This window comes from Lycorma delicatula, chromosome 5 (assembly GCF_047948215.1).
Source record: "Lycorma delicatula isolate Av1 chromosome 5, ASM4794821v1, whole genome shotgun sequence".
In the NCBI taxonomy this organism is placed as follows: Eukaryota; Metazoa; Arthropoda; class Insecta; order Hemiptera; family Fulgoridae; genus Lycorma; species Lycorma delicatula.
The window spans coordinates 50632998-50737731 of NC_134459.1; the positions used below are offsets into that span (position 1 = coordinate 50632998).

The 104734-nt window shown below is 30.9% G+C and overlaps 1 protein-coding gene and 1 pseudogene across 1 annotated transcript; both read left to right on the forward strand.

Annotated features, from left to right (window-relative positions):
* The first annotated feature begins 1731 nt into the window (after positions 1–1731).
* Positions 1732–75452, forward strand: LOC142324941 (uncharacterized). The gene is made up of 14 exons (XM_075366102.1): positions 1732–2117; positions 3966–4181; positions 10333–10548; positions 13989–14204; positions 17609–17677; positions 29559–29688; positions 31442–31549; positions 33686–33894; positions 40876–40944; positions 52836–52965; positions 54717–54824; positions 56961–57169; positions 68755–69022; positions 74319–75452. Exons 1-14 carry the CDS (start codon positions 1956–1958, stop codon positions 74345–74347), a joined length of 2139 nt encoding a protein of 712 aa, XP_075222217.1. The 5' UTR covers positions 1732–1955; the 3' UTR covers positions 74348–75452.
* Positions 75453–93102: 17650 nt separating this feature from the next.
* LOC142325675 (serine/threonine-protein kinase PLK1 pseudogene) lies at positions 93103–94152 on the forward strand (annotated as a pseudogene).
* Positions 94153–104734: the final 10582 nt, after the last annotated feature.

Below are 104734 nucleotides of genomic sequence, written 5' to 3' on the forward strand. Positions count from 1 at the left end.
GCATAGCGAGCAACTATTGCGGTGATAGTTTCCACTATTATGTGGAGTATCTCTCGTATACCGCTCGCCTGCATCAGCCTGGGAACGGCAGCCAGGATGTCTGGCACTATCCCCGCGAAGGAGAACCGCGAGCTGTCGCTGCCCCCCGCCCGGGGGTTTTCTCCCGCGACCCGGGCAGCCGTCCCCTGTGCCTTAGCAGGCCCAGAGGGTGGTCCCCGCTTCACGCTTCTCGGCCCCTTTGGTTTCTGCCTCTCGGCGCTCTGTTTCGGCTCGGAAGGGCGGGGGACCGGCGCAGGTGTAGTCTTCTGCTCCACTCCCCCCCTCTTCTTCATAGCCTTTTTGGGCTGTTGGCCCCCGCCAGCGGCGACGGTTATCGTTTTTGAAGGAGCCGCCTGCTAGGGCGGTTTCCCTTTTGGAGCGGTCACCTTTGGTGGGCGCTCTGCAGCCTCCTCAGCGGGGGGCCCTGCCCCCGGGGCAGCTTGTTCGGATTTCCCCGCATCGGGAGTCCGGGGGGCGGTCGGTTTCCCTGTCGCACCGGACGCCACACTGGCCCACGATCTTCCGGAGGCGGGAGTCGTGGCAGCGCCAATATTTTGTCTGGCTATCATCTTCTTGTAGTAGCCGCACCCGCGATAATTAGCGGGGTAGTCTCCCTTGTAGTTGATGCAAACTGCAGGGGATTCCCTGGTCTTTGTGCAGGTGGCAGTTTCGTGCTGCCCTGCACATTTCAGGCAGTTGAAGGCCCTCAAGCAGTAATTGCTCGAGTGCCCAAACCGCTGACAACGATGGCTTTGGGGGAGGGCCGCCTCTCGCCACGTAGGCCGACATCTTCACCCTGCAACAGAACAGGCTGTCGATGTCGTAAACCTTACGGACATCAGGGGTCCTCCTCAGAGCGATCAGACAGGTGGCAGTTTCCTTGCCATCCCTTGTTGTTAATTTTCTCACCGATGAGACGTCCAGTCCCATCTCGGTGAGTTCAGCGTAGATGTCCCCGACATCCACGCTAAACGGGAGCCCCCGGCACACCACCTTAAGCTCCCTGTGTCTTGACAGCTGATAGGTGTGGTAAGCCACATCTTTGGACTGTAGGTGGGACTGCACCACCCGGAAATCCTCCTCGCTTGTTAGCTGGAGGCGCATTGACAGACCCGTGCATTTGGCAACGAGTCTGCCACGGACTAGGCCGGACAAGGTCCGACATAGTCCCGTTTAGTTGTCTGGACAATCCAGCATTATAGGCGGGATCTTGCTCTTCCGTTGAGGAGCAGGATCAGCCGCCGGGCAGGGAGCCCCAGTATCCATTGCCACTCTGGCGGCACCAGAGTGCCCGGATGATGGCGTGGGCGGCCTTGAGGTATTCGGGGCGTTTACTCCCGCTGACGCAGTCGGTCTGGGGAGCTTAGAGCCCCTCAAACCCTTCTTGGTTCGCTTGGCCAGTCTTATTGATGCCCCCTCATCGCTGCGTTCCGAGTCGCTGGACACGCATCCACAGGACGGGGCAGGCCGCGTCTTTGCGCGTGGCGCAACTACGCTGTCCATTTTAGAAAAGTTAAATTAAATTAAAAATAAAATTTAACTAATATAGCTTATAAATTACACTTCCTGTAAGAAAAACACAACACAATACAATATGCTAATCACACAATAGTCCTACACAATTTGTATAGGCTATACAATTTATGTACTATAAAAGTTCACTATACAATAGCTGAAAATAAAATAAAATAAAAGTGAAGAAGTTATAAATAACTAATTCTAGTCTTAGCTGTAGTTGTAACAATAGCTTGGAATTCAGGTAGCTGGCCGCCCGGCTGGTGTCCTAGCGGTACCCCTTCACATTGTCGGCGACGCAGGTGTAAGCAGTAGACCCTCTGGGTTTAACACCGACCACCCCTCCTAGACCGACCCATTCACAGAAAAAAGTGTGTACGTGCTTATATACGAACAGTCGTATGGCGGAGGAAGCCAGACTGGCATTCTTTGTTTTCGGGGCTAGTGTGAATTTAGCAGTCATGAATGATTCTGATTTTTCTTCCAGTACTTTAGCCTTTGATAAGAAAAAAAAACAGTTAATGGAGGAAAGGAAAAAGGATTATTTTGATTATATGCATAAGGTATGTTTAATTTATTATTTTTTTGTATTATCATAGAAAAAACAAAGATTGGAAATCAAAGTTTGATGTTAAAGTAGAAATAAATGAAATAACCCAAGCAGCAGCTATAAGTAATTTTAATTTAATGTGTATATTGTAATATTATTCAGCCAGTCTCCTTGGTACATTGTTAGTATTTTAGCCTTTCATCTAGAGATCTTGGGTTTAATATCAGTCAGGCATGGTATTTTTTATATATTTACTTTGTAAATTTGATCTCCTGTTTCAGTTTTTTATCTCCTATTAGAATTTTTCCAAATATAGAGAAAAGGGTTTTGTTAATTTTCCAGAACCTGAATTAAATTCATTATTAGGCATTATTTTAAATTAAAATATTATCTGACATAGAAGTAATATGTTTTTATTTCAAAATATTCTTAAAATTAAGGGAATGTACTGCTGAATAGATATTATACCATAAAATGTATGCACAATTTTGTTTATATTAAAATATAAATTTATTAATTATATCGTAAATTAAAAAATTAACAGAAAAAAGTAATTTTGTTAATTACATTATTTGTATTGTTGGACAATAAAAGCCTGATTATTTGTTGTTATGAGCTAAAAGATACTACACAGAACTTTAAGTAATATTTGTTTAAAGATGATGTTTTAAAAAAGACTATTATTTGTTTTGTGTTACAATCCTCAGTTTTCATGCTCCGTCCTATACTTAATGTACATACTTTCAAAATTTATTTTACTTTCCTCACTCACTGAGCATAAGTGACGTATAATGGGTATTTATCATTTTCTATTTATTGTTTTTGTCAGGGGCAATCTGATCAGCAGCAGCAGCACTTTATTAATCAAAAGGTACTCTTGATTCAAAATTTTCACTGCAAGCTTGCTGCTACAGTGTTCAGTATTCATGGTTTGTGGTCATTGTTTTGCTAATAAATTTGAAAGTTTTTTGTTATTTCCAACTTATTTTATGCAAGTATTTTTGTGTGTAACATGTTTGAGTTATAAGTTAGTGAATGTTTTTAATTTATTTATGATTCAGCGTCCTTTAATAATTATTAACAACCAACTGTAGGTATCATGTAGTCATCAGGTACAGTGAATATTATGTTCAAGCCGTTCCTCCTAGTAGATTTAAAAAAAAATGGATATGTATATGTCAGTATAACTATCACAATACAAAACTCAGAATTAATAAAAGTTTACCGTTTCATTAAAGAATCTACATTTTATATAAATTGTTAATTTAAATAATTTATATTAATGATTACAATCGTTAAGCAATTAATACAAATTTTTAAAAATAAAAAATAAAACTGTTGGTTCTGTAACATTTAGAAAATGTTAGAAATTAGTATCCTGGAAACTGATTGTATAAAGTAAGATAAACTGCCAATGGACTTAATCATGATAATATAGATCATTGAAGTTACTAATACTAATAGATCAGTGAAGTTAAATTGTAAAATTATGATGAGTGTAAATTTACTCATGCTGCTGGCCTTTATTAGTAGCTAATGTCCATAGCAGTTAATGCCATTTAAATTGTAACACTAAATTAGAAAATTACTGGAAATAATAGTTTTAATTAAAATAGAATGACAAACTATTAATACTTTATTACTTTATTAACAGTAAATTTGTTTAAAATGATGGAATTTTAAAAGAAAATTTAAATTATTGAACATCAGTCCTATCTTAGTAAAAACAAACTTTTTTTTATTTTCACTTTGTAAGTTCTATTCCGCTGAAATTGTGAATTCAAATTGAAATTTATATTTGGTGATGCAGTTATTAATGTTGATATTATAGTTGACACTATGTTAATTTGTTTTTAATTAGGATGAGGAACAGCATAGGCCAGATTATTCTCATGCTTCTGTCACAAATAATAGGATGACAACTGAACAGGTACATCCACCTCAAAGTACAATGACAACAGTTTCTTCTGGCATGAATTATTATCCTGTTTTGTCTTCCAGTGGTTTAGCCGATGATGAGAAAAGAAAGGAGTTAGGGGGGGAAAGGAAACAGGATTATTTTGATTATATGCATAAGGTATGTTTAATTCATATTTTTTTGTATTATCATAGAAAAACAAAGATTGGAAATCAAAATTTGATGTTAAAGTAGAAATTAATGAAATAACCCAAGCAGCAGCTATAAGTAATTTTAATTTAATGTGTATATTGTAATATTATTCAGCCAGTCTCCTTGGTACATTGTTAGTATTTTAGCCTTTCATCTAGAGAACTTGGATTTGAATATCAGTCAGGCATGGTATTTTTATATCTTTACTTTGTAAATTTGATCTGCTGTTTCAGTTTTTAATCTCCAATTAGAATTTTTCCAAATATAAAGAAAAAGGTTTTGTTAATTTAGCAGAACCTGAATTAGATTCATTGTTAGGCATTATTTTGAATTAAAATATTAACTGACATAGAAGTAATATGTTTTTATGTAAAATATTCATAAAATTAAGGGATAGTACTGCTGAATAGATATTATACCATAAAATGTATGCACAATTTTATTTATATTAAAATATAAATTTATTAATTATATTGTAAATTAAAAAATTAACAAAAAAAATAATTTTGTTAATTACATTATTTGTATTGTAGGACAATAAAAGCCTGATTATTTGTTGTTATGAGCTAAAAGATAGTACATAGAACTTTAAGTAATATTTGTTTAAAATGATGTTTTAAAAAAAGACTTATTTGTTCTGTGTTTGCTTCTTTTTTTTTTTGTCTTCAGTCATTTGACTGGTTTGATACAGCTCTCCAAGATTCCCTATCTAGTGCTAGTCGTTTCATTTCAGTATACCCTCTACATCCTAGATCCTTAACAATTTGTTTTACATATTCCAAGTGTGGCCTGCCTACACAATTTTTTCCTTCTACCTGTCCTTCCAGTATTAAAGCGACTATTTTCAGGATGCCTTAGTATGTGGCCTATAAGTCTGTCTGTCCTTTTAACTATATTTTTGCAAATGCTTCTTTCTTCATCTATTTGCCACAATACCTCTTCATTTGTCACTTTATCCACCCATCTGATTTTTAACATTCTCATATAGCACCTGATTTCAAAAGCTTCTAATCTTTTCTTCTCAGATACTCCGATTGTCCAAGTTTCACTTCCATATAAAGCGACACTCCTAACATACACTTTCCAAAATCTTTTCCTGACATTTAAATTAATTTTTTATGTAAACAAATTATATTTCTTACTGAAGGGTTTAGCTTGTGCTATTCGGCATTTTATATCGCTCCTGCTTCGTCCATCTTTAGTAATTCTACTTCCCAAATAACAAAATTCTTCTACCTCCATAGTCTTTTCTTCTCCTATTTTCACATTCAGTGGTCCTCCATCTTTGTTATTTCTACTACATTTCATTACTTTTTTTTGTTCTTGTTTATTTTCATGCGATAGTTCTTGCGTAGGACTTCATCTATGCCGTTCATTGTTTCTTCTAAATCCTTTTTACTCTCGGCTAGAATTACTATATCATCAGCAAATCGTAGCATCTTTATCTTTTCACCTCGTACTGTTACTCCGAATCTAAATTGTTCTTTAACATCATTAACTGCTAGTTCCATGTAAAGATTAAAAAGTAATGGAGATAGGGAACATCCTTGTCAGACTCCCTTTCTTATTACGGCTTCTTTCTTATGTTCTTCAATTGTTACTGTTGCTGTTTGGTTCCTGTACATGTTAGCAATTGTTCTTCTATCTCTGTATTTGAAACCTAATTTTTTTAAAATGCTGAACATTTTATTCCAGTCTACATTATCGAATGCCTTTTTCTAGGTCTATAAACGCCAAGTATGTTGGTTTGTTTTTCTTTATTCATCCTTCTGCTATTAATCTGAGGCCAAAAATTGCTTCCCTTGTGCCTGTACTTTTCCTGAAACCAAATTGGTATTCTCCTAACACTTCTTCCACTCTCCTCTCAATTCTTCTGTATAGAATTCTAGTTAAGATTTTTGATGCGTGACTAGTTAAACTAATTGTTCTGTATTCTTCACATTTATCTGCCCCGGCTTTCTTTGGTATCATGACTATAACACTTTTTTTGAAGTCTAACGGAAATTCCCCTTTTTCATAAATATTACACACCAGTTTGTATAATCTATCAATCGCTTCCTCACCTGCACTGCGCAGTAATTCTACAGGTATTCCATCTATTCCAGGAGCCTTTCTGCCATTTAAATCTTTTAATGCTCTCTTAAATTCAGATCTCAGTATGGTTTCTCCCATTTCATCCTCCTCAACTTCCTCTTCTTCCTCTATAACACCATTTTCTAATTCATCACCTCCGTATAACTCTTCAATATATTCCACCCATCTATTGACTTTACCTTTCGTATTATATATTGGTGTACCATCTTTGATTAACACATTATTAGATTTTAATTTATGTACCCCAAAATTTTCCTTAACTTTCCTGTTTGCTCCGTCTATTTTACCAATGTTCATTTCTCTTTCCACTTCTGAACACTTTTCTTTAATCCACTCTTCTTTCACCAGTTTGCACTTCCTGTTTATAGCATTTCTTAATTGCCGATAGTTCCTTTTACTTTCTTCATCACTAGCATTCTTATATTTTCTACGTTCATCCATCAGCTGCAATATATCGTCTGAAACCCAAGGTTTTCTACCAGTTCTCTTTATTTCGCCTAAGTTTGCTTCTGCTGATTTTTGAATTTCCTTTTTAACATTCTACCATTCTTCTTCTTCTACATTTTCTACCTTACCTTTTTTACTCAGACCTCTTGCGATGTCCTCCTCAAAAATCTTCTTTACCTCCTCTTCCTCAAGCTTCTCTAAATTCCACCGATTCTTCTGACACCTTTTCTTCAGGTTATTAAACCCCAATCTACATTTCATTATCACCAAATTATGGTCGCTATCAATGTCTGCTTCAGGGAAAGTTTTGCGGTCAACGAGTTGATTTCTAAATCTTTGCTTAACCATGATATAATCTATCTGATACCTTGCAGTATCGCCTGGCTTTTTCCAAGTGTATATTATTCTATTATGATTTTTAAATTGGTTGTTGGCAATTACTAAATTTTACTTTGTGCAAAACTCTATAAGTCGGTCCCCTCTTTCATTCCTTTTGCCCAGCTCGTATTCACCCACTATATTTCCTTCCTTGCATTTTCCAATGCTTGCATTCCAATCTCCAACTATTATTAAATTTTCATCTCCTTTTACGTGTTTAAGTGCTTCATCAATCTCTTCGTATACACACTCTACCTCAATATCATCATAGGCGCTTGTAGGCATATAGACGTTAACAATCGTTGTTGGTGTAGGTTTTGATTTTATCCTTATTCAAACGATTCTATCGCTATGCGTTTTGAAATACTCTACTCTCTTCCCTATCTTCTTGTTCATAATGAAACCTACTCCTGCCTGCCCATTATTTGAAGCTGCTGTGTTTGCTAAAGATAAGTAATTTTAATTTAATGTACAATGTATTGTAATATCATATGAGGGTTATTGTTTTTTCAAGTTCTGATCGGTCACAAAATTAAAACCACACTGAAAATAAAAAAACTTTTATTTGTAACGAGTACTTACATAGTTACGCTATTTCTCTACATAGTCGCCACTCCGATTTAGACATTTGTCATAGCTTGGTACCATCTTTTCAATACCCTCGTCACAGAACAAAGCCGCCTGTGTTTTCAGCCATGTTTCTACGCTGGTCTGCAGCTCAATGTCTGTGCCAAAATGTTGTCCTCCTAGCCAGTGTTTCATCTGAGCAACGAGGTGAAAATCAGATGGAGCCAAGTCTGGGCTGCATGGTGGGCGATAAAACACTTCCCAACGAAAACACTGCAGGATATTCTTTGTTACAGCTGCAGTGTGCGGCCGAGCATTTTCATGGAGAAACACAATGCCTGATGACAACATTCCTCTTCGCTTATTCAGAATTGCCCTTCGTAGATGTCGAAGAGTCACGCAGTATGAGGCTGCAGTGATGGTTTTGCTACATTCCATGAATTCCACCAAGAGAACTCTATTCTGGTCCCAGAACACAGTAACCATACACTTTCTGTTGGCGAAGGTTTGCTTGAACTTCTTTGGTTTACTGGGAGAATGAGAATGCATCCACTGTTTGGATTGTTCTTTTGTTTCTTCAGTTTTGAAAAGGACCCATGTTTCGTTCCCTGTGACAATTTTGTTCAAAAATCTTCTCCTTTATTGGGGTAGCTCTGGAGAAACGTTAAGGAGACGTCCATTCTCATTGTTTTGTGATGGTCGGACAGCATCTTGGGAACCCATCTCGCACACAGTTTGCAGTACTGAAGTCCCTCACTAATAATGGTATAGAGAGCTGACATTTAAATTTCAGGAATCTAATCACTCAGTACAGAAATTGTGAACCGACGATTTTCTCGAATTGCCTCATTCATTCGTTCAACGAGATCATCGGTTGACACTCGGTTCCTTCCCAGACCGCCTGTATCATGAATATCTGTACATCCTGCTTAAAAGTTCCTGCACCATTGTCGCACTTTGTTGTCGCTCATTTAAGTTTCACCGTACACATTACTTATTCGTCTATGAATTTCAGCTGCATTACACCCTTCAGCCTGAAGAAATCGAATTACCGTATGCACTTCACTCTTGATGAGAGATGGTATTGTTGTAGATATGTTTACGTGCTAGCTGCGTGTTCAGAATTAAATGAAGTGACGCGGCGTGATTGAAGGTCATACTAGAGATGCTGTCCAACTGATATGTGCAAAGGTTCATCCGATTTTTGCGCAAGTTTTTATTTTGCGACCAGTCGGACCTTGAAAAAAGAATAACCCTTATACTTAATATTATTTTGTCGATCTCCATGGTAGTTTGGTAGTGTGTCAGCCTTTCATCTGGAATAATAATTTCCTTGTTAAATATGATTTACTTTTAATGTAAATTGTAAAATGATGGAGATTGGTTATTAACAGATTAGTTTTCTGTTTTGTAAATACAGATACCAGAAAAGTTTGTAGAATTATTAATATACAACATATTAGCTGCTTGAATACAATCTTCAGTTTTCATACTCCCTCCGATACTTCATGTACATACTTTCAAAATTTATTTTACTTTCCTCACTCACTGAGCATAAGTGACGTATAATGGGTATTTATCATTTTCTATTTATTGTTTTTGTCAGGGGCAATCTGATCAGCAGCAGCAGCACTTTATTAATCAAAAGGTACTCTTGATTCAAAATTTTCACTGCAAGCTTGCTGCTACAGTGTTCAGTATTCATGGTTTGTGGTCATTGTTTTGCTAATAAATTTGAAAGTTTTTTGTTATTTCCAACTTATTGAATGCAAATATTTTTGTGTGAAACATGTTTGAGTCATAAGTTAGTGAATGTTTTTAATTTAATTATGATTTCTTTACTAATTATTAACAACCAACAGTAGGTATCGTGTAGTCATCAGGTACAGTGAATATGATAATCAAGCCGTTCCTCCTAGTAGATTTAAAAAAAATTCTGTATATGTATATGTCAGTATAACTATCACAATACAAAACACAGAATTAATAATAGTTTACCGTTTCATTAAAGAATCTACATTTTATATAAATTGTTAATTTAAATAATTTATATTAATGATTACAATCGTTAAGCAATTAATACAAATTTTTAAAAATAAAAAATAAAACTGTTGGTTCTGTAACATTTGGAACAAGTTAGAAATTAGTATCCTGGAAACTGATTGTATGAAGTAAGATAAACTGCCAATGGACTTAATCATGATAATATAGATCATTGAAGTTACTAATTCTAATAGATCAGTGAAGTTAAATTGTAAAATTATGATGAGTGTAAATTTACTCATGCTGCTGGCCTTTATAAGTAGCTAATGTCCATAGCAGTTAATGCCATTTAAATTGTAACACTAAATTAGAAAATTACTGGAAATAAAAGTTTTAATTAAAATAGAATGACAAACTATTAACACTTTATTACTTTATTAACAGTAAATTTGTTTAAAATGATGGAATTTTAAAAGAAAATTTAAATTATTGAACATCAGTCCTATTTAGTAAAAACAAACTTTTTTTATTTTCACTTGGTAAGTTGTATTCAGTTGAAATTGTGAATTCAAATTGAAATTTATATTTGGTGATGCAGTTATTAATATTGATATTATAGTTGACACTATGTTAATTTGTTTTTAATTAGGATGAAGAACAGCATATGCCAGATTATTCTCATGCTTCTGTCACAAATAATAGTATGAGAACTGAACAGGTACAACCACCACAAAGAACAATGACAACAGTTTCTTCTGGCAAGAATTATTGTACTGTTTTGTCTTCCAGTGGTTTAGCCTATGATGAGAAAAAAAAAGAGTTAGGGAGGGAAAGGAAACAGGATTATTTTGATTATATGCATAAGGTATGTTTAATTTATTATGTTTTTTGTATTATCATAGAAAAACAAAGATTGGAAATCAAAATTTGATGTTAAAGTAGAAATTAATGAAATATCCCAAGCAGCAGCTATAAGTAATTTTAATTTAATGTATATATTGTAATATTATTCAGCCAGTTTCCTTGGTACATTGGTAGTATTTTAGCCTTTCATCAGAGATCTTGGGTTTGAATATCAGTCAGGCATGGTATTTTTATATATTTACTTTGTAAATTTGATCTGCTGTTTTAGTTTTTTATCTCCTATTAGAATTTTTCCAAATATAGAGAAAAAGGTTTTGTTAATTTAGCAGAACCTGAATTAGATTCATTGTTAGGCATTATTTTGAATTAAAATATTAACTGACATAGAAGTAATATGTTTTTATGTAAAATATTCATAAAATTAAGGGATAGTACTGCTGAATAGATATTATACTATAAAATGTATGCACAATTTTATTTATATTAAAATATAAATGTATTGATTATATCGTAATTTAAAAAATTAACAGAAAAAAAGTAATTTTGTTAATTACATTATTTGTATTGTAGGACAATAAATGCCTGATTATTTGTTGTTATGATGTAAAAGATACTACACAGAACTTTAAGTAATATTTGTTTAAAAATAATGTTTTAAAAAGACTATTATTTGTTTTGTGTTTGCTAAAGATATGTAATTTTAATTTAATGTACAATATATTGTAATATCATACGAGGGTTATTGTTTTTCCAAATTCCGATCGGTCACAAACTAAAAACCACGGTGTAAATAAAAAATCTTTTATTTGTAACGAGTACTTACATAGTTACGCTATTTCTCTACATAGTCGCCACTCCGATTTAGACATTTGTCACAGCTTGGTACTAACTTTCCAATACCCTCGTTACAGAACAGAGCCGCCTGTGTTTTCAGCCATGTTTCTACGCTGGTCTGCAGCTCAATGTCTATGCCAAAATGTTGTCCTCCTAGCCAGTGTTTCATCTGAGCAACGAGGTGAAAATCTGATGGAGCCAAGTCTGGGCTGCATGGTGGGTGATAAAACACTTCCCAACGAAAACACTGCAGGAGCTTCTTTGTTACAGCTGCAGTGTGCGGCCGAGCATTTTCATGGAGAAACACAATGCCTGATGAAAACATTCATCTCCGCTTATTCTGAATTTCCCTTCGTAGACGTTGAAGAGTAAGGCAGCATGAGGCTGCAGTGATGGTTTTGCTACATTCCATGAATTCCACCAAGAGAACTCCATTCCGGTCCCAGAACACAGTAGCCATACACTTTCTGTTGGCGAAGGTTAGCTAGAATTTCTTTGGTTTACTGGGAGAATGAGAATGCATCCACTGTTTGGATTGTTCTTTTGTTTCTTCAGTTTCGAAAAGGACCCATGTTTCGTTCCCTGTGACAATTTTGTTCAAAATTTTTCTCCTTCATTGTGGTAGCTCGGTAGAAACGTTAAGGAGGCGTCCATTCTCATTGTTTTGTGATGGTCGGACAGCATCTTGGGAACCCATCTCGCACACAGTTTGCAGTACTGAAGTCCCTTACTAATAATGGTATAGAGAGCTGACCTTTAAATTTCAGGAAAATAATCACTCAATACAGAAATTGTGAACCGACGATTTTCTCGAATTGCCTCATTCATTCGCTCAACGAGCTCATCGGTTGACACTCGCTTCCTTCCCATACCGCCTGTATCATGAATATCTGTACATCCTGCTTAAAAGTTCCTGCACCATTGTCGCACTTTGTTGTCGCTCATTTAAGTTTCACCGTACACATTACTTATTCGTCTATGAATTTCAGCTGCATTACACCCTTCAGCCTGAAGAAATCGAATTACCGTATGCACTTCACTCTTGATGAGAGATGGTATTGTTGTAGATATGTTTACGTGCTAGCTGCGTGTTCAGAACTAAATGAAGTGACGCGGCGTGATTGAAGGTCATACTAGAGATGCTGTCCAACTGATATGTGCAAAGGTTCATCCGATTTTTGCGCAAGTTTTTATTTTGCGACCAATCGGACCTTGAAAAAAGAATAACCCTTATACTTAATATTATTTTGTCGATCTCCATGGTAGTTTGGTAGTGTGTCAGCCTTTCATCTGGAATAACAATTTCCTTGTTAAATATGATTTACTTTTAATGTAAATTGTAAAATGATGGAGATTGGTTATTAACAGATTAGTTTTCTGTTTTGTAAATACAGATACCAGAAAAGTTTGTAGAATTATTAATATACAACATATTAGCTGCTTGAATACAATCTTCAGTTTTCATACTCCCTCCGATACTTCATGTACATACTTTCAAAATTTATTTTACTTTCCTCACTCACTGAGCATAAGTGACGTATAATGGGTATTTATCATTTTCTATTTATTGTTTTTGTCAGGGGCAATCTGATCAGCAGCAGCAGCACTTTATTAATCAAAGGGTACTCTTGATTCAAAATTTTCACTGCAAGCTTGCTGCTACAGTGTTCAGTATTCATGATTTGTGGTCATTGTTTTGCTAATAAATTTGAAAGTTTTTTGTAATGTCCAACTTATTTTATGCAAGTATTTTTGTGTGTAACATGTTTGAGTCATAAGTTAGTGAATGTTTTTAATTTAATTATGATTTCTTTACTAATTATTAACAACCAACAGTAGGTATCGTGTAGACATCAGGTACAGTGAATATGATGTTCAAGCCGTTCCTCCTAGTAGATTTAAAAAAAATTCTGTATATGTATATGTCAGTATAACTATCACAATACAAAACACAGAATTAATAAAAGTTTACAGTTTCATTAAAGAATCTACATTTTATATAAATTGTTAATTTAAATAATTTATATTAATGATTACAATCGTTAAGCAATTAATACAAATTTTTAAAAATAAAAAATAAAACTGTTGGTTCTGTAACATTTGGAAAAAGTTAGAAATTGGTATCCTGGAAACTGATTGTATGAAGTAAGATAAACTGCCAATGGACTTAATCATGATAATATAGATCATTGAAGTTACTAATTCTAATAGATCAGTGAAGTTAAATTGTAAAATTATGATGAGTGTAAATTTACTCATGCTGCTGGCCTTTATTAGTAGCTAATTTCCATAGCAGTGGATGCCATTTAAATAATTACACTAAATTAGAAAGTTACTGGAAATAAAAGTTTTAATTAAAATAGAATGACAAACGTTTAATACTTTATTACTTTATTAACAGTAAATTTGTTTAAAATGATGGAATTTTAAAAGAAAATTTAAATTATTGAACATCAGTCCTATTTAGTAAAAACAAACTATTTTTTATTTTCACTTTGTAAGTTCTATTCACTTGAAATTGTGAATTCAAATTGAAATTTATATTTGGTGATGCAGTTATTAATATTGATATTATAGTTGACACTATGTTAATTTGTTTTTAATTAGGATGAAGAACAGCATATGCCAGATTATTCTCATGCTTCTGTCACAAATAATAGTATGAGAACTGAACAGGTACAACCACCACAAAGAACAATGACAACAGTTTCTTCTGGCAAGAATTATTGTACTGTTTTGTCTTCCAGTGGTTTAGCCTATGATGAGAAAAAAAAAGAGTTAGGGAGGGAAAGGAAACAGGATTATTTTGATTATATGCATAAGGTATGTTTAATTTATTATGTTTTTTGTATTATCATAGAAAAACAAAGATTGGAAATCAAAATTTGATGTTAAAGTAGAAATTAATGAAATATCCCAAGCAGCAGCTATAAGTAATTTTAATTTAATGTATATATTGTAATATTATTCAGCCAGTCTCCTTGGTACATTGGTAGTATTTTAGCCTGTCATAAGAGATCTTGGGTTTGAATATCAGTCAGGCATGGTATTTATATATTTACTTTGTAAATTTGATCTGCTGTTTCAGTTTTTTATCTCCTAATAGAATTTTTCCAAATATAGAGAAAAAGGTATTGTTAATTTAGCAGAACCTGAATTAGATTCAATGTTAGGCATTATTTTGAATTAAAATATTAACTGACATAGAAGTAATATGTTTTTATGTAAAATATTCATAAAATTAAGGGATAGTACTGCTGAATAGATATTATACTATAAAATGTATGCACAATTTTATTTATATTAAAATATAAATTTATTGATTATATCGTAATTTAAAAAATTAACAGAAAAAAAGTAATTTTGTTAATTACATTATTTGTATTGTAGGACAATAAATGCCTGATTATTTGTTGTTATGATCTAAAAGATACTACACAGAACTTTAAGTAATATTTGTTTAAAAATAATGTTTTAAAAAGACTATTATTTGTTTTGTGTTTGCTAAAGATATGTAATTTTAATTTAATGTACAATATATTGTAATATCATACGAGGGTTATTGTTTTTCCAAATTCCGATCGGTCACAAAATTAAAACCACAGTGAAAATAAAAATTTTTTTTTGGTATCGAGTACTTACTTAGTCGCCACTCTGATTTAGACATTTGTCATAGCTTGGTACCAACTTTCCAATACCCTCGTCACAGAACAGAGCCGCCTGTGTTTTCAGCCATGTTTCTACGCTGGTCTGCAGCTCAATGTCTATGCCAAAATGTTGTCCTCCTAGCCAGTGTTTCATCTGAGCAACGAGGTGAAAATCTGATGGAGCCAAGTCTGAGCTGCATGGTGGGTGATAAAACACTTCCCAACGAAAACACTGCAGGAGCTTCTTTGTTACAGCTGCAGTGTGCGGCCGAGCATTTTCATGGAGAAACACAATGCCTGAAGAAAACATTCATCTCCGCTTATTCTGAATTTCCCTTCGTAGACGTTGAAGAGTCACGCAGTATGAGGCTGCAGTGATGGTCGTGCTACATTCCATGATTTCCACCAAGAGAACTCCATTCCGGTCCCAGAACACAGTTGCCATACACTTTCTGTTGGCGAAGGTTAGCTAGAATTTCTTTGGTTTACTGGGAGAATGAGAATGCATCCACTGTTTGGATTGTTCTTTTGTTTCTTCAGTTTCGAAAAGGACCCATGTTTCGTTCCCTGTGACAATTTTGTTCAAAATTTTTCTCCTTCATTGTGGTAGCTCGGGAGAAACGTTAAGGAGGCGTCCATTCTCATTGTTTTGTGATGGTCGGACAGCATCTTGGGAACCCATCTCGCACACAGTTTGCAGTACTGAAGTCCCTTACTAATAATGGTATAGAGAGCTGACCTTTAAATTTCAGGAAACTAATCACTCAATACAGAAATTGTGAACCGACGATTTTCTCGAATTGCCTCATTCATTCGCTCAACGAGCTCATAGGTTGACACTCGCTTCCTTCCCAGACCGCCTGTATCATGAATATCTGTACATCCTGCTTTAAAGTTCCTGCACCATTGTCGCTCATTGAAATTTCACTGTACACATTACTTATTCGTCGATGAATTTCAGCTGCATTACACTCTTCAGCCTGAAGAAATCAAATTACCGTATGCACTTCACACTCAATGGGAGATGCTATTGTTGTAGACATGTTTACGTGCTAGCTGCGTGCTCAGAACTAAATGAAATGACGCGGCGTGATTGAAGGTCATACTAGAGATGCTGCGCAACTGATATGTGCAAAGGTTCATCCGATTTTTGCGCAAGCTTTTATTTTGCGACCAATCGGACCTTGAAAAAAGAATAACCCTCATACTTAATATTATTTTGTCAATCTCCATGGTAGATTGGTAGTGTCTCAGCCTTTCATCTGGAATAACAATTTCCTTGTTAAATATGATTTACTTTTAATGTAAATTGTAAAATGATGGAGATTGGTTATTAACAGATTAGTTTTCTGTTTTGTAAATACAGATACCAGAAAAGTTTGTAGAATTATTAATATACAACATATTAGCTGCTTGAATACAATCTTCAGTTTTCATACTCCCTCCGATACTTCATGTACATACTTTCAAAATTTATTTTACTTTCCTCACTCACTGAGCATAAGTGACGTATAATGGGTATTTATCATTTTCTATTTATTGTTTTTGTCAGGGGCAATCTGATCAGCAGCAGCAGCACTTTATTAATCAAAAGGTACTCTTGATTCAAAATTTTCACTGCAAGCTTGCTGCTACAGTGTTCAGTATTCATGGTTTGTGGTCATTGTTTTGCTAATAAATTTGAAAGTTTTTTGTTATTTCCAACTTATTGAATGCAAATATTTTTGTGTGAAACATGTTTGAGTCATAAGTTAGTGAATGTTTTTAATTTATTTATGATTTCTTTACTAATTATCAAAAACCAACAGTAGGTATCGTGTAGTCATCAGATACATTGAGTATGATGTTGAAAGCATTCCTCCTAGTAGATTTTTAAAAAAATTCTGTATATGTATATGTCAGTATAACTATCACAATTCAAAACACAGAATTAATAAAAGTTTACAGTTTCATTAAAGAATCTACATTTTATATAAATTGTTAATTTAAATAATTTATATTAATGATTACCATCGTTAAACAATTAATATAAATTTTTAAAAGTAAAAAATAAAACTGTTGGTTCTGTAACATTTGGAACAAGTTAGAAATTAGTATCCTGGAAACTGATTGTATGAAGTAAGATAAACTGCCAATGGACTTAATCATGATAGTATAGATCACTGAAGTTACTAATATTAATAGATCAGTGAAGTTAAATTGTAAAATTATGATGAGTGTAAAATTACTCATGCTGCTGGCATTTATTAGTAGCTAATATCCATAGCAGTTGATGCCATTTAAATAATTACACTAAATTAGAAAATTACTGGAAATAAAAGTTTTAATTAAAATAGAATGACAAACGTTTAATACTTTATTACTTTATTAACAGTAAATTTGTTTAATATGATGGAATTTTAAAAGAAAATTCAAATTATTTAACATCAGTCCTATCTTAGTAAAAACAAACTTTTTTTATTTTCACTTGGTAAGTTCTATTTAGTTGAAATTGTGAATTCAAATTGAAATTTATATTTGGTGATGCAGTTATTAATATTGATATTATAATTGACACTATGTTAATTTGTTTTTAATTAGGATGAAGAACAGCATAGGCCAGATTATTCTCATGCTTCTGTCACAAATAACAGGATGACAACTGAACAGGTACAACCACCACCAAAAAAATAACCCTCATACTTAATATTGTTTTGTCAATCTCCATGGTAGATTGGTAGTGTCTCAGCCTTTCATCAGGATGTCTCAGTTTCATATATTAGTCAGACATAGCATTTTTTATATGCAAAAAATTTCAATTTCATATTCACATGGCATGAGCCTCAATGTTTAATGTGGAGAATTATTCATAAAAAAAATGTATGTATGTATGTTTGTATCAGGTTTGATAAATCAATACGTGGAACTGCTCATACAGGTCATACTTTGTAATGAAACATGGGTGTATGGGTGTGATGTTGAAACTGAGGCCAATTTGTCCCAATGGAAGCTTCCTGAAGAGCCAAGACACAAAAAAGCGTGTCAAGCTAGTTCATCAAGATTGAATATTCTGAATGAGAATGTTCATTGATTTCAATGGCTTAGTGTATCATAAGTTCTTGCTAACCAGGTCTTATGGTGAGTACTACCTGAAAGTTCACTGCCATTTGCGTGAAGCAATACAAAGAAAATGCCTAGATTTGTGGCAAAACAATTTATGGCAGTTGTACTATGATAATGAACCTTCTCGCACTTCACTGTTTGTTTATGAAATTTGACCAAAAGCAACATTGTTATGATTCCTCAGCCTCCTTATTCACCAGACACCCATGTGACGTCTTTCTATTCCCCAAACTGAAAATAACTATGAAAGGAGGACATTTTGCCAACATTAAAGTTGAGTGACAATCACAAAATGCAGTGTATGACATCAGCCTTAATGTTTCTCATGCGTTACGATAATGAGGGGAAAGAGATTTTAAAGTCTATCGTTATTGGCAATGAGACATAGATCCAGTTTGACAATCCAGAAACCAAAGAACAGTCTAAGCAGTGGATGCCCACTTCTCCAAACAAGCTGAAAAAATTCAAACACACTGAGCAATAGGAAAACAATGACTTTTTTGGGACCATAAAGGTTCTTGTTGGTGGGAGCAGAGAGCAACAATAACAAAGTAAGTTTACTGTGAATCTTTACATTCTCTCGTCTGGCGTGGTTTTGATCCACGACAATGCACGATCACACTGTGCCAATGTGATCTTCTCAAGCAATTCAAGTGGGAAGTTTTCGCCACTGTACAGTCCAGATCTAGCACCTAGCGATTTTCACCTCTGTCGAGAATGGAAGCATGGTTGGGCGGCCAATACTTTGTATTGATGAAGAACTTCAGAAGACTGTCAAGACGTACCTTACCTCATTGGCGGAAAATTTCTGTGAAGATGGCATCGGAAAGCTGGTGTCATGATATAATAAATGCCTCAATCGTTTTGACGATTATATAGAAAAATAAGTTAGGTATTACTCTGCATTTAGTAATAAAATCATTTTGTTATGTCAATGTGTCTTTTTTTATAGTCCATTGGAGGTTGAAAAAACAGCCCTCATGTATATATATATATATATATATATATATATATATATATATAAATCCTAATTTACTGTAATACACTAGTTAATAATTATTATATTTTATCATTATTTGTTATCTCTTATTTTTAACCTGTACTGTGTGCTATAAAATGTGTGCCTGCCATGCTATAAAATTTTAAAAACAATACAAATTATTTTATATGTATACATGTATATATATATATATATATATATATATATATATATATATATTATAAACATTCAAAATCACAGATATAATTAAGGGATACATCACATCCTTACGTGTGAATTACCATTAGAACTTAGAAAGTTCTGAAAAACTTATGAATATAAATTTGATGTATTCAGAGACTTGACCAACTGCAGTTATGTTATAGAATTGAATAGAAAAGATGAATATACTCATATACTCTTTTAAAGAGTGGTTGCATTTTCATCTTGGCTTGAAATTCTGGATTTAGATACTAATCAACTTCAGTATCTTTTATAAAGTACCAATATTATAAATCAGACTCATTTTGTTAAACCTTTGATTTTAATGATGAATTAACCATTTGACTAGTACACTTGTATATTTACAATTTTGCAAAAGTGGTATGTTCACATAGCTATGATCTCAACGTTTGCTTTTTCCTAATACATTTGTAGATTTATTATTACTTTTACTACTGGTTATTGCTGTGATCTGTTGTCAACAGATTTCATTAACAATTTTCAAGCATATAGATGTTACAAATTAACAATAACTTGAATTACAGAATGCTTTTATCTGTACCAGTCTTCTGATTTTACACTCAGTATGTGGCTTGTTGAATTTAACTTTTTTTTTTGTTATTCATCGTTTTGAAACATTTCTAATGATAAATGATGAGAATTATTATAAAAATAATAAATCTATTTTCATAAGATAGATGTATGAATGTTATGTGTGATGAAAATTTTGATTATGGTATTAAGTTTATGTAACAGATTCATACTGGGATAATGATAAATTTGCTTGGCAAAAATATGTTAATTTTGTTTTAGATTTTTTCCATTTGATAGATCAAAATATTTAAGCACTACTGTATTATAAAGTTTTAAATTTTTTAAGTCACTGTAGCAGCAAGCAACATTCTAAAACCAGTTTTCTAGTAATTGATCAAAAAGTTTGTATTCAAAGTAACTAATTAATAGACATCTGAAGTATTTTTGTAAATGAAACATATTTTATATAACTTACTTTCATATTTTTTTAGTTTGTGAAATACAGATTAAAAAAAACTTATGATGAGTAAAAAGGATTCAAACATAAACTAAGTTTCATTTGTGAGTAAATAAATCACTTTTTTATTCTGATCACTTCATAATGATTGTAATACATTATTATACAGATCACATCACAGATGGCTACTTCACAAACAAAAAAGGATCAGATAAATGATGGATCAAGAGAAAAAATCTTGATCAAAGCACCATCACAAAGTATGCAATTAATTATGAAACAAAATTAAGTTTGATACTTAAACTTTGATATGAAGATACTCAATATGAAAAATTACTGTAAAATAATTCACAGTTGAGAAGATGTTAATGAAAATTATTTGAGCACATATTTTTGTTCATGTTGAATAGGGTATAGAAAAGTCAGTTTTTTTTTAGATTACTATTTAGTTAAAAGTTGATAGACAGACCAATATTGTTTATGTAAAAGTAATTCCTTTAGTTGTATTTTAAATAAATTTGTTGAAAGTTTTCAAATAAATAAGTTGACAATTTTATTATTACGAAGATTATGATCTTATTGTTTTAATTTCTTTACACAATTTAAAGCATCATCTAAAGGAAGCCAGGATTTCTTCATCTTCCATCATAGTCTCTTCGGCATCTTTTGAAAAAGAAGCATTAGCATGCCAGAATTTCTTTCTGAAAATCCCAATCATTTTCATCTTCAACCTGTTTGTCTTCATTAAAGTGAACATCAAGTCAATGCTGATCTGTTGACCTAGTTCTGTGAGTTCATTTTCAGTGTGAATTGCAGCAGTTTCTTCATTCATATTTTCTTCCTCAGATAACCCAAAATCAATACCACGTTTCTTAAAACACTTTTTTAATGTGTTTTTGTCCATACTAATCCATGCTTCTTTTATTTTCCACTATATTCAGCAAAGAAATTTTTTGAATTAAGGCATCTAGATTTTGAACTGAATCAATAACTGCTACAAGAGTAGTCATTCATTATTTGATGATGATGATGTTGAAGTTTAAACAACTGAATTATTCCAAGATCTAATGGTTGTAATTTACTTGCAGTGTTTGCAAGTAAAAACTATAAATAAATGTTACTTAATGACAATTTTGGATGACATGGGGCATTGTCCAAAATTGGCAGCACTTTTCTGTCTTGATTTTTCATTTTTTCATTGAATTTTTCAATACAATCAGTGAAAATGGAGCTCGTCATCCAAGTTTTTCAATTTGCATACCATTCTACTTTTAGTTCAGACATATTGACATTTTTTAAACTTCTTGGCTGCAGTGAAATGTTTATTATTAATGAAAATTCTTTTTCTTCTATAGCATTGATACACAATATCTTTGTTATTCTTTGTTTTAGTTTTTTTAGTACCACACACATTAGCACCTTTGAACGTTAATGACTTGTAAAGCTTGATAAAAGTCTCATTTCATCAATGTTATAAACATCCTTGAGATCATAGTCTTTTATTAACAGTGTTTGCACTGATGGATCCACTTTCACCATATACATTTTTTAAAACGAGATTGTTTCAGGGACAAAATTTTTCCAACCAACCTCTGCTTCCAATAAATATTTCCATTTAAAGTTGTGCGTAACTTGCTTTTTTTATTGGTAATTTTTGTGCTTGGACACCTAAAACCAAGCAAAAGTTAAATCTTTCACTTTTTTGTACAGTTGAAAAGTTTCCTCTTTTGTATTTTATTAATTAACATTTTTAAACTATTCTTTTAAACTTTCTTTTTGTGTTAAAATTTTTTTTGATTTGTGTTTTACCACAATCATTTTTTCGCTAATTTTCTTTGTGATAGTCCACAGCCAGCATCTTCAATAACTTTAAATCACGTTTCTAAATTTAATGTTTTTGGCTATGTTTTTTCTTGACATTTTAGTAACAAAATTAAAAGAAAAACTTTAAAGTGACAAAAAATATAAAAGAAAACACCAACATTAAACTGAGACATACGATTACACGTATAACTCAACTGAATGCAATAGTGACAAAATCAGAATTCATGTCTGCTGCTACCTGAATTATTTCTGTCTGCCACTGACTAATGTTGATGGCAGACAAAAGTGCTTTTGTTAGTATATGTAAAGTGTGCATTCTATAAAGTAAGCTATGATAAATATCTTTATCATTGCGATTATAAAAATTAATGAATAAGCTGTGTATTTTTGTACATGATTTAAATTTACATTTTCTTGTGTTATTCTTTTTAATTAAATTCTTTTTTTGTTAATGATTGAAAAAATCTGTAGTACAATTAAAATTCTCCTCTAATGTGCTATTAAATTTGTGACCAACATTCAGTTTTATACCAAAAAGAAGCAACGAATTAGTGGTTGTCTTCAATGAATATGATGGTCTCAGTTGAGTTAGGGAGTGGTTGTCTTAGAGAACAATAATATTGTCAGTACTGTAATTTATATTCCGAGAAATACTGATCTTTTACAGAGGTGGTTCTTGTATAGAGGTACCATGAGAGATTTCACTACACATATGCATGTGTAAGAAATTTAAAGGTTTGTATTCATGAAACCTTGTAATTATCCAGTTGTTTTCATTTTGAGCAATATTATTTTTAATTAATTCTTGTCACATTCTAATAATAGAAAACTATAACTAGTAATTTGATAAAAATTGATGAAATATGAATTTAATTAAAATCATTTGGGAACCTTACATAGCAAGTTGCAAGCATAGCAAGTTATAGCAAGTTGCTATAAGAGAAACAGAACTCAAGAATTCCTTTGACATACAAATACAATATACACATCCTCTGAAACTTATAAAGATACCTAGCAATTAGAGGATCCTTGTTAGGAAGGTGCTTTATCATACTAAAAACAATATTTTGAATCTTTTCTTGATTTAGTAATAACATATTGAAGTTGAACTTAATAAATACCTTGAAGATAGTCTCAGTGAGTTTAACTCATTCAGATTTATTCTACTTAAAAATAATGTAGTATCACCAGCAAAAAATGCTGCAAGATAAGATGCTGATGAATAAGATAAGAAATCACATTTACCTCATTCCAACTGATGTTATAGAATCCTAGATTTCTAATAAGAATCTAATGAACACAACCAAATACTTTGCTGAATAACAAAATGATGCTTGAAGAACTTGTTTATAGGGCTGTTCTGTATGACCTCCAATTGGTTTTTGAATTATCTTTAGTAAATGTTAATACTATAATAAACCAAATTGCATACAAACCAATCCATTTTTGGAAGTGAACTTATTCATAGTTTCTTTCTTTAAAAATTAAAATTTTTTTTGACAATGTATGAATAGAACAAACAAAATTGAGTAATGTATTACCTTCCTTCGTGTAATGAATTCATTGCTATGCCTGTGACAAATAAACCTGCAAATCATACTGACCTAGTTTGTCCCATTTTATCAGCCAGTTGTGAGTTATTGATATGGTATCTAAGCAAATAGTGTTGTACAATGAGCTATAAAATCTCTTTTTAATGTAAGCTTTCAGGCTTCTGACATTATTGAGCGACTTTAAGCACAGTCACAGAGTTATGCTTATAAGAGATAAGAGAGTGTAGTTGAGCAAATTATTTCATGAAGGAAAGTATCATGTGAACTTCATACTCTGTGACATCTGTTACTCTTGATAAGACATTTTAAAAAAATGTTTGTTTAAGTCAGTTTTTGGGTCCTTCAATAAATATATTTTTTAAATTAAAATATTTTTTTTCAAATTACTTTTTCTTAAAAAGTTGATGTATGTTGGAGTCCCATTTTTTAATTAAAAATTGATATGACTGCTACTGCAAAATTTTGAACATAAGTCTATTGCAAAGTACTTTTTTATTTCATAAAGAATGACATTTTGAGCATATATCAAATATTATTAAAATACTTGTCATTTTTTAAAATATATTTTTATGTAAAAAAATACAAGTTGATGAAAAACAGATAATTTTTGGACAATCATTTGTATTAAATTTTTTCTTCATTTTTGCATGTAAAATCACTTCCTGGAATTCTGTACATGGTTTTGAAACATCTGTGTATGGAGATAGATTATATATATATATTATATATATATATATATAAATGTGAACAGTTTTTTATTTTTTTTCTACACAGTTCAGTGGCCTCATCAGATAATGATGATTGTCTTGTATGTGACCATTTCAATAGGTTAACTATTTTTCAGGACATTTGTCCATTAGTGAATGTTATTTTTATATGTGGTGCCTAATATGTGTAGCTAACTCAAACTTGGCAAGACACAAAATACCTTGAACCTTCATCTGCACCATAATCACGGTGACCAATGAGCTGCATGTTGTTACTGACCTTGTAACACAGTACACATGTACTGGTTCTAGAACCTGTTTACATATTGAAAACTTAGATAGCTTTTCTTTATTTTGACATAGTCTCTGTTGAGAAGACGTAAAAGAAGACATTGGCTTCTTTTTACTTCATCTCTGTCATGTTTTGTTCTAAAACTGACTTTAAAATTCAACCATTATTTTACAAGTAAAATATATTGTTCAGGATTTTTGATTTGAAAATTTGTTAAGTTAATATTAGGCAAGAGAATATTTAGTGTGTTAAGTATGTGATATTGTAGTTGTAAATTACAGCTGTTAGAAATTAATGAGTTTGATGTATTTGTAGTCATTAAACTATATTAAATGATTCTGTGAATGAGTTTTCTGTCACAGTTATAAGAATATTTATATTGTTTAAAAATAGGTTAAGTATTTATAGGCTTATAGTAATATTTAGAGTTCTCGTCAGCAGTTTCATGTGCTCATGTATCAGTGAGTGAGAATGTCATGCAATTATTACTGTGAAGGTTAATTACTAGGTTGGTTGAGTTATGACTGCCATGATAGTCAATGCCAATTTGTTTTCCATGTACACCATAGAAGAGCTGTGTTACATAGTTAGTGTTATGTGGTCAGGTGTACTGGTGCTGAAATCTATCAAAGACTTCTAGCGGGGAACAGTGTTTTGCCACAAAGGAGAGTGTCTGCAAATGGATTGAAAAATTAAAAAGGGGGTTTACTAGTGTTACTCTTAAAGAAGAATTTGGATGTCTGTCCACAGCCTCAGCTGATGATATTGATTTGTATATAACATGATTTTACACATAGTTTGCAAGTTAGCAGTTGTTCTGACAGTGAAATCATCCACAATTAATTTGTACATCCTTAACAAAATTGGCTATGGTAATGAAGATGATGCCTGAAAAAATTATCTCTGGAAATGATTGGTCATTTACTATGAATCACAGAGTAAATAGCTGAGTATGAAATGGAAACCAGCACAATCACCCTCTTCAGGAAGACCTTCTAAAGATCCTACATTTGGAGCATTATCAAGAGAATGCTGAACAGTAAATAGTGCTTGTTATATTGAAATACTTATTGACAAATGAAAGCCTGCAATTTGAAGCAGATAACAAGGGTTACTGTTACTGTTAAAACTTGCTGTCTTGTTGCATGACATATCTTTCTGCTTACTGTAGTCATCGTTGTTAAAAAGATTTAGAAATTGAAGTGTTAGTCATTGTTTCATCATAAAATTCTTATCTCGTTCCTTCAGAATACTACTTAATTGGTTCACTCGGGGAAACATTAAGAGGTTGTCGGTTCACTTTGGAACAAAAACTAAAGGATCCCAGTGCATTGCTTACTTTCTCCAAAAAAAATCTTTCTAAAAGCATAAATGAAAATGGGACCTAATTTAAGATATTCGTTAACTGTAAATTACACAATGTGTGTGTGTAAAATTTAAAAACCCTTTCATTTATATTAAAATTATTTATTTCTTAACAAAAGAATTGTGGAGTGGTGAAGTTTGAACGAGATAAATAAAATAAATATTTAAACAATTGTACAATTTAAATTTATAAACAGGCTGATGATATACATGTTTTTGGTGTAAACAAATACAGATAACATTTATTAAGAATAACTGCTAAATGTAAGTTAGAAGTATGAGTTCTAAGGATATTGATTGTAACGTGTGTTTACATAACATTATGTCATGCTTATAAAAAAATTTACTCTTAACTAGAAAGTTATAAACCCTCTGTAAAATCTGAAATTAATAAAAAAATTTATTTTAACTTAAAACAAATTAATCATATTAAATATAATTCTTTTTTCCTTCATTAAGTTTAATTATATTTTATTGACTGAGATAGCGAACAACATCTGTTTATGATTTTAAAAGTTTTAATTTTTAAATGATTTTTCATAAAAATTCCATTATGCAGAAGTAGAAAGTATATTGTGAAAGTACACAATGCAAATCATAGAAACAAAAAAGAAAAGCAAGCAAAATATTAAAAGTTAATTTTATTTTAACAAAGTTATGTTCTGCTACCAGAGTACAATTTGTTAAATTATTTTTGTAACTATTTTATTCTGCTGTTGGGGAAAACAAATTTTTCTATGCTAGTTTTTCACTGTTGCCATTATTGAAGGACTTTAAAATGAAATTGTTTAATAAAATATAAATGTTTGAAGGTGAAATAAATTAAAATGTAATGAGATCAAGGGTTGTATATAAATGTTTGATAGTATTTAATTTGTGGGAGAATAATATTTGAAGGTTTCATACCATGTAGTGAAGTGTAAATATGGCAACTATTTCCTTTTGTTTTTGGAGGGAGATAAAATATGGGAAAATTCATTCAAAAACAAGATTTAAAAAAGTGTACTAAAACCACGTGAGCTATGAGTATCTTACAGACGATTTTATTAGGCAATTAACAAAAAGAAAGGAAAGTTTGGGAAAAGAACTCCAGGGAGGGAGTTTAACCTAGATAAAAGGAAATTAAGTAAAAAAAAATATATATAAAAATAACTAAAGCATGAATAGAAAAAATGAATATTCAATAAGCACATATTTAGTGTGGGTATAGAAGTTTTTTTGCACTTTTTGATTACTTTGTGTGGTAGTAAGAATGGTAAGACACTTGCAGAAACATGGGGGTTTAAGAAAAATGTAATAGCATTTTTTTTTATCCACAGAAATTATTTAGTACAGAAGCTCACTTTGAAATATGGTTCTTTATCTGAATATTGTAAATTTCTTAACTGAAACAAAAAAGAATAACTTTTTCTTTAATTATATAAAAATAGTTAAACGGGGCCAATAACAGTGAACAAAGATGGTTTAGTGAAAAAGAGATTGAATGAAAGGTAGTTTTTATTTAATTGCTAATTGAATTGAACTTCTTCAGGGGCTTTGTTAGTATGAGAGGTGAAAAATAATTTGTCAACAGTAAGGAAAGAAAATACTTTTTATTATCAACACCAGTAAAAATCCAATTTCATTAGAGGTAGATAATTTCATATTTATACATTCAGCTAATCAACATATCTCATTCACTTAGTAATTTAATGATAAATAGTTATGATAAGATTCAATAAAACCTATCTTAATATAGAAAATATCCATTTGATGTTATGGAAAATGAAACCTGCAGGGAATCTTTTAAAGCTTTTTAATCAATGATGGTGCTTCCGTAATTGTTTATTTATGAAGCATTAACCAGTTTGAAGCAGACTGATTTTAAAAGAAATTTAGATGCTTATAATTGTAACAAAAGAAATAGAACAAGAAGATTTGTGGAAGTACATAAAATAACATTAGAATGTAAGCCATCGTAAAGAGGCCAAAGTTTATGGAGGAATTACCATATGATATTGTTGCCTGTGATTATGGTAAAAGTTTTTATAAAAAGACTAAAGCAGATTAAATGTTTTTACTCCATTGAAAAATTCCTTTTCCTTCTTAGTCATAAGTAAGTTGTAAGTTTTGGATTAGATTTATGTTTATCTTTTGATTTATCATACACTTATTTCTGAGTCACCAAAGATGGTGAAAAAAAGGGCTTAAATATAATTATTATTACAGTTGAAATTAAATTTATTATCGTAAACGTTATAATTTCTTTTTAACTATTGATCTGTTACTTTCCCTTTTTTTACATTAAAAATAGAGAAACTTTAACAGGAAATTCATATACTGGTAAAATTATTGTAATTGTCTTTCTATAACTAATTAGATAAATTAAAAATACAAATTTATTATAAAGAACATATTTTTTTATAAGTAAAAAAATAACTGTTAGTAATTAGAGAAATTAACTTAAATTAATTCTAATTTTTTATGTAGATTTCATAAGAAAGCTACCTTTTTTAATGGGTACTATGATTCGACTTCCAGAAAAATATGACATATCTTTGCATTTCATATCCCCCAGACCCCAAAACCAATGTCAGTTTAAAAGTTTATAAATACATTTATATATATATTTCACTTTCTTGTAGACACGATAACTGCTGTAATTTTCCGCCAATCACTTTCAAATTTATACTTAAAATGTAATGCAATGTAAATTTGAAGTTTTTTGTCACTTTAATGTGGAAGTCTTTTTTATCCCCTACTTAGCACCGGTGAAATCTACCTCTGCCTTTACATGACATTATTTTGAAATATATTTCAAATTTACCTACTCAAAGGGTAGATAAATTTTTTTTCACATAATTTAATTCTTAGGTAGCTAAGATACTTTCTGATGGTCTTTTTTTCTTTTTCAAATCTCCGTAAAATGATGGGAGCTAAAAGTCATTCTTTTATTTTTGTTGTTTCCATACTCAAAGTCACATTCTTGTACTAATTAGATGTTTCCATTACATTAGTATGTATTTGGGCAATTTATTTCAGGAGTGAGGACGCTTAATATACTCCACTCCTGAATGACACCATTACACTAGTACATTCCATTACGTTAGTATGACACTTTATTTATTTGGTCAATTTCATTCAGGAGTTAAGTTCCCTCACTCCTTGTTTTTTTCAAATTTACATTACATTACATTTTAAGTATAAATTTGAAAATGATTGGCGGAAAATTACAGCAGTTATCGTGTCCACAAGAAAGTGAAATATATATATATATATATATTATATATATAAATGTATTTATAAACTTTTAATTCAAGTAAGACCATTTCCCTTGAATAACTTTGTTTAATTAATACTCTTATTTCCAGTTACCCCATTATTTTCTGCTAATTTTTATCATTTTGTCTAAATTCTCCTGTTTGCTACAATTATTTCTTTGTTTTCTACTTCATTATTTTGTATTACCTTTGATAAAAAAATAATAATTGTACATGTGAATTCTTTGTATTTCAGGATAGTAATAGTGAATATTTTACCAACAGAGATAAAATGAAAAGTAGTCGAGGTACATGCACCAGTATTCCAGTCTTTCCAGCTCACTCTTCCAGCAGCAGCTGTAGAAGTCCTAACAGATCTTCTAGAGGTTTGTACTCTTATATCATATAATTGGTATAACTATCTTACAAAAAAATATGAAATTTAGTTATTATGTGTAGGTCTATTGACAATTGCTTAAGATGACTAATTGGCCAGATGAGGTTTGCAGCAAGCATGTACTCATGCTGGAATACTTTATTTCAGTGGTGAGATATTCAAAGAAAAATCGGCTTCTATATCTAATATTTAAAGAGAAAATCATGAGAAACCAATGTCCAAATCAACAGAGAATTTCTTGATTAAAGAATTGAAAAGAAGTGGTTTTCTGGATCACCTCACACTTTATTTTCATCAGCTGTAGGCAAAGTTGTAATTGCCTGGATTGTTGTCAGTGCTTGATAATGAACACAGTAAATAAATAAGAATAATTACATATGACTAATTTAAAATTATACCTATAATAATACATCTTACTAAGCTGTAACATATCCAAGATAACTCCAGAAATAAATCTGTCAAGGTCATTTATAAATAAAAGAAACAGGAGTGGCTCCAACACTTTCACTCCTAATCACTATATTTACTCTAAATTTTTGATGACCATGAGTTATTTATTGTCATGAAATGTTATGAAACTATCCAATAAAATAAAGTCTCTGTTGCATTTCAATAACATAGTGGGTTATTTTATTATGTGTAAGACTAAATTCATGTACTAAGATGCATAAACCTGTATTAGTTGTGTAGTATGTTTATTCCAAACTTGTCAGCCCAAAAGAAGTCTGATGTAAATACAAGAGAAGTTAATTTTTGAAAAATAATATATAAGGACTGATTAAAAAGTAACAAGAATTTCTGAAGTGTATGCATACAAAATCAAGATGTACTTTACTGTGGCGAAGTATTTAAAATGTTAAAGAAGGCCTTTGGCGACGATGCTTTGTTATAACCATGATTTTATGAGTGATAAAAACACTTTCAGTAAGGCCAAAAAGACTCAAAGATGACACCTAAAATTAAGAATGTGGGTGTGCTAGCACATCAGCCATTGATGAAAATGTTAAAAAAGTTTTTTAACAAGTCAAGTCCAATAATCAGTAATGTATCAAGTCCCCTCAAATTTGAAGGCCCTTCTATCTGCTTTCTTCTATTGCAATAGAATTGTTCATCATGAATTTCTTCCGCAAGATTGTAAAATAAACAAGGAGTACTACCTAGAAGTTTTATGCAATTTGCGTGAGAGAAAACATCCTGAACTTTGAAGAGACAGCTTGTGGATTTTGTACCACAACAATGCACTGGTGCACACTGCTTTACTTTTTCAATACTTCATGATGAAACAGAACACCATTGTGATGCTCCAACCACCTTATTTTCCAGACATGGCTTCCTGTGAATTTTTCTTATTTCCCAAACTTAAAGAGGACACACAAAGGGCAATGCTTTTCAACAATAGATGAGATAAAAACAAAATTGCAAGCCGAGCTCAAGGCGATACCCGAAGTGGCATTTCAGCTGTGTTTTTCAAGCTGGTAGTTGCATTGGCTTAAAGTGTTTAATTTCACAGAAAGACTACTTTGAAGAGGACGAGATGAACATTGAAGATTGAATAAATACTTTCTGTGAAAATGAAAATTTCTTGTTACTTTTTGATCAAACCCTGTATAATTTAAAATTTCAGTTATTCTGGATTTTTTTGTAGTCTGAATTAGTGAGGTTTTATGTAATCCACATGAGTTATTTCATTTTATTGTTTTTATAAAATAATTTTGTAAATTACACTTTTTCCTTTTTTTTAGGTAAAGATATTCATAAAAGTGCAGATTGCTTTCCTAGTTCTCCATATTTGTCACCTGAGACTACTTTAGCTGAAAAAACAAATATGGCAGAGTCTTATGTTGTTGAAGGTAGTATCTTAATATATAATAATATTAAAACAAATTAAATACATATTGAACAAAATAGTATTATTCTGCAAAAACTTTTTATAATTAAGCTGAACATCAGTGATGTTCAGCACATTGAGGTCACCATGGTAAAAACTTATTTATTTACCAATGCTTTGGCACTTGTTTTATATTTTGTTTTACAATTAATATGCACCAGAGAATTGGCTATTTGTGAGATTGTGTTTTTTAAATTAATTTTGTACATAATTTAATGTTATAATTAATTCTAAATAGTATAAATTTTCTACTGCTTATCTTTTACTGAAAAAAATAGTTATCTGTTTTAGGATGGTTTACTTTAACACAGTTAAATGCATTTAAGAGTACATTTAAATATTGTACCTTCTAGCATCTGTCACCTTTTTTATATTTTTTATAATGATAATTTATTTACTCAGATTGGTAACAGAATTGGAGCTAAATATTGCAAACAATATAAACAAAACTGATACCTAAGCTTTAGTCACAGTATTAACTTTAATAGTGTATGAGTTTAAAAGTCATTCAGTCATTAGATTTAAGGGCATAGTATGTTTAATAACTGAATTGGATAAGAGCATGTATATATAAGGATTTTAATATTGGAGAATGATTACTACTTGTTAACAGGATTAATGGAAAACAAAAAGAGTGTATTACTTTTAACTTCATAAAATCTTGTTACAACCACAAAAAGGAGTAAATTAACCTCTTGCTAAAGAGTTTATTATCTTTACATTATAGTTTAAACCTATTTTCTAATGACATTTAAGCTCATCAGTAAAAATAGAACATGGCTTTGCAGATACATTTTGAGAGCCAAAGTATTGTACTCATAAAGGCAGGTTGAATCCAGTTCAAAGCAAATACACTTTTACTTAAATCTTAACATCTATCCTACAACTTTTTAGTAATTATTTTTTAACCTACTGATAGGTCAGGTTACTGCATTGTATTTTCTGTTGATAGATTTCTGATTAATGTTATTATTCCTTTATTTTCCCAAACACAGCTAGAATGCCTATATTAAATAGTTATTAAATAGTTTTGATATGATGATCATATCAAAACTGAGGTATTGGGTTTTTTTAAATCTGTTTTAGTGTTCATTTACCTATATATTCTTATAAAATTTTAAAGATAGTTAGTTTAGCAGTGGTTAAAACATGTATACCAAGAAAAAATTTCAAAAGAAAGACACGTAATCTTAATTGTTGGTGAACTTTAGAAATTAGAAGTTTTGAATTCCATCACAAACCCCACCAAAAATATAAAAGGGCTTTACTTCCAGTTTACATATTTTAATAGACTGTTGTAATTATACATATATATATATATATTTATTTTTTTTTAAATCTTTTTCAATGAATATGCTTTCTTAGTTTAAGCAACCTTTGTCACACAGTTGAATAATGAATTTCAAGTTTAAAGTCTGTCATTTTCCTTTGAAGATCACAACTTGATGTTTGAGAATCTACTTTAGATGACATAGCCCTCTCTTTTAGTAGTTTGTCTTCTGTCACAGTTTCCCTTTCTTTGTGACTCAACAGAACCAGTTCTTTTTCAGGTAGATAATGAAACTGAAGTTTTTAAATTCAACCCACATTGTGCTGCAATTTGATGTTGAGACCTTATTATTTATTTAATTTTTTATTGTATTTGTTTTTTGTTAGATCATCTAAAAAATAAATTGAATGATCACAGTTGAAGATTATACAATACGTAGTAAAAAGTAAATGCACTCAATATAAAAATTAAATATAATCAATTTTACAAAGCACTGTATATACATGTAACTTAACATTAGATTATGAAATCAAACAACAATTATGATCGCAACTGTTTACAAATAACCAATAAAGGCAAGCTTGAAAAGAGCAGTATGATCAACTTAACTGAAATTTTCCTCTGCAGTGCAATGTTAATTTGTATAATACTTTATTTATAATTTAATAATTATTAATTTGCATAATATTTATATTTATACGTATCAAAAATACTAACATGAGATGTGGTATATATATGGTGTTTAGCATTTTTAATACAGACATTACTATTTTATTTCAGTGGTGTACAATGTTTGATAATGTATGTACTTGTACTTTTTATTTTTAGGGCATGCTCAAAACACCCATGTGAAAGAGTATATTTACAGAGAAGAGTTAAAGAAACAAATAGAAGAGAACCAAAGATTGGAAGCAGAAAGGAAAGAAAAGGAGAAACATGAGGAAGAAGCAATTGAATGGAGATTTGGAGAACTACAAGAAACGTTAAGGAGACAATATGAAATGGAAGAGGCTCAAAGAATTGAGTATATTATGAGGGTATGTACCATCTCATTTGTATCATTGATTGTTTGCTAATATTGTAAACAAATTAGTTTGCCAGTTTTCTGTAGACCTCTTCTCCTTTCGAAGTGATATATGTTATTTGATAATTTTCCATTCACATTGAATTTTAAAGAAAACCTCAGAGGTAAAATTTAATGCCTATACTGTTTGTCATAATTGTTTCTTTGTATTTTTGAGATATATTTCTTAGAGGCTCCCCTTGTATTTGTGAAAAAGGTGTTTTCTCTATCTTTTAGGACTATTCAAAAATACATGAATATGGTTTAGCAATGTCGATAAAGTCCAAGGAGTTAGATCCACTGCTATCAGTAACCTGAAATGTAACCCACCGGGTTGGTCTAGTGGTGAACGCGTCTTCCCAAATCAGCTGATTTGGAAGTCGAGAGTTACAGCTAGTAAAGCCAGTTATTTTTACACGGATTTGAATACTAGATCGTGGATACCGGTCTTCTTTGGCGGTTGGGTTTCAATTAACCACACATCTCAGGATTGGTCAAACTGAGAATGTACAAGACTACACTTCATGTACACTACTCATACATATCATCCTCATTCATCCTCTGAAGAATTATCTAAATGGTAGTTACCGGAGGCTAAACAGGAAACAGAAAGAAGTAACCTGAAATGTAATGAGATTTCTTAGTGATTTCCATGATATTGTTTGTTGATGTAAAGTGTTTTACTAGAAAATAAAAAAAAATACTAGGTTGTAGTTAAATTTAAACAATTATAATAATCAATAACTTTTTTGGTGTTTTTGGTACTTGAAACAAAGATTTATTTTTCTATTATTTAAATTTACATGCATGTATTGTAACATTAGTTTTTATTATCCTGTTATTTTAAACCCAGTCCTAGTAATTTCAAAGCAGGCCATGCGAGGTTGCAGACAAACATGGACAAGCACTACCATGAAACAACAAATGCTGCTTTGCAATAGGCTGTTTCATTCGCTTATTGTATTCACAATTAGCCTTATACGATTTATGAGAAACCTATGAATTTATTGATCAATTTGACATAAAATGAATTAGTACGAATTGTTACTGGTGTTAGACAAATGCTTACCATTATTATTGTTCATGCTTTTAGAATTTGGTTGAATCTTTGCTTTTGAAAGAATTCCTGAGTGATCCTATTTAATTAATTGGTGTTTAGTTTCACTAGTTTTATGACTGATCTATGTTTAATCACCAGAAAATATGATTATCATCGTCTTGCTTTCCTTTACATGCAGTAACTCAAGACTAGTCCCTTTCTCTTTTTATTGTTTTTTTCAGAAGTAATATATGAATCCATAAGTACAAATTGTTTTGCTAATAAGATGGATTTAAAAATGGTCCACATATTTTACTGATAATAAACTTTGCAGATGACACAACTGAATTTATATCCCAAGATACCTATTTAAACGAGCTTGAAAATTCTAAGTTAGTTTAAAAAATTGTACACTGGTTGGATTGTAAACATGTAACTTTAACCATTGATAAAACCATTGCATTGTACTTCTAAGTAGATGTTAAATTGCTAATTGAGTGTGGATAGAATTCCCATTAATGATGATAATAGTTTTTAATTTTTGTATTGAGTATGTATCTAACTGTCTTAGCTTCATCTTAATTAAATCATATGTTGACTTATTTCAGATATATTCCATTTTCAAAATTTGCTGTACACTTTTTGAAAATGGAATATATCTGAAACGTTTCAACGTGTGATTTAATTATGACAAAGCTAAGAAAGGTAGATACTATAAATATAAAATAATATTTTTATAGATCAATATAAAAATTTCACAATCGTAGCTGAAAATATATTTTAATAATAATAATAGTATTCCTGTTGCCTATAAAGCGAAATATCTGGGTGTTTTATTAGATTCTTTTGGGATGATCAAATTGATTTTGTGTGGAACAAAATCAGACTGTACTGTTTTGCTTTGAAGAATTTTATCAAAATGCAAAGTCACCTTTATTAAATATTTGTTATGTGTATATATACTTTTAAAGCATATCATCTCTTGTGCTTTCTCAATTAATCTTTGAGTTACAAAAATGGGTTATCAGGTTTTTGTTTAGGGCCTATAAGTTTGAATTGTGTTTACCAATATTTAGAAATGTCTCTCCAAACAATTTTCATTAAAGTATTCTGAATTATGATTTATTTTGTAGTTATTTTTTTAATTTAGTATTTTCATACTAATATTCTGTTTGTTGTGTTTTTATTTTAAATAGTTAATTTGGATTTTAATCTTATTTATTTTAATTTTACAATTAATTGTTTTTTTATGCTGCTCTTATCAGGGATTTACCATGGTCCCACCAAGCAAATGCTTGGACAGTACTTTTTTTCGTGGAGATTGTGTATACTCACTCCTTGCATGATCTATATAATGTATTATTGTGTACAGATTAGAATAAAAGATTTGTTTAAACATGGTGTGATTTTAAATTAATCAGCTAAATAGCATTAAGAACTAAGGAATAGATTTCTTTCCTTTATTCTTATTGGTTCTTTGTGCAATCTGCAAGAAAGCATGATTTTGAAACCAAAAGTGATAGAGTGAAAAAAAAAGTAAAGTTTTGAAACTTTCTGTAGTTTTTGTGAAAAATAAAAAACAATTTTTCATGATTATCTTAAATTTCTATTTGGAACCATTCACATAAAAGATTATCTCTTTTCTCCACTGCGAACACAAGACGGTAGTTCTTCAATATCAATATAAAATGATAGGTTATGAAAAAATTCAACAAAGTTGTAGAATTTAAGAAATTATTCTTATATTAGGCATGTTATAAGTTTAACAGTTTGCTCAGCATTTGGAAATGGTAGAAAAGATGATATCAAAGGTACATAACAATATTGTTTAACTGTAGAAAATGATAAGAGTTGACCACTAAGGCAGGAGAGTCTATCCTCTCCACACATTTCCGTGGTCAATATCCCTTCATGCTAGCCCACTGAAGACGAAAGTCTGGTTTATATTTTACTGACCTCTTAAACTAAAAATATTATAAATTAAAAGTAAAAAAGGTATTAAATTCTTTTAGTTCTATTAATGTTATTTTATTCTGTATTAGAATAAAACCTATTCTAATAGGTTGACCTTAATTGTATTTCCCCAGACTGCATAACTTTTGACAATTAATTTGGCTTATCATAATACAAATAATGTGATGTATGATGCAATTCTGCTCTTAGCAAATCCATTCTGTTTAACAATGATATTTATAAATGGTATTAATCTATCAGTATTTGTGGTGGGAAAATTATTCTGATTATGTTATATTTAAATATTTATTTGTTTATACAACATAGTTGATAGATCTGCTCTCCTTTTTTATCAATAATCTATAATGGTTTGTATATGTATGACAGATTAGATTTTTATAGATCGACAGTTGTAAAACACCAGTTGTGGGTGGCTTTACATATTTATCCGAATAAATATTACTGTTTATAAATTGTGTATATTATCCAAAAGAAAGATGTTTGTTTTTACATCCTTTTTTTTTTAACTCAACTTCGTTCCACGGTTCACGCTATACAGTTTCAGAATATTTCGGTATGTTTTGGTTTTGCTGATGTTTTGGAATATATTAATAATATTAACTTTTTTTCATAGGTTATATAACAGCCATTTATATTCAATATATAGATTCTTTAACAGTTATACTAAATTATACTAAAATCTTTGTAATAATATATGTAAAACGTAAATATTAATTAATTAATTAAATTAGTTAAATAAATAAAATAAAATTTTAAAAACATATGTTTTTAAAAACCAACATCAATGACAATTGCAGTTTTATGCCACCATAATGTATTTATGTTTACACAATACCTATACATTTTACATTTACACATTCACAAGACCAGTGTCAATTTTTTGACTGTGCGCCACATTCTTGTGAAATATATACGTTATGCGGCCTTGCATCGTAAATTTAAATTGCCTAGGATTTTTCATCAAATCCTGGGCAATAATAAAGAAGTTTTGGACTAGGTGTTTTTGTTTCTCTGGAGTGTTAATATTTTACATACTTTCTAATAGTGATTTAAATTTTTTTGCAGTAATTATATGTTTTGTGTTTTAACATTTTAGTTTGTTTTGATTTTGCTTTTAAATTTCTACTTTAAGTTTTTATTTTGTTTTAATTTTTGTTATTCTATTGGGTTGTGTATTTATATTTCACGTTTTATTTAATTTTTAAAATTTGGTTTTTTGAAATATACATTGTTTGGGTAATGATAACGCTGAAGCATTTATCACCCAGAAAAAAGCCCCCAAAAAAAGTGTCAATTGTAGAGTGCAGTTTTTAGTGTAGTATGATTAATTAGTTGGTATTTAAGTATATAATAGAAATTTGCTGTGACTAAAAAAAAAATAGAAAATTTTTTTTAAAAATGTGCTTTTCTATATTTAAACATCATACTAAAAAGTAAAAAGCAATATTTTCAAAAGTCAAGGACTATTGAAAAATTAAGTTTAGCATACAAAATTATTCAATTCAAGGAAAAGAATGATCTAAACACTGGATTGCCCAGTAAACATAAATTGAAGTTAGCAAAATAATATGTATAAAGTTGTCTATTTTCGTAAGACCACAATGAAAAGCATGGGATGCACTTTCACATTTAATATCTATATAAATTCTTTAAATATGACAAAGATTTTGATACTATATGGAAATGTACAATATCTAGTAAATCTCTTTGCATGAATTAAAGTTAAGATGCAAAATAAAACTGGGGTCACGCCTCATGTTTTTCATTGTGGTCTTGTAAAAATAGACAGATTTACACTTATTATTTTGTTGAGGACAGAATTATCTTCTATTTATGTTTACTGGGTAATCTGTTGTTCGGATCATTTTTTCCTCAAATTGAATTGAATTATTATTTTGTATGCTAAACTTAATTTTTCAGTAGTTCAGTTTTAGTTTTGAAAATAGTATTTTTTTACTTTTTAGTACGATGCTTAGATATAGAAAAGCATGATTAAAAAAAAAAAAAATTATTATACATTATCAAATTAAATGAAACATTTTTATTAAAACAAATTAAGATCAGTTGAGATGTCAAGTTAGGGACACCAATTTAAATCCATTATTTAACTGTGTGGTATGTTCACAATCTGATCATTAAAAATGGATTGTTCTTTTGTTTCTTCAGTTTTGAAAAGGACCCATGTTTCATTCCCTGTGACAATTTTGATCAAAATTTTTCTCCTTCATTGTGGTAGCTCGGGAGAAACGTTAAGGAGGCGTCCATTCTCATTGTTTTGTGATGGTCGGACAGCATCTTGGGAACCCATCTCGCACACAGTTTGCAGTACTGAAGTCCCTTACTAATAATGGTATAGAGAGCTGACCTTTAAAATTCAGAAAACTAATCACCCAATACAGAAATTGTGAACCGACGATTTTCTCGAATTGCCTCATTCATTCGCTCAACGAGCTCATCGGTTGACACTCGCTTCCTTCCCAGACCGCCTGTATCATGAATATCTGTACATACTGCTTTAAAGTTCCTGCACCATTGTCGCACTTTGTTGTCGCTCATTGAAGTTTCACTGAACACATTACTTATTCGTCGATGAATTTCAGCTGCATTACACTCTTCAGCCTGAAGAAATCGAATTACCGTATGCACTTCACTCTCAATGGGCGATGCTATTGTTGTAGACATGTTTACGTGCTAGCTGCGTGCTCAGAACTAAATGAAATGACGCGGCGTGATTGAAGGTCATACTAGAATTGCTGCGCAACTGATATGTGCAAAGGTTCATCTGATTTTTGCGCAAGTTTTTATTTTGCGACCAATCGTTCATACTTTCAAAATTTATTTTACTTTCCTCACTCACTGAGTATAAGTGACGTATAATGGGTATTTATCATTTTCTATTTATTGTTTTTGTCAGGGGCAATCTGATCAGCAGCAGCAGCACTTTATTAATCAAAAGGTACTCTTGATTCAAAATTTTCACTGCAAGCTTGCTGCTACAGTGTTCAGTATTCATGGTTTGTGGTCATTGTTTTGCTAATAAATTTGAAAGTTTTTTGTTATTTCCAACTTATTGAATGCAAATATTTTTGTGTGAAACATGTTTGAGTCATAAGTTAGTGAATGTTTTTAATTTATTTATGATTTCTTTAGTAATTATCAAAAACCAACAGTAGGTATCGTGTAGTCATCAGATACATTGAGTATGATGTTGAAAGCATTCCTCCTAGTAGATTTTTAAAAAAATTCTGTATATGTATATGTCAGTATAACTATCACAATTCAAAACACAGAATTAATAAAAGTTTACAGTTTCATTAAAGAAACTACATTTTATATAAATTGTTAATTTAAATAATTTATATTAATGATTACCATCGTTAAACAATTAATATAAATTTTTAAAAGTAAAAAATAAAACTGTTGGTTCTGTAACATTTGGAACAAGTTAGAAATTAGTATCCTGGAAACTGATTGTATGAAGTAAGATAAACTGCCAATGGACTTAATCATGATAGTATAGATCACTGAAGTTACTAATATTAATAGATCAGTGAAGTTAAATTGTAAAATTATGATGAGTGTAAAATTACTCATGCTGCTGGCATTTATTAGTAGCTAATGTCCATAGCAGTTGATGCCATTTAAATAATTACACTTAATTAGAAAATTACTGGAAATAAAAGTTTTAATTAAAATAGAATGACAAACGTTTAATACTTTATTACTTTATTAACAGTAAATTTGTTTAATATGATGGAATTTTAAAAGAAAATTCAAATTATTTAACATCAGTCCTATCTTAGTAAAAACAAACTTTTTTTATTTTCACTTGGTAAGTTCTATTTAGTTGAAATTGTGAATTCAAATTGAAATTTATATTTGGTGATGCAGTTATTAATATTGATATTATAATTGACACTATGTTAATTTGTTTTTAATTAGGATGAAGAACAGAATAGGCCAGATTATTCTCATGTTTCTGTCACAAATAACAGGATGACAACTGAACAGGTACAACCACCACCAAAAAAATAACCCTCATACTTAATATTGTTTTGTCAATCTCCATGGTAGATTGGTAGTGTCTCAGCCTTTCATCAGGATGTCTCAGTTTCATATATTAGTCAGAAATAGCATTTTTAATATGCAAAAAATTTCAATTTCATATTCACATGGCATGAGCCTCAATGTTTAATGTGGAGAATTATTCATAAAAAAAATGTATGTATGTATGTTTGTATCAGGTTTGATAAATCAATATGTGGAACTGCTCATACAGGTCATACTTGGTAATGAAACATGGGTGTATGGGTGTGATGTTGAAACTGAGGCCAATTTGTCCCAATGGAAGCTTCCTGAAGAGCCAAGACACAAAAAAGCGTGTCAAGCTAGTTCATCAAGATTGAATATTCTGAATGAGAATGTTCATTGATTTCAATGGCTTAGTGTATCATAAGTTCTTGCTAACCAGGTCTTATGGTGAGTACTACCTGAAAGTTCACTGCCATTTGCGTGAAGCAATACAAAGAAAATGCCTAGATTTGTGGCAAAACAATTTATGGCAGTTGTACTATGATAATGAACCTTCTCGCACTTCACTGTTTGTTTATGAAATTTGACCAAAAGCAACATTGTTATGATTCCTCAGCCTCCTTATTCACCAGACATGGCCCCATGTGACGTCTTTCTATTCCCCAAACTGAAAATAACTATGAAAGGAGGACATTTTGCCAACATTAAAGTTGAGTGACAATCACAAAATGCAGTGTATGACATCAGCCTTAATGTTTCTCATGCGTTACGATAATGAGGGGAAAGAGATTTTAAAGTCTATCGTTATTGGCAATGAGACATAGATCCAGTTTGACAATCCAGAAACCAAAGAACAGTCTAAGCAGTGGATGCCCACTTCTCCAAACAAGCTGAAAAAATTCAAACACACTGAGCAATAGGAAAACAATGACTTTTTTGGGACCATAAAGGTGTCTTGTTGGTGGGAGCAGAGAGCAACAATAACAAAGTAAGTTTACTGTGAATCTTTACATTCTCTCGTCTGGCGTGGTTTTGATCCACGACAATGCACGATCACACTGTGCCAATGTGATCTTCTCAAGCAATTCAAGTGGGAAGTTTTCGCCACTGTACAGTCCAGATCTAGCACCTAGCGATTTTCACCTCTGTCGAGAATGGAAGCATGGTTGGGCGGCCAATACTTTGTATTGATGAAGAACTTCAGAAGACTGTCAAGACGTACCTTACCTCATTGGCGGAAAATTTCTGTGAAGATGGCATCGGAAAGCTGGTGTCATGATATAATAAATGCCTCAATCGTTTTGACGATTATATAGAAAAATAAGTTAGGTATTACTCTGCATTTAGTAATAAAATCATTTTGTTATGTCAATGTGTCTTTTTTTATAGTCCATTGGAGGTTGAAAAAACAGCCCTCATGTATATATATATATATATATATATATATATATATATATATAAATCCTAATTTACTGTAATACACTAGTTAATAATTATTATATTTTATCATTATTTGTTATCTCTTATTTTTAACCTGTACTGTGTGCTATAAAATGTGTGCCTGCCATGCTATAAAATTTTAAAAACAATACAAATTATTTTATATGTATACATGTATATATATATATATATATATATATATATATATATATATATATATATATTATAACATTCAAAATCACAGATATAATTAAGGGATACATCACATCCTTACGTGTGAATTACCATTAGAACTTAGAAAGTTCTGAAAAACTTATGAATATAAATTTGATGTATTCAGAGACTTGACCAACTGCAGTTATGTTATAGAATTGAATAGAAAAGATGAATATACTCATATACTCTTTTAAAGAGTGGTTGCATTTTCATCTTGGCTTGAAATTCTGGATTTAGATACTAATCAACTTCAGTATCTTTTATAAAGTACCAATATTATAAATCAGACTCATTTTGTTAAACCTTTGATTTTAATGATGAATTAACCATTTGACTAGTACACTTGTATATTTACAATTTTGCAAAAGTGGTATGTTCACATAGCTATGATCTCAACGTTTGCTTTTTCCTAATACATTTGTAGATTTATTATTACTTTTACTACTGGTTATTGCTGTGATCTGTTGTCAACAGATTTCATTAACAATTTTCAAGCATATAGATGTTACAAATTAACAATAACTTGAATTACAGAATGCTTTTATCTGTACCAGTCTTCTGATTTTACACTCAGTATGTGGCTTGTTGAATTTAACTTTTTTTTTTGTTATTCATCGTTTTGAAACATTTCTAATGATAAATGATGAGAATTATTATAAAAATAATAAATCTATTTTCATAAGATAGATGTATGAATGTTATGTGTGATGAAAATTTTGATTATGGTATTAAGTTTATGTAACAGATTCATACTGGGATAATGATAAATTTGCTTGGCAAAAATATGTTAATTTTGTTTTAGATTTTTTCCATTTGATAGATCAAAATATTTAAGCACTACTGTATTATAAAGTTTTAAATTTTTTAAGTCACTGTAGCAGCAAGCAACATTCTAAAACCAGTTTTCTAGTAATTGATCAAAAAGTTTGTATTCAAAGTAACTAATTAATAGACATCTGAAGTATTTTTGTAAATGAAACATATTTTATATAACTTACTTTCATATTTTTTTAGTTTGTGAAATACAGATTAAAAAAAACTTATGATGAGTAAAAAGGATTCAAACATAAACTAAGTTTCATTTGTGAGTAAATAAATCACTTTTTTATTCTGATCACTTCATAATGATTGTAATACATTATTATACAGATCACATCACAGATGGCTACTTCACAAACAAAAAAGGATCAGATAAATGATGGATCAAGAGAAAAAATCTTGATCAAAGCACCATCACAAAGTATGCAATTAATTATGAAACAAAATTAAGTTTGATACTTAAACTTTGATATGAAGATACTCAATATGAAAAATTACTGTAAAATAATTCACAGTTGAGAAGATGTTAATGAAAATTATTTGAGCACATATTTTTGTTCATGTTGAATAGGGTATAGAAAAGTCAGTTTTTTTTTAGATTACTATTTAGTTAAAAGTTGATAGACAGACCAATATTGTTTATGTAAAAGTAATTCCTTTAGTTGTATTTTAAATAAATTTGTTGAAAGTTTTCAAATAAATAAGTTGACAATTTTATTATTACGAAGATTATGATCTTATTGTTTTAATTTCTTTACACAATTTAAAGCATCATCTAAAGGAAGCCAGGATTTCTTCATCTTCCATCATAGTCTCTTCGGCATCTTTTGAAAAAGAAGCATTAGCATGCCAGAATTTCTTTCTGAAAATCCCAATCATTTTCATCTTCAACCTGTTTGTCTTCATTAAAGTGAACATCAAGTCAATGCTGATCTGTTGACCTAGTTCTGTGAGTTCATTTTCAGTGTGAATTGCAGCAGTTTCTTCATTCATATTTTCTTCCTCAGATAACCCAAAATCAATACCACGTTTCTTAAAACACTTTTTTAATGTGTTTTTGTCCATACTAATCCATGCTTCTTTTATTTTCCACTATATTCAGCAAAGAAATTTTTTGAATTAAGGCATCTAGATTTTGAACTGAATCAATAACTGCTACAAGAGTAGTCATTCATTATTTGATGATGATGATGTTGAAGTTTAAACAACTGAATTATTCCAAGATCTAATGGTTGTAATTTACTTGCAGTGTTTGCAAGTAAAAACTATAAATAAATGTTACTTAATGACAATTTTGGATGACATGGGGCATTGTCCAAAATTGGCAGCACTTTTCTGTCTTGATTTTTCATTTTTTCATTGAATTTTTCAATACAATCAGTGAAAATGGAGCTCGTCATCCAAGTTTTTCAATTTGCATACCATTCTACTTTTAGTTCAGACATATTGACATTTTTTAAACTTCTTGGCTGCAGTGAAATGTTTATTATTAATGAAAATTCTTTTTCTTCTATAGCATTGATACACAATATCTTTGTTATTCTTTGTTTTAGTTTTTTTAGTACCACACACATTAGCACCTTTGAACGTTAATGACTTGTAAAGCTTGATAAAAGTCTCATTTCATCAATGTTATAAACATCCTTGAGATCATAGTCTTTTATTAACAGTGTTTGCACTGATGGATCCACTTTCACCATATACATTTTTTAAAACGAGATTGTTTCAGGGACAAAATTTTTCCAACCAACCTCTGCTTCCAATAAATATTTCCATTTAAAGTTGTGCGTAACTTGCTTTTTTTATTGGTAATTTTTGTGCTTGGACACCTAAAACCAAGCAAAAGTTAAATCTTTCACTTTTTTGTACAGTTGAAAAGTTTCCTCTTTTGTATTTTATTAATTAACATTTTTAAACTATTCTTTTAAACTTTCTTTTTGTGTTAAAATTTTTTTTGATTTGTGTTTTACCACAATCATTTTTTCGCTAATTTTCTTTGTGATAGTCCACAGCCAGCATCTTCAATAACTTTAAATCACGTTTCTAAATTTAATGTTTTTGGCTATGTTTTTTCTTGACATTTTAGTAACAAAATTAAAAGAAAAACTTTAAAGTGACAAAAAATATAAAAGAAAACACCAACATTAAACTGAGACATACGATTACACGTATAACTCAACTGAATGCAATAGTGACAAAATCAGAATTCATGTCTGCTGCTACCTGAATTATTTCTGTCTGCCACTGACTAATGTTGATGGCAGACAAAAGTGCTTTTGTTAGTATATGTAAAGTGTGCATTCTATAAAGTAAGCTATGATAAATATCTTTAACATTGTGATTATAAAAATTAATGAATAAGCTGTGTATTTTTGTACATGATTTAAATTTACATTTTCTTGTGTTATTCTTTTTAATTAAATTCTTTTTTTGTTAATGATTGAAAAAATCTGTAGTACAATTAAAATTCTCCTTTAATGTGCTATTAAATTTGTGACCAACATTCAGTTTTATACCAAAAAGAAGCAACGAATTAGTGGTTGTCTTCAATGAATATGATGGTCTCAGTTGAGTTAGGGAGTGGTTGTCTTAGAGAACAATAATATTGTCAGTACTGTAATTTATATTCCGAGAAATACTGATCTTTTACAGAGGTGGTTCTTGTATAGAGGTACCATGAGAGATTTCACTACACATATGCATGTGTAAGAAATTTAAAGGTTTGTATTCATGAAACCTTGTAATTATCCAGTTGTTTTCATTTTGAGCAATATTATTTTTAATTAATTCTTGTCACATTCTAATAATAGAAAACTATAACTAGTAATTTGATAAAAATTGATGAAATATGAATTTAATTAAAATCATTTGGGAACCTTACATAGCAAGTTGCAAGCATAGCAAGTTATAGCAAGTTGCTATAAGAGAAACAGAACTCAAGAATTCCTTTGACATACAAATACAATATACACATCCTCTGAAACTTATAAAGATACCTAGCAATTAGAGGATCCTTGTTAGGAAGGTGCTTTATCATACTAAAAACAATATTTTGAATCTTTTCTTGATTTAGTAATAACATATTGAAGTTGAACTTAATAAATACCTTGAAGATAGTCTCAGTGAGTTTAACTCATTCAGATTTATTCTACTTAAAAATAATGTAGTATCACCAGCAAAAAATGCTGCAAGATAAGATGCTGATGAATAAGATAAGAAATCACATTTACCTCATTCCAACTGATGTTATAGAATCCTAGATTTCTAATAAGAATCTAATGAACACAACCAAATACTTTGCTGAATAACAAAATGATGCTTGAAGAACTTGTTTATAGGGCTGTTCTGTATGACCTCCAATTGGTTTTTGAATTATCTTTAGTAAATGTTAATACTATAATAAACCAAATTGCATACAAACCAATCCATTTTTGGAAGTGAACTTATTCATAGTTTCTTTCTTTAAAAATTAAAATTTTTTTTGACAATGTATGAATAGAACAAACAAAATTGAGTAATGTATTACCTTCCTTCGTGTAATGAATTCATTGCTATGCCTGTGACAAATAAACCTGCAAATCATACTGACCTAGTTTGTCCCATTTTATCAGCCAGTTGTGAGTTATCGATATGGTATCTAAGCAAATAGTGTTGCACAATGAGCTATAAAATCTCTTTTTAATGTAAGCTTTCAGGCTTCTGACATTATTGAGCGACTTTAAGCACAGTCACAGAGTTATGCTTATAAGAGATAAGAGAGTGTAGTTGAGCAAATTATTTCATGAAGGAAAGTATCATGTGAACTTCATACTCTGTGACATCTGTTACTCTTGATAAGACATTTTAAAAAAATGTTTGTTTAAGTCAGTTTTTGGGTCCTTCAATAAATATATTTTTTAAATTAAAATATTTTTTTTCAAATTACTTTTTCTTAAAAAGTTGATGTATGTTGGAGTCCCATTTTTTAATTAAAAATTGATATGACTGCTACTGCAAAATTTTGAACATAAGTCTATTGCAAAGTACTTTTTTATTTCATAAAGAATGACATTTTGAGCATATATCAAATATTATTAAAATACTTGTCATTTTTTAAAATATATTTTTATGTAAAAAAATACAAGTTGATGAAAAACAGATAATTTTTGGACAATCATTTGTATTAAATTTTTTCTTCATTTTTGCATGTAAAATCACTTCCTGGAATTCTGTACATGGTTTTGAAACATCTGTGTATGGAGATAGATTATATATATATTATATATATATATATATATATAAATGTGAACAGTTTTTTATTTTTTTTCTACACAGTTCAGTGGCCTCATCAGATAATGATGATTGTCTTGTATGTGACCATTTCAATAGGTTAACTATTTTTCAGGACATTTGTCCATTAGTGAATGTTATTTTTATATGTGGTGCCTAATATGTGTAGCTAACTCAAACTTGGCAAGACACAAAATACCTTGAACCTTCATCTGCACCATAATCACGGTGACCAATGAGCTGCATGTTGTTACTGACCTTGTAACACAGTACACATGTACTGGTTCTAGAACCTGTTTACATATTGAAAACTTAGATAGCTTTTCTTTATTTTGACATAGTCTCTGTTGAGAAGACGTAAAAGAAGACATTGGCTTCTTTTTACTTCATCTCTGTCATGTTTTGTTCTAAAACTGACTTTAAAATTCAACCATTATTTTACAAGTAAAATATATTGTTCAGGATTTTTGATTTGAAAATTTGTTAAGTTAATATTAGGCAAGAGAATATTTAGTGTGTTAAGTATGTGATATTGTAGTTGTAAATTACAGCTGTTAGAAATTAATGAGTTTGATGTATTTGTAGTCATTAAACTATATTAAATGATTCTGTGAATGAGTTTTCTGTCACAGTTATAAGAATATTTATATTGTTTAAAAATAGGTTAAGTATTTATAGGCTTATAGTAATATTTAGAGTTCTCGTCAGCAGTTTCATGTGCTCATGTATCAGTGAGTGAGAATGTCATGCAATTATTACTGTGAAGGTTAATTACTAGGTTGGTTGAGTTATGACTGCCATGATAGTCAATGCCAATTTGTTTTCCATGTACACCATAGAAGAGCTGTGTTACATAGTTAGTGTTATGTGGTCAGGTGTACTGGTGCTGAAATCTATCAAAGACTTCTAGCGGGGAACAGTGTTTTGCCACAAAGGAGAGTGTCTGCAAATGGATTGAAAAATTAAAAAGGGGGTTTACTAGTGTTACTCTTAAAGAAGAATTTGGATGTCTGTCCACAGCCTCAGCTGATGATATTGATTTGTATATAACATGATTTTACACATAGTTTGCAAGTTAGCAGTTGTTCTGACAGTGAAATCATCCACAATTAATTTGTACATCCTTAACAAAATTGGCTATGGTAATGAAGATGATGCCTGAAAAAATTATCTCTGGAAATGATTGGTCATTTACTATGAATCACAGAGTAAATAGCTGAGTATGAAATGGAAACCAGCACAATCACCCTCTTCAGGAAGACCTTCTAAAGATCCTACATTTGGAGCATTATCAAGAGAATGCTGAACAGTAAATAGTGCTTGTTATATTGAAATACTTATTGACAAATGAAAGCCTGCAATTTGAAGCAGATAACAAGGGTTACTGTTACTGTTAAAACTTGCTGTCTTGTTGCATGACATATCTTTCTGCTTACTGTAGTCATCGTTGTTAAAAAGATTTAGAAATTGAAGTGTTAGTCATTGTTTCATCATAAAATTCTTATCTCGTTCCTTCAGAATACTACTTAATTGGTTCACTCGGGGAAACATTAAGAGGTTGTCGGTTCACTTTGGAACAAAAACTAAAGGATCCCAGTGCATTGCTTACTTTCTCCAAAAAAAATCTTTCTAAAAGCATAAATGAAAATGGGACCTAATTTAAGATATTCGTTAACTGTAAATTACACAATGTGTGTGTGTAAAATTTAAAAACCCTTTCATTTATATTAAAATTATTTATTTCTTAACAAAAGAATTGTGGAGTGGTGAAGTTTGAACGAGATAAATAAAATAAATATTTAAACAATTGTACAATTTAAATTTATAAACAGGCTGATGATATACATGTTTTTGGTGTAAACAAATACAGATAACATTTATTAAGAATAACTGCTAAATGTAAGTTAGAAGTATGAGTTCTAAGGATATTGATTGTAACGTGTGTTTACATAACATTATGTCATGCTTATAAAAAAATTTACTCTTAACTAGAAAGTTATAAACCCTCTGTAAAATCTGAAATTAATAAAAAAATTTATTTTAACTTAAAACAAATTAATCATATTAAATATAATTCTTTTTTCCTTCATTAAGTTTAATTATATTTTATTGACTGAGATAGCGAACAACATCTGTTTATGATTTTAAAAGTTTTAATTTTTAAATGATTTTTCATAAAAATTCCATTATGCAGAAGTAGAAAGTATATTGTGAAAGTACACAATGCAAATCATAGAAACAAAAAAGAAAAGCAAGCAAAATATTAAAAGTTAATTTTATTTTAACAAAGTTATGTTCTGCTACCAGAGTACAATTTGTTAAATTATTTTTGTAACTATTTTATTCTGCTGTTGGGGAAAACAAATTTTTCTATGCTAGTTTTTCACTGTTGCCATTATTGAAGGACTTTAAAATGAAATTGTTTAATAAAATATAAATGTTTGAAGGTGAAATAAATTAAAATGTAATGAGATCAAGGGTTGTATATAAATGTTTGATAGTATTTAATTTGTGGGAGAATAATATTTGAAGGTTTCATACCATGTAGTGAAGTGTAAATATGGCAACTATTTCCTTTTGTTTTTGGAGGGAGATAAAATATGGGAAAATTCATTCAAAAACAAGATTTAAAAAAGTGTACTAAAACCACGTGAGCTATGAGTATCTTACAGACGATTTTATTAGGCAATTAACAAAAAGAAAGGAAAGTTTGGGAAAAGAACTCCAGGGAGGGAGTTTAACCTAGATAAAAGGAAATTAAGTAAAAAAAAATATATATAAAAATAACTAAAGCATGAATAGAAAAAATGAATATTCAATAAGCACATATTTAGTGTGGGTATAGAAGTTTTTTTGCACTTTTTGATTACTTTGTGTGGTAGTAAGAATGGTAAGACACTTGCAGAAACATGGGGGTTTAAGAAAAATGTAATAGCATTTTTTTTTATCCACAGAAATTATTTAGTACAGAAGCTCACTTTGAAATATGGTTCTTTATCTGAATATTGTAAATTTCTTAACTGAAACAAAAAAGAATAACTTTTTCTTTAATTATATAAAAATAGTTAAACGGGGCCAATAACAGTGAACAAAGATGGTTTAGTGAAAAAGAGATTGAATGAAAGGTAGTTTTTATTTAATTGCTAATTGAATTGAACTTCTTCAGGGGCTTTGTTAGTATGAGAGGTGAAAAATAATTTGTCAACAGTAAGGAAAGAAAATACTTTTTATTATCAACACCAGTAAAAATCCAATTTCATTAGAGGTAGATAATTTCATATTTATACATTCAGCTAATCAACATATCTCATTCACTTAGTAATTTAATGATAAATAGTTATGATAAGATTCAATAAAACCTATCTTAATATAGAAAATATCCATTTGATGTTATGGAAAATGAAACCTGCAGGGAATCTTTTAAAGCTTTTTAATCAATGATGGTGCTTCCGTAATTGTTTATTTATGAAGCATTAACCAGTTTGAAGCAGACTGATTTTAAAAGAAATTTAGATGCTTATAATTGTAACAAAAGAAATAGAACAAGAAGATTTGTGGAAGTACATAAAATAACATTAGAATGTAAGCCATCGTAAAGAGGCCAAAGTTTATGGAGGAATTACCATATGATATTGTTGCCTGTGATTATGGTAAAAGTTTTTATAAAAAGACTAAAGCAGATTAAATGTTTTTACTCCATTGAAAAATTCCTTTTCCTTCTTAGTCATAAGTAAGTTGTAAGTTTTGGATTAGATTTATGTTTATCTTTTGATTTATCATACACTTATTTCTGAGTCACCAAAGATGGTGAAAAAAAGGGCTTAAATATAATTATTATTACAGTTGAAATTAAATTTATTATCGTAAACGTTATAATTTCTTTTTAACTATTGATCTGTTACTTTCCCTTTTTTTACATTAAAAATAGAGAAACTTTAACAGGAAATTCATATACTGGTAAAATTATTGTAATTGTCTTTCTATAACTAATTAGATAAATTAAAAATACAAATTTATTATAAAGAACATATTTTTTTATAAGTAAAAAAATAACTGTTAGTAATTAGAGAAATTAACTTAAATTAATTCTAATTTTTTATGTAGATTTCATAAGAAAGCTACCTTTTTTAATGGGTACTATGATTCGACTTCCAGAAAAATATGACATATCTTTGCATTTCATATCCCCCAGACCCCAAAACCAATGTCAGTTTAAAAGTTTATAAATACATTTATATATATATTTCACTTTCTTGTAGACACGATAACTGCTGTAATTTTCCGCCAATCACTTTCAAATTTATACTTAAAATGTAATGCAATGTAAATTTGAAGTTTTTTGTCACTTTAATGTGGAAGTCTTTTTTATCCCCTACTTAGCACCGGTGAAATCTACCTCTGCCTTTACATGACATTATTTTGAAATATATTTCAAATTTACCTACTCAAAGGGTAGATAAATTTTTTTTCACATAATTTAATTCTTAGGTAGCTAAGATACTTTCTGATGGTCTTTTTTTCTTTTTCAAATCTCCGTAAAATGATGGGAGCTAAAAGTCATTCTTTTATTTTTGTTGTTTCCATACTCAAAGTCACATTCTTGTACTAATTAGATGTTTCCATTACATTAGTATGTATTTGGGCAATTTATTTCAGGAGTGAGGACGCTTAATATACTCCACTCCTGAATGACACCATTACACTAGTACATTCCATTACGTTAGTATGACACTTTATTTATTTGGTCAATTTCATTCAGGAGTTAAGTTCCCTCACTCCTTGTTTTTTTCAAATTTACATTACATTACATTTTAAGTATAAATTTGAAAATGATTGGCGGAAAATTACAGCAGTTATCGTGTCCACAAGAAAGTGAAATATATATATATATATTATATATATAAATGTATTTATAAACTTTTAATTCAAGTAAGATCATTTCCCTTGAATAACTTTGTTTAATTAATACTCTTATTTCCAGTTACCCCATTATTTTCTGCTAATTTTTATCATTTTGTCTAAATTCTCCTGTTTGCTACAATTATTTCTTTGTTTTCTACTTCATTATTTTGTATTACCTTTGATAAAAAAATAATAATTGTACATGTGAATTCTTTGTATTTCAGGATAGTAATAGTGAATATTTTACCAACAGAGATAAAATGAAAAGTAGTCGAGGTACATGCACCAGTATTCCAGTCTCTCCAGCTCACTCTTCCAGCAGCAGCTGTAGAAGTCCTAACAGATCTTCTAGAGGTTTGTACTCTTATATCATATAATTGGTATAACTATCTTACAAAAAAATATGAAATTTAGTTATTATGTGTAGGTCTATTGACAATTGCTTAAGATGACTAATTGGCCAGATGAGGTTTGCAGCAAGCATGTACTCATGCTGGAATACTTTATTTCAGTGGTGAGATATTCAAAGAAAAATCGGCTTCTATATCTAATATTTAAAGAGAAAATCATGAGAAACCAATGTCCAAATCAACAGAGAATTTCTTGATTAAAGAATTGAAAAGAAGTGGTTTTCTGGATCACCTCACACTTTATTTTCATCAGCTGTAGGCAAAGTTGTAATTGCCTGGATTGTTGTCAGTGCTTGATAATGAACACAGTAAATAAATAAGAATAATTACATATGACTAATTTAAAATTATACCTATAATAATACATCTTACTAAGCTGTAACATATCCAAGATAACTCCAGAAATAAATCTGTCAAGGTCATTTATAAATAAAAGAAACAGGAGTGGCTCCAACACTTTCACTCCTAATCACTATATTTACTCTAAATTTTTGATGACCATGAGTTATTTATTGTCATGAAATGTTATGAAACTATCCAATAAAATAAAGTCTCTGTTGCATTTCAATAACATAGTGGTTTATTTTATTATGTGTAAGACTAAATTCATGTACTAAGATGCATAAACCTGTATTAGTTGTGTAGTATGTTTATTCCAAACTTGTCAGCCCAAAAGAAGTCTGATGTAAATACAAGAGAAGTTAATTTTTGAAAAATAATATATAAGGACTGATTAAAAAGTAACAAGAATTTCTGAAGTGTATGCATACAAAATCAAGATGTACTTTACTGTGGCGAAGTATTTAAAATGTTAAAGAAGGCCATTGGCGACGATGCTTTGTTATAACCATGATTTTATGAGTGATAAAAACACTTTCAGTAAGGCCAAAAAGACTCAAAGATGACACCTAAAATTAAGAATGTGGGTGTGCTAGCACATCAGCCATTGATGAAAATGTTAAAAAAGTTTTTTAACAAGTCAAGTCCAATAATCAGTAATGTATCAAGTCCCCTCAAATTTGAAGGCCCTTCTATCTGCTTTCTTCTATTGCAATAGAATTGTTCATCATGAATTTCTTCCGCAAGATTGTAAAATAAACAAGGAGTACTACCTAGAAGTTTTATGCAATTTGCGTGAGAGAAAACATCCTGAACTTTGAAGAGACAGCTTGTGGATTTTGTACCACAACAATGCACTGGTGCACACTGCTTTACTTTTTCAATACTTCATGATGAAACAGAACACCATTGTGATGCTCCAACCACCTTATTTTCCAGACATGGCTTCCTGTGAATTTTTCTTATTTCCCAAACTTAAAGAGGACACACAAAGGGCAATGCTTTTCAACAATAGATGAGATAAAAACAAAATTGCAAGCCGAGCTCAAGGCGATACCCGAAGTGGCATTTCAGCTGTGTTTTTCAAGCTGGTAGTTGCATTGGCTTAAAGTGTTTAATTTCACAGAAAGACTACTTTGAAGAGGACGAGATGAACATTGAAGAATGAATAAATACTTTCTGTGAAAATGAAAATTTCTTGTTACTTTTTGATCAAACCCTGTATAATTTAAAATTTCATTATTCTGGATTTTTTTGTAGTCTGAATTAGTGAGGTTTTATGTAATCCACATGAGTTATTTCATTTTATTGTTTTTATAAAATAATTTTGTAAATTACACTTTTTCCTTTTTTTAGGTAAAGATATTCATAAAAGTGCAGATTGCTTTCCTAGTTCTCCATATTTGTCACCTGAGACTACTTTAGCTGAAAAAACAAATATGGCAGAGTCTTATGTTGTTGAAGGTAGTATCTTAATATATAATAATATTAAAACAAATTAAATACATATTGAACAAAATAGTATTATTCTGCAAAAACTTTTTATAATTAAGCTGAACATCAGTGATGTTCAGCACATTGAGGTCACCATGGTAAAAACTTATTTATTTACCAATGCTTTGGCACTTGTTTTATATTTTGTTTTACAATTAATATGCACCAGAGAATTGGCTATTTGTGAGATTGTGTTTTTTAAATTAATTTTGTACATAATTTAATGTTATAATTAATTCTAAATAGTATAAATTTTCTACTGCTTATCTTTTACTGAAAAAAATAGTTATCTGTTTTAGGATGGTTTACTTTAACACAGTTAAATGCATTTAAGAGTACATTTAAATATTGTACCTTCTAGCATCTGTCACCTTTTTTATATTTTTTATAATGATAATTTATTTACTCAGATTGGTAACAGAATTGGAGCTAAATATTGCAAACAATATAAACAAAACTGATACCTAAGCTTTAGTCACAGTATTAACTTTAATAGTGTATGAGTTTAAAAGTCATTCAGTCATTAGATTTAAGGGCATAGTATGTTTAATAACTGAATTGGATAAGAGCATGTATATATAAGGATTTTAATATTGGAGAATGATTACTACTTGTTAACAGGATTAATGGAAAACAAAAAGAGTGTATTACTTTTAACTTCATAAAATCTTGTTACAACCACAAAAAGGAGTAAATTAACCTCTTGCTAAAGAGTTTATTATCTTTACATTATAGTTTAAACCTATTTTCTAATGACATTTAAGCTCATCAGTAAAAATAGAACATGGCTTTGCAGATACATTTTGAGAGCCAAAGTATTGTACTCATAAAGGCAGGTTGAATCCAGTTCAAAGCAAATACACTTTTACTTAAATCTTAACATCTATCCTACAACTTTTTAGTAATTATTTTTTAACCTACTGATAGGTCAGGTTACTGCATTGTATTTTCTGTTGATAGATTTCTGATTAATGTTATTATTCCTTTATTTTCCCAAACACAGCTAGAATGCCTATATTAAATAGTTATTAAATAGTTTTGATATGATGATCATATCAAAACTGAGGTATTGGGTTTTTTTAAATCTGTTTTAGTGTTCATTTACCTATATATTCTTATAAAATTTTAAAGATAGTTAGTTTAGCAGTGGTTAAAACATGTATACCAAGAAAAAATTTCAAAAGAAAGACACGTAATCTTAATTGTTGGTGAACTTTAGAAATTAGAAGTTTTGAATTCCATCACAAACCCCACCAAAAATATAAAAGGGCTTTACTTCCAGTTTACATATTTTAATAGACTGTTGTAATTATACATATATATATATATATTTATTTTTTTTTAAATCTTTTTCAATGAATATGCTTTCTTAGTTTAAGCAACCTTTGTCACACAGTTGAATAATGAATTTCAAGTTTAAAGTCTGTCATTTTCCTTTGAAGATCACAACTTGATGTTTGAGAATCTACTTTAGATGACATAGCCCTCTCTTTTAGTAGTTTGTCTTCTGTCACAGTTTCCCTTTCTTTGTGACTCAACAGAACCAGTTCTTTTTCAGGTAGATAATGAAACTGAAGTTTTTAAATTCAACCCACATTGTGCTGCAATTTGATGTTGAGACCTTATTATTTATTTAATTTTTTATTGTATTTGTTTTTTGTTAGATCATCTAAAAAATAAATTGAATGATCACAGTTGAAGATTATACAATACGTAGTAAAAAGTAAATGCACTCAATATAAAAATTAAATATAATCAATTTTACAAAGCACTGTATATACATGTAACTTAACATTAGATTATGAAATCAAACAACAATTATGATCGCAACTGTTTACAAATAACCAATAAAGGCAAGCTTGAAAAGAGCAGTATGATCAACTTAACTGAAATTTTCCTCTGCAGTGCAATGTTAATTTGTATAATACTTTATTTATAATTTAATAATTATTAATTTGCATAATATTTATATTTATACGTATCAAAAATACTAACATGAGATGTGGTATATATATGGTGTTTAGCATTTTTAATACAGACATTACTATTTTATTTCAGTGGTGTACAATGTTTGATAATGTATGTACTTGTACTTTTTATTTTTAGGGCATGCTCAAAACACCCATGTGAAAGAGTATATTTACAGAGAAGAGTTAAAGAAACAAATAGAAGAGAACCAAAGATTGGAAGCAGAAAGGAAAGAAAAGGAGAAACATGAGGAAGAAGCAATTGAATGGAGATTTAGAGAACTACAAGAAACGTTAAGGAGACAATATGAAATGGAAGAGGCTCAAAGAATTGAGTATATTATGAGGGTATGTACCATCTCATTTGTATCATTGATTGTTTGCTAATATTGTAAACAAATTAGTTTGCCAGTTTTCTGTAGACCTCTTATCCTTTCGAAGTGATATATGTTATTTGATAATTTTCCATTCACATTGAATTTTAAAGAAAACCTCAGAGGTAAAATTTAATGCCTATACTGTTTGTCATAATTGTTTCTTTGTATTTTTGAGATATATTTCTTAGAGGCTCCCCTTGTATTTGTGAAAAAGGTGTTTTCTCTATCTTTTAGGACTATTCAAAAATACATGAATATGGTTTAGCAATGTCGATAAAGTCCAAGGAGTTAGATCCACTGCTATCAGTAACCTGAAATGTAACCCACCGGGTTGGTCTAGTGGTGAACGCGTCTTCCCAAATCAGCTGATTTGGAAGTCGAGAGTTACAGCTAGTAAAGCCAGTTATTTTTACACGGATTTGAATACTAGATCGTGGATACCGGTATTCTTTGGCGGTTGGGTTTCAATTAACCACACATCTCAGGATTGGTCGAACTGAGAATGTACAAGACTACACTTCATGTACACTACTCATACATATCATCCTCATTCATCCTCTGAAGAATTATCTAAATGGTAGTTACCGGAGGCTAAACAGGAAACAGAAAGAAGTAACCTGAAATGTAATGAGATTTCTTAGTGATTTCCATGATATTGTTTGTTGATGTAAAGTGTTTTACTAGAAAATAAAAAAAAATACTAGGTTGTAGTTAAATTTAAACAATTATAATAATTAATAACTTTTTTGGTGTTTTTGGTACTTGAAACAAAGATTTATTTTTCTATTATTTAAATTTACATGCATGTATTGTAACATTAGTTTTTATTATCCTGTTATTTTAAACCCAGTCCTAGTAATTTCAAAGCAGGCCATGCGAGGTTACAGACAAACATGGACAAGCACTACCATGAAACAACAAATGCTGCTTTGCAATAGGCTGTTTCATTCGCTTATTGTATTCACAATTAGCCTTATACGATTTATGAGAAACCTATGAATTTATTGATCAATTTGACATAAAATGAATTAGTAAGAATTGTTACTGGTGTTAGACAAATGCTTACCATTATTATTGTTCATGCTTTTAGAATTTGGTTGAATCTTTGCTTTTGAAAGAATTCCTGAGTGATCCTATTTAATTAATTGGTGTTTAGTTTCACTAGTTTTATGACTGATCTATGTTTAATCACCAGAAAATATGATTATCATCGTCTTGCTTTCCTTTACATGCAGTAACTCAAGACTAGTCCCTTTCTCTTTTTATTGTTTTTTTCAGAAGTAATATATGAATCCATAAGTACAAATTGTTTTGCTAATAAGATGGATTTAAAAATGGTCCACATATTTTACTGATAATAAACTTTGCAGATGACACAACTGAATTTATATCCCAAGATACCTATTTAAACGAGCTTGAAAATTCTAAGTTAGTTTAAAAAATTGTACACTGGTTGGATTGTAAACATGTAACTTTAACCATTGATAAAACCATTGCATTGTACTTCTAAGTAGATGTTAAATTGCTAATTGAGTGTGGATAGAATTCCCATTAATGATGATAATAGTTTTTAATTTTTGTATTGAGTATGTATCTAACTGTCTTAGCTTCATCTTAATTAAATCATATGTTGACTTATTTCAGATATATTCCATTTTCAAAATTTGCTGTACACTTTTTGAAAATGGAATATATCTGAAACGTTTCAACGTGTGATTTAATTATGACAAAGCTAAGAAAGGTAGATACTATAAATATAAAATAATATTTTTATAGATCAATATAAAAATTTCACAATCGTAGCTGAAAATATATTTTAATAATAATAATAGTATTCCTGTTGCCTATAAAGCGAAATATCTGGGTGTTTTATTAGATTCTTTTGGGATGATCAAATTGATTTTGTGTGGAACAAAATCAGACTGTACTGTTTTGCTTTGAAGAATTTTATCAAAATGCAAAGTCACCTTTATTAAATATTTGTTATGTGTATATATACTTTTAAAGCATATCATCTCTTGTGCTTTCTCAATTAATCTTTGAGTTACAAAAATGGGTTATCAGGTTTTTGTTTAGGGCCTATAAGTTTGAATTGTGTTTACCAATATTTAGAAATGTCTCCCCAAACAATTTTCATTAAAGTATTCTGAATTATGATTTATTTTGTAGTTATTTTTTTAATTTAGTATTTTCATACTAATATTCTGTTTCTTGTGTTTTTATTTTAAATAGTTAATTTGGATTTTAATCTTATTTATTTTTATTTTACAATTAATTGTTTTTTTATGCTGCTCTTATCAGGGCTTTACCATGGTCCCACCAAGCAAATGCTTGGACAGTACTTTTTTTCGTGGAGATTGTGTATACTCACTCCTTGCATGATCTATATAATGTATTATTGTGTACAGATTAGAATAAAAGATTTGTTTAAACATGGTGTGATTTTAAATTAATCAGCTAAATAGCATTAAGAACTAAGGAATAGATTTCTTTCCTTTATTCTTATTGGTTCTTTGTGCAATCTGCAAGAAAGCATGATTTTGAAACCAAAAGTGATAGAGTGAAAAAAAAAGTAAAGTTTTGAAACTTTCTGTAGTTTTTGTGAAAAATAAAAAACAATTTTTCATGATTATCTTAAATTTCTATTTGGAACCATTGACATAAAAGATTATCTCTTTTCTCCACTGCGAACACAAGACGGTAGTTCTTCAATATCAATATAAAATGATAGGTTATGAAAAAATTCAACAAAGTTGTAGAATTTAAGAAATTATTCTTATATTAGGCATGTTATAAGTTTAACAGTTTGCTCAGCATTTGAAAATGGTAGAAAAGATGATATCAAAGGTACATAACAATATTGTTTAACTGTAGAAAATGATAAGAGTTGACCACTAAGGCAGGAGAGTCTATCCTCTCCCCACATTTCCGTGGTCAATATCCCTTCATGCTAGCCCACTGAAGACGAAAGTCTGGTTTATATTTTACTGACCTCTTAAACTAAAAATATTATAAATTAAAAGTAAAAAAGGTATTAAATTCTTTTAGTTCTATTAATGTTATTTTATTCTGTATTAGAATAAAACCTATTCTAATAGGTTGACCTTAATTGTATTTCCCCAGACTGCATAACTTTTGACAATTAATTTGGCTTATCATAATACAAATAATGTGATGTATGATGCAATTCTGCTCTTAGCAAATCCATTCTGTTTAACAATGATATTTATAAATGGTATTAATCTATCAGTATTTGTGGTGGGAAAATTATTCTGATTATGTTATATTTAAATATTTATTTGTTTATACAACATAGTTGATAGATCTGCTCTCCTTTTTTATCAATAATCTATAATGGTTTGTATATGTATGACAGATTAGATTTTTATAGATCGACAGTTGTAAAACACCAGTTGTGGGTGGCTTTACATATTTATCCGAATAAATATTACTGTTTATAAATTGTGTATATTATCCAAAAGAAAGATGTTTGTTTTTACATCCTTTTTTTTTTAACTCAACTTCGTTCCACGGTTCACGCTATACAGTTTCAGAATATTTCGGTATGTTTTGGTTTTGCTGATGTTTTGGAATATATTAATAATATTAACTTTTTTTCATAGGTTATATAACAGCCATTTATATTCAATATATAGATTCTTTAACAGTTATACTAAATTATACTAAAATCTTTGTAATAATATATGTAAAACGTAAATATTAATTAATTAATTAAATTAGTTAAATAAATAAAATAAAATTTTAAAAACATATGTTTTTAAAAACCAACATCAATGACAATTGCAGTTTTATGCCACCATAATGTATTTATGTTTACACAATACCTATACATTTTACATTTACACATTCACAAGACCAGTGTCAATTTTTTGACTGTGCGCCACATTCTTGTGAAATATATACGTTATGCGGCCTTGCATCGTAAATTTAAATTGCCTAGGATTTTTCATCAAATCCTGGGCAATAATAAAGAAGTTTTGGACTAGGTGTTTTTGTTTCTCTGGAGTGTTAATATTTTACATACTTTCTAATAGTGATTTTAAATTTTTTTGCAGTAATTATATGTTTTGTGTTTTAACAATTTAGTTTGTTTTGATTTTGCTTTTAAATTTCTACTTTAAGTTTTTATTTTGTTTTAATTTTTGTTATTCTATTGGGTTGTGTATTTATATTTCACGTTTTATTTAATTTTTAAAATTTGGTTTTTTGAAATATACATTGTTTGGGTAATGATAACGCTGAAGCATTTATCACCCAGAAAAAAGCCCCCAAAAAAAGTGTCAATTGTAGAGTGCAGTTTTTAGTGTAGTATGATTAATTAGTTGGTATTTAAGTATATAATAGAAATTTGCTGTGACTAAAAAAAAAATAGAAAATTTTTTTTAAAAATGTGCTTTTCTATATTTAAACATCATACTAAAAAGTAAAAAGCAATATTTTCAAAAGTCAAGGACTATTGAAAAATTAAGTTTAGCATACAAAATTATTGAATTCAAGGAAAAGAATGATCTAAACACTGGATTGCCCAGTAAACATAAATAGAAGTCAGCAAAATAATATGTATAAAGTTGTCTATTTTCGTAAGACCACAATGAAAAGCATGGGATGCACTTTCACATTTAATATCTACATAAATTCTTTAAATATGACAAAGATTTTGATACTATATGGAAATGTACAATATCTAGTAAATCTCTTTGCATGAATTAAAGTTAAGATGCAAAATAAAACTGGGGTCACGCCTCATGTTTTTCATTGTGGTCTTGTAAAAATAGACAGATTTACACTTATTATTTTGTTGAGGACAGAATTATCTTCTATTTATGTTTACTGGGTAATCTGTTGTTCGGATCATTTTTTCCTCAAATTGAATTGAATTATTATTTTGTATACTAAACTTAATTTTTCAGTAGTTCAGTTTTAGTTTTTGAAAATATTATTTTTTACTTTTTAGTACGATGCTTAGATATAGAAAAGCATGTTTAAAAAAAAAAAAATTTATTATACATTATCAAATTAAATGAAACATTTTTATTGAAACTTTATTAAAACAAATTAAGATCAGTTGAGATGTCAAGTTAGTAACACCAATTTAAATCCATTATTTAACTGTGTGGTATGTTAACAATCTGATCATTAAAAACGTGAAAATCAAAACTTGAAAGCTGGGAATATATATTATGTCATTTTCCAATGAAGGAAACATAAGTAATAGCAAGATACTGCAGAGATTAAGAAAAACCTAGGCAGTTAATGTAACACCTATACAACTACAAGATTGGAAAGGATCAGATATTTTCACATCTGATAAAATAATCAGAATATGAAGGGCTGCAACAGGAGACTGTTAATAGAAAGTTAAAAGTATTATTTAACTTATATGATGATACTACTACATAATTAGGTCAGTTTTTAAAACAACATTATTTTAGTTTTTTGTGAAAATTTATAATTTTAGGATATAAGTAATATTTTCTCAAAAACAATCGAAATAATTTAATTAAATTTTCAGAGTAATACAAACATAAAAATACATCTTATTACTAAGTATTTTTTTTTATAAAACAATATTTTACAATTTTATAAAATACTAAAGGTATCTTAAAATGTGACATATTGAAAGAACTGTTTTTGTAACTTATATTTATTAATATTTTTAAATCCTCTGACTAAAATCTTTAAAAAGAGTAATAAAATATTAGTAAAAATTTGAAAGCATGACCTTGTACACAAACTGAGAAAGTGTTTCTGGCATTACTATGCGTAATCATACAATATTTTTGTCCCTTTGAGTTGCACTCATACATGCCAATTCTTATTGGCATAAAAATAACCTAATAAATTATTGCTCATTGTTTTCCGAAAAATGTTTCATTAAACAGGTATAATCGCCTATTTCTGAATTCTACACCAACGTGGCATATATCTGATGTCTATATCTCGTATTAGATCCATATGTTTACACTAATAGTTCATAAATTTCTGTATGTTTAATAATTACATCTAATTATTTTCCCCTGTAATAAAACGAAATATGGAAAACACTTCTTGAATGTAAAATAAACACAGGGCACTTATTTTAATGTGTTATCTTTGGGATTGAAAGCTTTTACTCAGGCCGACAAGATATATTATTGGACTAAAATACAAAATTAATGAATTAATAAATTTGAACTAAATTAATGAATAATACTAATCAAAATAGATGACACAGGTCAACAAAATTAAGGAATTTGAAAGTTGTTAGTAAACTGATTTTTATGTTATTTTGTTGGCTGATTTCAAATATGGCCACCCTTTTTTTTTATCACGAAAGAATTTTTCATAATACTAAAAAAATAAAATGTAAAAAAGGCATATTGTATATGTATTCCTCGTGGAAAATTTTTATTTATAAAACAAGTAATAGGACTTAAAGAAAGGATTTTTTTATATTTTCTCATCCCTACAAAGACTTGTACTGCCTTTTTCATTTCTTTTCAATGCTTCTCAGGCCACATTTTCTGTTGTAGTCAGCTTGCGGATTGTCTCTGGTGATGCACCAACATAGTCTGCAATCATGTTCACATTCCACCTTCCCTTTATTTGCATTCCATTTCCTTTATATCTTGGTGAAATTTTTCACCCTGTTCTTCACTTACAGCACCAAGATTCTCAGGGAAGTAATCAATATGAAAATGGAGAAAATGCACCTTCAAGATAATCAAACAACCCAAGTCTTGGAAGTTCATTACACTGTTTCCACTGTACACTTAAAATTTGGGTCCTTACTGTTCCCAAGAAATTTCTTTCTGGCTTCTTTAAATGCTTTTCATGCTTCTTTTTCAATTTCCTTCATTTTGGTTTAAGACTTCATCTTTAAAAGGTTTACAAATATCTAGACCAGTGAATTTAAAACGCTCTTCTTCTTTAGATAGAGCTTTTATAAATTGTTTTATCAATCTCAGTTTGATGTGAAGTGAAGGTAGGAGGACTTTCCGTGGATCAACTAAACTTTTCCATATTACATTTTTGCTCAGAAAAGAATGTGATCATTTTTTTCTGGTTCAATGTTCTTTCTTGTCTCAACTGTTCTATTCACACACGAAGCAGAGATATTTGGTGTATTCTCCCTGCTGCCCAAGAAATGTAGAAACTACTTTTAGGTCACCACATATTATCCATTCATGATCGCAATATTTCAGTTTGACAAGATCTAATTCTAAATTCTTGTAGCATTCTTTCAGATGCACGGAGTGTCCTACCAGCACTGAAGCATATTTTTTTCATTATGAAGAATAACAGCTTTAAGGTTTTTTCAGATGAGTCTATAAATAGTCTCCATTCAATCACATCATACTTTATGTTCAACTGTTCCATTACACCAGGAACATTATTACAATAAATTAGTCTTTCATCTTCAGAAAAGTACAGAGTAAAAATGTTGTTTTCTCTGTTTCTGTATCATGAGAAAGAACTGCCAGGGGCCAGTAAGCTTTTTTCTTTTAGTCTAGATCCTAAAAGTTCTGCTGAAATTTTAAGAAGACTTAAGTTTCTGACCGTCGTACAGTTCATGCTGTGAAAAACTTTGTGGTTAAGTACTACCAGAAATAAAATCATCATCATCCTGCGACTCTGTTTAGTATATCTTCTAGTTTTTCTAGAACTGAAGGTACAGGTACAGGGCATATTGCCGAATAACAATTTGAATACGCAATTCCCTTATTTTTTTTTTAGATTGAAGCCTTGTACATTACAAGAACAAAAGTAGCAATCATCAGTGTGACTTTATGGTTCTCTCCAGATCATTGGTACTTCAAACCAAACTTTTTCTTATAGGCATAGTATACTTTTTTAACAAAGTCTAATAATATTTCTTTGCTGTTTCTTCACCACAAATGTAACAGAACTTATTATGTTAATTAATACAACTCCTTTATGCCATTTTAAAATACAAAACACAGACAGCACAAATAAAATAAATTCAAAAAATGAAAGAAAACTAAAATTATAGAAGGTTTAGAAAACTATTTAACACTAGCACAACCTTTCAGCACAATGTTCTAATTGCAACTGATTTATTTTTATTACAGTGAAGGGGAGTAAGAATGAATGAGTCATCACCTTAGCTTATAACTTGACAAAAATGACTCATGAAGTCACTCTAATCATATTACATCATCTTATTAGTCACCCATCTTATTGTATCAAACCTAAATTATGTACACTACTTGTGTTCATTCCATAAAACCAAACTAATAATAAAGTATCAAAAAAATTTACACAGGCCTAATTTTTCATTCAAATTTTTATAAACAAAATATATTGATTATCAATTTTGAGAATATTGTAGACATTGATTTAGTGAAAAAATGGTACATATGGAATTTTTTGACTATTTTTCCTGAAACCAGCACACAAAAATCTATAAGAATCAGTTATTAGTTTTCAAATTACTTTTTCATTGTTGACCTGTGTTAGTGGATTAAAGACCTGTGTTAATGGACTAAAGAGAATCATATTGTCTCCCCATTATTTTCACAATTTGTGGGTTATGCTTGAAACGGCAGTTACGTTTTTAACATTACTTGTATGTACTTTTCCAGTGAGTTATAATACTTTGGTTCATAAAAGAATACAATACTTTGTTGCTTTATTCCATCTGTCTCAGTCTTGGTTATTATTGTGAAGATAAAAAGCAACTGAGGTAAAAGATCCTTTCAGAAAGTTGATTTCTCTGAAAGCAATTTAGTTCACTATTCCACCAGTTTTGTGTTTAAAAGAGAGGTGGATGGTTTTGAGTTGTCACTTGAATGGATGAATTCAATGAATGCATTTCAGTTTTCTAAGTTAATATGCTGCAAAATATTTGGGTCAGTGAGGAAAGCCACATGCATATATACTTTCCTAGTAAAACTTGCATGGGATACTAAATATTCTAGGCAACATTATGTCAGTTTGCAAGTTGCATGTCATGTCAAGTCACCTATAACCATTATGGTAATGATACAACATTCCTATGTTTGTAAAATAAAATTACTTTTACTTTTGCTTCTTTTTTACAAAAATATACGTTTAAACTTCAAATTTCATATCCCAAAACTCTAAAATCATTCCTACATATAAAGATCTGTTTTGTAATTGTTAAATTTAAATAATTAAATTTAATTCATCGGTCGGTGAAGAAGGAAATGGGAAAACTACTTTACCTCTCACTTCCTTAGGGGATCTGGCATAGGATGCTTACTATCTTGAGAATCGTTTGCCGGTTTCAGGATGAATGTATATTTCATGTCAAGTTATATAGAAAATTTCTGTTATGACATATAAAATTTATATATACATATTAGCTGGTCATGGCTTACTTCACTTGACCTTCCAGACTCTGCCCTCTGGACCCCGCTGCATTTATTCTCATAATTATGAGAATAATTCCAATAAGTAACAAATAAAGCCTGTTCAATCTATAAAATCTATCAGTGTATTGTAACTTCTTTAGAATCACTGTCTGGTCAGCACAGGACTCAAAGCTTTGAGTGCTTCTGAAGTATACAGGTTTTAGAACAGTTGGTCCCCATCTTAAAAATAGTAGTTGTAACTGGTTATCCGTCCTTCATACGGGTAAAAATGTATTTTAATGGTTCTTAGTCTTACCCAAAAAAACAGGACGAGGAGGTGACTATACTTCGTTTCTCATTTTTTATTTATACTGTATTTGTGATTGACATTTTCTGTGATTTAGATGCCAATTTCAAGCAATGTTTTTTACAAGAAGTGTGGATAAAATTTTGACTTCTACAAGTGTAGTCACATTTGTAGGAAGATCACATTATAAAGCAGTAGTTACTGGTGTAGGATTAAGTTGAGTTTTTATTAAAATACCTCTTCGTTATTGGAGTGGGTCAATGTTATATGTAATTGTAGTAGTAAATATTAATCAATAACATCTACTACTTATCATTATCATCATCAGTTTAAGTTTACTTTTCATACTCTGCAGCTTTTTTATGTTCTTATCGACAAATATGCAGTCATGATACCCAACCTATATTATTTTTTTTAAATATTGTTCAAATTTTTTATTATCTCTGTTTCAAAAATCTGTAAAAAATTACTCATTCCATAGTTTTAGTATCCATAACTTGCACTGATAGTGATGTGATGGTTGTGTAGTATCTATAATTTCTTTTAATGATTTAGTTATGGTTTAAGTATTTCTCTGAATATTCATTTTCTGATAACTCGTTCTCATATAAGTAGTCCACACATTTGTGCTAAATAGATTTTTCATCTTGTCAGTTAGTAATATAAATTTTTCATTTTTGCAATTTAAAGACATCTTAATTGTATATAACAGAATAAATCAAAACCAACTAATTATTAACAAAAACATCTGCTCAAATCCAGGGTGATGAATTTGACTCACAAATGTGTTCTCAAAATGGTAAGATGTAATACAGTGATTCCCAAACTGTGCGCCATGGCTTCTTCACAGGAGCACTGCAAAATATTGTAAAAGCTTCATAATTAATTGAACCAAGACATTTATAATTATTAATTTAATGTTAATAAAGTAAAAAAAATAATGAAGATACACGAGTTTTATTTTTCTTCTACTTACAAGTAGTCATACTTTTACTTAGGATATAGCGCCATGGAAAAATTTTAATTGAAAAAGGGTACTGCAATTTGGAAAGGTTTGGGAACCACTGATGTAATACATTTTCCTGAGTTCTTATTACATATATGGAATGTGAGCAGCCAGAACATTGGCTACTCATATTTATCTACAATGAGCTAAAAATAATGTTTTATTCTACAATGGAATTCAAATGATTAATAAAAAAAACAAGATTTGTTTAAAAACAGTTAAACAAATCTTGACAAAGAACACAAATATTGCTCTTTAATATAGGATAATTAAAGAGTGTGCAGTGACAATTTTGTGTGTAGAATAATTTTTTCTTCAAATTTTTTAAATTTATTTAAACACACACACACACATATATATATATTTATATAGCCTGTGACACTCCCAGTAACATAGAGATTCCAACGCGGGGTTATAAATCTAAATCAATTCAGCTGTTGAGCTGCTATGGTGGAACATAGATACATATATTCACCCTAAATACATTACACCCCACTTTGGGTAGTAGGGTAAGAATCTACAGTCGATGGAAATGTTGTTTGATTGATCGATTCTTCTAGATTATTAATGTACTATTTATCATCTTTAATAGCTGATGCACGTTTCTGAGCAACAGGCTTTATGTTTAAAAACAACAGGAATGACCCACATTGTGAATACAACATTTTTTCCTAGACATGTTATTGATCACACGTGTGCTTCTTTCTATAATGTTTTACTGTAACAATAAATCTACAAAGATATAAATAAAATTTTATCAGAAAATAAATATCAATCACAAATCTTTTATCATCTCCTGGAGAAACAAAAATCACTTCAGCCCGAAATAGTATAATATACTAAATTTATAAAATAGCTGTATTTGTGATGCAAATTTATTTAAAAAAAATTGTTTTATTTTGCAGAGACATGTACCAGATGATCACCGTAGACAGAGATTATCAGATAGTGGTGTTACAGCGGCATCATTGTATAACAATAACAGTTATAACAGGCAAAGACCGACTGTTTTACCATGTTCTAATATGGCAACTCCATATTTATCACCAGATGATCATCCATTACAGTTGCCTGACAAAAAAGATAAACAACAACAACAGCTAAGAAGCACTACTGCTAATCCTGTTACCATTACAACAACAAATACTACAACTACGACTACAGAACAACAAGGTGCGATTGTATTAAATAAATCTGCAAAACCTATTAATCTAAATAGATCAAATAACAATAGCAATAATGATAGCAGTAGACAAATAGATCCATTGATCGGTGTAGATTTATTAGCCGTTAATGGTATTGAAGAAACTGTCGATTTTGATAATAATAATAATAATAATAATAATAATAATAATGGTAATAATGATGAAACTATCACTCAAGATAATTTTGCGGTAAATGATTCATCATCACCAGTTGCTCCTGCAGTTAAAACAACATTTAGAGCGTGTAATAATAGACAAATACTACAAGATAAATGGCAGGTTACTTATGATATAAAGCTTTTCATTTTATTAATAGCTTTTTTCTATTTTCACCAGAGAAATGATTCATAACAGGGACTAGGATAAAACCAGTGGCTTAACCTATTTTATTCCTGAGATAAAACTGCGAGCAAGAACGATGTTCTCCACTACTTTCTGTTATAGTGGTACAATGCATATGGTGTCAGTAAACCCATTTGTTAGAAGACTATTCTTGAAGGTTTGGTTTAACTCCTCCAATTGTTTCCAAATGTTAGTTCTACAAAGGCAAGTAACATTCTACCTACAGATAGGAGTTTTTTTTAAACTTGTTCATACTGGTTCGGCTTCTGAAGTGTCATTCATTGTAATTATTACAGATTATAATTGATTTCCATTTTAAAATGGATGTTCCTTGTGTTGTTAGTTTGGAAATACATCAGCCCTTCAATGATTTCCATTAATTTGAAGGATTTGCTGCTAAAATTCATTGTAAACTGCATACAGCATATTTTAATGCTTTCCATAGCATATTGTTTTATAAGTTGATTGAAAATTTTAATCATTTCTGAATCTTTATATACAGAAATATTCCTTAAAAATGTTTTTTAAGAGATCTTTTAGAAAAAGAAAAAAACAATATGAAAAACAGTGAATTCAAAGTAATCTAAAATACATCTTGTTAATCTATTGAATGAAATAAAATATATTTTTATAGAAGCCAATTTTTTACTTTTTATCTGATCGTCATCGAGTATTAAAAGTTTATTTTTCATTTAAGTTACTTATCTTGTTTACAGAAATTTTAAATCCTTACCGTGATAATTAAAATTGCAAAAAATAATAAATTCTGATGTTACAGATGATGGATTATTCTATCTATAGTCTTATTTTTTTTTTGGGAGGGGGGGATAAATATATCCAAACGGCAATAAAATTACAGTTGGAAAATAAACTTTTTCACTTCTTTAGATTTTGGCTTTTAAAAGTTGAAAGTGGTTTTTAAGAAAAGAACTTATCATTTAATTTAATACCAGAAGTTGAAATCTAAAGAAGAATTGTAAAGGTACTATTTTTTTATTCTAGTGTTTTTTAATCAGTTGTCACCAATTCACAAGTGTTCATATCTGTTTAATGATGCCATATGAATTATCATATACTTTATTTGCTGAAATATGTATTAAAAAAAAATAATATAAGTGATATTCATAAAATAAAGCAACATTATATATTCTCATTCTTTGATATTTACCAGCACTGGAATTGAAATACTTAACATCTATCCACATTTATGTTAACAATATTGTCATATAAAGAAAAAGAGAAAAGAAAATTATGATTGTTTACATGGTATCAAATAATGTGAATTAAAATATTTCTTTTACAGAAACATTATACTTTTAATGTATTTTTATTTTACTTTAATTATATAATACTTTTAATTAATTACACTAATATAAACTGTTAATTTTTTTACATTTTTTGTTTAACGTGTGGATAAATATAATCTGAAATAGTTAGCATTTAAGTAATAATACCTTTAAGAATTAAATTTATTCTTTACTGATCTTTTATTTATTATTTCTGCATAGTTGCAATGCTGTTATTTCATACAATTATAATTTTTAATATGGGATATAAATATGAGGGTGAATGAAATATAAAGAGTAATTCTTTTTTTTAATAAATTATTGATTAATAATATACACAATTCATACCTTCATAATTTCTCTATATAGTCTCCTGCACGATCTACACACTTTTGCCAATGATTTGGAGGCTTGAATATTTCTTGTTCATAAAAAGTTTTAGGACGAGTTGTCAACCAATTGTGTACATGCACCTTGATATCTTCATTTTTTTCAAATCATTCCCCACCAAGCGATTCTTTCAAGGGTGCAAACCAAAAATTGTCAAGGGGAACAAATCTGGACTGTAGGGATGGTGGTTGAGGGTTTCCCAGTGCATTTTTTCAAATTCATTTCTTGTCAAAATAACGGTGAGTGGCCTGGCGTTGTCAGGGAGAAGAATGACATCTGTGATGGGCATACCCCATCTTTTGTTTTGGTAGGCAGCTTTTAGTGACTGCAGTAGCTGGCAATAGTAAGCTGCATTAACCGTTCGTTGATTGTGGAGAAAATTAATGAGTAAAACTCCCCTTGAGTCAAAAAAAAATTGTTACAAGAATTTTTCCAGCTGACAGATGGGTTTTGGCCTTCATCCGTCCTTCACCACTCCTTACTTGCCATTTTTAACTCCAAAGTGTAATGATGGACCCATGTCTCATCACATGTGATGATGCGCCTCAAAAAATCATCCACTTTTTGCTGAAATCAATTCAGAAGTCTCTCACAAATCTTCACCCTGACCTCTTGTTGACTCTCCCTCTTTTTCCTGTTTAGCCTCTGGTAACTACTGCTTAGATAATTCTTCAGAGGATGAATGAGGATGATATGTATGAGTGTAAATGAAGTGTAGTCTTGTACATTCTCAGTTCGACCATTTCTGAGATGTCTGGTTAATTGAAACCCAACCACCAAAGAACACCGGTATCTACGATCTAGTATTCAAATCCATGTAAAAATAACTGGCTTTACTAGAACTTGAACCCTGTAACTCTCGACTTCCAAATCAGCTGATTTGGGAAGACGAGTTAACAACTAGACCAACCCGGTGGGTTGACCTCTTGTTGACTGAAAATAAAAAAAAGCACACTGATATTTATGAACAAACTTTATAAAAAGCATTAAAAGTTTATAATCTCACCAGTTGTGAAGTTCGATCAGTAATTAGATTTCCAAACACAAGAGAACATAATGGTGCTGAAATTCACTGTCAGTTGTGTGAAATGTATGGACCAACCACAATGAATGAAGGGAAAGTGTGGGAATAGTACTGTGAGTTTAAGGAAGGCCATTCAAATGTTCACAATACACAGAGAAGTGGTCAGTCTAGTGTCCAGACTGACTATTTCATTGAATGCTAAAATGAGAGAAAATTATCACTTTATAATTAGCAGTCTTTCTGTTGAATTTTCAGAAGTTTCAAAGATAAGAATGTTAAGAATCATGACTGTCACTCCAGGCTATCATAAACTATGTACATGATGAGTACCAAAAATATTGACAAGTGCTCAAAAAAATCACAGAATGACATCTGCAGGTGCTTTTTGCTTTTCTTAATCATTTTAATCATGAGGAAAATAAATCTTTTTCCCATATCACAGTCATGAAGCATGGATTTCGTACGTCAATGCTGAGAAGAAAAAACGGTCCATGCTCTTGTGTCATTCTGATTTACCTGAACTGAAAAAATTCAAACAAGCCCAGTCTTGAAGAAAAATCATGGCAACTGTATTCTGGGACCAAAGGGGTGAACATCCATCACAAGTCTATTGTGGGATCCTGGAACATCCATCACATCATAAGTTTATTGTAAAAGACTTCCTAAACTGTATTGTGCCATTCAAAATCAATGACTGAGAATGCTGAGATCAGGAATTCTTCTTCTTCATGATAATACACATGCACACATGGCTGCATACCCAACAGAAACAATCCAGACATTCAGATGGGAGATTTCTTATCATTCCCTTACAGTACTGATCTCACACCCAGTGATTGTCATTTCTTAACAATTTTGAAGCACGTAAAGAGTTGAAAATCTCAGTGCAAAAGTGGCTACAATCTCAGGTGATGAAATTTTATGCACTGGATTTGAAGAAACTTAATTCATGATATCAAAAGTGTTTAGAAAAAAATTGTGATTATGAGGTCTGTAAATAAAGTAATGAGACTAGTTTTTTTTTGGCAGCCAAAGTGGCAACACTGTAAAGTTACTAGTAAATATATGGTTATATGAACAGCTGATTTATATTAGGTATTAATATTTTTAGTCTATTTACACGAGACGTAAACAAACTTTTTGTGAAACGAGATTTTGTTGTGTTGTTTCAAAAATGAGAGATTAATTATGAGCAACATTGTGCAATCAAGTTTTGTGTTAAAACTCTGTGAGAATGCTGCTGAAACTTTTTCAAAATTAAATGGCGTATGGAGATGATGCTCTGTCACGAGCCCAAGCTTTTAGGTGGTTTAATGCATTTTCAGATGGCCAGGAATCAGTTGCATATAATCCACGCTCTGGTAGACCATTAACATCATTGTGCAAATCAGAGACTTGATACGGTACGACTGGCGATTAACTGTCAGAATGATTGGAGAACAATTGAATTTGAACCATATCAGTCCATCAAATTTTGACAAATGAATTGGACGTGAAAAAAGTTTGTGCAAAATTGGTCCCAAAAACCTCACTGTTGAACAGAAAAACAACAGGGTGGAAGTATGCTGCGATCTTGTAGGGCGAATTGAAACTGATCCTGATTTTCTAAAAAAATTGTTATTACTGGTGATGAATCTTGGATATTTGAGTATGACTCAGAAACAAAACGCCAGAGCAAGGAGTGGCACACTTCAAACTCACCACATCCCAGAAAAGCAAAAATGAGCAAATCAGAAATCAAAACCACGTAATTTGTTTCTTTGATATTAATGGCAATGTCCATAAGGAGATTTTGCCTACAGGAAAGACTGTAAATCAATATCTTTACTAAGAAATTCTTGAAAGACTGCAGAAAAGAGTTGTCTGCATGAGACCAGCCATCAAAGACAACTGGATGCTGCATATGACAATGCACGTTGTCACACTGCACTCTCAATTAATTAGTTTTTGGCAAAGAAAAGTATTCCTGTAATTCCTCAACCACCTTATTCACCTGACTTTAGTCCCTGTGAGCTTTCCTGTTCCTGACTTTAAAAAAACACCTCAAAAGACACCATTTTGTAACGGTAGAAACATTAAAAAAAATTTTTAAAGGTGATAATGTTGTACATCTTGTGTGTTACCACAGGCATTTAAGAATTGTCGGTAAATTAATTTTAGTGTACAATTTAACTGAGTATATGTTTTTGTGCAGTTTATTTTCAGTTTTTTTTTTTTTTTAGACACCAGCTGTGGAGAAAACATACATTGACCAGCTACACTATATAATCGTCAACAACTGACTAATATTAACACCAGAGAAATGCGTACTGAGGCTACCAGTTACGGTCTTAATGACAATCCATACAGTTATGATGTGTATTCTGCTAGATCTGACAATGTATTAACCCAGCTCGGTTCATTTAGATGGCAGCTACAATTACAACACCTAAAAATGCAAGAAAGATTATATCACCAACAGCACAATAATTCCGTTAGAAATCAAAATAAACAAAATAATGCAAAAGCAACAACTGTAACCACAAGTAGATCTTAGTTTTAACAAGAAGTGGATTGTAACTATATATTATTTTATAATTAACAGTGCTGCTTGTAGATTCTATACAAATAATTTATAAATGTTAAGAGCATGCATTAGAACTGGTTTCAGTGGTTTATTTTCAGTGATGTTTTTAATAGTTAAGTTTTTTAATTGTATAATAAAGAAATAAAAACTCTTCAAATTACATTAAACATATTTTAAAAACTAATCATAATTATGTTCCAAGAAAGATAATTATATTGTAATATATTACAATATATTACTCGTATGATATATATATGAGTAATATATTGGTAAGCAGTTTATAATATATATAGTTAATTATAATAAAAATATGAACAGTTTTAAAATTTGATTATATATGTTACTTCTTACTTTATTTTAATTTCTTTATGTTAACTTCCTGTTTGTTTCTTCTACTATTTTGGTCTGTTGGTAGATCATCCTCTGATTATGTGTTACAATTTTGAATCATTGCTTTAAAATATATGAAACAACAACTATTTATGCACACCTGCAACATTTATATCCACAACTATCAACATAATTTATATATTAATATAAATGGCATTTATATTAAATGGTGTTTTGAATAAAAAATGCTAAATTGTTTATTTAAAACTAAAAGTCATGTAGATAGAATGTGAATTAATTAAGATAGTAAAATTCTAAAGATAATTTGGCCTAGCCAAATCGATATACTCTTATTGTAATAACTGTATTATTATTTATAAAATGTAGTATTAAATTAATGAATATTATTTGTTAGAATTTCTATCAAAATATTGAAAAATAAACAACTTTCTTTTATTAATTTATTATTCTTTAAATTATTATTCCTTTATATTCTTTTTTTTTTTAATATTTACATTTCTTAATTTTAAAAATAACTATTAAATATATATAAAACTTTGGGAAACAGTTCATTAGCTGTAAATAAATGTACTACTTCAATTTCCAGCTGCCCAAATTTGAATTTTTTCAATAAAAATTCTAATCTTGTGAATGAATGGTTTTAGAATTTCATTTAAATTTAGTACAGATTTTAAAACCAGAAATGTTAGAGAAAATAAATTTGGATATCTTTTTATCAAATTTCAAAATAGCAGACACTGAAATATTTTAATTTTTATTTTCTCAGCAGCTGTTTACATTTTAAAATTTTGGTTTATCAAAATTGTTCAACACTTTTTTTGTACCAAAATAAAACCTCGTCTGTATAAATAAATTTCAAACAACCTATCTGTAGTGGGAAATATCTTTCAGATATTTTATTTATACTTGTTTTCATTTCTTATTGCGAGCCAGTTTAACTTTACTATATTTATAATTGTAATGTGTTTGTGTTGCTAACTGTATTGTGTTTTTTCAACGAATGAAATGTTCGTTAGTGAATTCAATATCCATGTATATGAACACTTTTTGTCTTGAATTTTGATTTCTGATTCAGATTAAGCATTGTTAGAGGATTACAAAAATACACGAATGGCGGCAATTGACAATCTGGTTCACCTCAAAACAGCCTCCAAAATTAAAATTTTTATTATGCAATAACGGTGTAAGCTAAACTTATGTAAAACTAATGTTACTATTGTACAACATACATTATTTAGGAAATGTTATGTCATTTGCTGTCTTGCATAGCGTTACTGATGAAATTAAATAAAAATATATAAACCAAATCTTTATTATTATATATGTAAACCATCCCATCAATTAAAGTTACCTCAAAGAGAATGGAAAAAACTATTTCATAAACACATAAAATAATTTCATAACTAAGGTAAAGAATTTTGTATTAAATATGCTTGTCTGTAAGAAGTTTATTGGTTTAACCTTAATAATTAAAATTGTTAAATATTTTTACTTATATACAATTTTTTTCTTTACTTTTATAGTAGTTACTTAATTTGATATCTCACATATCTTAGCAGATGAATGATATAGGAATGCTGTTAAGAAAACTATTAGATTACTAGGTGCAGATATCAATAGTGATCATGTGCTACTTATGATTGAAATCAGAATATCTTTAAAGAAAGTTGAGAAAGTGAAGGTTGTTAATAAACAGAACTTAGAAAAGTTGAAGAAATTGGACGAGGAAACAGTGGGAGAAAAACTAGATAAGGCAATTAAAGAAACCAAAAAGCAATTAAAGAAGACAACATAAAAAAACTAATGAGAACAGTGAGGTGACCTAGCTGAGAATAAAAAATGCCATAGTAAAAATGGCAGAGGAAGAAGTATGCTGTTAGATGGAAGTAGAGCCATGAAACCATGGGTAACAACAGAAATGCTAAAGAAAATGGAAGAAAGAGGCATATAAGAATAAAATAGGAGAACAAATTAAACAATTAGGTAAAGAATAAAATACAAAAAGCTGGGTAAAGGTGATTGAAAGAAGAATGCAATGATATTGAGGATCTACAAAAGAAAGAGCAGTATGATATGATGTGTAGGAAGGGAAAAAGCTTTACATGGGAAAGCTTTAAAGGAAAAATTGGAGAGCTTTACATGGGAAAAATGAAAAAGGAATATTAAAATGAGAGAAATTGAGGATAAGGATGCTAAAATGCTACATAAGGAGAAAGATGGAAGGAATATGTGGAGGATATGTATATGACAAGAGAAAAACCTTAAGAACTAAATTTAGAAGAGGAATGAGAGATAGCTGAAGAGGATAAAGGACTATCAATATTAAGATGTGAAGTTCAGAAAGCCCATAAAGAAATGAAGATTAAAAGATCAAGCCTGTATTAGATGAACTTCGAAAAGAATTTTGTAAATGCTTAAAGGAGGAAGACATAACTGAACTGTGTAATAGGATATACCATATGGGAAAATTTCCTGAAGATTTGTGAAAATGGTAATGATATTAATTCTAAAGAAACTACTTTTTCTGGTACCAGAAAATATGCAGTATACAAAAGGTTTAATAGCCTATGCCGTTAAAATATGGTTAAGAGTCCTAAACCAGAGGTTGATAAGAATAATAGAAGAGAATGCAGAAGAGGAACATGTTAGCTTCAGAAAAAAAAACAAGCTTAAGATACCATCAGGCTATTTCGGATGGTTGGAGAGGAAGAGGAATAAATCTGTGTTTCATAGATTTTAGAGAAGATAGTATCTGAAAGTAATATGGAAAGACAAAAAGTTAATTAAAAAATTATAAGACTGGATAAGTCTAGGTTGAGGTGTAAATCAAGGAGACAGAGGTGTAAGACAAGGCCTTTCACACTTTTCAAGATTTACATTGAAGATATGAAAAGGAAAATATTAGAAGGAATAAGTATAGAGCATTGATTCCCAAAGTGGTCCAGGTGGACCCCCAGGGGTCCATGGGAGACTCGACGGGGGTCTACGTTGGCGTGACAAAAAATGGGGGTTCACAATTCGTAAGCGGGGGTCCACGAAAATTCATCTGGTTTCGATAGTGAAGAACTAAAACGTTGGCTTGACTTTAGGTATCAATCTAGGCAGATAATGTTTTGAGAAGCTCAGCGACTGTTACTTGTAAAAACTTGCATATTCCATATTCAGTACAAGGAACGTGCCGAGACTTGCAAGGCGCCGCAGCCGTCCGCAACGCTTGTTCAGACGTGCAAAGGGACGAAATACGACTTGTGGTGTGTGTGCAAGAAATCTTGCATGAACTTGTTTGATTCTTCACAAATATAAATACTATTGCCAAGGATAAACGTTAGTCATTTGTTTCCGGAATTTCGAAAAGAAAAGTAAAGTGAATAGATGTTAGCGTTTGCCAGTGTCGGAAAAAGTAGTAAGTACTTACCTGCTTTTTTGTTATACTTACTTTTATTTTATTTATTGTTTATTTATTTATTTGACAATTTATTGTATACGTCAGTAAACAAAAAATGCACAAATTACAAAAAATACGTAGGTACAAAAGGCGAGACTTATTCCTAAAAGAAATCTCTTCCAACCCACCTACGATAAAGATATATTTATGTTGCAATAAGTATATTTGTAATGTTTGCGTGTAGTAGGTACGTATTAAAAATTAAATAATGAACAGAGCCATTATTAGAGACTTCCCTAAAAGAACAGAAAGCCGAGAAAGGTTGAACTTTTTGTCTCTACTTTATTAGTAATATTTTTTTTACCCGACTGGGTGGTGGTTCACTAATAATTATATACATTTATACAACGTGTTACAGAATAAGTGTTACAACCGGGAAATGTTATGTTCAGGATCAGTTTTTAAGTCGATTCTAATAGTTTGTTTTTATATATCTGAAAAAAATTTAGACAAAAAATCAGTAAAAAGTGGTCAAATCATAATATTGAACGTCGCGCGCGTTGAGGGCTACGCTACCTACGCGACATCACAATATTGTAATGTGACCACTTTTTACTGTCTCCGTTTAAGGATTTATTAATTTTTGGTCTAAATTTTTTTCGGACATATAAAAAAACTATTGGAATCGACTTAAAAACTGATCCTGAACATACCATTTCCCGGTTGTAATCCTTATTCTGTAACACGTTGTATATTTTCATAAATTGTACCTGTCTTTATTACATACTCGTAACGTGCATCAAAGTAATAAATAAATGATTAAAATCGCAGAGTTGTGATATCAAAATATTGGTTATTTAAAAGTATTTTCTATAGAATTTACAGAAATATATCAAAATATAATTAATGAAAAATTGTTTTGCATCACATTAAAATCGGTTCAGCCATTTTCATAAAACTTTATTATGAATCTTACCGATCTATTGCTTTTAATAATTAGAATCAGTTTGCCGCTGGTACTTTATTTCATTGCAATAATTAATTAATCCTATTCTGTTAAAATAGTCATATCCTGTTAAGTAAGACCGCCTTGAGATTACTAAAACAAAGTTTTTTTTTTATTTACCCGTAGGTAACCGATACGAAACATGACTGAATCTAAGAAGAAATGTCGACTTTACAGTGTTGATTATTTAAAATTTGGATTTCTTCCATCAAAGGCAGACAAGCGATTGCCTATATGCCTTTTGTGCAGCAAAATTGTGAGCAATGACTCTATGAAGCCTTCGAAGCTCGAAGATCATCTAAGAAGGTGTCATCCTGATAAAATAGGTAAAGATTTGAAATATTTTCAAACATTGAAGGAAAAATATGAAAAGAGACCTACCGTGCACAGTATGTTCGCTTCAACGTCTGAAAATAACGATGATGGCTTGCGGGCATCGTACAATATTTCATTACTTATAGTGAAATCTGGAAAACCGCACACCATTGGAGAACAGTTAATTTTACCCGCTGTTGAAGAGGTTTTAAAAACTGTTCTGCGCAAATCTCCATTTGACATACTCAAAAGAATTCCTTTGAGTAACAACAATGTACAAAGACGTATTGATGAAATGAGCTCTGCTATTGAAAGTTTCTTGTGTAATTATCTGCAAACAACTCATTTTTCTATTCAACTGGACGAATCAACTTTACCTGGTAATGAAGCATTATTATTGGCAAATGTTCGATTTGTTATGGACGAAGAAATTCATGAAGAGCTACTATTCGCGAAAACTTTGGAGACGGACACTAAAGGTGAATCAATATTTAATGTCCTGAGTGATTTTTTAACGAAAAATCAATTCCATTCACAAACGTCATTTCGGTGGCAACAGAGATGGAGCTCCTGCCATGGTCGGGCGATATCGTGGGTTTATAAGCCATCTTAAAAGAATTATACCAGAGGTAACTGCAATTCACTGTGTCATCCACCGACAACACCTAGTAGCGAAAAATATCTGAGTGATAGATTGCACCAATCGCTTCAACTTGTAATTAATGCTGTTAACAAGATAAGAAGAAATGCATTGAATACGCGTTTATTTGCCCAATTGTCCGATGAAAATGATGGAGACTTCCAACGATTGCTCTTACATACTGAAGTACGCTGGTTGTCGAAAGGTGCATGTTTAACAAGATTTTACTCACTTTTTGAATCAGTTTTAGAGTTTCTGGAAGGTAAAGATTCAGATTTAAAAGAAAACCTAATCACTTTGAAAGCTGACATCGCGTATTTGGCAGATTTGTTCAAAAAATTTAATGACATTAACTTACAATTACAAGGGGACAGTCTCAATTTAAAAAAAACAAAGAGTGTAATTTCAGCTTTTCTTGGAAAATTGAAATTTATGAAGCAAAATATTAGTCGGCGCGTATTTTCCCAGTTTTCAAACTTGTCACAGGTAGAATGCATTGATAAGGATATTCAGACATACGTTCAGCATTTAATTGCCCTGCATGATGACTTCAAAATTAGATTTGAAGATATTCTGACGATGGAAATACCACCATGGATCATAAACCCATTTGATGAAACGGAAGTTGAGAATGTGATATTACAAGAGGAGCTACTCGATCTTAGCACTAATGAGGAGCTGAAGGTGAAATTTAAAAGAGGGTATCAAACATTTTGGCTGCAGGCAGAAATACCAGAAAAATATCCTGGACTGTGGGGAATTGCGTGAAAGCTTTTGATAGCGTTTCCCTCGTCATATCTTGTCGAAAAAAGTTTTAGTGTCGTTACAAACCTTTTATCAAAAAAAAGGAGCAGATTCAATATCACAGAACGGGGAGATTTGCGCTTATTCCTAACAAAACTGAAGCCAAATATTGATAATTTTCTGTCAATCCATCAAGTACATCCCTCCCATTAAAATTTTGTGATTGTCATTGTAGAAGTTACATTACGTTATTAATGCTTAATTTTAATTATATTACGACAATTTTATTATATTACATTGCAATATGATAACAATAATAATTAATACTGTAATGATTACATATTTGAATAAATGCAACACAAAAAATATACTTTTCTTTTGCTTTTTACCACTCTGAATGGGAAGTTTTCTAAATAAAATAAGTGAGAATTGATTGCTTTCTTGTGCTGTGAGTAGATGTCAAAAATGTAAAGTTGGATGGAAGCATTTTTTTTTATTGGCCAGCTTTACTTTTTTGACATCCACTCACAGCACAGTCAATCAAAAATTAACCAATCAATTCTCACTTTTTTTTCGGAAGCTGTTAGTTCGTGGAACTCAGCCGTAACGCATATTTTCCTATTTAGATCTAATCTTCACATTTTCCGTCGACTGGAAATATGGTAGAAATGTAGCTGCAGGGGGTCCACTGGAACCAGCAAAATTTTGAAAGTGGTCTATGAGAAAAATAAGTTTGGGAACCTCTGGTATAGAGGAATAAAAAAATAAAATATATAAGTTTTGCTGATATGTAATTGTAGCTGATGGTACTCGTGCACTTGATTGTTAACAGCCTTGAAGGAAGGAATGAAAAGTAAATATAAAAAAAGAACTAAAGTAATAGAAAGAAGTAAACAACAAAGATTTAATGGAAAAAGTAAAAAAAAAATTACACACATTTGGTTAATGTGGTGACAGAGGGCGGCTGGAAGAGCACTATGGAAATAAAAAGAATAGTAATGGCAAAGAAAGTATGTAAAAAATGGTTTACTTATCAAATATATATATATATATATGTTTACGCCATGCGTAAAGTCCCGTTATTTTCAATGAATTCAACGCTAGGGTTGGGTCATGTTGTTTGTTACAAGGCATGGTAAATTTTACTATGTTTCGTATTTTGGGCTTGTCATTTGTACCTGTTTGATTATTTGTTCTCGTGTTCGACACTTCTGGCGCCAGCCAGACTGTCTGCTTCTGTCATCCTTAGTGACCGCGTGTATTCATTTCTCGAATTATTTATGGCTACCCTTTTCACACACCCGTTATTCATTCGTTCCCATACTAATACATGCACAAATCTCTTGTTTTTTTACACACACTCTCTCCTGTCCACTGCCTCGGTTTGGTTCCCCCCTCTTTTCTTTCACGCCATCTTTGCGGCAGAGTAGATCCAACATTCATCCTGTACAATCGCCTATGGCCATTCTCTCTCAAACTTTGTGATAATATTTTCATCGCATTCATACCCGCATAAATGTTGTGGTATTTCTCTGTCGAAATATTCTCTAGCTCTACTCGGCAGAGTGTCTCGTAATTTCACCGATCTCAATGTTTTGTTTTGCCTCGTTTCTTCGTTAAGTTATTCTTCAAATTCTACATTACGTCTCTGTGGAAAGTGTTTCAATCACTACAAGCTGCCAATTCTATCGACGTCGAATCTTCTCGAGCTGCGGATTATTTTCATCAATGCAGAATCTCCAAACTCATCGCTACATATCTGAGATGCTACATATTATTCTATCACTAAACCACGTCTCACCCCTGTATTCCTGATACTCCAGTGCTGACTACGCCCAGGATTACTGTATGTATTCATTTACCTTCATTCACGAGTTCGTATCTTGATATTATTTGTGTGCTACAGGCAAGTTCAACTTTCATTATTTATTACGTTAAACAGTTATTTTATCATTAAAATTTGTGGAACATTCAGTTCATCATACCTTATGCCTTTCGATTTCAAGTTTAGTTTAAAAAAACCATTTATTCACTTAAGTGCAATCATGATCGGTGGCTTACCTATTTTACATGTTTAATTATTACGATTTGTCATTGTAATTAATTCTATAATTTATTTTTTTGTAACTTGTTAATCGCCGAGATTAATTCTTTGCTACTCATGCACTGTATTCATAATACTTCTTGTAAATTAACCTAAAGCAAATTACTCCTGATGTGCAGGTATGTTTTAGGACTTTGTAATTTTTATATTTTCAAGAATGCTTATTTATCAAAATGAACTCTATATATTATTACTTACTTTAATGTATTACTTACTTTAATGTATTGTAATTAACTCTTTTTTTATACTGAAATTATTGTAATTTATTTTTCTAAGTTAATGACATCTGTTCATTGCTAATTTTTCAATATTACAGCACATGTCAGTAATGCAATCGTTTTCCAGTCATACTACGTTTATTGATGTTTTGTTTTTCTAAGTATATAGTTGAAAATAAGGTGTTTTATGTTCTCTTGTTTTCAGGCTTTGTCACATTGTGTATTTAAAAAATGTATATTCATGTATTTTTTCATTTAACATCATTATTCATATGTTGATTCAGCTGATATTGTAAGTATCATTAAGTCATGTTAATTTCATAATTTCTTTTTATGTTTTAAGGTTATGTTTTTAACATAAGTTCATTTGTTTTATTTCCAATTAAAGTCCAATTTCTTTTGGCAAATACTAGCTGTGTGTTTTTTGTTAACTTTGCCCAACAATATAAATAAAATTTTGAAAAGACCCTTTTCAAAATGACTCAGAAAAACCGAATTGATAAAATTCTGATAAAATGGTGAATTGTGCCAAATGAGGTGGTGTATCGAGAAATAGAGCCTGTTACTGATACTATGCGGCAAAAAGAATCTCTTTCTTTGGTCATCTCATAAGGACATTGGAAACAAGACTGTCAAGAAATATCATTGAAAAGCTATGGTTCCAAAAACTAGAAGTAGGTTGGATCAAAGAAATTAGAAAAGATATGAAAGAGTTGGGAATTTCCCTGACTGACCTACAGAATAAAACTAGAAAAATTACAAAGCTAAAAGACAAAAACATTAGATTTAAATAAAAGACAGACAAAATACAACGAAGAGGGTGTTTACAGATGAAGAAAAGAAAGCAAGATCTGAACGGATGAAGAAATACTGGGCAGCTCGGAAGAATAAAATAACACGCATTTCTCAGAAAAGATCTAACTAAAATTGACTTAATAAGTCCCATGTTGGCCGTAAAAGCATAATAATAATATATATATATATATATTTTGTCTCTGGGACTACTGTTAGGTATTGCTTCAGGATGAAATGAATAACAATGTTTGTAGCATGTGAAAATGCCATGCCTGACCGGGATTTGAGCCCGGGACCTCTGGCATTTACCTCCGGGCTGGCATTTGTCTTAAATTTTCAGTATATAATGTTATTAGATAAATTCTATTAAAAATTAAGATATCAAAATTTAAAAAAAATCCTTGTGTAACAATTATTAACAATGAAAACTATTAATTAGTGATAGAACAGTGACCTTACTTTTCCTTGTTGACAACAATAGTGAGACTACATGACTAAATATTGCATTTTTCATGTGAAATTAGTGAAAATGATGTCTTTCGTCACGATTACATTTAGATCTGTCATTCGTGGTACACAATGTGTGTATAAAGAAATAAACTTTAATCCAGTTTATATCGTGTCCAGTGAAGGTATTCGAATAGAATTTTTGTGCGGTCATATTATTTTATAATTACTCATTGTTTTTCGCAAATTTTTTGTAACAAATTTTTCTTTGTTTTATTTTTGTTCGTATGTTAGTGCAGTTTGCTTACGGCAGAATTTAATCCGTAGTTAAGACAAAAAACTTAGGAGTCAGGTACGCAAGATAATAATATAAAAACAAGATTATGAGAATTAAGCAGGTGAAATGGAGAGAGCTCTGTGACCTCCTTGATAATCTTGACGCGTATGAGATTGTAACAGGCAAGATTGGCAGAACGTTACTGGCGTTGTCCAGAGGGCTGTTGGTGCAGCGTGTGGAACGGTTGTTCCCGCGAAGGCTCTTAGAGAAAAAGGAGGCATTTCCAGCAGTGGATATCCCGCTTTTTACACAGGAAAAATTGTTGCAGGCGGTGAGGAGACTGGGTAGGAAGACCCAGGGTTGGATGGTGTTCCGAATGTGGTGGTAGCATTGACTGTAACTGTGATGTCGGCTCAAGCCCTCAGCGCCTTCAACAGAATTTTACTGAGTGGTAGGTTCCCCGAAGGTTGGAAGACTGCAAAGTTAGTGATGTTAAAGAAAGGAGGGAGAGCCGAGGATGACCCTTCTGGGTAAAGGCCGTTGTGCCTTCTCCGCTGTTAAATTGATGGAATGGATGTTGGCGAAGAGGCTTATGGAAGAGGTCGAGAACGGTGGAGGTTTCAGCGTAAATCAATTCGAGTTTTGGAGAGGACGTACGGCGACGCAGGCTATAACTAGAATTATAGAAATTGTGGATGAGGCGGCGTCGGCAACTTGGAGAGTGAGACTGATTCCGGCGGTGGTGTTATTAAACGTTTGTAATGCATTTAATTCGCTACCGTTTAGATGGGTTATCCGGGAACTGAGGAGGAGAGGAGTGAGACCGTACTTAGCGAGACTCATTCAAGATTACTTTAACAGAAGGAGTGTGGTGGGTGATGCTGGAGGCGTCCCTCTTGAGTTTGAAACGCAGGCTGGAGTATCACAGGGTTCAGTGCTCGCCCCTTTTTTATGGAACATCGCCTATGATGGGGTGTTCAGATTGGACTATCCAGATGGGGTGTGCCGCACGGGTTTCCCAGACGATCTGTCTCTGACGATAACGGCCAAGACGGAAAACGAGGTGGTGAGGAAAGGGAATGTGACCATACTGATGGTGAAGATGTGGTTGAAGGAAAGAGGGCTTTGTCTGGTTGCTGAGAAGACGGAGTTGATTGTTATGGCTGGCAGACGCAAGCTGAATCCAATCAGGTTAAGAATTGGTGATGCTGAGATAATTCCTGTTCGGCGGGCAAAGTACCTTGATCGTTCCAGCCTCACCTTGTCCAGGGCGTAGGCAAAAGTAAGAGGACGGTTGCTGCAGTCACCAGGCTGATGCATGGGATCGGCGAGCTAGCCAAAAGGAGGCTGCTGGCGTCAGTGGCGAGGTCTGTCGCTTTATATGCCGTGCCGGTGAAAGTTGCTGAGACAAACTGCGAGGAGTCGTCTGCTTAGTTTACAGAGATCATTGACAATTGGAATGGCGATGATCTCTGTATGATCATACATGGAATGTATGATCATACAGAGATATGATGCGTCTCCGTGGAGACGCATCCGTCTCCACGGAGGATGCCTCCGCCGGATTTACTAGCGGAAGAAATGATTTAGACGTCGGATGGGATGGCTAAGACTCAGATGTTGGATGGCTGGCAGCTACGGTGTACGAGAGCTCAGGTGGGGGGGGGGGCTGGAATAGGTGGCTGATTCTTGTGATACGGCCATGGCTGTTCAGAAGACATGGAGAGTTGTGCTATGAACTGATGAAGTTTCTGATGAGTCATGGTTGTTTTAACCAGTTTTTGTGGGAGAGAAAGTTGAGGAGGTCACCAGCCTGCATATACTGTGGAAATTGTGATACGGTCGAGCACACCATTTTCAATCGTGGAAGGTGGGTGGAAGAGAGGAGTGAGGTGGCTGGTAGAATTGATGTACCAACACCGGAAAAAGTAGTCTGAGTGATGCTGCATGGAGTTCGGAATTGGGATATGATGAACAGTATCTTAAAGACGACGGTGCAAGAGGAAGTCGAGGGCAATGACGGTTGGCGGTATGAAGGACCAGAGGTTTTCATTTTCGGACCCTACAGGGCGGGTGGTACTACTGGGAACGCCATAGCCGGGCCCAGTCAAGCCCCCAAGGTATTACTAAGGGACTTCATGTGCAAATTAATAAATGTGACCGTTTAATAATAATTCTTGCTGGAGGAGAAATCGGTTTTATTCCGAAGGCATAACTAACTTGGAAAGCCAGTTCAAAAAGTGGCGACTACTATGACAACATGAATACACACAATTTCATGAAATGGGCGCGTGAAAAACTGATTCCAAATCTTCTACTAATGTCAGTAGAAGTAAATAACGCCCCTTATCACAGTACAGGTATTGGATAAAGCGCCAAATTCTAACTCCAGAAGAAAAGATATGACCGATTGGCTGGAGAAAACCCGTATTCCGTATAGTTCAAAAATGCTGAAACCACAGTTATATGAATTAGTAAAGTTATACAAAACTAAAGAACAAAAATATCACTTGAATGAACTTTTGAAAAAACATGGGCATCGTGTTCTTAGAATCCCACCGTAACATCCTGATATGAATCCGATCGAGATGGTATGGTCAGCCGTAAAAAGACATGTGGCGAGTCATAACATGACATTTTCTTTTATTTTGTTGAAAAATTAACTATGGAGAAAATTAAATCCATGAATGAAGATGACTGGAAACTCTATTGTGAAAAAATAAAAAATACTGAAAAGAGTATGAAAACCCGGAACGACTGATAGATGAAATGACAGAACGTTACATTATATGTGTAGCCTCTGATAGTGAAAATGAAAGTGACAATGATAGTGATTCGTTTAGCGAGGATGGTGAACTTGCTAGAAGTTTGAATTAGGTGCATGAAGAAAATTCAAGTTAGCTTTTGTTTATTATTAAAAATTAATAATTTAGTACGAATAAAGGTTATAAAAGAATTAATTACGTATTGTTTATAATTAATAAATGTAATTATGATAGTTATTACCGAGTACAATATGGTAATAAGTAATACTTCGATTTGATGTTTTCAAACCGATTAGTAATACGCAGTCTGCTCGTGATGTCACAAGCTCGTACACTGGCTGGGCCAAGTATAATGGTCGTTCATGAAACGGGTGAGTATTTTCAGCTCTCTATATTAGACAGTTTTGGCTGTTAATGTAGCCATCCAAGTGAAACTATGCACATCGCTGAAATAAAGGCAATCTAAAATTTATTAATCAAACATTATATTATCCACTTATTACGAATTGAAAATTGGGAAATTTTATCCGAAACTCGTCTTTCACTCGTTCAAAATTTGTATACCGCAATAAGTCTCAATAATAAACATACGTTCGTCCTTGGAAAACGATATTGTTAACACAATAGAAACGAATTTATACTGGAATAGCCCTCGTGCATAAGAAGGGCATTTCAACTGTTACAACGGTTGAAAGCAGCTGTTACGGTTTCAGCTGCTAACCTTGAGTACAGTGTTGTTGCCAATAAACATGTAGGGAGAAATAAAATTTACCTATGTGTGACTTCTACCTTAATCTTAGTTGGCGTCCTTTTGAGCCAGTTAATTTATCCCCTTTATTGAACCAAAAAAAAATATATATTAAGATAATTTTTTTTATATTTACAGGAACTGTTAGTTTTGAATTTTTTAGAATTTTAAAAATGAACAATTTTGTAATTTTTATACTAAATTTTGTTATACTTCTGCTGATAGTTTTTGGTTTAGTGTAAAGTCGTTCTCTTCATATTAAAAATGGGACGATCAATATATTATTGAAAAATCATCCATTTATAATTGTTAAAATATGATAAATAAAATGAAATGAGGTTGAAAATTAAGTAACTAGAATTTTATTATAATTTTTATAAATTGTTTTCTTATAGTTTATGTAATGTTAATGAAACAATAAAGCATTTAAAGAATACAAGCGCCCATTTTTATTATATTCTTAAACCTTGGTGTTTAATAATGTTGTGTAATCAATTTTTGTTTTAATTTAAGATGTACAAACTTCAGTTTAAAAAAAAATAAGAATATAAAAAACTATTTCCTTTAAAAAACACAATAAATTAAAAGTACTCATTTAAAAATATACAAAATGAGACGTGAAGAAAAAACAAAAATTAATTTTACAGTTTTTTAAAAACTTTCTTAAAGAATACATTTTTTTAGACCTTTCCATTAGAGTATATACATGTGAAAATATGTATGTTTCAGTCTTAAATCTGTTAGTTAAGTTATAAAACCAGCAAAAAGATGACTTAATTTCAGATATGTGATTTACGTGTTTCAGAGTAATTATGTTTTGCAATGTGTTGTGTGATAAATCTATATATAATTAAGTGCTTTGTTCTGAAGTTGATGTAACTCTTTATTAATACTAAGCCTAATTTATTCAAAACAGTGTATCATCTAAATTAATTAAGAAAAAATAAATAAAGTTAAAAACAATTATTTTTCTATTGTTTTTATCATAAAGAGATAACATAATATTTATGCTGTCTTATGGTATTGTTAATAACAATCAAACAAAGCCAGCATGGAAGAATGATAGAATTAAATTTTTCATTCAGAAAATCCTGAATTCAAATCCTGATCATGTATGGCATTTTTCATGCACTACAAAATTCTCGTTCTGTATTCCCATGTACAAACTTCATGTTTGTACATGGAAAAAAAAACAATTGAATCTAATATTACACTCACATTAAAAAAAATAATAAAAATACAAAGCTGATGTTAAGGTTGTAAGGACCTCTCTAATACTTACCTATTTTCAACATAGCATTAAAAAATTATACAAAAAAGATATTATCCTTTAATGAAGTAAATCTACATGTACGATGATCATTAAGATAAAAAATGTAAAATGAGGATATATAATAACATGTGCAAAAAAAAGCTATGCTAAATGATTAATAAATCACCTTAGTAATCATTAGTTCATAATAGAAAACAAAAAGCATTCAAAAGCGGTTTACAAAAAAAAAAAGATTTTTCAGTCATAGTTCCAATTTGTAACAATACGTAGCAGATTTACATAGAATAAAATATTTAAAATCTTATTCATACTTGCAGGAAAATATATTACAAAATAATAACTTTCATTCAACTGAAAAATAGTAAGAAGAAAACGATTGAATGATTGATCAATTGCTTGATGATAACAACTGTTATCATTCAAGACATCTGAGCCAAAAATATGACTGATTAGACACAGTAGCTCCAAAAATTGATTTATAGATCCATACCTTATCAATTAACTTCAATTTCAGAAAACCTGTTAATCTTATAAACAGGTTGTTGGGATCAGTTCAAGTATGTCTTCAACAAATAACTGATGTTAAGTCATTATGTTGAGTTATTCCTATGGCTTACACTATCTGTGAACACAAACTGACTGAATAAATACTCCAGTTGACCTTATTCAGTGTAACAACACTACTACCTACACTGAAGTTTCCCCTTTAATAAAGCTTCATCACAATAAATTCATCAAAGTATTAACTAATATGATTGTTTTTTTGTTTTTTTTTTTGTTTGTGGGCGAAAAACGCTTGGGCGTTATCATCGCCCGGTAGCTATTATTAAAAGGGTAATATAATTCTAAAATAATAATCTATACAAGTTGTTAACGTAATATTAATCATATAATAAAAATTTACTAAAACAAGCCAAGAAGGCAAAATAAAACCCAAAACTATTATCACAGACAAAAGTTGATAAAATATTAAAGATAAAATAATAGAATAAAGAAAGTATAAAAACTTAACGTAACTCTGATGGGTTGTGCAAAAATCCCCACCCCGGATAGTAAAATTAAACTAAAAAACAAATCTAAAATAAAGGTTAAAATTATTAAAAAACTCTCCTTACAGGAAAAAATATATAAGTATATTAAATCCTTTGCAGTAACCCAGTAATATGCAAAAAGAGAAACATTCGCTCCAAAACCCTGCCATCATTGCCCAAGACATCACGAATGCTGCTGTCTATATTAAACTGACGACGCAATGCCGCATAACATACGCAGTCCACGAGAATGTGGTGCACAGACATGCGGCAGTCGCATCGTGTGTGATCCTCGTATGCCCCAACCGTAACCGGCAGAGGACCACTTCCTCACGACGAGAGTTCCTGCAAGAGAAGCCCCACGGCAACACTGAGTTTTTAATCCGTCGAAGTTTACTATCGACGACAGCCGTCCAGCCACTTTGTCACCTTGCTTGCAGTGATTGTTTTATATGATTAATAAAAGCAAAGGTAGTAACTCGGGTGGTGAAAGGAGGCTGAATACACGCATCTTTAGCAGCAGAATCTGCCCTCTCATTACCAAGAATCCCAACGTGGCTAGGGATCCAGCAAAAACCTACCCCCTTGTTTCGTTTTTCTAATTCAGCGATTTTATCATAAATGCCAACGACGACAGGATGTCCGGAATGAAGGTTTTCCAACGCCTGGAAAGCACTGCAAATAAGAATGTTCCTATATTTAGGGCCAACGATACTTAGAGCCCTATCCACAGCGAGTAGTTCCGCGGTGAACTTACTCGTAACACCGGGTAGGCCAAACATATAAGTCTGTTCATTGAAAACAAAAGCACAACCAACGTTACCGTCATGCTTCGACCCATCAGTGTATACCACCACGTCTGGGTTCAACTTGGTGAGGAGAAACTGATTGTGCCAATTTAAAAGAAAAATACTGTGAAGTTTAATTTTGAGCTCTTTATAGTCATCGCTTGAACCACTTAAGTACTGGTCAATAAAATATTACATCTAAAGTAGAAAAGACAAAGCGACTTAAGCAATATTACCTTTTATTCAATCAACTTTGTTTAGTGTAAGAATATATGCTCTTAACACAAATATTGTAATCAAATTAATATTATTAACTGAAATTTTCAGATTAAAATTAATATAAATCCTCACAAATTGACCATGTTCAGCAAAAAAATATTTTTTTTTAATAACACTGAACAAAGACTTATCAAAGTAATGATTAAATTTACATTAAAACATTACAAGAATACTTCCGAGTCATAGCGAAATAATGTCAAAGTCAGGTGCCTTAATTTTATACTTGATCATACAGATAGCTATGCAGTATTTCTGCTGCAAACAAAAACTTTCTGCATCAAAAATAATATAATTATTTCAATCAAGTTATTTAGATGCCATTACTAAATGAAAATAAGAACAACTACCTTTATCTTATTAACCCTTCAGGCAGGGAGCACGTGAATGTCACGCACATGTTAAGTTGTATGTATCGGCGGGTGGACGTGACAGTCTCGCAGCGCGCAGTGCTTGCTTCAAAACTTCGTAACATTGCCATCTTGTAATGTTTATTTGAAAAACTGGCTCTGTGTTATCACGAGGCTTCGTTCTTCCCTTCCGTGTTTTTATAACAGCGTAGGATTGCATATTGGTGATGAAATACGATTTTGTTCTTCGAAGTTGAATGCTCTTCTTTCAGTCAGCTGTGAGTAAATGAAAATGTCAGGGTCAAGCACGTCGCGTAATCTTACATCAGAACAAATTATTGAATGTTTAGATGAGACGTGTGACAGTAACATTAGAATATTTGATAGTGGTAGTGAATTTGATAGTGACGAAAGTGATGAAGATTTTGTGCCAGAAAATCGTAATGAAAATAAAGAAGATTCTGAACAGAGTAGTGGCAATAGTGATGATGATATTGATATACAAGTGAAGGATACAAGAAAAGAAATAGATTGGAGATGAGAAAAAGTGGATGAATCTTGTGCTGAAAATTTGGTTTAAATTGGTGTAATAGTTTTGAATCTATAATTTTTTACTTTTAGTACTGCAATACAGCTGCTGGTTGGGCATTTACATTACCGGCAGTAGGGTAGGACTTTAAAAATTGAAATACCGGCTTGAAGGGTTAAAACTAGATTGTTTTGGGAAACAGTCAATTGAACCCACAGAAATTGGGAAACACCCAATTGCATGACAGAAAATAATTACAAAAATGACAATGGAATGCTTGCTATTTGTTCCTTAGCAACAATAAATTTGAAAAATGTTAAGAATAACATGTTTTAATAAAATAATAATACAATTTTATCTGTTTTACAAAATTTAGAATGTTTGAAATAAAATATACAATGAGTCATTCAAAAAATTCACAGATTTATCCTGAAATTGTCTGCGATGGGAACAGAAACATTCCGTACCTGCGTGGACACTTACTTGGCATAGGTTCATTTGCGAAATGTTTTGTAATGAAAGAACTACAAACAGGAAAAACATATGCTGGAAAGATTTTAGAAAAATCTATATTGGAAGATCGATTACATTCATGTTTTCTATTAGAAGAATTGGCGATACATAGATTGTTAAGGCACAAAAATATAGTTTCATTTTGCCAAGTATTTGATGATGAAAAGTTTATATATATTATACTAGAATTGTGTAGTAATGGTTCTCTAATGGATTTACAGAAGCGTAGACAGTATATAACTTTACTTGAAGCAAAATACTATTTGTATCACATAATAAATGGTGTAAATTATTTACATAGAAGGCGTATAGTGCATGGTGACTTAAAGTTAAGTAATATATTTATTAATTGTCACATGGTTGTCAAAATTGGAGATTTTGGTTTAGCTACAGAACTATCATGTGAAAGAGATGAAATAAAAATACAGTGTGGTACACCGAATTATATGGCACCTGAAATTGTTCAGAGAAAAGGCCACAGCTACGCTGTTGATATATGGGCTATAGGGTGCATATTGTACGGTCTTTTGGTTGGAAGATTACCATTTCAGAGCAGTGGAAATTATTCCACGTATGATAAAATTAAAAACTGTGATTTTTCTGTTTATGAACCAGGATTAAGAAGGCAAGTATCAACATTTATTAGAAAGATATTACAAAAGGAGCCTAAGATGAGGCCATCAATAGTAGAATTAAAGAATGATGAATTTATGCTTGGATTTATCCCGTTATCTCTACCAGAATACACATTATGGGAACCACCAATACCAAGGGATCTAGTACAAGGAAAAATTAGTTTTACTAGGAATCCACTATTGAAAGTTAGAAGTAATAACTCTGGAAGTAGAAATTCAGTTTTTAACAGAAAAAGAAGGACGAGGCCATTGATACCAAGATTAAAATTAACAAATATCAGACAAATGGTAGCAGCATGAATTAAATTATACTCCTTTAACTTTTTGTTTTGTTCATAGTAAAAGTGTTTTAGATGAAAACTTTATGTGCAAAGCAATTATCTCCATTTTTGGAAAATAAAATACCTATTTATTGTAAGGAATTTGTTCATTATTAAAAATAGCTAAATTATTGTTTATTGTTATTCTACTAAAATATGTGAGAATATCTGGGCATAGGCTTGAATTACGTTATAAAAGTACAATATCTAAACATTATGGCAAATAGAATCATAATTATTTGAAATTAATTTATCGTAAACAGTCACTTATAACATATTTGTTATAAACTATTTTAGATGTAGGCTTTGAAGAAATAACAATTTTAAATTTGATATCTGTAACTTGTAGCATAGTTTAAAAATTAACTACAGTACACTTTCTAAACAGGAAAAATTGTAAATAAACTTTAACTTTACATTAGGTAGCATTTGCTCATGTTGAGCTTTGTGGAATACTCTTGCCAAATATTGCAATGCTGTTTGTATTTGAATAGGTTTTGAAAGACCTTTATTTATGATCTGCTTGAAGAGTGTATACAAATTCACTGACATCATGAAAATTTTACAATAACATAGTACATAAACTTGACACAATTGAGGCATTCATCAAAGCAAGACTTTTTTATAGAGCGTTTCACTTCCTTAAGTAAAAAATACGTTTTAAAACACGTTCAAAGTCATAATGTTACATAAAAATATATCTGCACATTTTCCATGCTGTGTAACACACATTTCTTATGTTTTAATATTTTTGATGGAAGTGAAAAGCCTGAGAAGTTTTTTTTTATTAGATCATTAGGCCCAAAATCTACTTACTAATTTTATTGGAAAGAGAAAATTATATTCTTTCTTTCAAGCCAATTTACCATCAAATCAGAAACATTTGGCCTGTGTATAAGCATCAAGGGTTATTTTCAGAAGGCATTTACCTGTGTACTGATATACATCCATCAAATTGGAAGTAAAAGGGTTTTCTTTTAATCTCTATTATAAAGCTGGACAAAGCTGACATTTTGTAATCTAATAGTTACGTTGTTACTGTGGATAGATCAGGATCTGCAAGCGCAGATGAATATTGAAATGCACCACTGCAAGTTCTCAATGTGCTAATACGTTGAGCATATTACTTCGTTTTCAACTTCTGCTTATTTTATTCAGGTGGTCCTTAAGATCAGTGTTCAAGCGAGGATTATGTCAAGGTAGTTTTGGATTACATTATTTCACAAAGGTAATCTGACACCCCCTATATGTAGCGTTCTGCTAGTAGTTAGTTTTTCTAGATAAAAATAAATATTACTATCTTTACTGGATTGGGTGAAGCTTCCACAGCTACAAGTATTTGTCCAGTACTCAACTTTTCTTCAGCAACACTGAAAGTGTGATGATCTTGGGACAGTAGTGCAACTTTTGACATGTATAAATAGATTTTATAATCATTCAACAAAAATATCTGATTTTTATAAACTGAATAGAATAGGTTTAAGACAAAACTCTTTAGTAATCACCTGATAATTTTCTTTAACTGGTCTTACATTTTTCCAGAAAATCATTATAAGGTTTCACAACATCTGTCAATCTCATACTGAGGATAATTAGCAATTATATCAGTTAGCTTCCAACCAAGCAGTTAGTTAGTATACCAACAGGTATTGAGTGTAATATTGCCACAGACACCATTGTAAGCAACTGTCAAGTCCAGGAACGCATAAAAGCTTTATTCTACTATTAAAACTATTCAAAACAGCTAAGTCATGATCAGTACTTGATTCTCACAACGTTGTCCACGTAAGAGCCAAACCTCACAAAATGGAAAGATAGCCAGGCCAACTGAGAACATATTTGGTTCTAGGTGGTAGTCATATTCTCTGCAGCAATCTGTACACAATACAAAGAAGGCCATGAGGAGTGCAATACTTATATATGGATTTTTGACTAGTGAAAGGAGGAACTATAATGTAAATATACAATTTTTATTAATTATTCTCAAATTAGTAAAACATTAAATGATTTTATACTTCCAGCCAGCCCAAAACCTAACCAAATTATAAATACACTGCCAGTTATATATAAGCCAGGGCTAAGCAGAATAATTAATAAAACAAATAAACTCATGGAAAAAAACATTGACAACATAAAAATAAACATTTAAGTAAATATGGTTCATTAATGAAAGATTAGAAAGAAATCATTTAAATATGGTTTGCACCTAAATGAATTTGTTAAAAAAAGATTAGGTATTGGTTAGCTGAATTGATTATATGTTTTCAATCACCAGATAAAATAATTCAGATAAGCACAAATAAATACAATTTTTAATAAAGGGACAAAAAAAGGAAATGATTTTAGATATGGCAGCGAAGACTTAGTAAAAAATGAGTTAATAGAAAACAATATTAGTAGTTGTAGAAAAGCCAAAGACTCTATACATTAGTTGTAGAGCCATTAGTGATATACTCACTAGAGTGAGGGAAAGGAATTTAACTATTTTGAATAAGGTTAATAATTGTAAATTTGGCACAAAAGGTTTTATGTTCACACAGGTCAGAGCAAAAAAAAAAAAAAAATACATAGTAAAATATTTAGATAAATGTATATTATTACACCAAAATATTTTTTTAAAAATTGAAATTTAATAAGTAGCTTTTAAAATTTATCCTTACTCAACACCTTGGTTTTCGTAGAAAATTGGTTAAAACAGCAAGAAATGAATCAATTTAATATTACAGATTATTTATTACATGATTATTATTGTAGGTATTCATACAAAAGTGGAGGCATAGCTATTAATATAATACAGGCCAAGTGTATTTATTATGTGTAGATTGGTATCAAATACAGATATTGAACTTACTACATTAAATTAGGACAGAGGAAAAATAGTACAGTGTTATTGTTATATATTGTTCTCCAAATGGAAACTGGAAAAAGATTTTCTGAGAACTTTTCATAAAGTTTGGGATGAACTTGCTGATAAATTTAAAATTGCAGTTTTAGGAGATTTCAATGCAGATGTTAATAAAAATACAACTGTAGCATGCAAATTAATCTGAACATTGGTAATTTTTTGTTTATTTCTATCTTGTAATTCACTGCTTGACTGCACCCATTCTTCAAGTTCTTTGTTAATGTGAGGCTATTGTTTTTTGATTATTTAGCAATTTTCATGTTACAAAGTGTTTTACCAAAGTTTTTTTTATTTTCTATTATGAAATCTTATTTTTATGTTTTTTGTTCTGCGTGTTTTGAATATATAGTAATGGATTTAACACCAAGAAAGAATTTGAAAATTGTTTCTCTTTCTGAGCATACCAGTAAGACACAATAACAAATAGTCAAGTGTGGTGTTGGACAGGGACAATGAATGCTATTTTAAAACAGTTAAAAGAAACTGGTTCCTTTTACCTCAAAAGAAATGCAAATGTGGCCATAATAGAAAAACTACTGCAATACTAGATCAAGATTGGTTATTAATGATAAAAAGTAAACTTGATCCAAAATTATCTGCTGTGAACTTAAATCAAGAATTACTAACCAGTGGAACAGATTTACGTGACAACTGTTATATGCCAACTTCTTGCAGCTGGATGTAAAGCTTGTTGACCAACTAAATAGCAGCTTTTAAAACCATCAATCTGCAGAAAAAGGCACTTGTGTGCCAAAGCACGTGCTAACTGGACCAAAGAAGACTGGAAAAATGTTATGTTTTCTGACGAGTCACATTTACTTATGTTCAGGGGCAGAGGGTTCCATGCATTAGAAAAATATCAGATAAAAATACATCACTGGCTCATATCTAACAATCAGTTACATGCACAAAAAAAATGTTTTGGAGTTGTTTCACATTTGAAGATGTGTTTTACTTCCAGTAGATGATATGTTGAAAAGTGATGGATATATCAAGATTCTGAAGGAAAGGGTTGTGACTACTACTACAAAACAAATTTCTACAAGACAATGTAGTGAGTGGTTCAACAGTATAGACCATGCCATACTATCAAAAAAATGGAAAACGTTTTTGAAAAACAAAACATTTAAGTGCTTTTGAGGCCAAACAACTCCCCAGACTTAAATCCAATTGAAAATCTTTGGGTGAAAGTCAATAAACAACCCTATGAATTCTACCACAAAAATTGATCTCATTAATACAATATCAGCATGGTTTCATGATGAAGAAATATAAAAAGATGTGTAGTACACTTGTAGAATCAATGCAAAATGGTCTACGAGAAGTGATTAAGAATAAAGAAGGACAAATTAATAATTAGACATTTACAAATTGTATAAATATCATTTTTTTTCTAAAAAAAATTACTTTTTAATATAAAAATAAATCTGTTTGAATTAATTTGCATCTACTGTAGAATATCCACCCCAAATGCTAATTATTAAGGAATCTGAAGCAAATTTGAAAACCTCTAATAGTTTGTTAAAGAGTTATTAATTATTTTCTTGAAACTATAATAAATAGTGCTAGTTCAAACTGCCCAACCATCATTTTGAAATAAATCACTTTATAGATAAATTAACCTAATTGTGAAAAATATCTTTTCACAACAAAACACTTGTGAAAAAAATATGTGTATATTTTCACATGCTCAGAAGATGAGCATACATTCAAAATGAGTCAGTCATATTCTAAATTTTTAACAAATACATATTCAGAATATGAAGGATGCACAAAATGTTATGTTGATCAAATTTTGAGTAGTAAATTTTAATTAACACAAGTTAAACTTACTTTTGGTTTTTTTTTTGTACTATGGATTTTTGTTTTATCTACTAATTTTTTTTTACATTTTAGTTTTAATGTATTCAGAATGCAAAAATATGTATATGAAACAGCAGCATATGGAGCATGAAAAATATTTGTGAGGCAGGTTATATCTATATTCTACAGTACTAATAAATAAATCTCTTGGGAGTTTTTTATCCATGCTAATCTCAGAATCTATAGAAATGATTTCAATAAAACTTTGCACGCTTATAGTAGGCACCGAGAAGAAGGTTTTCTACTTTGTTTGATATCAATATGTTAAAAAGAACTGAGTTACTACAAAATTTATTCTCTTACCTTCTTAACACACGCACAAGCTAACTTGTGCGTGTTAGACTGTGTGCACAGTGTGCACTGTTAGACTAATCTAACAGTGTGTTGCATTACTCATCCCACTCTTCTCTCGCCATCATTATGTCACACAGTTTCTTCAACAGCAGAGCTGATTGAAAAGGTTTTTATGGACTCACAGTCAACAACTTTCTGTTTCAACTTAAAATACACCAGTTTCCAGTTAATAAAAGTTTTGCCATGACCGTCAATAAGTCACATGGTCAAACTTTACAGATAGCTTGGCGTAGATTTATGAGCTGCCTACAATTTTCATGGGCAATTGTATATTGCATATTCTTGTAAACAAGAGCAGTGCGCTCATTTTTTGCTGTGATAACAAAACCAAAAATGTAGTTTATAATGAGGCACTGGTGTAAAAATGTATATAAAAACACTATTTTGTATTTTTCTACAGAAATCAAGATTTCATTTATCTCTCTATTTATATGAATCGTGTTACTGCATGTTTATAAATATTTCAAAATTATCAAACATTGATTTTACTTACCGAGGATACATGAATGACTGCTCTATTACTTCATACTTTGGATATTCATGAATCACAGTAAAAAATATTTTACATGTACTATTAACAATTTATAAACTCGACAATTGCTATAACAATCATAGTTCACATGTGAAGCCATAGGTACCTGCTAGTTAAAAATAGTAATGAAAATAAAGAAGGTATATCATTTTTGAAGCTACCATTTGTAGACAATAGATCACCAGTTGTACCCTATGAATTCCCCCGCCAGTTATCATTCTAAAAATTTCATTTTAAAATAAAAGACATGAATTTAATGAATTATATTTACCAAATTGATTATTCAAATAATGTTTAGTTAGTATGACTTCAAAATTTGGTGGTTTCAGGATTGATCTTTTGCACAACAGTCTATCATTCATTCATCTCATCCTTATCTAAATAATTTGGTAAACAAAAATTAGTAATATTAATAATTTGGGTTAATATTTATAATACAACCCATACTAAATATAATTAGAAAATTATATTTTTCAATCAGATGAAGTCTAAGGAAATATGATTGGTTAGGAAAATATCAAAGTGCTTATGTCTTCTACTTAGCTATCTTCTGTGACGTAATGTTTTTAAATGTTATATACCAAATTACTACCTACCCATTTTAGTGATATATGACAAGTGGGTGGTGAGACATGCAAGCGAGTGTTGTATGGCACAACGCTTATTCTGCTCATGCGTTTAGGTTAGCTCTAGGAGCTAGTTGGACAATGGTCACTAACTATTTCAAGGCTGTTTGTGGCACAGACATTAGGTCTTATGCTTTAGGGTGAGCGAATGGGGTGGTGGCGGGAGAAATAACAAGCAAACCAAACCTCTTTTATATATATCCATCAAATTAACTAAACTTGGATGAAGACTAGGCATCTAACCCAATGCCTACTTCACCTCTTTTCAAGATTCTGCCACAAACTTCTCTTGTATTTGTTTTTCTATTGTTCTACCTAATTTTCAACATCCTTCTATTACACTACATTTTTTAAATTCTATTATTTTCCTTTCTGCTCATTCTATTGACCATGTTTTGCTCAATCATATATATTTAAAGCACATTTTCTGATTTCTTGATATTTATTACATACTAGCAGTCTTATTTTCTGCTAATTAAAAAAAATTCCATGCAAAGGAATAGTATCAACTTACTATTACAGATAATTTTCTGATTTGAAATGTGTTTCCAGGAACAGACCTGGATGATTGTTAGAGAAATCTATTAACAAATAATAGTTTTAAACTCTGATGAAATTTCTTTGGTAAATAAATATTTTACACGAAGCAAACAAAATTTTCAGTTTAAAAAATCTATTCACATTTGTAGAACTAAGGTTAATAAAATAAAAAAACTTATTTATTTTCTCTAAAATTTACTTTCAATGTGATTTAGTTTCACTACCAACAAAGAATTGCAGGGTGTGGCTTCAGTCCACCGGTGGTGGTCCTGGTTGTGACTTGGTAATGCTACGTGAGATTCCATGATGGGACCGGGTGGGGGTACAGGGTTTGTCCTCAGCTCCTGCGCAGACCGAAATGAGGTTATGTTCCCCTTGTTAGGCGACCTAAATTGGTCGACTTGTTTGGGTGTAAGTTTGAATTTCTATGTTGTGTAAAACACAATTTTGAATAGTATGATTGTAGCACTGATTTAACTTTCAACTGGTTCATTTTCTGAGAGATTCATAGTCATGAACGGTGCTGTCAAATATGGACTAGGCGCGGGTTTGCGCTTCTGCAGTTTCAGTCAGTTAGTTTGAGGGAATCATATTAGGTTGGATGTAAAGATGTCCATTTGAGGCCTATGTGAAGGCAAAATTTGATTTGTATTTTACTGATGCAAAAGTCTGCTGAGGCATTTACATTGGTGGCATCCTGACCGAGACCTGGCTGATGACTGTGAGATGTAACGACCTCAGGTAAAGCCCCTCAGGGTTCAGAACAGAGGGTGGTGGTGTGGCGACCGGTAACATCACAACGTGGGTGTCTTCCTCCAACGGGGATGAGATGTTATCAATCATGAGTGAACGAGAACGTAAATTTTAAAGTTAAGATATTTTTATTGAATACCAGTTTCACCAGTCCACAATATTAAAAACATCAGTCTGTAAGAAAAGAATTTATTTGGTGCAGAGAATATGTTAATTAATATTATATTTACATAAACTTAAAATATAAATAAGAAAAAAATATTTTTTTAAGAAGTAATAAATTTTTTTGAAGAGTTATTTGTCTCATTAGATGTACTTATCCAGTGCTTTCTTATTTACATAGAAAATGTTCTCAATTATCTATTCCACATAACTAATATCTAGTTTTATGACATCAGAAATAAAACTATGTGATTATAATTATTGGTATGTAATTTTGCATGTGTAGGAGGAATTACATGCATCAAGACATAACTGTCTAACATATTTTTTTGATAACCTGGCTGATGATCTTAATAGCCAATATTGTAATAACACAAAAAATTACATGTTAAAAATTGAAGAATTTTTATTAAGCAGTATTTATTACAAGGTGTGGATAAAGTAACTGAGACATGAAAAGCATCATTAAACATGAGTAACTTTTCACAAAACAGAAATATTAGTTGTTGCAAAAGAAAAAAGCCTCTCTTTCGATTATATCACTGGTAAATGGAAAAATTGAATATAATTCTATACTAAATCTTGTTTTCTGCTTTGTTGAGTTGTAATTTATTAGAAGAAAATTAATATGAATCATAAAAATTGCACTTCAAAAGTACTTATTTTCCCAGTTTTGCAATTTCAGTGGACCAAAACTTTGTTAAAGAATTATAAAAAAAATATTTCTAAGAATAAATAAATTCCTTTTTAAAAATAAAAAGTCTTATTATAACATTTTTAATCATACGGTCTTACTATAGCAGACATTTTTAATAATTTACTTTTAGCATAGGTAAAGACATGCATATTTTTTCTTTACTTAAGTATAAGGTTTTACAAACATAACCCAATTAGGACATTTTTTTTAATCTTGTTTGAAAACAGAATGGGAAAAGAGCTATGAAGGATGGAATTTCTGCCATATTTCCTGGGAAAATTCTTGACCATCCATAAAAAAGAATTTGGTCACTTCATAGTAACACGTCTAACTGTTGATGAATTTCTTTAGGAAATTGGATTACCAGACAATAATAAAATAAACAAAGAATACGTACATTCTTTGCATAACTTTCCTACATGTTTTCTTTGATTAGTTTACAATTCACACCCATAATGCAGTAAAGAGCAAGATTTAATCTGTACCTATAAAGCAACTTGTCCTGACTGACTGATTCACCAACACCTAGCAAAAACTACTTAAGATAAACTGATGAAAATTTGTATACATGTTCTCACAATGTAACAGCACATGAACAAAGGGTTATTTGAAATTCTGAGCTTAAAGGGGTAAGATGGAGTAAAATTGAAATTTACTATTTTTTTTTTTTAATTTCTTGGTAACAAATGAAGACATCACTTTGATTTTTGGTGTGTGTAATTTTCATGTAAATATCTAAAAGACTAAATTATAAATTTTTCAAAATTTGACCTTGAAAGGGGGTGAAGAAAGGTAAAAAAAATTTGTACAATGACTGCAAATTTTCTCCATTTTCAACTATACTAAACAAGATATTCTCTGGAATAGGGCTTGCAAAAACTTTTGAGATAAATATTTAAAAACCAATTTCAGGTTTTTCTAATTTTGATTTTTTAAGGGCTGCGATAGAATACAGCATGGCGGCTCAACTAACACAGCCACAATTACTGTATGTGTGATGCGACTGGTTGCACCTGCCTCCAGTTATTTGACTAAAAAACATAAAATAAAAGTAATTAAAAATGTAAAAAAGAGAGAAAAATGTACAGTCATCTCCTAGTAGTGTTGGTTGGGTAATACTAAGAACCAGGCAAAATACATTTTTACCTGTATGAAGTACAGGTAACCAGTTATATGGTAATACTTCTGTAATGAAAGCTGGCTGTTTAGCTTTCATTACAGATTCCGCCCCAGATATCAAGTCAGACGTTCTAAGAGTATTCTTTCGAATATCTTCGACAATACCGGGAGCAGGGAAATCGGCCTATAATTTGAGGGAAGAGTGGGTCCTTCCCTGGCTTCGGAAAGCACACGACTCTCGCAGTCTTCCAGCTGGATGGGTAATGGCCCACCCAGATAATAGAAGTAAAGATGACCGCTAGTCCTGTGATCACACATCGCGGGACGTTTCTAAGGGCACGGGCCTTTATGCCATCCGGCCCTGGAGCTTTATCCGGGCGTGTGGCAGTTATAGCCGCTGTGACCTCGTCCTCGCGTATGCGATCAACCTGAGGGGGCACCGCTATTGCATTTTCGGCGTAAGTCTCCCAGAAATCCTTGACCTCCTCTATATGGTCGTCATCGTAAACATCGGTGTTCGGGGTAAACTGGTCTTCCAGTGTATCCGCGAAAACCTCTGCCTTGTCTTGGTCAGAGTAGACCAGACCACTCAAACCATGTAGAGGGTGATTCGGAGTTCCGGGCCACTTCAGCTTCTTGCAAAGGCGGAAAGCCGATCCCATATCCGCCGAAGCCGACTCAAGAAAATCCCGCCGGGATTCCTCCCTGTGCGCCTCCAGCAATTGTTTCACCCTGGTCGTCTAAGCGTTAAGCAAGCGCTTATCGTCAGGGTCTAGGGTGAGTCTGTATCGTGTTCTTAGCCGTCGCTTCTCGGCTATTGCTTCAGTCACTCTAGGAGGAAGCCTGTCCCTACGGCAGTCTATCGGGCTTTTCGTCGTACAAGTACTAAGAGCAGCCCTGATAACCGTGGTAACTGACTCGGTATCGTTATCAATTTCCTCGGCCGTGCCCAGCAGATCTAGTGGCTCTCGGTGATAGGTCCTCTGGAGAGTTTCATCGAATCTCATCCAG

Excerpts from the sequence above, each read along its gene's own strand:
- LOC142324941 (XM_075366102.1), top strand. The coding sequence starts at position 1,956 with ATGGCGGAGGAAGCCAGACTGGCATTCTTTGTTTTCGGGGCTAGTGTG. Across the intron at positions 4,182-10,332 it reads ATTTTGATTATATGCATAAG|GATGAAGAACAGCATATGCC; the intron begins GTATGTTTAATT and ends GTTTTTAATTAG. Across the intron at positions 29,689-31,441 it reads TCCTAACAGATCTTCTAGAG|GTAAAGATATTCATAAAAGT; the intron begins GTTTGTACTCTT and ends CCTTTTTTTTAG.